General features: G+C 44.3%; 1 protein-coding gene across 4 annotated transcripts; it reads left to right on the forward strand.

Moving 5' to 3' along the window:
• The first annotated feature begins 29276 nt into the window (after positions 1-29276).
• Positions 29277-114648, forward strand: LOC147882653 (uvrB/uvrC motif-containing protein). Of its 4 annotated transcripts, none has more exons than XM_087400425.1 (10): positions 29277-29415; positions 29724-30280; positions 30471-30530; positions 30652-30749; positions 31043-31121; positions 31227-31320; positions 63280-63392; positions 85789-85862; positions 114109-114149; positions 114433-114648. In XM_087400425.1, exons 2-10 carry the CDS (start codon positions 29825-29827, stop codon positions 114441-114443), a joined length of 1026 nt encoding a protein of 341 aa, XP_087256551.1. In that variant the 5' UTR covers positions 29277-29415; positions 29724-29824; the 3' UTR covers positions 114444-114648. The 4 variants fall into 4 exon arrangements, with proteins under 4 accessions (XP_087256551.1, XP_087256550.1, XP_087256552.1 ...); XM_087400424.1 differs by having other exon boundaries at positions 85817-85862; XM_087400426.1 differs by lacking the exon at positions 114433-114648 and having other exon boundaries at positions 114034-114132.
• Positions 114649-144179: the final 29531 nt, after the last annotated feature.

Raw genomic sequence — 144179 nt, forward strand, 5'->3', positions numbered from 1 at the left:
GCAGTTTCCTTGGAGCCTGCATAAACTGACTTACCAATCCAACAGCATAGCTTAGATCTGGCCTGGTAATAGTCATATAAATCAAACTTCCTACTATGCGTCTGTACATAGTAGGGTCTTCCAAACGCTCACCTGCATCTGTGCTCAGCTTCACATTCTGCTCCAAAGGAACTGAAATAGGCTTACAGCCTGTCATCCCATATTTGGACAGCATGTCCAATCCATACTGCCTCTGCAAGAGCTGTATCCCACTTGGTGATCTAATCACTTCAATGCCCAAGAAATAACGTAGCTCTCCCAAATCCTTCATCTCAAACTTCTGCCTCAATAGCATTTTCACATGAAGGATATCTTCATCACTATCACCTGTGATGATCAAATCATCAACATAAATGACAAGCAGCATAATCCCTTTCTCTGTTTTTCTCACATAGAGTGAGAAATCTGCCTTGGAAATCTGAAAGCCAATAGTGACAAGATAATGTCCTATCTTGTCAGACCATGCTCTAGGTGCTTGCTTCAAGCCATATAAGGCTTTCTTCAACCTGCAAACAAACTCAGGATGAGTAGCATGAACATAACCTGCTGGCTGCTTCATAAAGACCTCTTCTTGCAAATCACCATGCAAGAAGGCATTCTTTACATCCATCTGATGTAAAGACCATCCCTTTGATGCAGCCATAGAAATGGTTGCTCTTATGGTTGCCATCCTTGCAACCGGGCTGAAAGTTTCTTCATAATCAATGCCATATGTCTGTGCATACCCCTTGACAACTAATCTTGCCTTGTATCTATTCACAGAACCATCTGCATTGTGCTTGATCTTATAAACCCACTTACAGCCAATTGCATTCTTGTCTTTAGGCAAAGGCACCAATTCCCATGTAGCATTTGCATCCAAGGCATCCATTTCTTGATCCATGGCTTTCTCCCATTTTTCATTTCCCATGGCTTGCTCAAAAGAAGTGGGTTCTGGTTCCTGTATCACTTTGACCATATAGGCATAGTGAATGGCTGTAAATCCATTATATTTCAGCCTATCCACAGGATACCTAACCTTGGTAGACCTGCGCAAAATAGGCTCACTTCCAGGTGCTCTCAAAACATCCCTGGTCTTCCTTACTCCAGGTGTAACAACAGAGGGAATACCCAACTCATCATCAATGCTCTGTTCTGAGCCATTGGATTCACCATCCACACAAGAGTGACCTGCATTCACATCAAACATGGGCTGATCTACCTTCTCTTTTCCTTTTCGTGATACCTGCATACCACTCTCTGCATTGCTTTGAGGAGATTCTCCTTATCTCAATCTGCCTGTCCATGGCGAAGTATGTGAACCACTGTTAGAGGACACTCCAGGTCCACTAATATTTTGTGATTGCTGCTGTGAATTCTGTGCAGCATTACCATTTTGTGCATCTACATCAATCATCACATTTACTGGTTTATACCAGCAGCTCATCTCATAAAAAACAACATCTCTGCTCACTGTGAACTTACGTGTAGAAGGGTTATAGCATCTATACCCTTTTTGCTGCAGAGAATAACCAATAAAGATGCACTTCTCAGCTTTTGGATCCAACTTGGACCTCAACTCATCTGGCACATGGACATAGGCAATGCAACCAAAAATTTTCAAATGAGAAATATCTGGTTTCCTACCAGTATACATCTCCTCTGGCGTCATGCCATGTATTGCTGTAGTGGGAGTCCTGTTCATTATATAAACTGCTGTAGCAACTGCTTCAGCCCAATAATAATCTGGTAGATTTTTTTCATTTAGCATAGCCCGAGATACCTCTCCAATATGCCTATTTTTCCTTTCTGCAATTCCATTTTGCTGTGGGGTATGACTACATGAATATTGCTGCTTTATACCATGCTCCTGCAAGAACCTTGCAAACTCATTTGAGAGGTACTCTCCCCCTCCATCTGACCTTAGGCATTTTATTTACAGGCCTGTTTCTTTTTCAACCATAGCTTTAAAAGCTTTGAAGTGCCCAAACACTTCACTTTTCTTTTTCATAAAATACACCCAAAGTTTTCTGCTGAAGTCATCAATAAATGTTACAAAATAGTGACAGCCTCCAATAGATGCAGCTTTAGTAGTCCACACATCAGAGTGGATTAATTCCAATGGCTTTTTACTCTCTTGAACATGCCTAGGAAAAGGTTTCCTTGCCTGTTTCCCAAATTGACAGGCTTCACAAACCTTGTGCATTTCTGCAACCTTGAATTTAGGCAATCCTGCAACAATATTTTGGGCCTGCATTGATTTAAGTCACTGTATATTAACATGACCAATGCGTTTGTGCCAGATATTAATATCTGCAACTACACCGGTCCCATGTGCAAACATTGCTGCACTCAATTCAGGCATGTCCGCATCCAACGTAAACATCCTGCCCTTCTTCTTTCCTTTTGCTATCAAGCGACCGTTATTTTTCATATCCTCAACAAAGCATCCATGAGGATTAAATCTAACGTGCAAGCCTTGCTCAACCATTTGACCAATAGAAACCAGGTTCTTGGTGATGTTCGGGACATGAAATACATCGGACAGGTATTTCTTTTTCCCATCCTGCATAGACAAAGGAATTTTACCAATCTGCACAATAGGATGTGCAGTATCATCACCAGTCTCCTTAAATCCTGGCTTTTCCATTTTCCTTGCATCTTGCATCCATTCTGCATGACCTGTCATGTGGTTTGACGCACCTGAGTCAATGTACCACACATCATTTTGTTCTTCTGCACTTGTCATAGAATTGGTCATATGCTGCACCATAAATAGATGCTCATTTCTGTCATCACCCTGCCTACTAGAAGATGCATAATTGCCTTGCTGCAATTTTCCATTCATAATGTCATTCTGCTTTTTATAGCAGTCCTTAGCCATATGACCCATTTTGCCAAAGTAGTAGCATTCAACATTGCTGTTTGCATTTTGGCCTCTCTGCCATCCACCATGGCCTCTTTGGCTCCCCCTGCCTCTAGAGTTACCACGTCCTCCTGCATAGGACTGGTTTTCTTGCGTTTGCTGCATATTTTGATTTCTACCATGGCCTGCAGATCGGCCTCCTCTACCTCTGCCTCTACCTCTGCCAGCATTTGAGTAGAAGACAGTTTCTTTTGAAGTTCCTCCTGAAGAAGATGCACCCCCATTTCTCTGCTCTTCAGAAATTAGAAGAGCAAACAACTCTTCAAAATCTGGAAATTTTTCACGGACAGCAATGGATGTCCGAAACTGCGCATAATCCTTTCCTAGACCATTCAAGGTCACAGAAACTAGATCATCATCTTCCACTGGCGACCCAATGGAAGCAAGTGCATCTGCAATTTTCTTCACCTTCATGTGGTAGTCGTTTATGCTCAAATTTTCTCTCTGCACATTGTGCAACTCCTTTTTGAGCTGCATTTTCCTGGCTTGCCTATTTGTGCTGTACATTTTTGCCAAAGTATCCCATACCTCCTTTGGCATACTTGCATCCTGAATATGCACAATCATGGAGTCCGAAATACTGATAGACAGCTAGTACATAACTTTCCTGGCTCTCTCATGCCATCCTTTGAATGCCTGCATTTCCTGTTGATTGGGAACATTAGGAAGAACAGGTTCTTCTTCATTTCCTGTAATGAACTCCCAATAGCCTTTTCCCATCAAGAAATTCGTCATTCTAAACTTCCATGCCTGGAATTTGTTCTTGTCAAGCTTTTCAGTGACAATATGTGAAAGAGAATCAGATGCCATTACAGAACACTGCAAAATATTTTGTCACTGCAAAAAACACAGCTTTTGCCTCACACGGGCAGATCTGCAAAACTGACGAAAGTGGTATTTCACCACACAGTCACTTCCTAGTGACGATTTTGCATCAACAGGCAACAAGCATGAATCTGCAACTCCCAATATCTCTGCACACAGGCATACGATGCAATTTCTGCGGCAACTTTTCACCGACTAGCCGCACAGTGGTCGCACAACCAAAACAGTTCCTTTTTCTGAGTGCCTACGAAGAACTTCCGCCTTCAAAACGGGCCTCGAAATGGCCTCGAATCAGAAAAATAAAGTCACTGAGGGCTTTGCCCTTTCTCCCGCAGCATATACTGCGCTCTCGCCACACCGCAGAGGGCATCTCAATCTGAGACAATGCACTCTTGCACTTCTGGCTATGCTACCTGTAGAGATTTGCTCCCAAACTCGAAATAGGAAAGCAACACTGGTCCTCTTACCAGGACACCACGAATTTGGCTTGCTTTCTTGAGCTCCTTACCACGAACAAGGCTCTGATACCATGTGAAGATAGTGGGAGAGAGGGAAGGAGTCTCACTTGCGGCTTTCTCACATGCACAATGGGGGAATACACACAAAGGTGGAGGCTGAAAACAGTTTTCCTCTTCTTAGTTGTGAAAGCCAAAAGAACTCTAGTACAAAGAAAATAGAAGAACCCTATATGTGGGTCTCAAACCAAACTCAACTAACTAAGGTGGCATACTAACTGAGCCACAAACTAGAGTAGATAAGGATAGCTGTCATCCAGCTATTATTCGTGGGCGGTGTACCAACCGCATCTCCAGCTAACAAGTCGGTGACATAAATGCACAACAGTCACCCTGGCATATCACGAGTGGAGCTCGATATCTCAACAGGGAGTTGCACAAAGGATTTGTGATGGTAAAGGATGTCAGCTAAAATGAACACAAAGTAACGGCACTTGCCCATTCTCATAGGAGGTGCGAGCCATTGTAAATGTGATGGGTAGTACCCACCATAAAATGTCAGTAGGAAGATTGTGTATATAAGGTTCTAGAGTCATAGAAGTTAGGGTCGTTCCTATTATTTTAACAACTCATACGTATGGCATGTAATTTGTATTGGGATGCCATTTGGACTATGTAATAGAGGATGCTTTATTTCCACTTATTGCTCTCTCTCTCTCTCTCTCTCTCTCTCTCTCTCTCTCTCTCTCTCTCTCTCTCTCTCTCTCTCTCTCTCTCCCCCCCCTTCTCTCTCTCTCTCTCTCTCTCTCTCTCTCTCTCTCTCTCTCTCCCTCCATCCCTTCCTCCCCCCCCCCTCTCTCTCTCTCTCTCTCTCTCTCTCTCTCTCTCTCTCCCCCCCCCTCCCCCTCCTCCCTCCCCCCCACTCTCTCTCTCTCTCTCTCTCTCTCTCTCTCTCTCTCTCTCTCTCTCTCTCTCCCCCCCTCTGCCCCCCCCCCTCTCTCTCTCTCTCTCTCTCTCTCTCTCTCTCTCTCTCTCTCTCTCTCAATTCAAAGTTTTCCTTTTTGTTTTGTGCATTTTCCTTCTCCCACAATATGCATCCTTTGGCCATCTAAAAAAGGCAATCGTTTCACACACCCAGATGAACATATAGACAAGTGATGAATCGGGAAACTAGGATGCACCCACCACCATCTGGCATTAACACTTGTCCGCCTCCTCCTTCTGCATCCTCCTCCTCCCTCCTCCTCCTCCCTCCTCCTTCTGCATCCTCCTCCTCCTCCTCCTCGGCCTCCTGTCCTCCTCCCTCCTCCTCACCCTTGTTCTTCAGCCTCAACCCTTTACCCCATGAATGCATGAAAGAGACTAGCACTCCACTCCTCAACCCAATAACCCTTTTTTAAACCATGAAATCACCCTCAACCTACAAAACTCTCTCAACCTTAAACCCCCTAATAATATTTTACAACCCTATCCTCCTTCACAACCCTATCCTCCTTCTAAACCCTACAAAGCTTTACTAAACCCTTAAATCCCTATGGAGGTGAGAACCTTCATCAGACCTTGTGATCCATGTTTCTTTTCCATATATGTTCATACAAGACTTGCTTTCCATGCTTTAATATACACCTCTCACTAGAGTATGACATGAGGACCTATGCTACAATTGTGAACACTCATGCTACAATAAGCAACACCATAACTTAATTTGACAAAAACCTCAAAATTGCAAATAAGAAAAAATGTGACAACATGCTACCTCCATTCACCCCATCCCACATCTTTCATGCCTAATCCACCCCCCCTCTACCCCACCCTCAGTTGCTTCACCACCTCTTATCTCCTCTCCTCTAACCCTCCCCCATAAGCCCTCCTCTAACCCCCCCCCAGCCTATCCCTTCGGTGGCCCCACTACCACCACATCAGAATCGATGATCACACTCATCACTCGCCCTCCTGCCATATGTTCTCCATTGCCTCACCTCCTCCACCCTCCCTCCCCTTCTACCCCAATAGCCTCATCTTCTCCTTCCTACCCAACCTCACTAGTTTCTCGATGCCCCCCCTTACCTATGCCATCTAGCCAAAACACAGCTTCATTATCACAATCCTAGCCCACCCTTTGTTGGTTCAAGATACAATTTTTATGGAGCTACCATAGGCAGCTTCTTGTTTCCATATTTTCCAGGAGCAAAGCCATGACCAAGGCATCCCCTCCTGAGGGAGTTTTGCAAGCTAGGCCTTGTAACTATCTGGGTGTTCCAGATGACTATACCCCATTGCATCGTGCATCGGCCCTGCTCCCATCTTCACTCGTAAGCATTTACCTCCTTGGAAGGAGTAGGGGTTTTGTAGTTGATTGCTTTAAGCCAAGCCAAACTTGATTTAGTGGGTCCAATTTTCCATCTCCCACATCATGGTTTCAGAATGAGGTAGCTCAGCTACTACAAGACGGCCCAGTAAGAGATGCCCTATTGCACCTAATGAAGATCTAGGTGAAGAATTCATAAAGGGAGGAATCGAGAATTTCTAGTCCCTAAGAAAGATACCTTGATTTCAGCACTTGTTCAAGGAGATGATGCCTCCCACATTCCACCTTTCCACTAGGAGGGAATTGATCGTATATCTCCCTCAGTTTCTAAAGAATCTCCTAGGTAGAATCATTCCTCAAGAAAGCTTTCTCGAAGTTCTCCTTCATTCAAAGTTATTTAGATTCAAAGAAAAGAGGAAGGATTCCAAAGCCTCATGGAAGACAAAAAGCACCAACCGAGATCTTCCTAGCCCATCTCCTTGTAGCCCTAGAAGGGGTTTCATTGTAGCAATTGGAAGAAATGTATTTTTTTGGGGAAAATTCACACATTTGGCAATATTTTGATACCTTGGGGGATTTTTAGGCAAAAATATTGCTCCAAAATAAAATATAATAAAAAAGATTTGACGAAAATGTACTTTTATAGCCATTTTTTGACAACTTGTACATAGTTATACTAGAGATAAGCAGATGGAAAATTGTGTAGGACATTATGATACTTCTTCCAAAATATTGGCCTCAACTTCGCCAGCTATAGGCAAGAAGTAGTGGACCCCCCTTCTCTTGAACCTTATGATGTGGGAATAGATGTTCCATATTATGGAGGAGTGGTTGGGAGATAGAAAACAAAAGAGTTGTGGATCACCAATGGTCACACTCCCAAGTCATAGTGTTGCCTTCTTAGGTGATAGATGAGGCTTGGGTCCTATAGTAGAAGTGATCTATTTGGGGTTAGAGGACATCTTGGGTAGGCCGTACACTTAATTAATGCATTAGCCAGCTAGGAGTGGAGACATACTTCTTAATGTAATGGGATTTGAAGGTGGGCATTAAGCTATTTATGCCTTTATCATGTAGTCGCATGGATATAGACTATTCCCTATCCAAATGAAATCCAAACCCCCATGAAATTCATAGAAATCCAAAATTGTCACATAGCCTTCCACTCATAGTAAGGCTTGTTTTCCACCCCACTCTAATGAGTTGGAACATGATGGTCCTACATGACTAGGCACATGAATAACTACAAACAGCTAATTCTTTGTCAGGAATTGTAGTAGTGGGTCAATCTATCTATGTTCTTATGTCCTTCTTGGTTAGTGGCCTTGGCTCGTGGCAAATTTTTCTAGGCTCCCAAGTAGCCTTTGTTATTCCTTTAATGAGCATCGGCATGATGACTAGCTAAAGAGACTTGATAGATCCTACCAAGAAATTGAGTGATACACAGAGGTGGAGCCACGAATGTTTTAGTGGGGATGATAATTTCAAATAATTCCTTGATCGTGCTTCATTTAGAGTGGCCATATTGTGAACTCCCTCAAAAGTGGGTGCAAACCCCTTATAGATTGTTACAGGAGGAGGGGGTGTAGGAAGCCATAGTAGTGATCTAGAAGTAGCCATAGCAGGCCATACTATTAGCTAGACTTGCCCCCATAGGATGGTTAGGCCAACTAGGTAGTAGTACTAAACTGACTCAAAGGAGTAGCACAAAGAGCTATAGTCATAGACACTTCAAAGGCAATCCCTTTAAGAGAGGGAGAGGGAACTAAGACACAAGACTCAGCTTCCATAGAGAGACTCAAGGAGCACAAGCCTCTCAGTGGCTTGCAAACAAGTATGAGAGTGTGTACCTTACCCTCCACATCACAAAGATCTACAAGGTAGAGTTTTCTTACCATTCCTCTAGGGCATGCTAGGTCTAGCGGTGGGATAGGATAACCCAAGAGTAGAGTTTTCTTACAATTCTTCTAGGGCACTCTAGGTCTAGCGGTGGGATAGGATAACCAAACAATTTTTTGATACCACTGGCCCAAGCTCTAATATTGTTCTAATAGTACTATGATAGTAGAGTGATAGTGATGTGCTAATGCCAATCCTCTAGCCACTATTTCATAGTGATAAAATAGTACTATGAAGCTCGTGAAATATTGATAGAGCCGATAAAACTCTAATAGTGTTCCAATAGTGCTATGATAGTGATGTGCTCATGCTAATGCTCTAGCCATTTTTTCATAGTGATGAGATAGAACTTTAAAATTGTTGGTGCAATTGTGAGTCAACATTCTAATAGTTTTGTGATAGTAGTGTCATAGTGGTGCCATAGTGCTAATCCTCTAGCCATTGTTTGAGATCTACATGTTTTCATTCAAGCCACTTCCATCATCAAACTTTCACAATAGCCTCCATCTTTTATAGCTTCCTACAATCTTTCTATTGCTACTTGTTCCAATTAGCGGAGGAGACCCCATAAGTTTTGGCATCTAGGCTTCGATGAGGAGATCTTGGAAGCCCTCAAGTCCCTCCCACCAAAGAATTGTCCAGGCAGCATGGATGACCTTACTCCATCATTCTTCAACAACTTGGTAGTGCATTCATGCACCTCTATAGTTGGCCTTCCAAGAGATTTTTTACTCTAGTTTGCTCTCATAGTCACTCATTCATGGTAGAATTGTTTGATCCTAAAAGGGAAGATTGGTCAAATATCTGATAGTGGTACCAATCACGCTAAGACACTCAAACAGGCCTTTTTTAGGATTGCAAAATCTTGGACATTTTCACCTTTTGAGAGGTAGTCTATTGGGCATGGGAGCTTAGCTTAGTACAATCCTTCTCTTGGATTTTGAGAAGGTCTTATGATAGGGTGGAGTCACCATTTTTTTAGGGCACCATGCAGAAGATGGGATTCTTATGAGAGTTGGATTTGGGGGGATCCTATCTTGTATTCGAGGAGTGTCAACCAAATGCTTATCGAGGGCCATATAGGGGAGTCCTTCTCCCTCTCTTCTTCTTTTTTTATGCAAAGAGAAGAACTTTCTATTAATGCTTGACAAAACCCCATACAAATAAGTTGACAAACTAGGGTTGATGATGGTAAATACAAAGAGAAGACCTAGTTGTCCAAAACTAGCCTACTCGTAATTCCAACTTACTACCTAAGGATTGTCCAAAACAGGGGCTAACAACCAGAATGGTGGCCTATACGTCCAATAGATATCTCCCACAAAGAATGTCTACAATATGCCTCCAGGCCAAGCATTACATAAATGTTCTTGCTGCTCGATAGTCCCCCATGAGCACGAAACGCTATGCCCTCGGCTAGCACATAGTGTGAAGATAATGTCTTACCATATGGCTACTAGAGTAGTCGTCGGTGGAACTTTTTGCCCTTCGATCACCTGACTACAACAGGTGACTCAGATGTTCCAAGCAGTGATATTGGACACTGTCTCGCACACACTATCATCTGGCACAAGCTACAGGCAAGTGGAGGATGGCAGTACAACATCAGGAAACTCAATCTAGAAGACTTGCTCACCATGGATCCTGTAAGCTAGTGAGATAGGATCAATAGAAAAAGCATGGCATCCCTCTATGAGCCACACCACCATACCCTAGGTGAAGTCTCTCTGCATCCTCTGCACCTTGGCCACAATTTGAAAAACCATTGTCCAAATGCTCTGTGCCATAGGACAAGTCCATAAGTAGTGTGGGATCGTCTCCAAGCATGCCCTCTATACAGAAAACATATATGTTGTCGACCCACAAATGTTCCCAACTTGGGACCAATGGGTAGGCCCCCAAGAGCCAACATCCAGGGAGATATTCCCTAGTCTCAGACTGGACCATAGCTATGGCTAGAAGCGGCTGACTAGCTCCCTGGAAACCTCCTGCTCCAGCCAGTGTTGCTCCCTCAAGGGGGTCCATGCTGCTACCTCCAATTGGATACGTCTACTAATGCATGTCGTGTAAGAAAAGAAAGACACCTCCTCTCTCCTATTTGAGTGTCCTAGCCACACTAGTCAAAAGCACTCTCTTGGGTCCCACTAGATGTCCCTAAGAGGCTTGCCCTCCCACAACTAGAGGTGCCAAACTGCTCCCTCTGGACTGGCTAAGACCATGGTCGGATTGATATGCCACACTCTACCCAAACGGCCAACCACCCTAATCCTCTACACTCTGCCCAAACGACCAACAACCCTGATCCTCTACCACTCTAAATCCTCTAAGCCTGCCAACTCCTTTGACTCCCTCTCTGACTCTCTCTATCAAAGGCTTCCTGCTCCCACCCTATAAAACTTGTATCAAATGGATCCTAGATGCTCTCTAAAGAACTAGACCTTGAGAGGCACCCCCATCCATGAGAACTGATTGTCCTAGTAGTGGGGGGTCTAGGGGCTACGTAACCCCTCCCACCATGACTCAAGGATTGTTGAATCAAGCTTGGCCAATTGTATATTTGCTCCACTCAAGTGAGAGAGTGATTGTGCCCTGGCCTTTGTATCCCTAGGGAGCTATCTCCAAGACCCAAAGGATCTTGCTAGGCCATTGCCCCACTCTGCCCATCCGACGTGCATCTTATGCCCTAACATCCTTCCATCCGCATCTCTAACGTCCAGGTGCCAAAGAATCAGTGGTTGTCTCTCAAACTCCTCCCTACAGGAAGGACTATTGGCCCAAATGAGTCCCCTTGAAACCTATGCCACACCACTCCTCATGAATGGGGATCCTCTCCCTATGAGTGGTGTCTCTGAGAATATCCACTTGTAATAGTGTTGCCACTGATTGCCTGTCCAGGGGGTGTTCTTGATAAGTCCATAAGGAGCTTCCAAGGTTCTATGTTGAGTGTGAGACCTCTAACCACCACCAGCTTGCCTAAGAGGTCCCGGCTCTACATCTTTGGGTCTATGATGCCCAACCCACCATGCAGTACGGATAATGGAAGCGGATCACTATCTGTCAGGCCACTCCAACCTTGGTGTTCTACATACCATCCGCACCTACCTAGAAAAACTTACACACTAATCTTATGAGCTATCCCATGCAATGCCTATGGAAATGCCAGTAGGATTCATATACCAAGATGTAGCGAGTAGGACCTAGTTGACCACTAGGTCTCTACCTATGAGGGAGAGTTTGGCCAAGCTCCAATATAAAATATTTTGCCAAACTCTCTCTAGAACCGAAGCAATTTGTTGCTCTACTGTAATATCCATCCCCACCTCACACACTAGGTATCTCGCTGTCTGTCCTCATGGAATCCACCTGAAGCTGAGGGTGCCCCTAGTCCTAGATCTCCTGGATCTCCTCTGTGCCTAGTGAAGAAACCTATGGATTTGGTCTAGATAATCCATGCTCCATAGGCCTCATAATAAATGTCCAAATCCCCCTGATTGTCTTGAGGATCACCCTACTGATCCCTCCACAAACAAAGCTCTGTCATCCACAAACTATGAGTCTAGCAGCTCATCCTATTATCAGATCAGGAGTCACATGCAAAAAAGGCCGATGGCCTGAGAGCGTAGAAAATATCCCATGGCCTCTACCACAAAGAGGAAAAGGAAGGGGGCAAGAGGGTAGCCCTGTCAAACTAAATGAGATAAAGGAGAGGCCTCTCCTGTGTGGCCACTGATAGTCACCTGACTGGAGCTCCCTTGATAGAGGGTTGAGATCCCTTGGATCCACCTCTCTTAAAATCCCAATCTCCACATCGTTCCCTCGAGGAAGGACCACTCCATCCTGTCATATGCCTTCTCAAAGTCCAAGGGAAGGATAGAGAGAGGCTAAGCCTCCTCTCTAGCCCAATCCACTATCTCCCAAAAGGTAAAAATGGTGTCCAAGATGTTGCATTCTTGAACAAAACCAGTTTGTGTGTAGTGAATGATATCTGGATGGTGAAGCCTCAATTTCAAATTCAAGATCTTAGCTAAGATCTTGTATGCAGTGTCCAGTAGGGTAATTGGCCTCCATTGTCGAATGTCCAACCTGTCCCCCCCTTTTGGGAGCAAGCAAGCTCAACCTCAGAACCTGTGGGAGAGAACCTATATAAAAAATACCTTGGCAAGCCCATCAGAGCAGAGTGTGGATATGCTCCCAAAATAAACAAAACAAAGCTAGAGTCGGACCATCCTCCTTGGGGCACTTCTAAGGAGGAAGGCCCTTGAGGGCCTCCTAGAGTTCCTCCTCCATGAAAGGGACCTCTAAGAATATTCCCATGCTCAAAGAGACCACCACTAGAATTTGCTCCCACATTGCCTCTCTGGCCAAAAGGGAAGTGGGGGTCTCCTCCTCTATCTAAAACAATGGCATGTAGAAGTCTATGGTCATCTCTCTAGAATCTTATAGGGGTTTGTATTCATTTGTCCTTGTGCATCTCTCAGTTGCTACAACTGTGTCCCTGCTTAGTGTGGCCCAATGACTTGGAAAAATTATCAAGTCATCATGTCCCCTTGCTACATCCATCTAGCACAAGAAGAGTGATACGAGAACTTGGCCCTCCACACCTCCATGTCCTACAAGATCAGTCTTGTGGACTTGTATTTCTCACTGAGCCACTGTGAGCCAGGATCCTACTCTCTAAGGCACTCTATGGAGGCTAGATCCCTCCTCACAACTCTTTGCCTCTCTTGCATATTCTCCTCGTGAGTGTCTGGGACTGAAGCTCTAATCTAGATTGCCTCTGCTACCCAAGCGGCCCATCCCACTAGGGGTCCTCCCTCTGGCTACTACCAGATCACTGCTATGGAGTGTTGGACCTCTTCCTCCTAAAGAAAGTTGTCTAGAATGCTGATCCCCTTCTAGGTAAGATGCGGAACTACTTGAGGTGAAGTATGACTAGAGAATGATCTGACACGTGGTACCTACTAAGATGCCAATGGTCCCCTCTCTATGTAGAGCCCAGTCCCCAACATAGAATCAGTCTAGATGCTCTAACAATTCATTGTGTCTCCTCTACTAAAAGAAGAAGTGTAGGCTTCCTAGAGTCCTCTTCCTAGAGTCCTACTAAACTCTACCTCTCACCAGTGGTCTCTGCCACCACTAATCACAAAAACAAATTGCTCCCAAGTGTTCCTCTCTACTGTTGGCATCTTCAAGAAAGAGGTCCCCCCTGCTTATCCTCCCCAAACTCTAGATTGTTGAAGTCACCTCCAGCAATCCATGAGTCAACATCTGGGAGGCACTCTATCATACGTCTCAAAAAGGTTGACAAGTGTTGTCTACATGCTAGTGCATAGACGTTCAGGATCCCTATCTTAAGGCCTTCCACATGAAGGCCCATCCACAGTGCCTTGCCTGCTATCAGCTCACCCTAATCAAAACCCTCAAAAGCCATTGCCTACGAGGCTGAGATACAAACCCCTCTGCTCCTACCAACTGGTGGAGACTAGATCTCAGGTCCCCTTCCAAGGAGGAGTTGATGGTCTGTTTTTGGATCAAGAGGAGGTCAACTAATCTTCCTACCATTGCTTTCTGCAACTCCTGGTGAAAAATTAGCTACTGACATCGACTACATGAATGATTGTGAAGTCCATGCATGTTCTAACTCACCATTGTCCAGCTCATGAGGAAGATGTCAAAGAGAACAAAGCTCGCCTATGAGTAGGATCTTGTTCTAAGAAGTTGGACTTTTGTGATTTTGATGGGGGCTTGGAGGGAGAAGTCCATGCATGTTCCAATCACCATTGTCCAGCTCATGAGGAAGATGTCAAAGAGGACAAAGCTCGACTATGAGTGGAATCTTGTTCTAAGAAGTGGGACTTCTGTGAGTTTGATGGGGGCTTGGAGGGAGAGTAGTCTGTGTTCATGTGTCTTTAAACTAGACTAGCTACCGACTTGACACCCCCTTCTGCACCCACTACATCATGAAGGAAAAGTTTGCCCCAAATGCCTATGCACACTGATGTAGCATCCAATACTACTATGTCTAATAACTCTTCACTTTCGTTGTGGTAGCCAAATGACTCCAACTACCAACCCGATCTCTCTAAAATCAAGCTAGAAGAAAGTCAACAAGCCATAGGCAAGCTGCAGTTCTAGCCCATACATCCCCTTCCACTCGTCCATCATGTGAGATAGCTACTTCTCCATCATGTCATCAAACATCTCCAGCGTCCACTTCTCTTCTCCTATGGAGGCAAACTCTATGTCCCAAAAAGGATGGGTGTGAGATCCGATCACACTAAATGATCCCCTTTTTGAGGCTACAGAACTAGAACTAACTATTGTTTGCACAAGTTTGAATACAAGCTCCCTCTTCTCTTCCAAGAGAGTGTTTTGGGTGTTCCCTTGTTTCCATTATAGTTCCCTTGTGTTTGCCACTCCATCCCCTTTCACTCTCCTCTTCCCTCCTCCTTCTCCCTCCCTTCTCCCCTATCTTCTCCCCTCCCCCCCTTCCCTCTTTCTCTCGTGAAAACACATTGCAACAATTAGGAGGCTGCTTGAGTGACACTTGTGGATGGTTCATGCCTTGCATTGCTCTCACAAGGAGTAGCTTAGAGTGGAGGATCCATCGACATCTCTTCAACATCCCCACTACATGTGAGTCACCACCGAGACCCACACATTTTTGGTGCCGCTGTCAAGGATAAAAGGTATGCTTTTGCATTGCACTTGTTGGTAGGAAGATAGTTTGTAAGATTGCTAAGGAGTGTATCGGGTCTAAATACACAAAAAACAACAAAAAATGATGATTCTTGCTGAATTTTGAATTGGTTTTGTGTGGTAAAACTCACCCCTCAAAGAAATCTCGCATTTTGGCTTTCAAAAGTTGTTTTTCTTTCAAGTTTTTTTCATTGAGTAGGTAGATCAAGTAGTTTAGCATCCCCCCATCACAAAAAAACATGAACAGAGACTTCTAAATCGTCAAGAATCATCAAAAACCAGTTGACAAAACTGTGGTTCTCTATCCCCACAAGTCGGCACAATAGTGCTATCCCACCAACTGTTGCCATAGCCGTATCCCAGTGGTCAAACTTGTGTTGACCCATCGCCATAGCTCTATCCCATCGGTCAAACTTGCATTGACCCATTGCCTTAGCGCTATCTCACTAACTTGCTATCCCACCAACCGTTGCCTTAACTCTATCCCATCGACTTGACACATGTTAGTACCTAACCCATCACCCTAATTAATTACTATCAGTTAGCTATCCTGTCGTCAAACTTGCATTGATCCGGTGCCATAAGGCTATCCCACTGATCATTGCTTTAGCCCTATCCCCATGGGTCATCACCATAGCTTTATCCCACCGACTTGCTATCCCACTGGCCGTTGCCTTAACTATATCCCGCCAACTTGCCATCCCACTGGCCGTTGCCATAGCTCTATCCCCATGGTTGTATGGATAGCTCTGGGAACCCAAAAATAAAAAAAAAGCACATGAAAAATGGGACCCCGAGAATCAAGAAATCATGAAATTTGCACCGCCCCTTGACCTCGCATCGCTCGAGGCGAACTCAACCTAGAGTTGGGGCATCAACTCCCCATTGATCTCCACTCTCCTACCCCATCTACAATAGCCAATACATTAAGGGAAACCTTTTCCAATATCATGGGAAGATTTGGATTGACAGACCCAGTAGAGTGGCTAAACCCATTTGACTAGGGCAATGTCAGAGGCACAAATGCTAGCCCAACCATCTATGTCAAAAGCAATACTCAAGGAACCAAGTCCCACAATACCTAATGGCAATCAACCCCCATCGTACCAATTCTTTGTGATGATAGACAATCCTATGGGGATGGATTTGAACCCACATTCTTGCAAGGGTCCCAAAATCTAGAGCAAAGGGGGCAGAGGAGTAACCTTGAAGGTCAACAGTTAAGACCCTCCACCTCAAAATCCCCTATGATGCCTCCTTGGCAACAAAACATGGGACATATTCCCTACCCCATAAGTATCCCTTATAAGCCTATGCCTACAGGGGACATACCACTCCCTAGAGGACCTCTAGTCCAACCTGTTAGGCCCAACCTGACCCAAGTCACAATGCCAATGCCTAGTGGGCCTGGATCCTGCCATCCTAAACTTGTGCCATCCAACCATGGAGCCCTTCATCAGGACCACCAATGTACAGGACATTGCCTACCATACCACAACCTCCTTTTTATATCGCAAATGGTCCTTACAGACAAAGCTATGAGAATCCTAGTGCAAGCACTAGGAAGGGGGACAATCACTCCACCACCAATGTTTATTGGAGGGGATAGCAACCCCTCAAGGAGCAAGCCTATCATAATCTCCAAGCTAATCACCAAGTTTGTAGGAGAAGGAGACCCATTCTCCCATGTTGAGAGGTTTGAACAAATCTATGACACCTTTGGTGATATTGGGGATCTAGACAAGGTCAATGCTTTTAGCTTGAGTCTTGATGGCAAGGCTAGAAAATGGTTTGGAGTCTTAAACCCTGAGGAGAAAATAAATTGGGACACATTGCATAAATCCTTCATTGTAGGGTTTGCCCCTAGTGGTCCCAAGTGGAGCCCACTTAACCAGCTTTATGAGGTGAAGCAGAAGGACACTGAGTCCTTAAGAGAATACATCACCAAGATTAAACGTCTAAACTCACGATGTGAACACCACAAGAGGATGAGTGATGTACAACTTGTACCATGCTTTCTCATAGGGCTACGAGATGCTAAGTTGCATGATCATCTATTTGCTATGAATCTCACATTGTTTGAGCTATGCAACAAGACGGTGATATGCTTAGGGGATAACATGAGGGAGACGCCCCAAAAGGATAAATCCTTAGCTTCCTCAGACATGTCCCAAATAGCATAGGCTTCAACCTCAAAAGCAACTAGGGATGCAAGGATTATGCCAAAGGTGCTCAACATGGAAGAGTTGGCCACACATCTATTCAACAAGTTGAGCCAACAACGGAATATAGAAGCACCAAAAGATGCTCCTAGCAACCCCCATCTATTTCCACAAAGAGATAACATATGATGTGGGGTATGCACTGGGAATCATCCCACTAAGGAATGCCCTCATCTTAGAGCCAGGCCAATACTCTATTGTGCCCATTGTGCTCATTGGGGAAATCATGACACATCCCAATGTCATTATTCTAGGGTGATTCCTCAACCCATGTATCAACAAAGGCCGCATCTACCATTGCCTGCACCACCCAATCCATCCAATCAGGCACAATTGGCAATACAAGTAGCCACATCATCCAATCAAGGGCAAGTTAGGACTCAAAATATTCCATTACCCCTGCCAGTACTAGGACCTCAACCCCCATCTCCACGAATTACTTCCCTAAATCAAGTATTGGTGGAAGAGCTACCTAGTGATTGGGAAGACCCCAGACCTACCTTCAATGGAAACAACTATCCCCAAAATGGTGACAATGCAAATCAGTCTAGCATTATAAGTCACTACATTATACGAGGTGACCAATACATTCCGGTCTATGAGACGGCACCGATTCCTCAAAAAATGGGATATATGAACCTGACCAAGACATAATCCATTCAATGCCATACGTGTCAAGGGACACACACAGCCAATGAGTGTCCATACAAGGGGCAATCTAAGTAGCCAATCGCATATGCATCAGCGTCTGGGTGTGGTATGGACCATCTTTTTAAGGATTGCTTAATGAGAAGGCCATCTAAGTCCACAAGCCTTAACTTGTTAAGGATTGAGAGAGGCCAAGTGTCATCAGTATCCTTGGATGTAGGTTGCAAGCTAAATTCCTTAGTAAGGAGCTTCGCAAACAAGCCAAAAGGGATAAAGCTAATACATCACAACCTAGAGAGGCAACTGAATCAGCAGGAGTAAGCACCAAGGGTGCAACAAAGATTGGGAAGGGAAAAAATATGGTCATCATCTAGGATGGGTCGGATAAAGATATAGCCTCCCTAGCAACATCATCTTCCTCTGATGATACTCTCTCAAATGATACCAGCAACAACCACTCACATGGGGCAAATGAGGCAACACTAACAACTTTAAACCATGGCAAAGCTACAACACCTAAGGATCACGGTGAATATCCCAACCCCTGGGTGGGGAAATAAGGTCTCCCTAAGGTGCATAAATTGGTACACAAGTGCCAAGAGGAATGTCAGTAGAGTCTCAAGGCAAGCAAGAGTACTGATACAATTCATCCTAGATATGAGATAATGCTCGAGCCTCAAAAGCCTTGCAAATACATGAAAGGGTAGGAAGAAGGTGTGTCATGCCCTTCAACAGAGGGATCCACCCTAATGCAACGGATGTTTGAAGAAGAACCTGCCACCTTGCCTTGCAACAACTAAAGGAGGATGATAACATGTCCTTATATGGCTTGGAAGAGTCTAAATCAATAGGCACATAATCTATCACTGGTCCTCGGGACATCGCAAGATTAGCCTCATTCCTGTCCACTGAGATCAAGATGCCCATCGCAACACTATTATGGGGTAATCCTACTCTATGGAGAGACCTCTCCGATTGGATGAATGGGCAAATAGTGACACCCCAACCCATAAATCCTGATAATGTTGAATCTCCCAATCATGCTCAAGACCTTCCAAGGGTGCCAGTCAACAAATTGGGCCAATATTTTGAGAGTGATGACACGAATGCAGTGATACCCATCTCCTTCCATGATAAGAAAGCTATGTCAATATTAGATGGAGGAGCAGGTGTTAGCATCATCACGAAACAATGCTGGGAAAAGTGGGGAAGCCCCAACCAAGAGAGTACTTCCTTGGTAGTTAGAGGCATGGCTCATCCCATAGGAGTACTCAAGAACATTAAAATCAAAATATGTGGCCTCACATATTGGGTGTGCCTTGTTGTAATGGATTTCCAAAACAACCCCAAGTATGAGGATATTCTAGGGAGACCTTTCTTGCGTATGGCAGGATTGATCCATGATTGGCATTCCAACAACATTTATATAAGGAAAGATCAGTAAGTTGTGAGGGTTGATCTCCGAACATGGAAGGCTCACACTATGTCCGAAAATCTCTTTACAACAGCTGAATCGGATTACCGCCGATAGGTCTGTGCTGGTGGTAAAGCTGGTTTAAAAATATAAGAAGGAGGACAGTGAGAAGAGTCTTAATGAACCTTGGTGTGCTCATTTACCAGAACTAGAAGACTCAATTGATTGGATCCATACACTGGTGGCAATAGGTCCATCAACTACTAAGGGCACTCAGATGATGTACCTTGATGATGAACAACTTTACTCTGTTACACCTGTTTACACCATAAGAGCAGTACTACCTAATGAAATTGAATTAGGAATTGGCAATTCCCTTAATCCTAATGAGATAGATATGACTCCATCTCAACTTTGGGTAGAGCTGACATCAGGAGGTGCAACATGCCGAATACAAGCCATGGTAGATGAGCGAGCAAGCCACGACCTCATCTCCTAGGAGACATTAAAGCATCTTGGCTAGGTATGCCTTCAAGTATGTGATTTTGAAATTCAATCCATAGAGGGTACCTCTATTGAGGTTAATGGTTCCTTAATGTTGAATGTTTCCTTGGAGAATTACGTAGTGCCTTGCAAGTTGTAGCTCCTGCAGGTACCTTAGTGAAAGCTGCCATTCTTGGTAAAAGCTAGATCCAAGACACTTACAAAGGATTATTTGGTGATGAGGAGTCAACCCAACAAGATGTGCTAAGCACTACCAATCGGCCCAACACTCAAGCACCAATATCAGCAACTACTTCTACCTCCCCACCTCGACAAGGACGCCACCAAGGAAGAAGACAAAGACAAAAGGCAACCAAGTGAATATGGGTTCGAAAGGATCTACTAAAGGCTCAAGGATACTTTGAGGGTGAATCAAACTTTTGGATTCCAAAGAAACCTCAACATATAAAGCCAGCCCCTCCTCTAAACATCAAGCCTCACCATCGTGAGCCACCCCATCATGTAAACAACAAACCCCAATATCAAGGAAGGAGACAATGCCATCCAACAAGGAAGGTAAATTACCAATGGATTTCCACAAGACTACTCGAGGCCCAAGGATATTACCTTGGCAACTCTTATATATGGGTACCCAAGCCTCACCAGAGCAATGAACAGCCCATCCATGCTTGCCCTATGCCTAATTGTACACCTTCTCCATCACAAAAGTAGGAGTAGAGACCCAAATCTATCAATACAAAAGCATCAACGAGTGCAAATGCACCAGTAGTAGTCACACAAGAACCTACTCTGCAAAGATGCCAAGAACAGCGACAACTTGCTTGCAAGGACAAGGGAAAAGCACCAATGCACGAGGATCATATGCAATGGAATTCATCTACCTCCTCTCGAGTAATTACACAAGAACGTGTCTCAAAAAGGGAGACGGTAACATAAGAACCTCCTCGATCACAAGTCTATCAAAAGGGATGTCAATTTATTGCATCATCTTCAAGGCAACTGGCAGTAACACAAGAACCTGTCTTGAAAAAAGAGATAGTAACACAAGAACCTACCAAGGCAAAAGCTCAATCCATGCTGGGAGCCTCACAAGAACCTTCCTTACTAAGAAATTTGGCATCTATCATCAGGGTAGCTATGCAAGAATCGGCCACACAAGTAATTCCCAACACAATGGAAGCCACACAAGAACCTTCTAATGTGAACAACGAATTTTCTTCATCCTTGACAACTTTCTCATAGCTGAAACTTGGGCTCAACAAAAGCAAAATATCTCCAAGACATTGCAATCCTACTCGCACTTGATACATAGAACATATATCACCTTATTACGATGAATATTATAGAAGTGGCACATGTGGGAGATCGTAATGTTCAATGGTGCAATAGTGACAACAAGACATGCCAATAGTAGATCCATAAAAACCTACTCCTAAAAATGGAGTAGCTCCACAAGAACCTACTGCTACAATCAAGGATCTCAAAGAACTTCAAGCAACGTTGCTGGCAATGGGATGACAACTGCTCGCCAACAAAGATCTCCAGTAATGTCTTAGAAATTCTCCTTCAAAGTGATTATCAAACTTACTCTAGTGGTCTACAAAATGATATTCTTGCTAGGTCTAGGTGTGACCATAAAGAGCAATAAAGTTATAACATGTGGAAGTCCTACCACTCTGCTCACATGTGGAAGACCTAGGTGAAAATAGGCAATCGGTCCTCTTCAGGTCCTCGGCATGGCACACTCAACAAATCACAAGTACATCAGCCCAAGGGCTCCTTAGTCAAGAAGATCAACTACAAACACTATGGAAAGTCAATACACCAAGCAACATCAACAACAAATCCCATTAGCAGAGCCAAAACAGAACAGGGCACTGACTTATGCCTAAGTCATCGTCTTGAATTTGAGTTCACACATGGAATGACAAGTGGTTCTACACAAGCAGCTCTCGAGGATGCATTCAACTCCAGGGTGAAGGTGATTACACCAATATGGGTTTGGATGAGTTTCTTGTGTGACCGCAAAGCTTTTTTCATATTCCTCTACTAGCATCACCATCAACTTCTACTCATCCTCTTTTCTTTATTTTTCTTTTCTTGCTTAAAAGCCTTTCCTAGAATCCCCCTTCTATAAACCTCTTCAGCCATATTTTTCATTTTAGGAGTTTGTATGGTGTATTCTCAAACTCCTCTTGATTTGATGACTCAGACAAATAAAGATCCAGATGGTGCCACAACCCTATTGGGCTCAAATACTTCCAAGAAAAGCCCTCAATGAAATGGATTTTAAAGAAACTTCAATATAGAGAAGCAAGACAAAATGTCATACACAACTCCAGACGTTCAAACAACGCATGACAAAGACATAATCTGATAAGAATCCATTAGAAGTCCTACTCAAATCAAATATGGGACTTAAGGGGAGTATGAGAATGCACTTTATTTACTCTGCTAACACTAATACCACTAGGATATGTACTCCCTACTAACACCTTCTTCCTAATAACTTACCCCTTAGATTTTTATTTTCCTTTTTTCTTATTCCTTCTTTGAATGGTCACAAGTACTCAACTCGACTCACTCAAACCCTGAAGTGCTATTTCAAGATGAATCACTCATCCATACTTCCAGAAAGCATTCCATAACAAGGAGCCACTACATCCCTCTGCTGCAATGGACCAAAAGAAGATTCAGCCCAGTGTACACGAAAGACTACTTTGCATTATCTTCATTGACAACACTCCAACAACCATGAACGTTGCACGATCTAGAGGATTGGATCGAGATTAGGAAGGGGGGCATGTTCCCATTTTGGTTAACAATATGCCATGGCAGGTTAAGTGCTGTGATGTGATGGACAATGGCAAGTCCATAGAGCCAGGATTGTCTTGGAGCTACATGGGCCCAAGAGGATGGTAAAAGAATGAGAAGGGAGAGTGGTATAAAGAGATTAGGGTTGGCCCTCCCTTCAAAAGGTGACATGTATAAAAGGCCAAGGCATTGACTTTGGTCTTCATTGTTGTTTGCACAAGTTTGAATACAAGCTCCCTCTTCTCTTCCAAGAGAGTGTTTTGGGTGTTCCCTTGTTTCCATTGTAGTGCCCTTGTGTTTGCCACTCCATCCCCCTTCACTCTCTACTTCCCTCCTCCTTCTCCCGCCCTTCTCCCCTCTCCCCCTTCGCTCTTTCTCTTATGGAAACACATTGCAACAATCTGGACGCTACTTGAGTGACACTTGCAAATGGCTCATGCCTTGCATTGCTCTCACAAGGAGTAGCTTGGAGTGGAGGCTCCATCGGCATCTCTTCAACATCCCCATGACACGTGAGTCACCGTCGAGACCCACATATCCGTGGACTAGTCCTCTTGAGGGGAGGAGGTTGACTCTCGCTCCAACCGCTCCCTCGCCCTGTGTCTGATCCTTTTGAGTCCATTTGCTCAACTTCTTTTTCCCCTTTATCGGGATCCACTTGCCCTTAGAGGGTGTCACCCAAGGTGTCTGTGACTCCTGCTAGTGTTTCCCAGGAGAATGTTGAGCCCTCTCCTCCTGCGTCTCTCTCTTCTGACTTTGTCAAACCTATGGGGAGGGGGAGGAGGTCTCATGTTTTCCCTCTAGGATAGACGCTAGGTGCCCCAACTATCTGCATGTAAGCACTTTCCAGGAAGTCTAGAGATCTCCAACCTCTGCCAAAGTGTTCCCCCATCCTGGATCTTGAGAAGAATCATCTCCATGAGGGACTCTTAGTTCGCCACAGCTTAGAAACCCCATCATCTGCTACTTCTCCAACACAATGTGAAAAGCCCCCCTATAGAAGGAACCTATACTCCCTCGGATAGACCCAAAGATGCAAAGGAACGACCTTTTGGGAAAGGTGGTAGTGCAAGCTCTCACCCTAGGCTTGGAGCCCTGGAAGCTCTTGCTTCAAAGAGGGCTTCAGGAACACTCCCCACATAGGAGGGCATTGGTGGTAGTCCCATCAATGGATATTCTTAGAGGTTCATCTCATAAAAAAGGGCTCACTTGTTGATGAGAAGTCTACATAGAGTTTGGCAGTGTCTATTTGGGGGACTCATCTGGGCAAGTCCTTAGTGTCATGAGGGGTATGAGCACCAGCCCCTTTTTGGGCATCTAGAGGTTCAAGATTAGGAGGGATTCATGCTGGGGCAATAGGCGCACATTGGATGGGCACAGTGGGGCATTGGCTCAGCCAGTTCTTCTTGGAGCATAGAGTTGTCTCCTCAATGAGACAAATCCCAAAGGCATGCAAGATACCTCTCTCACCTTAGGGAGTAGGCGAATGCATGCTAGGGACAAACATTGCCATTCTCGAGTCTTAGAGGCTAGTTTTCATAGAGCCTTGGCACTTAGCTCCCCACGCTGGTATGGTCAGTTTTCTAGGTGCTTTCAGATTAGGTAAAGGACATGAATCCTCCTTCTTGTCGGCATCTTGTATCTTCATCAGAGGACAATATTTGGGAGACAATGTCCAACATCACTGCTTGGAAATTTTGGGTCTCCCATTCTAGAATGGTGATGGGAGGCCATGGTCCCCCTAGGAACCACCCTTGTGGCAAGTTTTGTAAGATATTATATACACCTTGCAAGCCATATAGGAGTAAGAGTTGATGGGATCTCATATGATCACTCAGAGGTGGGTGCATTTCTACAAGGCTTGTCCTATAAATGTCTTTTTATGTATTCATAGAGTGAGGTATCTACTAGATGTATAGTCCCCCACCTTGGTGATGGCCCCTTATTTGGACTCCCTAGGCAATGACTGGGCTCTTTGAAAATAGGCTAAAGGACAACCAACATTTTTTCTTTTCTTCCATAGTCAATTATGTATAGATTGTTGATTTGTATGGTTGGTTTCTCCTCAACATTAATAGAAAATTATTTTCTTTGGGAAGGAGGGGGACTAGAGTGAATTGCAAAAAATATTTTACATTAAAAAGTGTGTGTATTCTTTAGTCCCATGTAGAAGATCATTCATTGCATTGCTTAGGAAGGTAGCCTAGCTAAGATTCTTGATAGTTGTAAAACTAATAGAGACGAGTATAACTATGCTTTGTGGAGCTAAAAGGCCATGACAACATATAGATCCTGAAGGGATATTATAATGTATCATAGATAAAAACGTGGTAAATAAATAAACACATGCATGCATGGTAAAATCCATTATTGACAAAGCATTATCCTTGTTCAATAAGAGATTTGCAAGCTTCTATTATGAAGTTTTATTTGCAGATTGTGAACATAAATGATAGCAAGTAATAGCCTTCATTCTCAACATCTTATGTGCAAGTCTTGCTTAATACATACATTACATGGTTTGTTAAATAACCTCAGGCACTATAACGATCTAGAAATGCAAATGTGTCTAGTCTTTGGTCTCAAACTCTTAAATGCAAGTCTGTTTAACAAATACATTACATACTTTGTTTGTAAGTCTATTTAACAAATACATTACATACTTTGGTCTCAACCTCTTAAATGCAAGTCTGTTTAACAAATACATTACATACTTTGCTAGCATTCAATAATCTAGAATTCTCTCATAAAAAGTATAAGGTACATCTCCATGTATATAAATAGATGTACACATCATGATTGCAAAAGTTATATCATTTGAGGATCTTGCAATCTCCTATTGTGAGAATTGTGTAATAACCAAGGGAAATCTATAGTAAGGATAACCATTTACTCAAGGATGACATAATTTCAAGAGGACTTTGCACAATCTCAAAGATTGTTTTTGAGACAAGTTTAGTATATGTCAAAACGTGTATCAATAAGACACAATATCCTCAAATGATTCATGAATGCCATGATGAAAATCATCAATTATTATTTTGCAAGCTTTCAACAAGACTAGCAACTAGATGTCTCGCATTCTTTGCAACAATGAAGTTACAACAATCCTACAACCGTCATGACATCAATGATCCACGCTATTCCAATTTGATATCCTTTGGATACTAAAAAAGAAACATCAAGCAACTGTAACGAATGATAGATCATTATTAGCATCATGAATAATCACATATTTGTATGAGGTTTGGGCACTCATGTACTTCCTTCAATGTCCCTAATCCCTTTTACTAACAATGCATAGTGGCTTCTTCAATGTACTATCATGCATCATTTAGCCTATTGTAAGTCACCCCTTGTTCATACTTTTGCTAAACTAGTAGTCTTACCATAAGGCTATATCAAACATTATGAACAATATGTACTTTAGAAGCATTATTGGAGTGAAAATAGATGTGAGGGAGGTCAAACATTGTATGCAACAAATAAGAGTAGCCTTTATACATGAAGGTACACAAAATGAGAGGATGAGGAGGGAAACTCTAGCAGATAACCCTAAAACAATCCCTTTCAACTCCCCTCACAAGGTACCCTCAATTTCTAAAGTACATTTCTTTTTTTCTCTCATCCAATTTTTCAAATACAATGTTTGGTTTGATGAGATACAAGCAAATGGTAGGCCTCATAATATGTGTACTCTCTTAAAGTATAAGGAGTGCATTTCACCCAACTTGCATTACAAGTTATAAAGTCATACAACAAAATGTGAAATCATGTGAAATGATGATGTTTGGAAAAATGTCAAGCTTTGATCGATAGTTTTTGAGATCACAATCTCTTGCACATATGTATCATTCAAAAATGTCGCTACAACCTAGCTATGAGTGATGACTCTAGCTTCTACATTTTCAAACAATTGATCAATCATTGTCTAAAGCGAATTATGGTGCAAAAGAGATTATTTAACATAGGCCTAAATTTCACAAACTATATCTACTTAGGTAACTCTTGCTAGTCTACAAAAAACAAATCATAATTTTTGTGCCTCCTTCAAAGTTCACACTTGGTCTTTTACTTCAGCATGCCTTATATATTCATGAAGAGTGAATGCCTTAGTAATACATGTATTGTAATATTATTCGAGGGGGCTATGTGGATCACATTCCCAATCGCCCCTTTGAGTGCCTCAATACTCCATTTGATTGAATTTGCATAGCATTATTGTGTGTCTAGTTCATGTAGTATGCATTGGATTTATGCATGCATACCTTTGGTTGCTATGGCCTAGAATTGAGTAACCAAGGAATAAATAATCTTTATGTCATTGAAGTATATGCATTAGTCTTTATTTGAAGTATATAGTAGCATAAACTATATAGCATTAAAGTATATGCTATATGAATTAGTATTTATTTGAAGTATATAGTAACATAAACTATATAGCATTAAAGTATATGCTATATGAATTAAATGTACTTAGGTGTTGTATTAAGCATTAAATCATTGCATAATAATCCATAACATCAAGGGCTCGAACCCTCATGCATATGGGAAAGCATAACATGCCCCACTTGAAGGACTTACCACATGGACATCATAATGAATGATGCAAATGAGACTTGGACTCTAAAGTAATGCAAGTCATGGATGATGTACATATAAGAGCTTACCTCAATTGAATGAGATTTGTCTAACCTTAAGGACTTTCCCCTTTTTCGGCCCGATTTCCAATAATAAGGAATGATAGAAAGTTCCTATAGCTTGGAGACGACCTAATTCTAAATCTAGTTATTAGATCTCTTGAGTTCTTGAAAATGAAGAAAACGTATTGAAGTACAACTTGACTAGAGAGATCCAGATTCGCAATGCACCAAACTTTGCACTAGATCTAAAATTTAGGAAGATTTTAGGACTAAGAAGTAGCCAATTATGGAAGGTGTGGACCATCCTCAGCCTGCAAAGGGTCATTTTGGCCAAGAATCCACCGGGTTCAAGGCATTGTGTTGCATCTTCTCATCCATTGGTGGTTGACATCCTACTCATTTGTGCTGGGGTTCTCCTCTTGATATAGTCCTTGGGGTGTTCTAAGGCTCTTTGCCTTGTGGTTTCTCATTCTTCAAGTAGTGAACATCTTATTCGTGTTCATTCTTGAGTATTGATTGAACTTTAACTAAATGGAGTCTAAGAGAGGTGAGGGAGAGGAGAGTCTACATCATTTGGTGTTAGATCCTAGCTAGGGAGGGAGTTTTCCCAAGTCCCCTTCTCTCATGTTGCAGAAACAATGTTTTGTTTCTCTTGAGTCTACTCTAGCGCCTTCATTCCACTCGCAAGGAGTTTTGCTACAGTAAAATGGCCCCAAAGAACTCAAAAGCCAAGAAAAACAAGGCTACTCAATAATCCATGCAAGTCCAAGTTGAGATGGACATCAAACCCTATCAATCTGATGGATCAAACATCTATAATGCCAAAGAGAATGTATACAAGTTGGTTAAGGATGGACATACCTACTTCTTGTAACCTACAACATGTCATGTCCACACTTTTCTTGTTTCAACCCACCAATGTCAGAAGCTTATGAAGAGGGTTGGTTATTTCTCCATTGTCTTTCTCACCTTTAGTCCTAGTTAAGTTTAGACACTCCTCTCCAAATATGCCCTTCTAATGCAAGCTCCTACAAGGCGCTCCCCTCATAGAGCTATTGAACATGTCATTGATCTCATCACAAGATCCTCTCTTTGCTATAGAACTCTACAAGTCCAGCCTTTGGAAAATGAAGAGATTAAAAGAAACGTGAAGAATTTATATTTTCTGGCTGTTTTTTCCCTACTAGTTTGAAGCTGTTTATAAACCGCTAGAAGCTAGCCAACAAGTGCCCATGGTTAGGGCACCTAAATAAATGGGATGATCATGGGTAGACCCTTTACACACACACATTGCCTAGGATTGCCGATTGGGCATTCGGTGTGTAATGGGCTAGCTGCCCTTTGGGAAGCTTGGCGTTGTTGGAGGGACCCTATAATAGCTTGTGATTGGCTGGTTTACCTTGTGCCCATCATTGGCAACCAAGCTTGGCTGCCCACAGAATGGCTCTCCCCAGGCATGAAGTGGCTCCATGTAGGAAGGAAGATTTGCAGCTTGGGCATTTAGTGTGTAATGGGATGGGTGCTTGCGATGGACAACTCTCTCCCATTAGTTAGAATGGTTGCCTAACGATGGGTGACTTTCGGTCTATAAGAGCGCTTCCCACGCCAACGTTGGTGTGTCGGGGAGACAGTGGGTGGCCAGACGACACTGTGGGGGAATTTCATGCCCCCATGTAGGAGATTCAGAGCTAGCATAATTCCGCTGCAAACTGGAGAAGCCAACTCTTACAATTCATAAAATAGTGCTGATACACCGGGTTAGCCAGTCTAGCGGGTGGAATGTTGGGCTGGAATTCCAAAAATCCTCAAAGAGAGGCTAGGAGTCCAATGCTAAGGAAAATGCAGAGTGCAACATTTGTGAGGGGGGAGGGGTAGAGTCCGTTCGTGCGATGGATTGGTGTCCATCCATCTCGCACGTGTGCTTGATTGTCCCCTCTTAGATAGCCACTAGTGATCGTCTTGCTTGTTTTGGAAGACTTCAGAGCTTCTTGCACATCAACTCTTCTGCACAAAAATTTCTTTGCTGCACAGAAATTTGAGGTCTCTGAATGCATCCTTTCTTCTCACCAATCGCTTGCATATCTTGTGCTTCTGTCTGCTTCATCCGATGAATTTCGTATGTTTGCGCTCGTGAAAACTCTGTCTCAGTGGCTTCATTTTAATTTGAATTGAGCAGAGTCTCTTACACGATAATGCGAAAACAATCTGTATGGCATTCTTTCAGTCCATGATTATGCTCATCGATGCGTATTTAAGGAACTCGTTCGCGTCTGATGTCTTGATTTTCCAAACCTTATGTTTTCAAAAGCCTGTTTTGGCGTTGAAATGTTGAGCTATCCATGTTACAGGTAATAATTGTATCGAATGAGCTGTGTTCCACGATCTTGTACGATCAACCATGAGCGGCGGTACCGCACTTAAACGGGGTTGATCGAAAAGCTGAACGAAAATGGATTGTACAACCTCAATTGCACGCATGGAAAAGACAAAATGTGCAACTTGTTTCTTGCAACCCTTCACATTTGGGCAGTCATTGTTGCCATCTATGGGGAGGGGAAACACCTGTCATCTGACTCAGACAAAGTATCACAATAAATTTACCGATGGAATTCAAAATAATGTTTCGGGATTTTGTTTCGGAGCCGGTAGGAAAGGTTCACTAGAAATCATGGGCTTTCATAGAAATATCTCGAATCCCAGTCCAAGGAGGTCAGCTGACGACTTTTTAACTGGTGGAAGAATTCGCCGTCTCCTTGGGCTTCGCACTTGCACGTGTACTTTTACTGCAGCAGCTTGGTTCAAGGACAAAGATGCTGAGACGGTTGCATCAGTAGAACAAAGTGAAAGCGCCAATGAGGAGCTCTTATTGTTTTTTTTCCTGTTAGATTTGACGACAAGACTTCAGGTAGTGTCACACAATGAACATTGCCAATTGGACACCCGGTGGAAAAATGTGAAAAAAAGACATTATCTCAATCCGTTTATTTCTTCTCAGCTCACCCTCCTTTTCTTTTAGAAATTACATATATTGGAACTTGATAAGAGCAAGTATTTCAACTTCCTGATTGCCTTTTTCACACGTTTTTTTGTCACAGCGTGCTTTAAATCTGGACCAGTACGAAGTGGCACAACAAATTCGAGAAAAGCTGGGGGAGGTATTCTTTTAGGCTGTATGGTTGCTTGGAAAACACGTTGCATCCGGGTGGTGTCTTTCTCAGATGCCATGTTCCCAAACTGTCATACGCATTAATGGGTGAAGCTTTCAAAACATATCAGGTGGACCAAGAGATCGCAAGACAAAACGAAGCTAAATTGGGATCTGTCTCGTCCAAAGATGAGGCTCAAGACAAAGCAATAACAATTCTGCGCCTAAGGTAGACTCATTTTACATGTGCAGATGAGCTATTTAGCAAAACAGTCCTCTTAGAGTGTTTTTGTGCATCTCCGTTGTATAACTTTTATTCACATGTGGTTGGGGTTGCTCTTCTTATCCACCCTATATATAATACGACCCTTACTCACAGCCACTAACCTATGTACGTATGAGACAAACAAACGTATTTTGGATGGAGAAACTAACTATGTTCATATTGTGGAGTTGATTGCAAAAGGCTGCTAACGATCAGTAACTTATTTTCAAAACATGTTACTGGTTTGGATCTTCTAGAAATGAATTACAAAAGGCTGTTGAGGAAGAAGACTATGCAGGAGCTGCCAAATTACGAGACCAGATTTCGAAATTAGAGGTTTGCTTTCATATTCGCACACAAAAAAGGTTTTTCCTTTGGTGGCAGTAGGAGACTCTGTAGGAAATTTTAATTCTAGATTCTGTTTTTTCATATTTATGACAGGCGGAATCGTTAGCTGCCACAGCCAAGGCCATGGCCTATCAAAATGTGCAATATGCATTCCGGCTTGGTCAAAAGGTGCGGCATACAAAGTTTGGTAAGCTTGCTAAAGCTTTCTGTTAAGTTAACCATCTATATTTTAAACGATTACAAACCAACCTCTCTCTCTCTCTCTCTCTCTCTCTCTCTCTCTCTCTCTCTCGTGCGCACTCGTGCACACACACGCACGCACGTACACATTTTTTTTGGGGTGAAAAAAGATTTTGTCATTCAAAATAATTTACATTTCTAGTTGCCCTATAGTTGAGCAACTACTACTCAAAACTAAAAGCAACAATAAAGGACTTCTAGCTGGGCCAGAGGGAGACCTCCAAGAGAGTGCACACCTTGGAGAGACTGATGCAAGGAAGAATGAAAGTAGTGATAAACATCCACCGAAGCATGCCCATAAAGTCGACTATTATGGGCATGATATAAAGATCACAAAGCCTAGAAGCGACACCAATGGAAGAACTGTTCATAGTCTAAGCCCCAAGTGCATTGTAGTCGGAAAATTAAGACAATAAGCAGCCATACATCAGTTTACGACTGAGGGTCTTTTAAACTCCTTGATGAGGTCCACGCCTTGATGATATACTACCCATTTTCCATTCCTAACAGTCTTGACCTTGGCTAATTTTGTTTAGCTGAGCTCGTGTGAGTTCCTCGGCTATGCATATCTTGGTCCCTTTCAGCTTGTAAGATTGGTGAAGAAGCGTGATTTGTATATCCCGTGTGCTAATTGTAGTTATGGCTTGCCCTCCAGAATATTAGTTGTGCAATCCGTCCCGTCTTCGTCTTCTTCCGGCCTTTCAATGGTAGGGATCGCTCTTTGATGTGTGCTAAAATCTCATTGTATGTATTCTATTTGTTAAACCAGCCTTCAAGAAGGCCTCTTATTTTGATCTTCAGTGCATTACTATGTTTGGTACTCTGTAATCTCAGCCTGAATGTCTGTTTTATTTGCCTTTATATCCACCTCTAAAATCACTTCCTTCTTGATTGTTTGCAATTCAGTGTGAACAAGATCCTTGACTATAGAAACTAATTGAGGGGTAGGACAAAAGGCCTTGTAGGTCTACATTACTTCATCGATTACTGCTTGCTTCTTGGGCCCTTCGAGGACTTAAATTCAGCCTACCAGAGTTGCCATATGCAAGCTTAGCTCTCGTATTTCTTGCTGTAGATAGAAATCTGCTCTAGGGGGGCAATGATGGGCCAGTTAAGGCTCCCTCGCTGGTATCTCCTTGCATAGGGAGAGGAGTGTCAAGGCTGCAACGCTAGAGTCCAAAATTTTACTGGCTGGAGATGAGGTTGCAAGAAAAGGGGATTTTGAGGAGCCTGTCAGCTCCATATTTTCCATATCTGAGTGCACCCCCTAGCAGAGAGAGAGAGATAGAGAGAGAGAGAGAGAGAGAGAGAGAGAGAGAGGTGATACGATATGGTTGTATAAAAGTCCTCGAGATCCTTCAAGATCTATGGGATTCGTGACCACTATCAAGAAATACTGATTCTTTACATCCGGCGAAGTAAAATACTATAGTTAAAGCTTGATGCGCTAGCTTGTGTACTAAGTATAGTAAAATACTATAGATGCGCTAGCTTGTGTGCCGGTCCAAGTTTCTTGTTGCGGTAACTTCTTTTAGATAACTCCCTAGCTTTGTAGCTGGCTGCTTAACAGAATTTTCAGGTTGCCTCTATTGTCATCCTTTCTTTGATGTGAGCATAGGCTTGGCATCTTAGCAGTAGATGCTGCTCATTTTCCACCTCCCCTGTGGGGCAGATTTTACATATATTCTTTAGTGTGCTAAACTAAAGAGCTCAAGAGATCAAACTCAAAAGTCAAGCTAAGATTGAGCTCTGAAAAACTGAGACTGAAAATCTGAAACCTATTGCTGTGGTGGCGCTGCAACTATGTCCTGGATTTGCATGTGTCGGTTGTCTCTCTGTGGCGGAGGACGTGGTGTCCTCGATCTCTTATCCGATGGGCGACGCCTCGTCTTTGGCAGTCTCCTCTGAGGAGGGCTGAGATAGACCAGGACCTTGATCGTGCATGCTTTGGTCATTCTCTATGTCACGTGTGGTCTCTGCGTCCCTAGCTTGTTAGCATCATGCCGTCTCTCCCTGCTGATCACACTGCCCTCGTGTCAGCTAGCTCCTCCTCCACTCCACTGTGCCCTGGAGCTGATTCAAAAGCTTAAAAATATGTGACGTGTCACTGTGCTGAGTCTACCTCAGCCTCCTCACCTCCTATTGTTGTGTAGTCTCTCAGTAATGTCTTAGGGGGGAGAGAGAGAGAGAGAGAGAGAGAGAGAGAGAGAGATTTTAACATCTGCAGAAAACCTTAGGGGCCTATGAGACAAAATACACATCAATAGAGAAAAAAAACATCATCTCCGAGGGAGTGCACAAGGCATCTCCTAGAGAGTGCATAAAGCAACTCGCAATTGTTATAGAGCATACCTATAGTGTGACTTTTATTCAGTTTAAGACTAACAGTCTTTGGGCTTAGATTTGAATTCTCTAATCAATGCAAAGAGAGAGAGAGAGAGAGAGAGGGAGAGAGAGAGAGAGAGAGAGAGAGATGTATTAACATTTTCGGGAGGCCTCACGGGCCTATGAGACAAAGTACAATCATAGGGTGACTCATACAAGCCGCTATGGGCTGAAGCAAGGGGTTCGCTAAGACCCTTGCAAAGCGCTAAGAAAAACTCAAAGAAAATCATTCATTAGAAACAATACTCAGATACTCAAAAAGGCATATCTTGGTGGCATGGTGGCTCTCCTGTGAGATGCGAGGATTATCTCTGAGCTGCATTGTCGTGTCATCTCGTGCAGTGGTGGCAGGGGGGGTGTGGTTTCCAAGACTTTTGTATCTGGCGAGCCATGTCAAGAGTGACCCCTCGACTCTAGTGCTCACCTCGGAGAAGACTATGATAGGATGGACCTCCGTGGTGCGTGGTGTAGCCACTCTCTGCTCTCTTGCTCCATGCTGTCTCCTCTCACTAGCCCACTTTTCCCTCATATCATCCATCTCCTCCTCCTCCACTTTGCTGTGTCCTGGGGCTGACTCAAAGGCATAGAAATCTGTGACATGTCGTTGGGCGGCATCTATCTATGGCTTGGGTAGGTCTATTGGCGCAGGCTGTTTGATCTGTCTCAGAAGAGTCTTTCTATGTGGTTGCACCATTTGATAGAGACCGACACAGACTTGGTCCTAGAAATGGATCAAGCAAGAGAGTGATCCAAAGCCGAGTCCCTCCTGGTAGAGGCAGTGGTATCGTCCTTGAATCTCATAGTATGCCAGACATATGCATAGAGAATGCTCCTCTATCTCCACCTCCCCCCAATGTGCAAAGCTTGTGTATCTGTTGCTCTCTCGATATGCCGGCAACTCTACCTACTCCTATCCCCAACTGATGCGATGAGACTCTCATCTGTCCGATGGCAATCCTCAACGAATGTGAGATGTGTCTGTCCTCAAGGTATGAGGGTCTGATGACCAATCCATCCTTTGATACCCTAAGGAAATCGTCGTGATAGACCGACCCCACTAAGTGCAAGCTGTCACGACGACTCTAGTGCCAATCTCGGCAATCTCCAGCTAGGCAGAGCCCAAACCCTATGGATATATGTCACTGGCTGAAAGATAACATCAATCTAGAGAGGTGCGACGAACTCTGCTTGTGTAATCTGATGGGGGGCCGAGGGCTTACTCCCAATCATCTGGGAGCCCATAACCACCTGCAATCTCTCAAATCTCCTCTAGTGTGCCGTCAAGAGGTCACCCCCCAAAAGGATGCTACATACATGGTTGTAGGTCTCATGAGACATCCCTTTGTATCGGGATCCTAGAAGTGTGCCTGAAAGTCGAGTTGGAGCTCCTTGGCCAATGTGTGAGTCATGCTCTGGCTGCGTGGACCATCCTGAAGATTGAGCTCGAGAAAACTGCTTCGTAGTATGTGTAGGATTGCACAATCTCTATGGGCTCGCCTTGGTAGGTGAAACTTCGAGGTATGTGTAGGATTGCACAATCTCTACGGGGTCACCTCGGTAGGTGAAACTACATTGATGAAGCACCGCCCATGAGGTGTTGAAAATCATAATCTTGCTCTTGCCAAAGTTGACTGTTAGGTCCCTCTCCTTACACAACACATCTAGGGCCTCAAGGTGCTTCTGGAGGCCTGTAGCGGAGGAGGATATGAGGACTATTGCAAGGACCGAAGCCAAGACGTCCATCCCATGTGCAAGTGCTCATTCTGTAGGCCCTCATGAACCTGTGCTCGCCGGTTGTGAAGTCAACATAGTGCCGCCCGCACATTATAGGTGGTGAACAACATATAGGTGGTGGGTCTGGGGATGGAAGACATGTCAGGTGGGATCTGAGCCGGGGCATCATACAATGCTATCACGTCTGTGTGCCATATACTTGGATCTATGATGGGAATCAGTGGCTTCCCCTCAGTCAGAAGTTCCCATGCAATGGTGGGATCTCTTGCATGAAAAGAGTGAATTGCCTCAGCCATCCTATGTGAGAGGAAAGCCTGTTTCAGACGTGACACGTCGTGTTGGACTCCTTGAGATCCGCTATGCCTCCAATCTCGCTAGGTGTTCCAAAGCCTGCTCCTACATGAGGTGGGATTTCAGCTCTTGGCACTCAACATGAAACCATGGGTTTTGCGGCATCTTCCCTATGGGGGGTAGTGCTGTAGAGCAGGTCATGGGGAATGATTTGATGGCCACATCTTGGACCAATTAAACAAGGTCTGCATCATCTCCTAAGGGAGTTGCTAGCCCCTAAGACAGGTGGCTCATGTATACCTCATTAAGAGTATGGTCAAAGTGTACTCAGACCCCGGTGGAGTAGGGAGATCATGTCCTATGTCTGGCAGTTTGGTGGAGATACCAAAGGATAAATATGAGTGCTCAGTGCCAAGTGGGAGGGGGTGAACTATGAAGTCCTATACCCGCGTCACAAAAGTTGGGGAGTCCATCAAGTAGTCCACTGTGCTATTGCCTCCTCCATGTAGGAAGCAGGTGAGCCCTATAGATGACGGCCATCTGTGGAGGCCGTTATAAATGATCAGTCGTGTATAGCTCCCATCTCGAGTGTCTCCCATACCTTGTCACTTGTGGTGCATCAGTTGAGAGTCTCGCTATCCCAAGATTTGCTGGGTCCATCTCTAGTACTCTGACAGAGTCTATCCCAAAGTCTAACAAATCCACCTGCCTATCTCTTGTGCGTGCGTTGAAATCACCGAAGAGAAGAACCCCTCCATGCTTGGAGGGAGTCGTCATAAATCGTCTCATATGGGCTGTGGCCCTCTGTAGTGACTTCACGTGCGTAAGATGATCTATCTAGGGGAAAGTAGCACACCACCATAAAAATTGGTTGTGTGTTAGGTGGTTGAATCCGAACGCACATGTGCCATGCATGCTCCTCCTTCCACATAATAGATATGAATGATCTCAAGTGTGTTTTGAGGAGGTTGGCCATTCCTCCAGAACCTCTCATCCTTGTATCTCTCTTCATCTCCTTTCTATAGGCTGACTCCCAAGTGTATCCTGTCACAGTGGGCAGCCCTCTCTCTGGACTCTCATGTGTCTCGGTATAGAGAATAATGCCTCGGACGAGAGGGTACCATTACAATTGCAGAGAGAAAGAAAGAAAGAAAGAAATTTTATTAGAGTCTTTGGAAGACCGATGGGTCCATGAGATTGAAAGAAAACCTGATACAAATCACAGTAAGAGTGGAGCTACCGAAATGAACATCATCACCCGTGCTGAGTCCTAAGTCTGATCATACATAATCAAATACATCTGGATGTAACAATGAAAAGAAAAGGACTGGAGCGGAGCGGAATCCTCCGTATGTCATGTCGCCCTGGTTGGTGCATAGCCGGTGATGGGACGCTGCCCGTCAAGGGGTGCCGTGCGTCTCCGTCTCCTAGACGAGGCTCGATGCAAGACCAGAGCCACCGTGACTCCCGTGGGGCGTATCCCGAGTCTAAACAATGACGGGAGGTCCTGCAGAGTGATCTGTGTCTCTCCTCGATGTCTCGTGTGTCGTGCTGTGATCGTCGGGTCGGGGTCTCTGTCACGTCTGCGGCTAGAGACTGGACGATCAATGTCACTCGATGGGAAGAACTCTGTGATTCTGCTCTGAGAGGTGTCTGATGACGTGGCCAAGCCCCGTCGCCTGAGTAAGTACTCTCTATGTCGGACTCCCTCGTGAATGAAGGCCGTGAGGCATCTCTGATCTGGGTAGGCGAGGAATCTGGAAAGGAGCCCAGTGTTGGAACTATCGGAGTCCTAGTGTGTGTGGTCCTAGAGTCCTAGGAGTGTCCTACAATTGTGTGTGTGAAGAAGTCTTGAGGCCACTTGTGCCACCTCATGTGGTAGGTGTGATTCCTCCCCTAGATTATAGGATCTAGATTCTCTTGTGTGTGACCTCATCTATGAGGTGTCAGTGTGGGAAGATAAGGCTTGCCCAGCCTATAAATGAGGCCATGTACTTGCTACGATTTAACCATCTATCAACATCAGTTCGTGCCTCAGCTCTTGTCTCCAATCATGTGATGAGTGTCTCTCACCCTCTTCCCATTTTCAACACCCGGAGCCGTCTCCGATGAGGCAGCGGTAGTGACCTCGGATCTTGTAGTACACTGGGCACCTGAAAATAAAATGCTCCTCCGACTCAACCTCCTGATAGTCGCACAATATGCATAAGCGATGCTCCCTAGGAATCCCCTCTGTTCTGCCGCTCTCTATGGGGAGGCCGTGTGATGATACCCGAAACTGTCCGTTGGAGATGCGTAGTGAGTGAGGCATATGAAGCTCAGTGTACCCCGGTGGTGTGATGAATCCCTCCTCCGAAATGCGAAGACAGTAATCTCTATAGAAACTCAGCTTCACTGGAAGCTCCCTCAGCTCCAACCAGATCCTAAAGGTGTGTAGCTGCAGGGGAGATCCTCTCGAATGACCTGGTTGGTATGTGGCCCAATCGGGATGGTGGGTGGGAATACTGGAGGGGCATCTAAACTGTACTGAAAAGGAGGTATCCTATCGATGTGGAACCCTAGTCTCACAAACCATCTGTGAGTCCGTGCGTACTAGCATCGCTCGTCTCCCTCTACTGCCAACCTCATGGAGGAATCGAGAGCCAACCATGGCAACCTCTGTCTCCCTGATGTGCAGTCCCCATATGATCTAACCCGGTGTAGATATGTGATGGTCTGAAAGGCTGCATCTAGTTGGAGTGGAGAAGCACCAAGCTTGGCCTGAATGATGTGATGTGGTATAGACGGTTTCCCCCGGATCATCCGTGAGAGCATGAGGATCTGCAAGTGCTCCACCCGTGTCCACTCTATCTCTGACATGTCAGGCCCCCAAGAAGGGCTGCCATACATACCAGCTGGTCGGACCAAGGAGTCAAAGAGAAGAGCCTTGGTCCGAGGGTCCTGGAAGTAGGAGTGAAAGCACTGTCTCTCTAGCCGAGCCAGTGAGGCGTATCCCCTCTCAGTCTGGCCCACATCGCTGGTCTCATCGTGAAGATCGGGCCAGGGAAGATGACCCCCAAGTAAGTGTATGAGGATACGACCTCAATTGGTGACCCACCCAAAGTAAAAGTAAACTGCTTCCGTTGCATGTTTGCTCGAGAGGTGTTAAAGATCATGACCTTGGTCTTGCCAAGGTTGACCTCCAAATCATGGGATAAACAAAAAGCCTGCAGTGCATCCAGGTGTCGCTGGAGCCCCTCGGGTGTGGACGATAAGAGTGCCACATCATCTGCATAAAGAAGAATCCTGATGATGATCCCGGCAAGTGAGCAACCGGTCCCTCCGAACATCCCCATGAAAGTCTCAAGCTCATCGATGTAGAGGCCAAACAGGGTCGGTGATAAGGGAGTCGGTGATAAGGGACAACCCTGTTTGACCCCTATGGTACTCAGGAGCTCATCTGTCTAACTTGCGCCTGTACGAACTCGGCCTCAGACTCTCTCAACAGTGCCATGACTGCCCAAATGATCTCTTGATTAGATCCTAGTGTCTGTAGGCGTGTGATAAGACGAGCTCGAGGTACTGTGTCAAAGGCTTTGCGGAAATCCACAAAGCAACAGTATACCCTCTCCTTTCGTGATCTAGCCTCCTCAATGACACTCCTGAGTGCAAGTATGTGATCCATAGTCCCATGGTCTCACCTCATACACACACCTCGTCCCAGCACTTGCACGTTGTTCATCAAAAGGGGAATCAAGGACGCGACATTGAAACTACACAATGGTCGAGCTAAGGATCACGAGGGGCTATGCACTGAGTTTATCGCATATGGGATCGACACGTTATCCCCGATCCTAGCAAAGCTATTCAAGACGTTGTTTGCCTTGGCTTCCCCCGCACTTGGACACTCAACACCATCACCCCCATCCACAAGGTAGGGGATCCCATGGACCCAAGTAACTACAGGACTATCATGATTGGACATGTGATGTCCAAGATCTATGCAGCTGTATTGGATGCATCAGTCAGCCTGTTCGCAGAGATGAGAGAGGGCTCAGAGCAGAGGCGTCGGAGTGTTGCTAGTCGAGCATGTGAATCTCTGAAGCGAATGACTAGGGGTTGCTCAGGGTTGGGATCTCTCCCAACACGCCATGCCCCCTCTATGCCATGGTCGGGGACCTCCATGGTGGTGGTCACAAAGGTGATCGCCTCCTCCATGGGCGTCGTCGTGGTGCTGGTGCTGTCTTGCGTGATCCCTCGTATCCTTATGTTGAGAGCCTTCGAAGCCCTCTGCTGTTGCTCCTGTATGGCGGCTGAAATGGTTGCCTTTGCGGGCTCCCGTTCCGCCATGTCCACTTATCTAGTCGTCTCTGCTATAGCCGACTGTATCGTGGCTATCTGTGCCTCCATCTTTGTGACTGGGGTCCCTTCAGGCGCTGCTCTGAGGGTCCCGAGCTCCTCTCGAAGCTGTGTGATGTCGTGTCTGAGTCCTTGGATAAGGGTGCCCTGCTTGTGTATAATGCGGGCCTGCTCCTGGGTGTATCGGGCTTGCTCTTGGGTGTAATGTGTCAGCTCTGCCTGACGGGCCTGGATGCTGTGTATCTCAGCCAATAGGGAGTCCCAAGCATCTGGCAGGGGCCTAAGATGTCCTGGTCCAGGTGGGAACTGGATCTCGAGAGGGGTTGGAATGAAGGTGGGTTGTTGAGGTTGTACTGAGGGTGGGGACAGCATGATCTGGGTGGGGGAGTGATATGTAGGAGTAGCGAGGCTGGACGAGGTGATGAAGGGTGGCTGACTGAGAGGTAGAGGTGATGCGAGGGGAAAGTACTGTGGAGCCGTGGCTGGTGGGGCCAGTGGTGAGGCTATTGGAGAGGAGACTTGTGATGATGATGCAGGAGGGGGGGAGGAGAGAGGTGGTGTAGATGATGAGGTGGATGATAGTGGTGAAATAGTGGTGGTAACCATAGAGGTCGAGGATGTGGTGAGCGGCATGGGCTTTGGGTGGGCCCCTTTCTTCTGGACCACAGTGCTGTCCACTATTAAAGCGCGCACCGGTTGCTGCGTTTGTTGAAGTCCTCCAGATTGAGTTGCGTTTGTGTTTTCGCCTTGTCACCGTTCCCCTTCCCCATCTCCACGCATATGCAGTTTTGGATCGAGGGGTCTCCGGCCTAGTCTCCTGTCCTCATCCCCCTGTTCCCTTCATTATGGGGGCAAAGAAGGGACTGCAAGAGGTCGAAGCTGCTGTTTTTTTTTTCTTGGGGGGAAAAAAAAACGTGGGGGGGGGGCGGGGGGGTAGCGAGGGGGTACGGAGGGGGTATCGGGGGGGTTAGCGGAGGGGGTAGCGGGGGTTAGAGAGGGGTAGCGGATGGGGTAGCAGGGGGTAGCGGGGGGGAGCGAGGTAGTGGGGGGGTTAGCGAGAGGGGTAGCAGGGGGTAGCGAGGTAGCGGGGGGGTTAGCGAGAGGGGTAGTAGGGGGTAGCGAGGTAGCGGGGGGGTTAGCGGAGGGGGTAGCGTGAGGGTAGGTAGCGGAGGGGGTAGCGGGTGGGTAGCGGAGGGGGTTAGCGAGGGGGTAGCGGGGGGGGTTAGCAGAGGTAGCGGGAGGGGGTCGCCAGGCAGCAGCAGCTCATTAGGGCAGGTGCCTCAGTCGCACAAGCTCCTAGGAGTTGAGAGAGAGAGAGAGAGAGAGAGAGAGAGAGAGAGAGAGAGAGAGAGAGAGAGAGAGATGCACACACGTGTGCACACAAGACGAGACACATGCATGCAAGTGCGCACAGCTTGGAGATGCCATTCCAATATTGTCTAAGCAACCATATCAATAAACGCCACTCTAGATAGCTTGTAGGGAGTAAACTTTGGCTAGATCCCTAAACTTGGTATGCTTCCCATTATGCTACAGATGTGTGTGCACAAGTCTAATGGCTTTTTGGTAGTGTTACACTATTCTATATGAAACTGAACTTTCTCTCTCCACGTGTTTTGATTATAAAAAATGGTTAGTGACTTTCCACTTGAGTGATCGTGGAAAAAGGTCCCAAGTTCGATTCCTCTGAATGGAATCAATCCTTGACTCCATGGCTGCCGGATGCTCGGCTGCGTCCTCAAAAGTATGAGACTTTGCATCATGTGAAACCAAAACTATGTATCCATCATGTGCCTGGGCTCAATCTTAAATGTGTTGAGAATGCCTTGTTCCTTGAATCCCGATCATGAGCAAGACATGCATCTGTCGTCTTGAATTCCTCGAGCCACAATCTCATTGCTCTAGCGATTTCTCACCACTACCTATGTGTCATCAAACTCCTCCTTACATGTTGTTTGTGGTCATGGCAAAGGCTAAAAGCTTTGCAAGAGTTGGCACATATGAAACATCAGATAAAGTTTTGCGCACACTATCATGGGTAGAAAAGGAATGAAACTTCTCCCTTGGTTAGAATATGAATGAAACTTCTCCTTTTTACCAAACACTTGAGTCACCACTGATGGTGACCACCAATTCATGAGCTACAGGTTCAAGCTGCGAGAACCTTCCTTGTGCGGGGCCTTGTGTCGAGTAGCTCCAATGTCAATGTACCATGGGTCCTCCGAAGTGGGGTGGAGTATGCGATGAAAGGGGCAAGGGGGCAGATTGGAGGAGGGGGAGATAGGAAGAGGGAGAAGGATAGAGAAGTGTGGAAAGGGGGAAGAGGGAGAGGAAGAGAGATTGGGAGAGAAAGGAGAAGGGAGGAGAGATAGATACAGAGAGATTGGGAGAGAGAGTGCAGGGAGCACGTAGGAGGAAGGAGAAGGAAGTAGATAGGAATTAGATGTCACATCAAAAAGTACATAGTAGGGGATGGATGGGACTTATATAGTCCCTCCACATTTTCCACCTAAAGGACCTCTAACTTGGCCCCTTTGTCCCCTTCATTACAGCCATCCCTTCCCATAGAATTTTGCCCTCAAAATTTCACAGCATGGCTGTTCAAAAGTGCAGCAAATAGCAACTACTAATCAATCCCATGGGGTGGTCCTGGACAATGCTTTCTGGCTGCCATGAATTTTCATCCTCAGGGAGTCCCCGCCACTTGATAAGATACTCTACGTAGGCCTTGTTTCGGAGTACATGGTTTCTGAAACCCACGATGCGCCCCAGAACATAGAGGATGTGGTCTTCTTCATCCATAGGTGGCAACTCTGGAAGAACATGGACATGCTGTCCAACATGTGGTTTCAGCAAAGACACATGGAAAACATCCTGGATCGTGGAGGTACTGGGTAGCTCCAACTAATATGCTACCTCTCCAACCTTGCGGATGATCTTGTAAGGACCGTAATACCTATGAGCAAGCTTTGTGTTGGTATTACCTTTCAGTGAGGGATAACGGTTCTTATGGAGACACAAATGCACATAATCTCCCTCTTTGAAAGACAAATATCTCATACGCTCATCCACATATTCTTCTGCTTGGCTTGGGCATCCTGCATGTTCCTTTTTGCCAACTGTAGAAGGGCATCTATCCTCTCCAAGTCATTCCGTGCTTGCTGATTTTTCACAGCCATGTCAGCAATTGAAGAAGGCATCCCGACCTTGCATCCGTACATTGCCTCAAATGGGCTCATGCCAATGGAGAGATGCTTGGTACTGTTGTAGCAAAATTCAGCAAGTGACAACCATTTATCCCAAGACTTCTGAGTATCATGACAAAAATGCCTCAAATATTCCTCCACCCATTTGTTCACCCTTTCCGACTGTCCATCAGTCTCAAGATGGTAAGCAGTGCTAGGTGTGAGTAAAGTTCCCACTACTGTAAATATCTCCGGCCAAAAGTGACCCATAAACTTTGCATCTCTGTCACTGACAATTTCTTGAGGGAAACCATGATGCTTAAAGACATGCTCAATGAATTGCCAAGCAACTTGTGATGCTGAATACCGGGTCTTAGTGGGTATGAAATGGGCCTGTTTTGTCATTCTATCCACCATAGCAAAGATGCTGTCCCATCCCCTCTCTGTAGAAGGCAATCCTGTGATGATATCCATTTGCCCTCTTGAATGGGTAATGGTTGCAAGAGACTTGCGGGTAATTTGCTGGCCACTTTATTCTGTTGGCAAAGCATTCAGCCATGTCTTTAACCACATCTCTCCACATGCCTTCCTAGGTAAAGCTTGGCTTGATTCTTTCATATGTTTTAGTGATCCCTGCAAGGTGGCATTTCTTGCAAAACCAGCTGGCGGTATTTTGAATCTGGCACTAATCAAATCCTATCTTGGCACCACAACAGGCCATTATGCAATTTGAAATCCGGATGACCCTGACTAGAAGGCTTTTTCAAATCAAAAAATATGGGAGATGCTTTAGAATTCTGCATATACTCTTCCTGAATGCCATGAATCCACTTCTGATATATGGTAGAGATAGCAGACAAATTGCAAGCCCACATCCTGGACAAGGCATCTGCAACCACATTTTCCTTCCCTTTTCTATACTCAATGTCAAAATCATAGGATTGGACTGCAGCCAACCACCTCTTCTGCTTATATGACAAATTTGTTTGGCTGAGGAAGAATCTGAGTGTCCTATGATTTGTTTTCACCTTAATTTTACTTTTGTACAGATAGTGGTGCCATTTCTTGAAAGCATGCAAGATAGCCAGCATCTCCTGATCATAAACATGGAAATTGAGTTCTTTGGCATCAAACTTCCTGCTTTCAAAGGCTATTACCCCGTGTTCGTGCCTCAGAACAGCCCCCAATCCTTTGCCACTAGCATTTGCCTCCACAATGAAAGGACACGAAAATCAGGGCATACCAAGATAGGTGCATGAGTGAGAGCAAATTTCAGGTCTTCAAAGCTGTGTTGTGCTTCCCTTGACCACCCAAAAGCATCCTTCTTCAAGAGGTCTGTAAGAGGAGCTGCCCTCTTGGCAAATTTGCGAATAAAGCGCCTGTAGAAGGAAGCAAGGCCTAAAAATCCTCTCAATTAGGTGGGATTTTGTGGCCGTGGCCAATTTTTGATGCATTTCACCTTTGTAGGATCCACCCGAATACCACGTCTACTCACAATATGCCCTAGGTACTCAACCTCCTTTGCCATAAAAGTGCATTTGCTGGCTTTTGCATAAAGCTGATGCATCATCAAAATTTCCAGCACTCGCTTCACATGCTTAATGTGCTCTTGTCTATCCTTGCTGTAAATGAGGATATCATCGAAGAAAACCAGTACACATCTGAAAAGAAGCTATTTATCAGTGCTTGGAAGGTGGCCGGTGCATTAGTCAATCCAAAAGGCATCACCTTGAATTCATACAAGACCCTTTCTGTGCGGAAGGTCGTCTTGTGCTCATCTCCTTCTTTCACTCTGATTTGATGGTAACCAGACCTCAAATCTATCTTCGTGAAAAACTGAGCACCTTTGAGCTCATCCAACAAGTCATCTATCCTGGGGATTGGAAACCTGTTCTTGATAGTGGCCTTATTTAGATCCCTGTAATCAATGCACATTCGGTATGATCCATCCTTCTTCTTCACCAGAAGCACTGGGGAGGCAAAAGGAGAAGTCTATGAGAGATGAAGTTCTTCTCAAGCAATTCCTGCACTTGTATTGCCACTTCTTCTCACTCAACCTTAGAGAGACAGTATGGTGCTTTGTTTATGGGCTTACTGCCAGCTCTAGAACAATGGCATGATCCACATTCCTCTTGGGAGGCAATTGGGATGGCATATCAGCAAATACATCAGCTAACGCCGATAGCAACTGTTGCATATCACAATCCTCAACACGGGGAATGCTACCCCCCCGAGATATCGACACATTCAATGCGTAGAGGGCATGCTCCTTCCTGAGCTCTCTGGCTAACTGCCTTGCTGAAATGATCTGCAATTTAGGAGTGGCAATGCCATGCAATGCTACAGTTCTACCGTTGCGGACAAAGCGGAGTGATAGGGCATTTAAATCCATGCTGATTTTACCCAAATATTTCAGCCAATTGCAGCCGAGGACATCATCTATTGGGCCCATATCCAGTGCCAAGAGATCCCCAGCAAATTCATAATCCTCAGAGAGCTTGATCCTTGCATCTTGGCAACAAAATTTACTGACCAAATGCTGTCCATTTGCCACCTCTACTCTCAGCCCATGATTAATCTGAGTAGCAATCAGTCCCACCTTCTGTAAGGTCTTAGAATTGATGAAACTATGAGTGCTACCGCTGTCCACAAGCATGTGAACAGTCTTGCCATTAATTTGTCCTTTCAATCTTATAGTTTCAGCACTTTTGGCACCCATCAATGCATGAGAAGAGATAACATAAATTGTTTGCTACGCATCCCAATAGATCTCCTCGTCTACAGGAGCATTTCCATTTGCATACTCTTGTGCAAGAAAAGGCATAGCAACCTGAAAGACTTTAGGACAACGGCCTCGCATGTTACATGTGGGCTGAGTGTCATCGGGTTGTATACCATGCATATTATGTTCATTAGCACCACCGGGATCAAAGGGAAAATCAGCCCCCTTTGTGGCTCCAACATTTGGAGCTTCTTCCACGATTTGTGCACCCTCTGAATCATCATGAGTGGCATCCAAAGTCTCAGAAGCATCCATTAAATCCTCATCATCCGATATCTCAATAATCATGTTGAGTTTTGCAGTACCACTGCTATGAATTTTGCAAACTTCCCGATGCTCAGGAGTCCACTTCTCACCACACTTAAAGCATAAGTTTGCCCTCTTTCTGCTGTCCATAATAGCCTTAGTGTGTTGTTTAAATTCTGATTTTTCATGTCCAACACTTGGCTTAGCTCTTGGCTTAGCATCAAATGACCTGTATGGCTTAGCATATGGCATCTTGCTGCATGTAACTGTGGGAACCCTCAGAAATGGTGCTGCTGCTGATTTTCTTTCATTCCAATCAGTCACCTTAGGCTTTTTCTCAGCCTCATTTGCATCCCCCAAAAAATGGTGCACCAAGTGGAAAGGCTAAAATGATGACATTTGGCAAGGGGAACCATCTAGGGAGATGAGGGTCTCGTGGATATGCATGAGGAAGTTAAAAAAGACGAATGAATTGAAAACCATGTGATCTACGAGAGTAGGCTGGGAGGAACGAACAGATGCCTTCACCTGTGATCTGAGTGTGTGTTAGAGAATAGAGTTTCTATCAGTTGGTATCAGAGCTGAAGGTAAGGGTAGGGGCTCGTTAGGCTGTGACGGACAGCAGGCGGAGAAAATATCAGCGGCTACTCGTCGACGGGCTCCACGAAGACCATCGAGGCCTTCAAAGACTATGCGGAAGACGATTGCAGATTGGGAGCGGAGGTAACGCGGGCTGTCCGTGACGGGGGATCTGTGGTTGTGCAAGATTTCGAGCAAGCATCAACGGGCATCTCATGTGGACATTCTGCGGCGACAGCGTGGCATAGGATTGACGCACACTGGGAGCAGAGTCCTGCCTCCATCGGAACGTGGCCGTTAACGAGTTTACGGCAACTCAGTTGGTTAGCGGATTATCTCCCTGGTGGAATATCGACGGGCGACTGCGTGGAGAAAATAGGAGGCGGAACGGGGCGAAGGCCTGGGGGGTCTTGGTTGACGTGACGAATGGGAAGGGTCAGGACGTAGACGTCGTTGCAAGCCATGTGATCTACTAGTTGACTCTGAGCGTAATTGACAGTGGACGCTGTTACGTGATAGACTTGCACACAGGGAAAGTCAGGAAGCGAAAGGCACATAAATTGTCAAGTTTTGCCTTCGAGCTTGTCTCAGAACGAAGCGCGCCTACTCAAGCTTCCAGGGAGCAATTTTTTCCCCTCTATACAAATTTTGGGCGGTTGTCGATTTGCTTTCTACCACAGAGGTTGTCGTTTAAATTTCTGCATAACAAAAGGGAGATCTGGAAAAAAAAAAAAAAAAACCTATTTTCCCTTGTGGAACTATGGAGGCAGAAGGACAGAATTCTAGGGTGAATCCTAGTGAGTCTAAAGCACGGTCTACACAACAAATGTCACATCACACAACACCTACTTTGATCAATAGGATTTCGATATTAGAAGATGCTTTACAGCAGATTATGAACCAACAGCTTCAAGTGAACGCTAATCAGAATGAGATTAGGGAGATGGTGCAAGCCTTGTCGGCTAGACCGTCTAGAATTGATAAGGGCAAAACTCCAGCAGAGCCAGAGCCCAGTATACATTCATTAGAGCGCGCAAGGGTCAAAGTGCCTCATATTGCTAATTATAGACTGGAGAAGTACGACTGGAGAAGTACGCTGGTCGGATGACCGAGCATAGTTTTGATGTGATCGAGGTCTGGTTACACAAGTGGGAAGAAGCCTTCGTCATTTGTGAAATCAGATCTGATCTAAAGAAAATCCGTGAGGCCACTCACCTGTTTATTGAGGCAGCGGATAGATGGTGGATAAAGCAAGAGAAGGATCAAGTTGCTCCTACCACCTGGGAAGGGTTTAAAGCTGAATTTAAGAAACACTTTCTCCCACCTGATGAAGAATCCCGAGCTTGGGATGCTTATAGAAATCTTCGTCAGAGGAGTCTGTCAGTGGCAGAGTACATTGACAAATTTAGGGAATGTGTCATGAAAATAACAGACCCTCTCCCTATGTCGGTTCAGTTAAAAGACTATCTATGGACTGAACGACAAGATCAAAATGGAAGTTCGGGCTAATTATGTGACTACATTAGATGAATCTATTGCAGTAGCCCTGAACTATGAGGATGCGAGAGGTAGATCTGGTGGATTTGTGCAGGCAGGGACTCAGTATGAGTACCCGAAAAAAGGGGGATTTTAGAGGAAATGGACTTCAAAGACAAGTGTCTCGCAGCCAAGTGGCCAAACCAAGCAGGTGAAGCCGGTTGAGGGACCAGCAAAAACAAGTACCACCGTTGGGGTGAAAAGAAAAATAACTCCAATGGCAGCCTGGGCTTGGTCAAAGTCCTCGTTGACCCCTGAACAAAAAGAGAAAGCTAGAAAAGAAGGATTGTGCTTCGGCTGCCTTCAACGACATCAGTGGAAGGATTGTCCACTGAATAAAGACTGTCGTACGGCTAATATGATAATATCTGAATGCGACGTGGAAATGCAGGAGAGTCCCAATGCGGAACATATGCAGATGCAATTGGCGGGACCTTCTCAGAGGTTAGTACCTGTGTTGTTAAGTGTGTCTGTTACTAAGTAAGCGGTGCATCTGATAACATCCTATCTAAGCACGCAGCAACGGAGTATACATCCTTTAATGATACGGAGTTAATTAAAATGAAAGGGCAAGTGGCCAATCATGATGTCATTGTGTTGTTTGACTCGGCATCAACTCACAATGTGATTAACTCCAAGCTCGTGAAGAGGCTGAAATTAAAGACAAGTCCATCTGACTATGCGTATACAGTCAGGATGGTAGATGGAAGTTCAACTGAAGTATGGGACCAAAGGGTTATCCAGTTGGAGCTTCGGATTCAGGACTATGCTGAGAAGCTTTATTTTGAAATGACCAAGCTTGCTCATGCAGATATAGCCCTGGGTATGGCATGGCATTCTAGGAAGAATCCAGCCATTGATTGGAAAAAGCACGTATATCAATTCAAGATGAATGATGTGCTTTATGTCTTGCGAGGTGAGAAAGATATATCTCAGAGACCGTTGGTTTCCGTAATGGAAATCCGAAAAGCTCAAGTAGAGTTTTTATTCCTTTGCACAACATTGGTAGAGCCGGTTGATGATTCTTCGGCTAGCACTGATGTTACGCAAAGTGATGAGATGGCCAAGCTGGCTAATCTTATAACAGAGGAGTTCTGTGAATGTTTTAGGGATGAACTACCTTATGGGTTACCTCCAGAGCGGAAAGTTCAACATAAGATTGAACTGATCTCGGGGGCAGAGCCTGTAAATAGACCTCCTTATAAAATGAGTTTTGTTGAAGAGACGGAGGTGCGTAGACAACTGGAAGAATACCTCAAGTTGGGGCAGATTCAACCAAGTTTCTCACCTTTTGCTTCGCCAGTGATATTAAAGAAGAAAAAGGATGATATGTTTCGCCTCTGTATAGATTACAGAGCATTGAATAATATCACTGTCAAGCATAGGTATCCGATGGCTCGGATTGATGATTTGCTGGATGCATTACATGGAGCCGTGATTTTCAGTAAGATTGATCTTAAGTGTGGCTACCATCAAATCCAGATTAGAGCCGAGGATGTGCATAAAACCGCTTTCAGAAGCAGGTTTGATCATTATGAGTTTTTGGTAATGCCTTTCGGACTACCAATGCTCCAGCGACATTCGTCATGCTTATGAACGATTTGCTACGTCCGTATATCGGAAAGTTCGTAGTACATTTTATTGACGATATCCTGATATTCAGTAAAAGTATTACTGAGCATCGTGAACACTTAAGAGTAGTGTTCAGTACTTTGAGGAAAGCCAGTCTTTATGTGAATAGAAAGAAAACTATACTGTGTATGGTTAGGCTTGAATATTTAGGGTTCATACTTACTCCACAGGGGGTAGAAATGGATCCGAAGAAAGTGGCTGCGATACTAACTTGGCCAATCCCTCAGAGTCTAACCGCGTTGCGATCATTCTTGGGATTTGTCCAGTTTTATAGAAGGCATATCAAAGGATATTCCAGAATAGTATCGCCATTGACTGATCTGACCTCAGATAAAGTACCTTTTATTTGGGGACAGAATCAACAAGAAAGTTTTAACACCATAAAACAAGCTGTGGTCACAGGACCGGTGTTAAAAATAGTTGATCCCCAGAAACCGTTGTTCCTAGAAACCGATGCAAGTGGCATTGCGGTAGGAAGAGTTCTCCTTCAAGAGGGAAGGCCAGTAGCCTTTGAAAGCAAGAAGCTTTCTCCCTCTCAAAGGAATTGGCCAACTCATGAATTGGAGTTGTATGCTGTTATCCATGCTTTGAAAACATGGAGGCATTATTTGTATGGTTCAAAGTTTTATGTGGATGTTGATCATGATACTCTGAAACATTTTTGTAAACATCCTGACTTGAGGGGCCGCCAAGCTAGGTGGGCAGAGCTCATGCAGGAGTTTAATCTAACGATTCGGTACCGAAGAGGAAAAGACAATAAGGTTGCTGATGCGTTGTCTCGCATTATGCACAACCTGAGTTTCACGGTATTAGAGAGTGCTCTAATGACCGAGATTAGAGAAACTCAAAAAGTGGACGAGTTTGTCTAGAGCTTATGGCCTAAAGCTCATGTGTTAAAACTCCGGGAAAGTGAAAAGGATGACCTGGCATCCAGAAAAGGCCAAACTTATGCAAGATATACCATAAGGGATGGTATGCTAGTTAGAAATGGCAAGGTTGTAGTACCTAGTCAGAATGATCTCAGGCAGAGAGTCATTCAACAGTGCCATGATAGCCCGTGTGCAGGACATCCAGGAGTCGAGAAGACATACGATCTCGTAAAGCGAGATTTCTTTTGGCCAAAGATGAAAAAGCATATTCATGAATATGTGACACGGTGTTTCTCGTGTCAGGTAAGCAAGGCCGATCAGGTGAAGCCACCCGGACTTTTACAGCCCTTGGAAATACCACTAAGTAAGTGGGAGAGCATTTCCATGGACTTTATTGTAGGGTTGCCTACGACACAAGGAGGGTATGATTCTATCCTTGTGGTGGTTGACCGTCTAACCAAGATGGCTCACTTCATTCCGACTAGAGAATCTGTTAGTGCCCCGCAAGTGGCGGATTTGTTTATTAAACATATATTTCGTCTGCATGGGTTGCCTAGATCCATAGTGTCAGACAGAGATGTCAGATTTACCGGTCATTTTTGGACAGCGGTATTTGAAACACTAAGGACTGAGTTGGGAATGAGTAGTGGGGATCATCCTGAGACGGATGGTCAGACGGAGAGAGTCAACCAGACTTTAGAGGATATGCCGAGGGCATATGTGTCATTGAGGCAACATACGTGGGACAAGTGGTTGCCATTGTTGGAGTTTGCCTACAATGATAGAAAACATTCATCTACCGGGTTCAGTCCGTTTGAGCTGAACTATGGTTATAGACCAGTCAATCCAACTATAGTTGGAGTACCTCAGAAAGTGCCAAGTGCCGCGAACTTTGTGGTTCAGATGCGCGAGATGCTAGCACTTGCGAGAGCTGATATCCGCCAGGATATGGATAGAGCCAAGGTGTATGCGGATGAAAACCGGTCTATAAGAGTATTTAAGGAAGGAGAAAAAGTTTTTCAGAGTTCCTTCGCACTCGAAGTCGTTGACTTCAGGAGAGTGTGTTAGGTTATCACCTCAATATTGTGGGCCGTGGTTAATTCTGAAAAGAATAGGCAAGGTAGCCTATAAATTAGAATTACCACTGGGGTGTAAGGTGCACCCAGTGTTTCATGTTTCTCGTTTAAAGAAATTTTTGCATATTGGTGACTCACTAATCGAAGGTGTGGTTTTGTTTTAGGAGATAGAGGATAATGCAAGACGCAAACCAACAAGAATCCTGGACCGAGAAACAATGCAAATACGGAATCGGAAGATACCCACGGTGTTGGTTGCATGGCATGGTCAGCCTCTATCGGAAGCTACCTGGGAATCCGTATACCAGTTACGGAGAGTGTTCCCAGATTTCATCATCGAGGACGCTGATGCTTGAAGAGGGAAGGAATGTTATGCTCTAGCCGAGATGGCATGACCTCGGAAAGATCGGTGGGCATTTTCTTTTAGATGACCACCTGTTGTAATAATTAATGTGCGTAAATGAAACGCTCAAGAGAAGTAACTGCCAAGGTCCTAGGTGAGTGTGAAATGGCATTGACTAGGTGGTTCTGAGTGCTAAGGCCTAGGTGCACCTAAATGTGCAATAATGCCAAGGGGCAAGTGGTTTTAGATGTGCCCCAAGAGAGGGGTAAATGGTGCACCAAGTGGAAAGGCTAAAATGATGACATTTGGCAAGGGGAACCATCTAGGGAGATGAGGGTCTCGTGGATATGCATGAGGAAGTAAAAAAAGACGAATGAATTGAAAACCATGTGATCTACGAGAGTAGGCTGGGAGGAACGAACAGATGCCTACACCTGTGATCTGAGTGTGTGTTAGAGAATAGAGTTTCTATCAGATCAGGACCAGCAGATGTGCGGGGCACCAGGAGCAGGTATGCGACTGCTAGGGGTGGGAAAAAGCCTGGAAACAGAATGGAACAGAGTCGGACAGGTCTGAGCTAGTGGCAGGCTGCCATGTGCCTGACTGGGCAGCAAAATCCTGCAGACCAAGTTTGTTCCCATAGACTGAAGGGTCGGCTGATCCACTTGAGTATTTTAGGGCTCCGTTGGGGACTATAAAAGGGAGCCCATTCAGGGCTCATAAAAACAAAGAGCTCAAGGGTCCTCAGCATTGGTTGCCCTCACAGCAGCAAGGAAGACGGGATCATGGAGGAGACTGGTGCCTCAGTTTGGGCTTCCTTCACAGCAGCAGTGATGCCAAGGATCCAACAGCAAGCATTGCATTACAAGAGGCTATCCAGGAGAAGGTGTGATTGCGGGTCGCACATGATGAGGCCCACACAAACTCTAGATGAGCAATACATGCCAAGTGTTTTGTAGGTGACAAGGAGGTAGGAGAACAGCCTTTTGAGTGTGCAGGGGATCCACATTTAGTCAACACTCAGCTGATAGAGTGTGGCACACTAAATATATAAATATATATGGCTGACTAGCTAGGTGTTTATGGAATCTTTATCTAGAGTCATTTTGAGGATTCTTTCATTAGAGCATTCATCTATTGTGGATTGGCATGTTGATTGATGAACTGGCCTCTTTGAGGCTGAAACTGTCAGCTGGATCTTTCATAAAGATAACGAGAAGAGCTTGGTTAAGGGTGGCTAGGATTGATGGCCTTTCAGGGTACTTTAAGTCATGATTATTTGCCTGTTATGGACTCTTTGGAAGAATTCATGCAGTGTTAGAAATAACTACAATATAGGGTATGCACAACAGAAGATAAATAGAATAGCCCAGAACTCACACAGTGGTGTCAGGGGGTGGAATCCAAAACTTCTTTACTTTGTGTGCACAGTATACATGTGCAAGCCATTAAATAGACAACGCTCCAAGAGAGATACAGTGTTAGAAACATGGTGTGAGTGAGAGAGAGAGAGGTAGGCTAGGGAGTGAAGAAGTGATACACAAATGTAGAAACCATGAAGGCTTAATGAGACAAGTGAATTACAAGCCTTATATAGGCTACACACTCACACACTTGCACTAAGTGCATATGGGATAAGTCCCATAGTGACATGTGGTACTCACACATGACTCACACATGAACTAGTACTAGATCTCCTAGTACTACACACCAATACATCACATCAACACACGCTTTGGCTATATCTCCAACAACCCCCTTCAGAGCAAAGAGTGTGAGACCCAACACACAAAGAGTAGACTGATCCCCCGCAATACTACAAAGAACAAGTCCAACTATCCAACACCTCTCGTGTGATAGTGACTTCTCAGTCAGCTTGCGATCGATAAGGGCAAACCATCACTCGTCACCCCCCCTTACTATGAACTGGGGGGTCAGTACCATCAAACTAAAGTTAAAGACAATACATTTATTTTTGGGGGACAACCCACGGCAGAGTACCTCTTATTGATTCCAAATACATTCAGTTTAGAGGGACAACTCAATGCTGAGAACCTTTATTGACTCAACACAAAAACACATAGAGCTAAGCATCATCTACCACCTCAGAGAGGGATAGATCATGCAATATAGTTGATAAAGCTTGCTCCTCAGCTCCAGTAGATGTGGCATAAATATAGTTGATAAAGCTTGCTCCTCAGATCCAGTAGATGTGTCCCAAGATCTCCTTGGCTGAAGTAGTAAGGTCAAGTTGATGAAGTAGTTTGTTATCCAACCTCACACAATAACAATTGCTTGGTCATTCTGCTCATGCCTAACTGAGAGTGGCATTGATGTGTCTTCACCACGAGGACGAGGCTTCATAGTATCAATTTGATGTAGCAAAACCAGCAAGCTGAAATGGATAGCCAGCAAATTTAGAGGCCGGTCTAGGGCTCTGAAATGGATCAGCAATTTTAGAAATGCTTGAATAAACGTGTCCAGCAGTTGGTGGAATATCTCGAAGGCTCGAAAATGCAATCCCTAATGAAAAAGCAGCAAGAATATGCCTCGAAATGCAGAACTGAATGAACCCAAATCAAAGAGCAGCAAGTAGATGCCCCAAATGCAAAAATGAGCCAAGAGGTGAGCACTCATGGATGTCAAGACTACTCCAAGTGCTGCGGCAGCTCAAAACGGCTCACCAGATCACTTTGAAGTACGAAAACAGGCTCCTTCCGTGGAAGGCGGCTCTCTAGAACAGTTCAAAATGATGTAGCAGGTTACCAGTCTGAAAATCGGGTGTTGTAGATGTGGAAGCCAAGAAACTGCACGAAAATGCCTTCAAATGACTCGAAATGCTGCAAAGAAGGCTGTCAAGTGGCCGACTACAAAGCAGCAGCAATAGAGAGCTGTTCCTGGCGTTGAAAACCTCCAAAACAGCTCTGTTGAAGGCGGCTATGCAGCAGCAGCGCAGAAGCAGATCGAAATTGCCTTCAAAGGCCTCGAAGTGCTGCCAAAAAATGCTTGCAGGTGGTCGGCTCTGTTGCAGCAGCCTAGGAACCCTAGGTGGTAATGAAGAGTTTCAAAACAGCTTCAGGGAACCACACCTGCAGGCGCTTGTAGACCAAGGTACGGACAGTAGATGATAGGCGCCCAGAGCACTCGAAATAGCCCGGGAATGACACTATTGGAGGTGGTTATGGAGGCAGCAAGCTATGGAGGAGGTGGCTGTAGCAGAAGACCTAAACGGGTAGAGGCAAGTGAAGGAAGAGGTAGAATGAGGGAGAACTGAGGCAGCTGAGAGGAGAAGATTGCATAGGAAAATTAGGGTTAGGTTAGGGCAGGGAGATGATGACGTGGCAAGGCGCCTAGGGCAAGGCTAACCTGCTCTGATACCATGTTAGAAACATGGTGTGAGTGAGAGAAAGAAAGAAGAAAGAAAGTTTATTCAAGTCTTTGGAAGACCGATGGGTCTATGAGATTGTGAAAAACCTATTACAATGAGCTGTGGTAGTGGAGCTACTAAATGAGCATCCACACCAATGCAGAATGCAAAAAAAAAGAAAAATGGCAGTACTAATTCCAAAGTACAACATAGTCATATCTCGACTATATATATCAATCTCAGCATCATCGTCGACATCATCATCATCATTATCATCAGCAAGACATCAGGATGGATGAGGTTGTGGAAGTGGATGCATGAGGTCAGCAATAGAGCGCTGTCGCCCCCCCAAGGGTGCAGTCCTGGTACGTCTCCTGGTTGTAGCTGTGCGTCTATACAGGGCCACTGTGACCCCTGTCGGTCGGGCTCCGACCCTAAACAAGGAGGGGATGTCCCCAAGTATGATTTGTGAGTCAACCCTTTGTCTGAGCTGTCGGGTCATAGGCTCCGGGTCATGGTCATGTCGAGGTCTTGCCTCGTGGGGGTCTATGTGATCTGGCTGAAAGAACTCCGTGATAGAGCTCTGAGAGGTATCAGTCGAGGAAGAAGTTTGCTCCTGTCTCCGGAGTATCCTATCGCAGTGTTTGAGCACCTCATGAATGAAAGCAGCCAAACATCGCTGGTCTGGGTAGGAGAGGAAATGGGCCAAAATCCCATAACTATCTTTGAAGAGGCAGTAGAAACGCCCTCGGATCTCATAGTAAACAGGACACATGAAGATGAAATGCTCCTCTGTCTCAACCTCCTGCATGTCACACAGTGTGCATATGTGCCTCTCCTTGGGTAACCGCTGTGCTCTGCTGCTCTCGATACGAAGTCTGTGTGAAGAGACCCGGAACTGCCCAAGAGAGATCCTCAGTGAGGGGGGTAGGTGAATCTACGTGTATCTTGGTGGATCAATGAAACCCTCCGTTGTGTGACATGCAGGAGAGAGAGAGAGAGAGAGAGAGAGAGAGAGAGAGAGAGAGAGAGAGAGAGAGAGAAGAAAGAAAGAAAGTTTATTAAAGTCTTCGGGAAACCGTGAAGGTCTATGAGACTAAAGATAACTGATACAATGAGCATAACGGTGGCGGTCTCAAAACGGGCCAGCCAACCGTTTCTACAAAAAAGAGGTTATGAAGGACGGTGTGTCTAGTCCTGATACAAAAAATATATGTCAACCTCCAGATGATACAAAAAAGAAGGGGGGGGCACCAAAAATGGGGCAGAGGGGGGAGATACAATATATATGTGCAGGTGGTTATCGTCAGAGACCAATCATAGAGGGGCCGTCAAATGGGAGGCCGGAAAAAACCCTGCGATAGATGATTGGCCTCTGACGTCACGCGGCCTAGTCAAGCTTGGTCGTCGGGGGCGGCGGGTGGCCCTGTGGATGAGGGCAACGGTAACCCTGGTGGGGCAGGCAGAGAGCAGAGACGAGATGTCATGGACCCGGATGTGTGAGTCTGTCCGTTGGCGCAGCTGTCGTGGCTCTGGCTCTCGCTCACGTCCGCGTCGTCTGCTAGACTGAGGAGAGGTATCCTGTGACTGGAAGAAATCAGTGATGGGCCGCTAGGTGTCCTCACGCTGTGTGTGCTGCGCATGTCGCCGTGCTCGGAGAGAGGTATCTCGGTGGCAAGTCATCTCATGTAAGAAAGCGGGCTAGGCATTGCTGATCCGGGAACTGGAGCATGTGTGGGAGGGGGCCGAATCCGTCACGGAAGAGGCAGTGGTACCAGCCTTGGATGGCATAATAGATAGGACATCTGAAAGCAAAGTGCTTCTCCGACTCGATCTCCTGCAAGTCGCAAAGTGGGCAAAGGCGGCCCTCTCGTGGGATACCCTCTGCGCGTCCGCTCTCGATCCGTAATCGGTGTGACGAAACCCTAAACTGACCGAGGGAGATCCGGAGCGCATGTGGTAGATGTAAGCTGTGTGTAACCCGGAGGTGTGACGAAGCCCTCCTGTGAGATCTGGAGGCAGTGTCGGCGGTAGAAGTCGAGCTTCACAGGAAGCTCGGAGTGAAGAAACCATGTCCGCCAGGTGTGGAGCTGGAGCAGATCCGCTCGAATGAGCCGGTTGATCTCTTGGTCAGTGGGGGAGAGGGGAGATGGTGGAGCGTCGAGGCTGTACTGAAAAGGAGGCAACCGGTCTAAGTCGAGGCCCAGTCGGGTGAACCGACTGGAAAGACGACTATACCAGCATCGCTGGTCCCCATCAACGGATAAGGCCATAGAGGAGGATAGGGCTAGCCAAGGTAGGTGGAGGCGACCGTCGGCGGAGGAGCTGAAATCCGTGACTCTGTGGAGATAAGTGATAGCCTGGAAAGCCGCATCAAGCTGTAGCGGTGAGGCGCCGAACTCTGCTAGAATGATTTGGTGTGGTACCGATGGTTTGCTGCGGATACACAAGATACACAAATGTAGAAACCATGAAGGCTTTCATTCATTCATCATCATCACTAAATGAGATAAATGAAGTACAAGCCATATAGGCTACACACTCGCACACTTGCACCAAGTGCATATTGGATAAGTCCCATAGTGACACGTGGCACTCACACATGACTCACGCATGAACTAGTACTAGATCTCCTAGTACTACTCACCAATACATGACATCAACACACACTTTGGCTAAATATCTCCAACATATAGAACCGACAAAAGATATATTTCTGTCCAATTGACACAATGCAAAATAAGTCCAGAATCCCACCAGAGCGTGGTCTTCTGTCCTAACCAAAATGTTGTCCTTCGACCTCTGTGGCACTTCTAGATTCAAGCCTGCGTGCTCTTGTAGGGCTTAAGTTGGCTTTGTCACTGTGCCTTGATCCCTGCACCTTGCTGCCCTGAAAGACAGCCAAGGGTGAAGTTCCTTCCTGAGCTATGCCTGCTGCACTCAGTTCTTACTGGACCCTCAGGATGATGGCCCAGATATCTGCTGCTCTTCTGCTCTGCTCCTCCAAACTGCTCCTTAAGTGCTGCTGCAGTGGTGCATGATGAGACCCCCAAAAGGCTCCTTTCATAGGGGTTGAGAGCCCCTAGATCAATCGATTGGTTGGTCCATTAGGGATGACCCAGTAAACCGACCCACCAGCCCTTTCCTTGGGTCTGTGGGGACCCGATTGGGTCTTTTGGTTGGCCAACCTGGTTGGTCAGCCAACCAGACTATTTGGGTCCTATATAGGGACCAAGGGCCTGCCCATTGCAGCCCCTTATCTGTCCCCTCTTGGCCGACCTGATCTAAGCCTTTTCCAGGGCCTGTTTCTTTCCTTCTGCTTCTTCATTTGAATCTTCATCGGAACTATCATCTTTTGAACTATCACTCTCCTCACTATCTGAGTCAAAGTCTTCCTCTTCTTCTAATTCAGAATCAGAGTCATTGTGCTTTTTCTTCTTTACCTTGTTTTCTTTGTTCTTTGATGCTCCAGATTTTCTTTTTGCCCTTTGAGAGGCTTCCACCAGATTATTGAAATTATTTGCTCTAGCAAGTTGATCACGGCCTGCTACTGTGGTCTACAACTCCCTGTTGATCCCTTTGTAGAAATAGTCTCCTTCAGAAGGCCTTTGCGCTGCTACCAGCCTTTGATATAAATTTCTAAATTTCTGTGCATAATCCTCCACTAACAAATCTTTCTACTTCATGTTGCGAAGCCTTTTATGCATTGCCTCCAGTGTTTGTCCTTACAAAATTTTCCCAAGAAAGATACCTTCATCTCCTCATATGTAGCAAAGTGTGGTAGCCCATACTGTAGGGTTCAGTACGTCTTCTCCATGATCACCTTCGAGCATCTGAGATTTGAAGCAGCACCCATACTTCCCCTTCTGCCTTATAGGAAGGCATACACCTATTTTTTGAGACACATGAAGAGTAGGTTCTTCCCACAGCATGCTATAAAGGCTTAAATCAATTAGAAAGTTACATACCAAAACGTCGTTCTGCCTATGTGCTTGCTCTAAAAGCAAACCATGCACCTCATGGAGACACATCAACTGCCCTGTGTAGTCCTATAATGCCCCCTTCGGAACCACGGCATCCATTTGACGCCAAAAACCTAGGCCATTTCATGGATTCCTGCCTTATGTCAATACTATCAGCCAAGCACACCTGGAAGAGCCCAACATATCTTACCTGAACAACACACGGAGATGTCACCAAGAATAATGGTTCATTGACTACCACATTGGCTGTGTCTGACTCCCTTGAATCTGAGCTGGATCCCTTCTTGTTCTTTTGATCTGCTTACTTCTTTCTGCAATCCTTTGCAAAATGGCTTGGCGTATCACAATAGAAGCACTTCTTATGCTTTCTCTTTTTCTTGTTTCCTGAAGTGTCCTAGTCGTTCTTCTTGGGCTTGCCACTACTAGGCTTGCCCTCCCCCTTACCGACTTTTTCCTTTTGCCAGCAACGCCTTGTCATCATCTTTGTATGGAACTTCTCCCGAGCCTCGTCCTGTAGCAATAAGGTGCCCATCTCCTCAAAAGCTAGAGGTCTGTCCTCTCTCTTGCTGTCACAGTCGTAAGGAAGCCCCTGAAACTCCGTGGTAGCATCCCAAGTACCAGCAAGGCCAACTGGCTTGAGTCCACCCTCTAACCAACTGAGGTCGGCTGATCTCTCACCACCTTCACCCTATTGAGATGGTCATGGAAATTATCTCCTTCATCCATGCTCATATTGAGCAATTGATTATTTAGAGCTAAGATTCGAGACGTGTTGTGCCCGTCTTGTATAAGTCCTTTACAGTGTCCCACACCTCACTGACATGTCTGCCATTTTGATGTGAGGAATCACTGCATCTGCCATTGTCCCTATCATTTATGCAAGGGCTAGGGCATGTTTGTCCTCCCATGCTTCCATTTTATTTGGATCTACAGCAAGGATAACATTACCCGACACATTCTTGACGTCTGCGGGCATGGGAGGGATCCACTTCTGTCGTGATCTTCCACAGCTTTCGTGCCACAAGATGACTCTGGATCTTTACCTTCTAGATAGGATAGTGCATCCCGTCTAGCTTCCCGGGCTCTCCAAAATTTAGAATTATCGAAGTGCGTTGGTTGTTGTATTAATAGTGACTGTAGGTGCCGGCAACACCTCCACCGGTCCCACAGTTTCCATTGGAATTCTTTGAACCACCTACCTCGAAACTTCCACCACCATAACCTTTTTTTGCCGATATAGCTACTGGAAATCACATGAGAGAAACCCTTCTGTAGCAATCAAATACACTCTGTACACACTTGAGTGAACCTGAGTTGCCCTCCTCTTTGCAAGGGCACAATTCTCCATTCGTAGAAGTTGATTCCCTAGAGCCTTGAACCACCTTCGTCCTTCAGCAAGGTCCTTGCCTTCAAGCTCCACCACTTGCGAGCCTCTTTCTAGGCTCTGATACCATGCTAGAAATAACCACAGGAGAGGGCACACACAGCGGAAGATAGATAGTATAGCCCAAGAACTCACGTAGTGGTGTTAGGGGTGGAATCCAAAACTTCTTTACTTTGTGTGCTCAACCTAAATTTGCAAGCTAGTAAACAGACAATGCTCCAAGAGAGATATAGAACCAACAAAAGATATATTTCCCTCCAATGGACACAATACAAAGTAAATCCAGAGTCTCACCAAAGCGTGGTCCTCTCTCCTAACCAAAATGTCATCTTATCTCCGTGGCACTTCTAGATCTCTAAGCCTTGTGCTCCTGTAGTTTGCTTTGTCACTGTGCCTTGAAATCTGCACCTTGTTTCCCTGAAAGACAAGCAAGGGTGAAGCCCACTTCCTGAGCTATGTCTTCAGCACTCAGTTCTTACTGAACCCTCTGGGGCAATGGCCATATTGACATGAATTATACAACATCCAGGATGCCATTGGACTTATATGGCATGTAGAAATGGCCCTTGCCGGACCCCTCAAGGGCCATATTATCAATTGCATTTTCCTGAGTTACACAAGGAAACATTTTCCTTGGTACACAAATATATAAGTCCAAGAACCAGCGCATTGGCTGTCATAGATCTCCTTCTGTTTAACAGTGCAGTGGTCATCATAGACCTCCTCCTGTAATACATAAAAATAGGTAATTGATGGCCCAGATATCTGCCGCTCAGTGCTCCAAACTGCTCTTCAAGTGCTGCGGCAGTGGATGCATAATGAGCCCTTGAAGGGCTCCTTTTTATAGGGGCTGAGAGGCCTTGATCAACGGACTCGTCAGCCCTTATGGGCCGACCCAGTAAACCAACCCACCAGCCCTTTCCTTGGGTCTGTGGGGACCTGACTGGTTCTGTTGGCTAGCCGACCTGGTTGGTCAGCCAATTAAACTGTTTGGGCCCTATATAAGGACCAGGGGCCTGCCCATTGCAGCCCCTTTACTGTCCTGCATCTGTCCCCTCCTGGCCAACCTGATCCAAGCCTTTTCTAGGGCCTGTGCAGAACCCTAGCCTGCCCCAAACATGCCCATCTGTCCATACATTCACGCCACCAATCCCGGGTTATCCTGCACCTGCTTTTGCCTTTTGACACCTGCCCTAGGCTCCTGTGCTTCCCATGTGGCAGCCACATCAACCCTAAGTCCACCTCACCCATGCTCTCCTCATTTGGGGGCTTACAGATGGGGAGGTAACTTTTCCAACATGGAGGTGTAAGGACGGGAGGCCTGGGGCTAGGGGAGAGCCATCCTGTTCTCCTCCGATGCTTGTGGCTGCTGATCCTATTTTATTTATTCTCTTAAGAGTCAGTGGATTGGTTGCACTATCGTCTTTGCTGCTTGCAGCTACAGGATTCAGGAAAACTACAAGCTGCCCCTTGGTTTGACATAATAGTAGGAAGGATGTCCTCGTGTATAACCATTTTGGGATGGAAGTTACTGCTGTTTTACCCTTGAAAACTAATTACCCTTGAAAACTAAGTAATTTTAGATATCATGCTCGACACCTGGGCGGCCTTTCAGGACCATGGGTTAACATCTCATGGTCATTTTAATAATGATGGTACTGGAAGCATCATGCTGCAACTGTATCTTATCCTTCTTGACCTGTCTTGTCAATCTGCTCTCTGGCCTAGGGGCTTACCTGCAGGTCTGTAAAAGGGATGGAATTGGACCTGATCATACTTCATCTGCAGCTTATGCTTCTCCTTTGTGTTAACACAACATGTTTATTCTGATGGTTTCAATCTGTTTTGTAAAACTGCTGACCTTGATTGAGAGAACTGATTTGGGAGGAGGAGAAGGGTGGGCCATGACTTTCTTTGTAAATAGCATAATTTCACATCCCAATATAAAAAGGGGTTATTGCTCACCATCCATCCACGTGTTGCTTCGTGTAAGCACTGTGTGATGGTTTGGATTTTCCATGTGGCCCACCCATCCCCTGATCCCCTTCCTTACAAGTTTAGGTGTCCAGTTCAGGTTCCCATCCCATGCCTATGTGACTAAATACCTGTAAGATACATGTCGTGGCATGAAATGCTTTGGGATATCATCTTACATCAACTGAAAATTGTCTTTCAGGCTATAGGGGAGTCATATGTGGGATGGATCCACGATGTTGCGAATCAGAGAATTGGGTTTTGGCTGCCTCAGTAAAAAGCCTTTCTCATGGGACAAACCAGCCGTTTTATCAGGTGAAATGTTAGATTTTTGTATTCTTCTGATGTTGGTTTCTTTCATGGTAAAATATTTACACCTTTTAATTCAAGGGATTTGCCGTCAACCATCATTTATTTAAACTTTCTATACTTGTTCAGTATGGTTTGAGTGGACTGAATAGCACCTCTACCCAAATGAAGAGGTTTTGAACCATTTTCGCCTTGTTTTGCCTGCATTTTCAGATGCCGGAGTCTGGTACTATAAAGGATGTTAATCCCATATTGATGAATGTGCAACAATTAATTAAATGCACCTAGCCATGGCACCCACTAATTGTTAGCGCTTTGCATGCATAAATAAACTCTAGACTAATCCTAGTCTCTGTGGGTGTCCCTACCAAGCATACATGTGCACATAAACAATTAATTCTCTAGTTGACTGAGGTCAACCCTCTTTGTTTGTAATTAAAGGGCTTTGACCGAAGTCAAGGCTACTTTAATTATAATCAAATCTCTCCAACCGGAATTGGGATGACTTGGTTGATTGAAGTCAACCCTCTTGAAAAAGACGAGCCTCGTTGTCTGAAGTCAGCACTCTCTGATCGTAGTCAGCTCTGTGGTTCTTTGGTTAACCGCAGTTAACCCTCTTGGCCTAGGCCAAGTCTCCCTAACCAATGTTAGGCTTACGTAACTAAAGTTAAGCATCTTTGACCGAAGTCAATACTTTGACCAATTAGAAAACCCCTTGACCATAATTAAATAAACAAAGGACTCTTTAATTATGATCAAATAAATGGTCAACCAGAACCTTGACATGGAGTATTTACAACTTGGTGACATTCTAGTAGCACAAGCTTAGGCCGATAATTCCTTCCCTGACTCGGTACAGATATGTAATGATCTGAAATGTAGCATCTAGCTGTAATGGGGGTGACCCAAACTTCGCCTGAATGATCTGGTGAGGGACGGATGGCTTACCACGGATCATTTGTGATAACATGAGAACTTGTGGCCGCTCCATCTGGGCCCACTCTGTATCTGACAAGTCTGGCCCCCAGCATGGACTGCCATACATCCCTGCTGGGTGGACCAATGAGTCAAAAAGCAACCCTTTGGTCCGTGGATCCTGAAAGTGAGAGCGGAAGTACTACCTCTCTAGTCTAGCCAATGAAGCATATCCTTTGCTTAGGCGTGCATGCATTGCGGGTCTCATAGTGAAGATGGGTTTGGAAAAGATGACCCCAAGATAAGTGTATGATGAAACTACCTCAATAGGGGACCCATCAAATGCAAAATGCTCATCGTGCATGACGACTTGAGATGTATTGACGATCATAACCTTGGTTTTACCCAAGTTGATCTTCAAATCACGAGACTCACAAAAGGACTGTAGTGCATCAAGGTGTCTCTGGAGCCCCTCTGCTGAGGAAGACAAGAGAGCCACGTCGTCTGCGTAAAGCAATATCTGGATCAGTGTGCCTGCGAGAGAGCAACCTACCCCACCCTGTGCCTGCATCATTGTCTCGAGCTCGTCGATGTGAAGGCCAAACAAGGTAGGTGATAATGGGCACCCTTGTTTGACCCCGATAGTGCTCATGATATCATCTGTCCATCCAGATCCTGTCCGGACTCTGCTTGAAACTTGCTCATAAAGTGCCATGACAGCCCAAATGATCTCCTGGTCATAACCCAGATCCTGTAGGCGACGTATGAGGCGGGCTCTCGGAACGGTGTCAAATGCCTGGCAGAAATCCACAAAGCAACAGTAAACCCTCTGCTTCCGTGCCCTCGCCTCCTCGATGATACATCTGAGCGCGAGAATATGGTCCATGGTCCCATGATCCCATCTGAAACGAGCCTGTCCCGTTGCTCTGAGTCCTCGACACTTCGTAAATCTGCTGACCTGAAAATCAAGTACTGATGCATAAATCTTGGACATGACATGTCCAATCATAATGGTCCTGTAGTTCTCTGGGTTCATGGGATCCCGTGCCTTGTGGATGTTCGAGATAGTGTTGATGGTCCAGGTGCGTGGAAACCCCAAGTAAACAGCTTCATGAAACAGCTTGGCTAAGATCGGGGCTAGGAGGTTAATCCCATATGCAATGAACTCAATGCATAGTCCCTCATGATCCTTTGCTCGGGCATTATGAAGTTTCATTATGGCATCCTTTACACCCCCCCCCAGTGAAGAGGGTGCAGAAAGTGGAGCGTGGCATATGTGATAGGTTAGGGGCTGGCTGATTTGGGATATCATAGAGTGTGCGTGCATAATCAGACCATACCTGAGTGGTGTCAGTGAGTGGTGGCAGGGACCGTCCCTCTAGAAATCTTTGCCAGAAGTCCTTAGAGTTGTTACTGAACAGAATGTTCAGTAGCTCTTTCTCGTTCCGATGCACGAAGTCAAGTTTCTACCTGCGTACCAGGCGATGGTACTCATGTAGCATCGCTGGTATGCTCGGAAGGTTGTTTTTTGTTTCGAATCTGAGCTGATGGCGTAAAGTCTTACACTCATCATTGTACCAGCTATCGGTCCCATGTGGTGGTGGGCGGGTGGTGTGAGGGAAGGCGTGAAGAGCAGCCTCGTGTAGTGAGCGAGTGACTAGGGCAGCACGATCCTCTTATAGGGGTATAAAGTCAATGTATGCGAGAAGTATGTACAGATGGCCAGAGTAAGTAGATGAGTGATCGTGATCAAAGCGTATATCATGGTAGGTGGAGTAAGAACTCAACGGGGTAGAAAGTGCTGTGCGATGGGGGGGTAGAAATGCTAAAGAAAAGATATGTATGATTAGCTCATGGAGGGAGAGGTGCTAAGGTAAAGTCAGTGATGCGAGATGTGAAGGCAAGGGATCCCATGATGTAGTCCACAACATTGAAGCCACCCCCCTGTGGAAAGCAAGTGAAGCCATTTGAAGCGGGCCATCTATCAAGACCATTATAGATAATGAGAAGATGTGAGCTGTCAGCTGAAACTCGTAGCATACCTGCCTCCTTAAGGTCAATGTCTGGCAATAGGGTGGAATTCGAGGAGTGGTGCCTGACGAGCGCCTGTCCTCGTGTTGAAGTCCCCAACTGGAAGGACTTCCCCGCAGCTAGAGAAGTCAACAATGGACTGATAAAGAGCAGCGAATGGTGAGTCTCATCTTCCGCTCGAATATCTTTGGCAAAGCGGAGGTCTCAAGGGGGAAGGAGCAAACTACAATAAATAGATCCCGACTATCCACGTGTCAGATCCGGATCCAAAGAAACCGAGAGTGTGGATCTCTTTGCTCCACTGAGATGGCTCCCAAAAGTGTGGATCTGTAAAGGACATGGACTCCTCATGACCCACGTAACCCTCTTGTATCCCTCCTCTCATCTCTATAGGCAGACTCCCATGCATACCCGTTGACTCTACTGGTAGTGGGCGCTCTGGACTCTGATGTGTCTCTGCGTAAAAGACTATGTCGTGACCTGTATAGGATTCCGAGAAGTTCCCTGGTTTTGACCATAAGGTACCATTACAGTTTCAGATGGTACAGGATAGGGTCTCAGATGTTTGGGTCTCATAGACCCCGCCTCCCTATGTGGGAGGAGAGGTGGGTGCCCGACGGGGGCCTATAAGGAGTCGTCCATAGGAAAGAAAGAGAGAAAGAAAGATATATTAATGTCCGTAGGAGGCCTCGTGGGCCTATGGGACAAAGTGCACCAAATAGAATGGGAACTCATACAAGCCTCAGAGGGTTGAAGGAAAGGGCGCGCCCCTTGCTATTTGATGTTCTAATCTAAGCTATAGAACTCAAAAACTCAAAAGCTCAAACAAAACTAGAGCTGAGGGGCCGGAGCTGAATAAGAAACCGAAACTCACCGATATGTCTATCTTGGCTGAAATGGTGGAGAGCAAGGAAAAAATTCCGGCTTTGCCCACCTTCCCGATCGATCGTCAATTACTTGGCCTCAATTATGGTGTTTGGTGGGTCATGATGGACTCCGTGTTGCAGTCGTATGATTTGACAGGCTTCATATTGGTGGGAGTTGACAGGCCTGATATCATAGTCTAATCTGATTTCTTCCTTCTTCACGTCGAATCACGGGCACAGGCACTTGGTTTCTCCTCCCAGCCAACCTCGCTGGTTGCAAGCTCACGGATAGTCTATTACGTAAAAGCTCTTGCTTGCTTTTTTTTCAACGAGCCCCAAAACTTTCTAGATGAATCTAGTATGCCACATGTCATAAATGTAGGGTCCTTCCTTAATGCATTATTTACCCCTCTCTTGGGATATCATTAAAACATTTTCCCCTAGGCACATTTAATGCATTAAAGTCCCTTAGCCTTAGATCCACCTAGTCTAGTGCCATGTCACCCACACCAAGGACCTTGACCTTTATTCCTTTTTCATAATTTACATGAAGCCCAAACAGATATAATACAAATATTGATCCTTTAAAGGAAAATGTCGACTGACCCTTTTGAGGTCATGTTACCTCGACTTGAGCGTAACATTCCTTCCCTCTTCAACATCAGCCTCCTCGATGATAAAGTCTTGGAACACTCTCCGTAATTGGTATACGGATTCCTAGGTAGCTTTTGATAGAGATAGACCATGCCATGCAACCAACACCGTGGGTATCTTCCGATTGCGTACTTGCATTGTTTCTCGGTCCAGGATTCCTGTTGGTTTGCGTCTTGCATTATCCTCTATCTCCTGAAACAAAACAACACCTTCGATTAGTGAGTCACCTGTATGCAAAAATTTCTTTAAATGAGAAACATGAAACACTGGGTGCACCTTACAACCCTATGGCAATTCTAATTTATAGGCTACCTTGCCTGTTCTTTTTAGAATTAACCATGGCTCACAATATCGAGGTGATAACCTAGCACACTCTCATGCAGTCAAAGACTTAGAGTACAAAGGAACTCTGAGAAAAACTTTTTCTCCTTAAATTCTCTAGCGGATTGATTTTCATCCGCATACGCCTTGGCTCTATCCATAGCTTGGCGGATGTTAGCTCTCGCAAGTGCTAGCATCTCCCGCATCTGAACCACAAAGTTCGTGGCACTAGGCACTTTCTGAGGTATTCCAACTATAGTTGGATTCGCTGGTCTATAACCATACTTCAGCTCAAACAGACTGAACCTTGTAGAGGAATGTTTTCTATCATTGTAGGCAAACTCTAACAATGGCAACCACTTGTCCCGCGTATGTTGCCTCAATGACACATATGCTCTAAGCATATCCTCTAAAATTTGGTTGATTCTTTCCGTATGACCATCCGTTTCTAGATGATCCCCACTACTCATTCCCAACTCAGTCCTTAGTGTGTCAAATACCGCAGTCCAAAAATGACCGGTAAATTTGACATCTCTGTCTGACACTATGGATTTGGGTAATCCATGCAAACGAAATATATGTCATATAAACAAATCCGGCACTTGCGGGGCACTAACAGACTCTCTAGTTGGAATGAAGTGAGCCATCTTGGTAAGACGATCAACCACCACAAGGATAGAATCATATCCACCTTGTGTCGTAGGCAGACCCACAATAAACTCCATGGAAATGCTCTCCCACTTGCTTAGTGGTATCTCCAAGGGTTGTAAAAGTCCGGGTGGCTTCACCCGCTCTGCCTTACTTACGTGACACGAAAAGCAACGTGTCATGTTATCTCGGCTAGAGCATAACATTCCTTCCCTCTTCAAGCATCAGCGTCCTCGATGATGAAATCTGGGAACACTCTCGGTAACTGGTATATGGATTCCCAGGTAGCTTCTGATAGAGGTAGACCATGCCATGCAACCGACACCGTGGGTATCTTTCGATTGTGCACTTGCATTGTTCCTCGGTCCAGGATTCTTGTTGGTTTGCGTCTTGCATTATCCTCTATCTCCTGAAACAAAACAACACCTTCGATTAGTGAGTCACATGTATGCCAAAATTTCTTTAAACGAGAAACATAAAACACTGGGTGCACCTTACAACCCTGTGGCAATTCTAATTTATAGGCTACCTTGCCTATTCTTTTTAGAATTAACCATGGCCCACAATATCGAGGTGATAACTTAGCACACTCTCCTGCAGTCAAAGACTTGGAGTGCGAAGGAACTCTGAGAAAAACTTTTTCTTCTTCCTTAAACTCTCTAGCGGATCGATTTTCATCCGCATATGCCTTAGCTCTATCCATAGCTTGGCGGATGTTAGCTCTCGCAAGTGCTAGCATCTCCCTCATCTGAACCACAAAGTTCGCGGCACTAGGCACTTTCTGAGGTATTCCAACTATAGTTGGATTCGCTGGCCTATAACCATAGTTCAGTTCAAACGGATTGAACCCTGTAGAGGAATGTTTTCTATCATTGTAGGCAAACTCTAACAATGGCAACCACTTGTCCCATGTATGTTGCCTCAATGACACATATGCTCTAAGCATATTCTCTAAAATTTGGTTGATTCTTTCCGTCTGACCATCTGTTTCTGGATGATCCCCACTACTCATTCCCAACTCAGTCCTTAGTGTGTCAAATACCGCAGTCCAAAAATGACCGGTAAATTTGACATCTCTGTCTGACACTATGGATTTGGGTAATCCATGCAGACGAAATATATGTCTCATAAACAAATCTGCCACTTGCGGGTACTAACAGACTCTCTAGTTGGAATGAAGTGAGCCATCTTGGTAAGACGATCAACCACCACAAGGATAGAATCATATCCACCTTGTGTCGTAGGCAGACCCACAATAAAGTCCATGGAAATGCTCTCCCACTTGCTTAGTGGTATCTCCAAGGGTTGTAAAAGTCCGGGTGGCTTCACCTGCTCTGCCTTACTTATGTGACACGAAAAGCAACGTGTCATGTTATCTCGGCTAGAGCATAACATTCCTTACCTCTTCAAGCATCAGCGTCCTCGATGATGAAATCTCGGAACACTCTCGGTAACTGGTATATGGATTCCCAGGTAGCTTCTGATAGAGGTAGACCATGCCATGCAACCAACACCGTGGGTATCTTTCGATTGTGCACTTGCATTGTTCCTCGGTCCAGGATTCTTGTTGGTTTGGGTCTTGCATTATCCTCTATCTCCTGAAACAAAACAACACCTTCGATTAGTGAGTCATATGTATGCAAAAATTTCTTTAAACAAGAAACATAAAACACTGGGTGCACCTTACAACCCTGTGGCAATTCTAATTTATAGGCTACCTTGCCTATTCTTTTTAGAATTAACCATGGCCCACAATATCGAGGTGATAACTTAGCACACTCTCCTGCAGTCAAAGACTTGGAGTGCGGAAGAACTCTGAGAAAAACTTTTTCTCCTTCCTTAAACTCTCTAGCGGATCGATTTTCATCCGCATACGCCTTAGCTCTATCCATAGCTTGGCGGATGTTAGCTCTCGCAAGTGCTAGCATCTCCCTCATCTGAACCACAAAGTTCGCGGCACTAGGCACTTTCTGAGGTATTCCAACTATAGTTGGATTCGCTGGCCTATAACCATAGTTCAGTTCAAACGGACTGAACCCTATAGAGGAATGTTTTCTATCATTGTAGGCAAAATCTAACAATGGCAACCACTTGTCCCATGTATGTTGCCTCAATGACACATATGCTCTAAGCATATCCTCTAAAATTTGGTTGATTCTTTTCGTCTGACCATCCGTTTCTGGGTGATCCCCACTACTCATTCCCAACTCAGTCCTTAGTGTGTCAAATACCGCAGTCCAAAAATGACCGGTAAATTTGACATCTCTGTCTGACACTATGGATTTGGGTAATCCATGCAGACGAAATATATGTCTCATAAACAAATCCGCCACTTATGGGGCACTAACAGACTCTCTAGTTGGAATGAAGTGAGCCATCTTGGTAAGACGATCAACCACCACAAGGATAGAATCATATCCACCTTGTGTCGTAGGCAGACCTACAATAAAGTCCATGGAAATGCTCTCCCACTTACCTAGTAGTATCTCCAAGGCCTGTAAAAGTCCGGGTGGCTTCACCCGCTCTGCCTTACTTACCTGACACGAAAAACAACGCGTCACATATTCATGAATATGCTTTTTCATCTTTGGCTAAAAGAAATCTCGCTTCACGAGATCATATGTTTTCTCGACTCTTGGATGTCCCGCAGATGGGCTATCATGGCATTGTTGAATGACTCTCTGCCTGAGATCTCATTCTGATTAGGTACTACTACCTTGCCATTTCTTTTCAGCATATCATCCCTTATGGCATATCTTGCATAAGTTTGGTCTTTTCTAGATGCCAGGTCATCCTTTTCCCCGGGTTTGAATACATGAGCCTTAGGCCAAAGGCTCTGGATGAACTCGTTCACCTTTTGAGTTTCTCTAATCTCGGTCATTAGAGCACTCTCTAATACCGTGAAACTCATGTTATGCATAATGCGTGACAACGCATCAGCAACTTTATTATCCTTCCCTCTTCTGTACCGGATCGTCAAATTAAACTTCTGCATGAGTTCTGCCCACCTAGCTTGGCGGCCTCTCAAGTCAGGTTGTTTACAAAAATGTTTCAGAGTATCATGATCAACAACCACATAAAACTCTGATCCATACAAATAATGTCTCCAACTTTTCAAAGCGTGGACAACAGCATACAACTCCAATTCATGAGTTGGTCAATTTCGTTGAGAGGGAGAAAGCTTCTTGCTTTCAAAGGCTACTGGCCTTCCCTCTTGGAGGAGAACTGCTCCTACCGCAATGCCACTTGCATTGGTTTCAAGGAAAAATGGTTTCTGGGGATCAACTATTTTCAACACCGGTCCTGAGACCACAGCTTGTTTTATGGTGTTAAAACTTTCCTGTTGATTCTGTCCCCATATAAAAGATACTTTGTCTGAGGTCAGATCAGTCAATGGCGATACTATTTCGGAATATCCTTTGATATGCCTTCGATAAAATTGGACAAATCCCAAGAATGATCGCAAAGCGGTCAGACCCTGAGGGATCGGCCAAGTCAGTATCGCAGCCGCTTTCTTTGGATCCATTTCTACCCCCTCAGGAGTAATTATGAATCCTAAATATTCAAGTCTTACCGTACACAGTATAGTTTTCTTTTTATTTACATAAAGACTAGCTTCTTCAAAGTACTGAACATTATTCTTAAGTGTTCATAATGCTGAGTGATACTCTTACTGAATACCAGAATATCGTCAATAAAGTGTACTACAAACTTTCCGATATACGGACGTAGTAAATCGTTCATAAACATGACGAATGTAATTGGGCCTCTCTTATATAGAGAGTGAAGAGTCACACATGAAAAGGTGTGTACTCCAAATTGTACGTGCATGAAGAGGTGTGTACCCCTTGTGAAGGAGTGACCCTTGATGAGAGGGTACATTACAATAGGAATTTCTCTTGTGAAGGGTTGTGCCTCATAGGAAGTGTCCCGTAGAAAGGGCATAGGGTTATGCCTCATAGGAAGTGTCCTGTCGAAAGGGCATACCCTTCCACAAGTGTCCATTCATCAAACCATCCATAAGTCTAGAAATAGGGAAAGGAATACGTCACAGATCGTGACATCCCCTCCCACTTAAAGTAAGACCTTGGTGGAGATAATGAACTGATGTAGAAAATATCAAGGTAAATTCTGAAAATATTGCTATAAAATGTCAGGGTACTGCTGTAAGTCTTCATTAGATTGCCAAGTAGCGTCGGAGTCGTCCAGATCTTGAGCGTTCATGACTGGCTGAGTAAAGATATACTTTAGAGAGTGATGGTCTGTCTTGACTACCGAGTCGGCTCCCATGAGATAATGTTTCTAAGAGCGATAAGCATGTACAACGGCAAGAAACTCCTTATCATAAACCGGGTATCGGGTTTGGATATCAGAATGTTTATGGCTGTCAAAAGCAATAACTCTGCCTTCTTGCATCAAGACTGCTCGTGTAGCGATGTCGGAAGCGTCGGTCATGACCTCAAATGGAAGGTTTGGGTCAGCAATAGCCATAACTGGTGTGGTAGTGAGTGCTTGCTTGAGTTGTTGGAAACTATACTCTGTTTCGGGAAGCCACCGAAAAACTGTTGTGCTTTTCAATAATTCGGACATAGGAGCTGCGATTTCGGAAAACTGATCGACCTTTGTATGGTAGAAGTTTGCCAATCCGAGAAAAGAGAGGACATCATGAACATTCTTAGGAGTAGGCCAGTTTCGGATTACCTTGACCTTCTTGGGATCCACAGAGATGCCTTGAGCGGAAATAACATGTCCCAAAAATTTGAGTTGGGTCTTGAAGAACTTACTCTTCTCAATGTTGATGTAGAGAGAATTTGCGCGGAGAACTTCAAAAACTTGGTGAAGATGTTGTTTGTGCTCAAGTAGGGATCTGCTGAAAACAAGGATGTCATCGAGGTAAACGATGGCAAACTTATCGAGGAAAGGCATGAAGATGTCGTTCATGAGTGTCATGAATGTGGCCGGGGCATTGTTTAACCAAAAAGGCATGACCAAACATTCACAGTGTCCATACTTTGTTCGAAAAGCTGTCTTGTACTCATCGCCTTCTCGTATGCGAATTTGATGATAACCTGAACGAAGATCAATCTTTGAGAATTGTGTTGCATGTAGAACTTGATGGAAGAGGTCATCGATGCGAGGCAATGGATACTTGTTTTTGATAGTGAGCTTGTTGAGGGCTTGGTAGTCGATGCAGAGGCACATTGACTTATTCTTTTTTCCCACAAGTAGTACAGGAGATCCGAAAGGGCTGCAACTGGGCCGAATGTGACCTTTGTTGAGTAGTTCGGTGACCTGTCTTTGGATTTCTTCATTTTGAGTGTAAGAAACCCGGTAAGGAGGTTTCGACGGTGGATTACTGCCGGGAATAAGTTCGATTGGGTGATCCACTGGTCGTCGAGGTGGTAACTGCTTTGGCAATTCCTGTGGAAAAATATCCAGGTAGGGCTGGAAAAAAAGTTGGTTGAGGTATTCAGGAGGATCCTTTGTTGGTGTCTCCTCTACTGCCGTATCCAACAGAAGTGAAGTCTTTACTTGGCGTTTACGAACCCACTTCTTTACTTGTAGGATAGAGGCAACTGGGGTTGAAGGAGAGTCCCTAGAACTAGTTAGCTCAATAAGTTTTCCCTGGTGGACAAACTGGATAGTATGGCTACGAAAACTGATTGATGGATCATAGTCGTTGAGCCAGTGTTGTCCAAGTATGACATCGTACCGAGAAAGAGGTATGATGTCGAAGTTCAACTTGTCCGTATAATGTTGGATGCGAAAATATAAGTTTTTGATCCTGGTGTTGCACAAGAAGGTAGTTCCATTTGCGAGTTCAATCTGATAGTCCATGAGACTAGGACTGGTGGTCAACCGAAGTTTGTTGACCATAGAACTAGCTAGGAAGTTATGAGAGTAGGCACTATCGATGAGGATAGTGACCGTTGTTCCATGAATCGATCCTTGAACACAAAGTACTTGAGTGGCTAGGGAAGGTTCGGGGTTGCCGGCAAGGCTCAGGTGGATGGTATTTGCCATTCGAACAGCTTTGCCTTTCTTGTCTTGTGCTGGGGTAGCATCTTCTGTTTGGGAAGTGCTAGGTTCCATACTCGAATTTTACTTTGGTCGCTTGGGACAATCGAACCATCTATGGTCGCCTGTGCAGATGGTACAAAGTTCTTTTGTGCTGGAGTTGTTCTTCTTGTCAGTGGCCGCACCTTTATGTTGGGGATGTCGGTAATGACTTTGTGAAGAAGAAGAGGCGCGATCCTTGGAGGAGTGCTTCTGTTGGAATCCAGCATACGATTTCTGAGACTTCTGGGGATCTTGAGACTGTCGCTGACCTTGATGACCCGAGTTTTTTCGAAACCTGAGGTTATCTTGAGGGCGAGCATCTTTGGCCATAGTAGAGTTCTGTGTGCGATTAGCACTCTGCTTCCCTGTGTTTTGGAAATCTGTAATGCGCTCTGCGTAAGCAACAGTGCCAGCTGTGGTGGTGATGTTTGCTTTAAGGACATCAATGCGTAACGAGGGATTTAGGCCTGAGATGAAAGCATGAAGGTGATCATCCTCAGTTAAACCATCAATCTCCAGCACCAATGTGGTGAACTGAGAGATGTAGGAAGACATGGAACCTGTTTGCTCCAACTGTCGGAGTTTTGATCGTGCTTGGAAGTCCGCATTGGCAGGTATGAACTGCTTACGGAGCACGTGTTCAAAACGTTCCCATGTTAACACACTTTTGCCGTCCTTTAAGCATCTTTGCCACCATAGAAAAGCTGTATCCTTGAGGAGAGAGGCTGCCAAGGCGATCTTTTTGCCTTCAGTGAGGTCAAGAGTATCAAAATACATGCGCATTTTTGCGAGCCATTGGTCAACTGTTCGGCGATTGCGTTGACCAGTGTAGGCTTCCGGAAGTTTGATGTCAAGTCTTTTAGTTTTGGAAGCTTGAAGTAAACGGTAGAGGGCACGTAGTTCAGTGTTTTCTACCTCTGGTGGGAATGAATCCGCAGTCATCTGGTTGCGTCACGTCATCCTCTGCATGTGTGGTACTGCGAGAATCTTGAAGACGGAGAGGCTGCACGCGAGCATTGCGACATATCTGAGGTCCCCATGAGAAAAGCACGAATCTGCGCTCTAGTTTGTACCATTCTTAGAAGAGGATTCGGGCTGCTCCCTGAGGTTGCTCATGTTGGAGGCGGCAGGCGAGGCAGGATGGAACCACCCATGGAAATCTGGTAAAGGAGGTCTTGTCTGAGGTAACACTGGTGATGTCGAAAGGGGTGTTATTGCTCATGAGAGTACAGGAGTAGGTTGCAGAGTCCACGGATCTGAGAAGGGATAAGGAGCTGCTTTCGGAAATGGAGGATATCCAGGAGAAGGAGTGCCTTCAGAGTGTAAATACTGTCTTGGGGAAGGTACAACCTGTATAGGAGGATATCTGGGAGTTGAAGGAGGTGGAGAGTACCCTGGAGATGCCGAAGGTGAGGGGTAAAATTCTTTCCAAAGATGGACAGCAAACTCTTGAGGAATATCGGGTTGTGGGTATCTTCGTGTCTCGTGGAACACAACCTCGACTATGCTGAGGAAGTAATGTAATTGAGGTGCCTCACGCAGACGATATAGGATGTGGTCCAAATCACTAGGAGGGCACGTGACACAGAAGACCCAAGATGCCAAAGCTCCGGAATGGGCTGGTTGTGCAATCTATTGTGTGGTAGATAATGCCCGAGGTGTCCTTGAAAGGCCGGGTGAATTACCAGGGGTTTCCATGCTTTAAGGGAGCGTCTTTCATTTGCTGTAATTTGATAATGACAAGAGAATCCTTAGAAGTAGAATGGAAAGAATCCACCTGGCAATGATTTAATCTGCCAATTTGTTGCGTAGAAAAGGCCTGCAGATTTCTGTCCGGAGGTCATGTTGCAGTGGGTTGCGAGGAGCAGATCGGGGCCTGGCTGGTCCGGATTGGAAAACAAGAACAGGACGCATTTAACAGGCTGTCTGCATCGCGATAGGAGGGCTGAACCGCTGCTGAACTGGCAGGAAAGGTGGCGAAACAAGGGGGGGGCAGGCTGTCAATGGCGAAACAGGTTGATGGCGAAACCAGGCTGCAGGCTGTCACTGGCAAAACCAGGCTGTCAATGGCGAAACCAGGCTGCAGGCTGTCACTGGCGAAACCAGGCTGCAGGTGTCCAAGGCTGATTTGCGACCGAAATGGCAGGCTGACGCTGAATCTAGTGCTGCAGGCTGGCGAGGTTATCGCTGATCTGGCGCTGCAAGCAGGGAACCAGGGCCGAAAGACTGGCGAGGCTAGGGGCTGCATATGGTGAGGGGAGCAGGGCAGCGAAATGGCTAGGGGCTGCGCAGGTAGGCTGAGCGAAATGGCGAGGCTAGGGGCTGTGCAGGTAGGCTGAGCGAAATGACGAAAATCTGCATGGGCGTTGAAAAGGTGCGCCCTTTTTTCGTTTGGGCTGCCTACGTTGGGTGGTTGCCCCAAAAATTAAAGGGTGGGTTTAGTTGACCCTTGGGTAATCTACCTTTCCTCAAAGTACTGAACACTATTCTTAAGTGTTCGTGATGCTCAGTAATACTTTAACTGAATACTAGAATATCGTCAATAAAATGTACTATAAACTTTCCGATATACGGACGTAGTAAATCGTTCATAAGCATGACGAATGTAGCTAGAGTATTGGTGAGTCCAAAGGGCATTACCAAAATCTCATAATGTCCAAACCTGCTTCTAAAAGTGGTTTTATGCACATCCTCGGCTCTAATGCACATCCTCGGCTCTAATACGGATCTGATGGTAGCCACACTTAAGATCTATCTTATTGAAAATTACGGCCCCATGTAATGCAGCTAGCAAATCATCGATCCGAGCCATTGGATACCTGTGCTTAATAGTGATATTATTCAATGCTCTATAATCTATACAGAGACGAAAAGTATCATCTTTCTTCTTTAATATCACTGGCGAAGCAAAAGGTGAAAAACTGGGTTGAATCTGCCCCAACTTGAGGTATTCTTCCAGTTGTCTTCGCACCTCAGCTTCTTCTGTAAAGCTTAATCTATAGGGAGGTCTATTTATAGGTTTTGCCCCGGGATAAGCTCAATTTTATGCTGAACATTTCGCTTTGGAGGTAACCCATAAGGTAGCTCATCCCTAAAATAATCAGAGAACTTCTCCGATATCTCTTTAGCCAACTCGGCCATTTCCCCATCTTGGGTAGCCTCAGTGCTAGTCGATGCATCATCAATCGACTCTACCGATGCTCTACACAGACACAGAAACTCTTTCGGAGTCTTCCGAATTTCCATGGCTGAAATCAATGGTGCTCGAGGTAAATGCTTTTCACCTCGCAAAACATATTCTACCCCGTTTATCTTGAACTCGTAAATATGCTTTTTCCAATCAATGGTTGGATTTTTTCAAAAATACCAAGCCATGCCTAGGGCTATATCTTCGTGAACAAGCCTGGTCAACTCAATGTCCAGCTTCTCAACATAGTCATGTATTCGAAGTTCCAACTGGGTAACCCTCTGGTCCCATACTTCAATTGAACTTCCGTCCGCCATTCTGACCGTATAAGCATAGTCAGATGGACTAGTTTTCAACTTGAGCCTCTTAATAAGCTTCGAGTTATTTACATTGTGCGTTGACGCTGAGTCAAACAATACAATCACATCATGATTGGCTACTTGCCCTTTCATTTTAATCAACTCGGGCTCATCGAAAACCGTATACCCCGTTGCTGCGGGCTTTGAAAGGATGTTATCGGGTGCACAGCTTACTAACTTAGTAACAGACACACTTAACAACACAGGTACTAACCTCTGAGAAGGTCCCGCTAATTGCATCTGCATATGTTCCGCATTGGGACTCTCCTGCATTTTCGCGTCGCATTCAGATATTATCATATTGGCCGTGCGACGGTCTTTGTTTAGTGGACAATCTTTCCATTGATGTTGCTGAAGGCAGCCGAAGCACAATCCTTCTTTTCTAGCTTTTTCTTTTTGCTCAGGGGTCAACGAGGACTTTGACCAAGCTCGGGCTGCCATTGGAGTTACTTTTCTTTTCACCCCAATGGTGGTACTTGTCTTTGCTTGTCCCTCAACCGGCTTCACCTGCTTGGTTTGGCCACTTGGCTGCGAGACACTTTTCTTTGAAGTCCATTTCCTCTGAAATCCCCCTTTTCTCGGGTACTCATGCTGAGTCCCTGCGTGCATAAACCCACTAGGTCTGCCTCTGGCATCCTCATAGTTCAGGGCTACTGCAATAGATTCATCTAATGTAGTCACATATTTAGCCCGAACTTCCATTTTAATCCTGTCGTTCAGTCCATAGATATAGTCTTTCAACTGAACCGACATAGGGAGAGGGTCTGTTATTTTCATAACACATTCCCTGAACTTGTCAGTGTACTCTGCCACCGACAAATTCCTCTGGCGAAGGCTTCTGTAAGCATCCCAAGCTCGGGACTCTTCGTTAGGTGGAAGAAAGTGTTTCTTAAATTCAGCCTTAAACCCTTCCCAGGTGGTAGGGGCAACCTGATCTTTCTGTTGTTTTATCCACCACCTATCCGCTGCCTCAATAAACAAGTGAGTGGTCTCACGGATTTTCTTTAGATCAGATCTAATTTCACAAATGGCGAAGGCTTCTTCCCACTTATGTAACCAAACCTCGATCACATCAGAACTGCGCTCGGTCATCCGACCAGCGTACTATTCCGGTCTATAATTGGCAATATTAGGTACCTTGACCTTCGCAATTTCCGACGAGTGTATACTGGGCTCTGTCTCTACTGGAGCTTTGCCCTTTTCCTACCCACCAGAGTAGGTGCTGTGTGGTGGGACACTTGTTGCATAGATCGTGCTCTAGATTCACCAGGATTTACCCTGGAATCTTGTCCCTTTGCCTCCATTCTTTCAAAAGGGAAAATAGAATTATTTTTTTCCCTTCTTTCCCCCCTCCACTTCTTTCCGTACACCAAAACTCCAAAGGTATATCACACTTCAATTTTCCCTTTGCTGTACAGAAATAAATAGACTGCAAACTGAAAACTGAAAATTTGTATAGAAGGGAAAAAAGATGCCCCCTAGAAGCTCCACGTAACGTAGATATCCCGATTTCCTTTGCATGATACCAATTTACAAGCCTGCGGCTGTACACGATCCTGCTCTCCTTCATTGGTGATGACGTTCAAGACCTCACAGCTGCGCCATCACCCGATTGCTGCGATGACGTCCGTGACCCAACGACTGCGCCATCACCTACGGTAGCTGCACTACTCCTAATACGTAACGCAATTTTGAAAGGCCAGATTTCCAACTCTTGGCAATTCCGCTCTTTCACGCTACCCAGATAACCAGCAGCTTGGCTGTATCGTCGTCCTGAAGGTAACCACCCGTAATCCTTGCCTGACGCCAACGGACGAGACAGCTAAACCCGTGACCACCTAATAGCACACCTCACTCGTGGTCACACGCCCAATACAACCTGCGCTCCCTTCATACGCAACTCGTATGAATCCCATCCATGTTGCGCTCTGATACCAAATGACACAATAAATGCTAATCTTTGCCTCTTTTCTCACATCACGGGTACAATCACAGGCGATGGCATCCAGATTATCCTCCTAGCCTATCTCATGGATTGCATGCACACAAGATGCGTAATTCATTTTCTTCATGCCTATCCACAAGCCCACAAATCCCTAGATGGTTCCCTCCTGCCACATGTCATCATTTTAGACCTTTAGCTTGGTACACCATTTACCCCTCTCTTGGGGCACAATTAAAACATTTGCCCCTTGGCATTCTTACACATTTAGGTGCACCTAGGCCTGAGCACTCAGAACCACCTAGTCGATGCCAATACACCCTCACCTAGGACCTTGGCAGTTACTTCCCTTGACCATTTAATTTACGCACATAAAATATTACAGAAGTCGGTCCTCTAAGGGAAAATGCCCACCGATCTTTCCGAGGTCATGCTATCCCGGCTAGAGCATAACAGGGAGCATTTGATGTCCTTGTACAATTGAACCTCTCCCTTGATGAGGTTCTCTTTGGAAGTCTAGATAAGGTTCTTGGATCACTCGAAGCCTTCATCGATGCGCAAGCACATCAACGAATCAACAAGTTATAGAAACTTCAGCAAGAGATTTTGGGAAAGCAGATATCATCTGAGGACATGGCCATAACATTGCTGTCCCACTTGCCTTCTCAGTAGTCTTCATTCTACTCGTCCTTGATAGCCAGTGGAAGAATCAATACGCTGACCTGGGAGGTATTGGTACCGATGGTGCTGGACCAAGAGGAGCGAATTATGAATCCTTCTTATGACATTCACTCAGAGGCACTGTCAGCTAAGCAGAAGGGAAGGAAGAAGATGACAGTTGAGGAAATAGAAGCATTAAAAGCTTCATGTATATGTAACTGTTGTAGCTAGATTGGTCAATACTGGGGGCAATGTCCTAAGAAGATTAGTGAGGTGACTAGTGAGCAGAAGGAAGGTTCCGCGACCGTCACTTAGATTGTTCTAGCCTTCTAGTAGCCTGAGGCAAGATGCCGTGCCGAGAGGCTTTCTGGTTTTAGATGGAGGATTGCTTGCTTGTGTGTGGCAGGTGGGGACCTACTAGATAGGTGCAGTGGTGAAGGAGAGGCAGGCTGTCAGATAGGACCTTGAGCCACAAGGAGTTGTTCCTGCCGTTGACTCATGTGGCAGAATGTTTACGAGTGTATTTGTTTGGACCGTATGACCTGGCAGATCTAGAGGGGGTTTCCTTGTGTTCTATTGTAGCTATTGTATGATGTGCTACGGATGGGTCAGATGATTGCTAGTGCGGGAATCCAGACACCACAGATTGATCCTTGTGAGTTGTTAGATGCCCATTGTTATCGGAAGCATAGAGGTCCATCGATCTGGAGACAATGTACTAGTTTGGACCTCAGAAGGGCCTTAGAGGGGGCTGCATAGCTTTGTGATACTAGTGCCCATGCAGGGAAGTAGACCTTGCACTGATGGCGGTATCAGTTGGATTGTTGTACCATTTGGATTATTATACTAGTGTTGGACCAAAGGAGGATGCCTAGCACCTGTGGTCTGGGATGAACAGTACGAGGTTTCCAGTGATCTTGCTAAGACGGTTCGTGCCAAGAGGGGGCTTCTTCGACAATACTTGAGGCGGTCTTCGGCGACAGAGCTTCACCCGAATGATTCCTCTAATTGTTCCAGCCGCATAGCCAGCTCCCTGAAGATTATGTTACATCCAGGAGCTGGGAGGGGGTTTGGAGGTTAGCATCTCCTGATGAGGCACATGGTGCTGGTCAGTGTGGAAGGGTCTACGTGGCCACCCTTTGGTGTTGCAGGCCCACCCCTGGTAGGCTTTGTAGAAAGGTGGGAGCAAGAAGCAAGAGTGAGCAGAGAGCAAAACGTTGAACTAGAATAGATAAGATGAATTGAGTACAAGTGAGGAGGTGGTTTTGTCCAAGTGACAAAACCACACTAACCCACTATAGGGGGAAAAACCTCTAGTGAGGGAAAAGTGCCCCTAACTCACTTATGTATTACATTGGCAACTGCCTAGAATATGCCAATAATTCTAACACCCCCTTGCAGTGCCAATGTGATGATGTACAAGGAAGTGATCAATCACGAAAAGGAGATAAGTTCAGGGCATTTCAAACTTCTCACGTGGAAGTGCTTTGGTGCATTTGCATCATACATAGTAAGCTTCAGCCTTGGCTCCATGGGAGTGGCTCTAGGCTTACAATCTTGCATGTTGAACCTACCCAAGAGCTTTTGCACATACTTGGATTGAGACATAACAATGCCACGCTTGTCTTGTATGAACTGGATCCCCAAATAGAAATTTAACATGCCCAAATCTGTCATGTCAAATTCAGCTTTCAATTCAGCCTTGAAATCTGCAATTATTTCCTCATTTGACCCTGTGAGCAGCATGTCATCTACATGAAGAATGATGACCAAAATATCCCCCCCATCCTTCTTGATGTAGAGGGTGCTTTCTGTGGGACTACTTCCACAAAGTTGGCTGTAACATCCCCTCCATGTGCATTAGGAGCTAATGCATCGTGGTAATCATCTCTGAATCATGAATGATCTCATCTATATTTAGCAAGTGTTCCCTCAAATCTTGAAGCTTGGTGAGGTGAGCATTCATGGAATCACCCTCATCCATGTGCGTATGAGATAGCTCTCTCTTTAGAAATGAGACTCGGGCATCATTTCTTGCTGCAAACATGCTCTCTAAAATATCCCAAGCGGTTTTCGAGGTCTTGCATGACCGAATGTGAGGAATGATAAACCTCGACAGAAAGGGAAATAACTGAAAGAGCTTGTGCATCACGTGAATCCCACCTTTTCTGTTCTGCTGTGGGAGCCACCAAAGAAGCAGTTGCTACTCCTACCACTTGTCCTTCACCTTGATCTCTACCCCTGCCTCCACCTGTAGGAGTGATAGGTGTAGCCACCTTTTCTGGCCTTGCCTCATCTCCATTAACATAATCCCAGAGATGTCTGCCAACTAGAATGTTGCACACCATAAAGCTTCACAAGGAGTAGTTGGTGCCATCCAACTTTGTTTTTGCAAAATACGCAACATTTGGGGAAGGACATTGGCATGTCCAGGTGTCAAATTGGTGTAAACCTTTGTGTGGGTCGGCCCACATATGGCTTGCTGGTCGGCCTGTACTGCAATGTGTTGTCAATGAAACCAAAAGCCCCAATTTCTGATTGTCCTGTGCAATCCAAAAGTCAAAGCTGTTGACAGATCTGCAAATGCAAGCTCAAAACAGCAAATGGGAGAATGTGCTATTGGAGTCAACTGAAAGTATGGGCGCAGCAAGAAATTGTACGGACAGCAAGATTTGAAGCTAGATTGCAAGGGAAAGAAAAGATGAACTGCGTTGTATGGACACACAACTGGCAATGATTCCGTATAGTTGTACAGACATCTGCACAGCTATAGGGAAACGTCGTGCAAAGCTTTTTGCAGGTTGACATTGTCGTTGGAGGTGGTTGCACCTCTTGGTAGGGTGAATGTCTGCTGTAGGTCAAAATGGAGCTCAAGATTGGTGTCGAGTGGCTTCTAGGCCTTGTATGTAGCTGCACAACACTACCAAGCAAGTAGAGTTGGTTGGGGCAGGTTGAAAGAGCTTCTTGAGCTATTGTGGCAGTAGGCGGGGCTTCCAACAGGTCAATGAAGCAACGAACAGGTCGCGGAAGCATCACGGGAGCTGCGCCTATAGAGAGCAGGTCATGGGAGCTGCGTGGATTTGTTAGCTAAGCATGCTAGGTTGTTGAGCTGGTCAAGTCGTGTTGTGAGCAAGTCTAACTGCAAGAAGTTGGTCGTCAACTGAGAGTTGAGGCTGCTGGCTAGGGAGCTGAGATGAAGGTGTGCATGGGGGAGGGCAGGCCGGAGCAAGAACCTGCTTTGATACCACTGTTGCATGGAGTGGAATGGAAGGAAACATGGAATGCAATGGAGCGTACTTGCAAATGGATAGAATGAAAGTACAAGTGAGTGGCCATATAGGCCCAAGTACACTTTAGATGTCCTAGGTGGACCAAGTGTCATCCCTAGATATCCTAGGTGTCCCAAGCGGAGCAAGTGTCCTGACTCGCCTACAGGGCCATACCAGGGCTAAAATAGCAACAATGGGGTGTATTTCTCATGATGGATTTTGGCTCATTGGTCTCATAGGCTTTTTTGGCCTTTTGTAGACATTAATAAATCTTTCTTTCTTTCTCTTTCACCCTGCAATTTCTCCTTTCTTCACATTCCACTCTTCGCCTCAGCATGCCTCAATAGTTTTCTTAGAAAAGAGTGGTGAAATGAGAAAAGCCCCTTCGAGCTGCAGGAAGCCCTCAGGTAGCCAAAGACACCTACTGGAAGAGGAAGGAACCAGGGGGAAAGATGGCCCTGAACCCACAACTCAAGGGGCTGTGGGAAGCTCCAAATGGGGCTTAGATGCCTCCAGCTGAACATCCATGAGGGGGAAGCTCCCAGCCCCTTAATAGGCTGAGAGCAGCGCAAAGTGGCAAGCAGGCCTAGCCTTTGGCTGCCGCAAAGACACCAGGGAGGGGTGTATATGAAGGAAGATATGGGAGGGAAAATTGTAAAAGTGGGTTTTGGCGGGGGGAGGGGGGGGAGGGAGCCCAGCTGCCTGCAGATGCACCCACAGGGGGCAGAGAAGCTAACAGGATGGAGACAGAGCATCAATCTTAAAAATCTACTTTCTTGTTTTATGGTTGCTATAGTATGGATCTTTCTGCAGATTACTAGATAATCTTTTATTTGGGGGTTTGGGGAAAAGGCAGTTTGGCTTTCTTCTCTTCAGTAACCTTCTGCTTTGATCTTACGGCTGTGCTTTATAGGACTATTTAATTTCTGAATTTCAGAGACTCATGTCGTCACATTGGACCTTTGAGACTTGATAAGTGCTGTGGTGTTCAGAAACACAAGCTTTACCGGGAGTCACACTTTCAATATATGGTTCATAATGGTTCTTGATGGTGCCGTATCCATTTCTTAGGCATTGACCCTACTCACATGTCCTTGGATGAGGGTGTAAGCCTTTTTTTGCAGTCCCATACAGCCTCCACAGATGTCATGATTGCATGCGTACTTGGAATCCTTCTTCAGATGAAGTTTATAGCTATTTTTTGCTATCTTCTTCTTTCATGTAGTAGGTCCACCTATGTTTTATGTCATTGTATAAGGACATTTTCTTTTATCTTCTGCCTGCTTGTAGAACAGCTCCATGCGCATCTTATTTTATTAGGCTTGGCTGTAACAAGAGTGCTAATGCTCCTTTGGTATTTTTCATTGCTGGAAGTTTGCTGTGTGGTCTCTACATTTGTAATAGCGGCAGCAAATAGTGATCCTCTTGTGGTAGTCAGTGTTAACTTACCTCTGTCTGGTATTTGAGTCATTTTTTGCTGTCCCTGACAAGCCTCCAACAACACCAATGCTTGTGCAGGTACTGGTGAACATGAAAGCAGCTCCAAATTTGTTGGTGGCTTATGGTACATACTTTCTCTTTCATTATGGTTCAATAATGTTTTGAGAGCCACACATGATATATGATTCTTGATGTCCCAGTTGTCAGATCTCAACTTTTCCCATTGTCTGGCTTTGGATTGATTCCACTTTTATATTCTATACATTTGGATCTCTTCAAATGGCTACCATTGTTATGTAGAGTTAGACACATTCAGTGATATTCTTTATAGGCTTGTCGAATTAACCACACAGGTTTTAAGGATTGTCCTACTTGTCAACTTGTAACTGGGCACTGTGGAGGAGCATCTTCATGTTTCCATCATTGCTAAACAGTGTCTTTGTTTTGATATCCAATAAGTGAATGGATGCAGGATTCTGTTATTCTAATCTTAAAAATAATATTGAGACTGTAGTTTCCTTTTCAATTGGTAGAGTTAATAAATGTTCATATAGTGAATTGTAGATAAAGAGGCTCCTGATTTCCTACTCCTGCTTGCCTTCTTTCTCAAATTCATGACCACTTCTTCACTTCCCCTTTTCCCCACTTGCAGCCTTTCCCTTCCTGTGTTTTCCATGATCCCACCCCTTCGATGTTAGTTTGTTGAAGGCATTACTTTTGGGGGTTCTTTGCTGTTTTGGTTTTTATTATTATAAAAATCCAAAGCAAAATTTCCTGTCTGCTTGGAGGATCGGAAAAGAAGACCTTTGTGCTACCAGACTTGAAAAGAAAGAGTCTCAGTCACAAAATCCGAGGGGTAGGCAAGCTCAAGTTTCCTTCAGAATAGATCTAGACCTTCGGAAAGGAGGGAAAGGGTGTCTGATGCAGAAAAGAAGGGCATATGGCTGCCCAGTGCTCCAAAAAGCGTTTGGGCTTTAGGGAGTAGAAAACCCCACCTAAAGAACCACCACATACCTTGTTTAGGAGGACTCCTTGATGTACTAGGCAGAGTAGATGATCCAGAGGCCCAAAACTTTGTCTCTCATTGGGCAAAGAGACCAAAACATGTTGATCTTGTTCGACCCCGGAGCAACAGATAACTTCATCTCACACAACCTAGCTTTGTGGCTAGTAATCAAATTTGAAGAGCTAAGGCAATCTCTTGATGCCCGATAGATATTCCAAGGATAGTCGGTCTCTCATTGGCAAGCTTAGGGTCCATATTCAGGATTGTGTGGATCACGAGGACTTTTTTGTATCACCATTGGATTACCTCGATGTAGTTTTTGGAATGCCTTGGTGCCATAGGAAAGGAGTATGTCTCATGATTCCGGGAAGGATACTTGTTTTCAGTCATAGAAATAGAGAGCATTGCATAGTTGCTAAAGGAAGAGGAGAAACTATTCCAATTGCATCTAGTGTTTCCGTTGGAAAAGTAATAAAGTCTTTTGTTTTTGCTTACATGATTTTTGTTAGGGAATCCTCAAGATATAGAAACATTTCAGTTCTTAGATGCTTTTAAAGATTGTTTTTTATAGTCACTACCAGGAGAGTTACCCCCAGAGCGGCCGGGGGATCATACCATCGAGCTCATTCCAAGGAGTGAGCCTCCGAATTGGCCACCTTATTGGGTGGGTGCAGCTGAGACTGAGGAGATCATGGGTTAGGTATAGGATTTGCTCTCCAAAGGACTTATCTTACCTTGTTCCTCTAATTTATGTTCACCCGTGTTGTTGCTTCAAAAGAAGGATGGTCTTATCGTATGTGTGTTGATTATAGAGCGCTCAACAAGATGACTGTTGAGAATAGATTTTTGATCCCACACACCGAGGATATCCACAAGACAACTTTCAAGGACAACTTTAGGCTATACGAGTTCTTGGTCATGCGTTTTGTTTTGATGAATGCTCTTGCTACCTTCAACAAGATGATGGACAAGATCTTCAGGCCTCATAGGCATTTCATAGGTACATTTTTTCGATGATATTCTTGTGTTTTCGAGAAGTGAACAATGTCAAGGTTGCCTATCACAAAGACCTTGAGGACAATGAAGGAATAGTATTTACACGACCCAGATTTCGGGGAGATCATGTAGAACATTCAGCAAGGCCAAGCATCCAACCAGTACTCCCTTCGAGAAGGGTGCTTCGTAAAAGATGATCACTTGTGTGTGACCCGAGACATGCAGATGAAAGCTATGGAGGAATCTTATGCACCTGCTGTAACATAATGCCTTGTTCGAAAGTAAAGTATGATAGACAAAAGACTCGAGACTTCTGATGCCACTTTCGCTATCCCGGGCTCCATGGGAAAGTATAACTATGGACTTTATCTTTTATCTTCATGGTCAAAGAATGGAAATGATTGGGTTTGGACCATAATTACGTGTTTAGCAAGCAAGCTCACTTCATTCTTGTTAGGAAGACCATTAAGGTGGACCACATGGCAATGTTATTTTTGGCAAGCACCATGGGATGCCAAAGTCTACTGCAACTGACCATGATCCAAGGATGACTAGTTTGTTTAGAGAGCATAATTTGATAACATGGGGACAAAATAGGATTTCTCATCTTCTTTTCAGCCCTAGTCAGGCTGTCAAAGCAAGGTTAACATTTCCACTGTGCTAGATCTTCTAAGGTTGCTATATGTGCAAACAGAAAGCTGAATAGAAAAAAGATCTTCCTCTCGTGGAACTCGCCTATAATACTAACACTCACAACTCCACAGGGGAAGCCCCATTCGAAGTGGTCTATGGAAATGTAATTTTGCAGCCTATTCTTATGACCAAGGATGAAATTTTTGTAGCTGGACAACCTAGAAAGATCCAGAGAGATACAAACGAGTTTCTAATGAGGACAGAAGAGAAATGAATCTCCAAGAATGAGATTGGTTACTTCTTAAATTTGAGAAAGCGAGGCTGAGGATGATGAAGGGCAAAGAAAAGGTGTATCCAAAGTTGTCGACCAGGTATTATGGACCTTTCTGGATCAATGAGCCAATAAACGAAGTCCATTTTGGCTAGAGTTGCCAGAGAATTGGAAGATTCAAAATGCTTTCCATGGGAGTCTTTTAAAGAAATATCAAGGATGTGAGCCCACAGAACTAGTTACATAAGAGCTACTAGAGGTGGAAGAATGGAGGAAATCTTCCAACCAGAACAGTTGTGTATCACACAGAGAAGAAAGTGCTCAGAGGCAAGGTTACATGCAAGTACTTTGTCAAGTTCGCACCAGATGCCAAGTGGGTGGATGAGGAGTTTTTATTACAATATAACACAAGTTTTGCGGTTGTACCAAGAAGCTTTTTGGTTGAGGGCAACTGATTAGAACCAGAGAGGATGTCACAAAATTGTACTTCTTCGAAGAAATAAAGAGAAATCTTTTTATTGACTCTAGTCAAAGAATTTGACTTTGGTTAACTAGAGCAAGTCCAATTTCTTTTGTTTACATCGGTTAATGAGCATTGTGGGGACGCCCACAAGGGACTAGGATTAGTCCAAGAACTAGAATGCATGCTTTAGCTAACCTCTAATGGGTTAAAAGTGTTGAATCTTGTGTATTGGTTGTTCAGGACCTTGGAGAGTGCTAAAAGGCCCACGTTTTAAGGGGAAAGTGTGCCAATGTGGACTTCCAGCCTTTAGGGGAGGGGCCCATGGAGTAAATGCGCCAACTACAGCTTTATTGGGTGCCTTTTCCTATAAAGCAGACTAGTTCCGCCTGCTCTCCCTGGCTGAAAAGATCCCAGCTTGTGGGGACAAAGCCAAATAGCATGGCTGCCCCTAGTTCTATAAACTAGATGTTGGAATGGTCACATCCCCATCTGTAAGCCCCCATATAAGGAGAGCATGGGGGAGGTAGACCTAGAGATAATGGGCCTGCCACATGGGCAGCACATGAGCTGTCATGTGGACAGCACAACAGACCTTGTGCGGGAGGGATGGCAGTGGCATGAAGCCCTGGATCTGACCTGGCAAGACGGAATTGCAGAGCAGGCGTACGGACTGCAGCAGGGCCCTATGAAGGGCACGATGACATCAGCAGGGTGTACAGAATTGTACGGCGCTGGAGAAGGGCCTGGCAGAGGCGCAACATGGCAGGGGTTACCAGCAGCCTGGTCGGCCAGGTATAGGGATGGTAGGGCTGGTTTCAGCCAGCCTACCATGCCTAGAAAATGGCAGGGCAGAAGGGGGCTGGACCCTGCATATATAAGAGGGCATCAGCCCTTGAAGTGAGGGCCAAAAGCCCTAGTTTTGTGGGCCAGGGGCCCTGGTTATGAGAGCCCTTTTAGGGTAGTTTTGCAGCAGCCTGGTCGGCCTGTTTGGGTCGGCCAGATTGAGGCTGCTGGTCGGTTTCTACAAGGGGCCCTTGAGGGCCTATAAAAGGAGAGGCCTCAGGCCTCATTCGATATCCAGCCAAGCAGCTTTGGAAGGACCAGAAAGGAGCAGCACATCCACCACTCTACACAAGAAGTGAAGGAGAGAGGTGTTGCTGCAGACTTAGCTCCAGGGAGAGGCTGAACCTAGACTGTCCTCTAGGGCAGAAGGTTGCTGAGATCATCATCTTCTGCAGCAGCCATTCACAAGTAGTTTGGAGCAGTGGAGCAGCTATCTTGGAGCCTACATTCAGGAGGACCAAGGGGACCTGTGTGCTGCAGACAAAGGTTGGTAGGGCTGCCCACCTAGGCTGATTCACAGGCAGTAAGGTGGAGAAGAACACACTAGACAGAGAGTCTACAAACGCTCAAGGTGGAGCACGCGGGCTCAGGGATCTAGAAGTGCTTCACATCTAGTAGGAGAACCTTTTGGTATTGTATCCTGTCCTACTTTGTGGACGGACGGAAATATAAAGAGTTGCTTCTATATTTGTTTATGAGCATTGTTTATTTACTGGCTTGCACACCTACGCATATAAGTTAAGAAGTTTGTGATTCCACACCCCACACCACACTGTGTGAGCTCCTGGGCATTACTATCAGTCTTCCGCTCTGCGTACCCTCTGTTGGGTAATTTCTTACACTAGAGAGCTCCTAAGCTCCTAGAACTAGACTCGAGGTGTATTAGCTTCTTGCTCCTATGTGAGCCAATTGTAAAACCATTTTCTTTTGCAATAAAGACTTACGGGGGGGGGAGGGGGGGGGAGCCCCTTATTTCTGGTCCCTAGTACTGTGCTTTTTCTTCCTCCTCCCGTCTCCCACTCCCTAATTCACGTACGATGGAGATGTTAGTTGGATTGCTGCCTCTTTTTCCTTCTTTTTCGTATTTTGCTTCACTACTTGGAGGCAATTGTGGCTGGCCTTCAATAATTTTGAGATTCCAGCCTGTTCTTGGAGTATAATTAGTGTTTAAGGTTTCACGCCCCACCGTTGGAGCTGCTCGGTTGCAAAAACTGACTGACTTATTCTTGTTTATCGTGGCTCTCTGAAGCCAAGTAGTACACGCCAAGGAGAGCTGAATCTCTCCAGACTCACAGTTGAGCCCTCTATGAACAAGGTTGTATCATCTACGAGCTTCAAGTCTAGTAGCTTCTCGTCTTACTGGATCAGCAAGCGCATATGCAATAGGCCAGCTGCCTCAGAGTAGAGGAAGTACCTTAGCACCTTTGCATGAAAAGAAACAGGAAGGGGGCTAGGAGTAGCCCTATCACACTTAGCGGGAGAATGAGAAACCGTGTGTGTCCGTCTATGAGCACCTAGCTGGAACTATCTACATAAAGGGCAGAAATCCCCTGCACCCACTAGTTCAAGAAGCCAGGCTCGGCATGGTGCCCTCCAAGATAGCCAAGTCCGCCTTGTTTTACGCCCTCTCAAAATCTAGTAGGATCATAGCGAGAGGCTAAGCCTCCTCTCATGTCCAAGATGCTTCTCTTGAACATACTTGTTAGGGTGTCATGGAGGGTGTTGTGTAGGTGTGGACAAAGCCTCAAGCTCGAGACCTTGGTGACATATTTTGTAGGTTGTGTCCAAAAGAGTGATTGGGTGCCATCGGTGGATGTCAGCTCGCCCTCCCTCTTTTGGAATCATGCATACGAGTCTTGGGCTAGCGATTGGGGTGTTGGAAAGGTCACCTCCCCATCTGTAAGCCCCCAAATGAGTAGAGTATGGGGGAGGGAGACCTAGGCCAAGGTATGCCCAGAGAAAGGGGACAGCCATTGTACGGATCAGTACGGGCTGCCGCAAGGCAGTGTATGGAAGGTGTGCAGGGTGCGCCAGGGTCCGGACAAGGGCTGAGCAGAGGCGGATCAGCAGAAGCATGGAGTCGCACTGTTGCAGCAGGTATTGGGCAGGTCTATGGCTTGCAAACAGGGATGGCAGGTGGCGGGGTAAGCAGTCCAAAGGGGTTGGGCCGTGCATGGAACAAAGGACTAGCAAAGGGCCCTAAATAGGGCTGGATAGGCAGCCAACCAGCCAACCTACTGAGAGGGAAGGAAAGAGGGAGAAGTACAACAAGGAGAGAGTGAGAGAGAGAGGTGACACAAAAGATGCGGGTGTGAAGTGATGAGCCACACCACAAACTCATAAGTTTTATTAGGATTAGGTTTTTCACCCTATGACTGTCTTAAGACAGTCATAGGTGTCATATCTTTAATAAAGGGGTGGCAATGTGCCTTTACCCCAACAACCTCCCACCTAAAGGCCAATGTGCCTAAAGGGGAGAAAAGAATAAAAATTACAGCAATATACAGTTACTGTATACAAGACCATAAAATAAGAATGGTCTCATCCTAATCCCATGATGTGGCGGCAATGTGCAAACCACTCTGTAGGCAAGCTCTTAGTGAGCAAATCTGCAGGATTATCATCAGTATGCACTTTCACAAGCTCAAGTCGCTTGTCTTCCAGTACCTCCCTGATGAAATGATATTTCACATCTATGTGCTTGGTCTTTTGATGAAAGACCGGATTCTTTGCCAACATGATAGCACTCTGACTATCACAATGCAAAACTGGCATATCTCCTGTAGTGCCCAAATCTCCCACCAGCCGAGTAAGCCATATTGCTTCCTTGCAAGCCTCAGTGGCTACAACATATTCAGCTTCAGTGGTTGACAGTGCAACGCATTTCTGCAACCGAGACACCCATGATATAGCACCTCCTGCAAATGTGAAAATATAACCTGGCAGTAGACTTCCGGTTATCTGCATTCCCTGCATAGTCTGAATCTGTAAAACCATGCACCAATGCATCTTGCCTACCATAGCATATGCACAAGTCTTTGATACCTTTGAGATACCTCAAGACACCTTTCACTGCTTCCCAGTGCCGCTTGCCTGGATTTGCCATATTCCTGCTGATGACTCCCACCGCAAAAGCAATATCTGGACGAGTGGCAACCATGGCATACATCAAAGAACCAACTGCAGATGCATACGGAACCTTGGCCATTTCAGCCTTATCATCATCTGATCTGGGGATCTGATCTGGGGCTGTCCTTACTACTGAGTTTTAAATGTGGAGGCAACGGGGTACTAATAGACTTCCCCCCCTCCATTTTAAACCTCTGCAGTACTTTGTCAATGTACTCCTTCTGTGACAGAAACAAAAGTCCCTTGGACCTGTCACGAGTAATCCGCATGCCAAGAATATGGTTTGCATCACCCAAGTCTTTCATGTCAAAAGACTTATGCAGTTGTTTCTTCAAAGCACTAATCTCATGCTGAGATTTACTGGCAATTAGCATGTCATCCACATATAGAATGAGTAGCATCAAACTGCCATCCTTTGCCCGTTTGGTGTACAAGCAATGATCGGTCTCACACCTATGATACCCTTGGGACTGCATGAAGGCATCAAACTTCTTGTACCATTCTCTTGGTGCCTGCTTGAGTCCATACAAGCTCCTCTTGAGCTTACACACAAGCTGCTCTTTCCCTTTAACAGCATATCCCTCTGGCTGACTCATATAGATCTCATCATGGAGATCTCCGTGAAGAAAAGCAGTCTTCACATCCATCTGACATAAATCCATGTCCTCATGAGCAACAAGAGCTAACACTGCTCTCAAAGTAGTCATCTTGACTACAGGGGAAAAAATCTCATCAAAATCAATGCCCTTCTCCTGCTTAAATCCCTTGGCAACCAATCTGGCCTTATACCGAGGTAAAGCATTTGAATCCACTTTGACTTTGTAAACCCACTTGCATGGCAAAACCTTTCTGCCTGCAGGTAACTGCACCAAGTCCCATGTATCATTCTGAAGTAGGGAGTCCATTTCTGACTGCATGGCTTTCTCCCACTTCTTTTTCTCTGCTCTTCCCATAGCTTCCTTGAAGCTGGAAGGCTCACCACAATCTGTCAGCATGATAAAATCAGCCACATTATTGGCTCCTGGAACAAACCTGGCAGGAGGCCGTTGTGTACGGGTGCTCCTCCTCACAAAATGTTCCGGATTAGGCTGCTGTCCAGCCTGTTCTTCATGCATGACAGGTGGCTGTACCACCATATCTGGCTGTTCTACAGCCCCATCTCTTGGCACATCCAGTGGTGCATCATTGGCAAAATTATCTGGCTGATTTTCAGCCTGTATACCCTCTTGAACAGGGTTATCTGCAGCAGCCTGCTGCTGCATATTAATGGGCATTCTTTGCTGTCCGACATCATCATAAACAACCCTCCTGTATTCCACAGGTTGCACGGGTTCTTTGTGTACACTATCCTCTTTAAAGATGACATCATTGCTGCGTATAATCTTCCGTTTAACGGGATCCCATAACCTGTACCCCATTTCACCTTCGTCACCATAACCCATAAAGATGCATCTGGAAGACTTTGGATCCAGTTTGGTGCGCAGTTCTTTGCGTATATGAGCAAAGCACTCGCAGCCAAACACACGTAAGTGCTTATATGAAGGTGGCTTGCCAGACCACACCTCCTCTGGCACTTTCAACTCCAAAGCCTTGTTCGGCGACCTGTTAATTATGTGAACTGCTGTTTGCACGGCTTCTGCCCAAAAGCCATGGGGCAATGCAGCATAAGACAACATACATCGAACCTTCTCCTGAATAGTTCGATTCATCCGCTCACTCACACCATTTTGAGATGCATTATGAGGGGCTGTGAGTTCCTGTTTAATGCCCTTAGCTTCGCAAAACTGCACAAAAGCATGTGACACATACTCACCCCCATTATCGGATCTGAGGCATTTCAGCCTGCGACCTGTTCGATTCTCAACCTGAGCGACAAACTTCTTGAAAGCATATAAGGCATCGCTCTTATGCTTCAAGAAATAGACCCACACTTTGCGTGTGGCATCATCAATAAAAGTAATGAAATACTTTGCACCCCCTAGTGATAGCTGTGGCATCTCACACAAATCAGTGTGCACTAGATCAAGCGGTGCTCTATTTTGGGGAGTTCTCCTCTTATGAGGAGTCATAGAATGCTTGCCAAATATGCAATGATCACAAGTAGGCAAATCTGAAAATGAAAGAGACGGCAGATAACCCAAACGTGATAGTTCTTGCATTCCTTTAACGGACATGTGTCCCAACCGGCTATGCCACAATGAAACCTTTGGCAGCTCGGTTATGGCAACAACATGATTACCTACACTGGAAACATAAAGAGGGTACAAGGTATCACTCTTAAAACCCTCAGCCACTACAACCTGGCCATCAGTAATCACCCATTTGGAATCCCCAAATGTGGTGTGGTAACCACTGTCATCCAACAAGCCAGTGCTAATCAGATTTTTCTTGATTTGCGGCACATGGCGAACACCATCAAGCATAAATATGCGTCCATCAGGGAATACTATCTGTATACTGCCAATCCCTGCAATCTGACATGCATAGTTGTTCCCAAGGTGAACAACTCCATGAGTACCTGTGTAGGAAGTAAACCACTCCCTATGAAGAGTAACATGAAAAGAAGCACCTGAATCCAAGAGCCAGGTGTGCATGTCATGGCCATCAATAACCAAAGTATGTGCAATTACAGCAGAAGAGCATAAAACATCATGTCTGTCACTGTCACTGTCCTCTGCTGCAACATTCACTGCATCCAAGTCATCTACCTTGGCCTTGCCTTTGCCTTTGCTTCCACTGCCTGCATCCTTTGCCTCAGCCTTCTTGGCTTTCTGATCCCGTATAAACTTGAAGCACTTAGACTTCACATGTCCCTTCTTGCCACAATAAAAGCATTCAATATCCTTTTTGCCACGGGACTGACTGCGGGATTTGGACTCACTAGCAGATCTCCCCTTCTGTTGAGTCCTGCCTCTTTCCTGTACCTGCAAAGCATTTGAAGACTTGCTGCCCGCATTATTCTTCCTGCTCATTTCCTCCATAAGGAGAGAGCTCTCTACATTAGCATATATAAGAGTGACATTTGAATTAGAGAGGGTGGTCTTGAAAGTGTCCCAACTCTCAGGGAGGGTACACAACAAGAAAGTAGCCTTGAACTCCTCATCAAGGTTCAACCCCTGTGCAATCAGCTGTGTAAAGATGGCATTGAACTCACTCAAGTGTGAGGTCATAGCTGTACCTTCCTTCATGCGAAGATCAACCAGCTTCTTCAACCAATACACCTTACTGGCTGAACTCTTTTGGGCATACAACTCTCCTAGCCTCTGCCATAAGCCATAAGAGGTCTTTTCAGCTTGAACATTGAACACAAGAGAATCACTGAGAGTAAGCATGATAGCAGCCCTCGCGGACAAATCTAGCTCCTCCCACTCATCATCTGACATCCCAGATGGCTTGACACCCTTCACCCTTATGGGCTTAGAAATCTGCTTAAGCAGAAGTACATTCAAACACTGTTCTGCCCATAATGCATAATTGTGTGCCCCTTCCAATTTCTTTATGTTCAGAATTGATGATTCACTTCCCCCTGATGCCATATCAGATAAGGAAAGTACCTGACTCCCTGTAAGTCAAAAAAGACTGAATAAAATTCTGATTTCTCAGAAAAAACCTGCTCTATCAAGAGCCAGGAGCACTCACAATAGTGCTGTTTTTACTGCAAAAAAAAATCTGCAGCAAAACAGAAAAATTTCCCTCCAGTTACTGTACCTTCTGACACATTGTACCGTGCTCAAATAGGCATAAAACAGTAATTTCAGAATGCTGCAGCTGTTCCACAAGTGCTTTAACAGTGCATCATCAGCTGACGAAGCACAAAACACTGCTGTCCTGATCACTTCTCCCACCTCAGATGAGGTATTGCACTGATTTTATATGCATAAACCACTTGTCATACACTGTTTTGTTCACTGAAAAAAAGGCTCTAGACACTTCAGCCTGTCACAAACCTGCAACAGAAAATGGGACAAATCCCAAGCAATCACCCTTCTGCCAAGGGGATAAAAGGCATCTGAAGGTCTCAAACAGTAACCCAAGTGCTCTCAAGCAAAATCTGGGCAAAAGCCCCTTGATTTGACACCTGTACCAAGTGAAAAACACCTCAACACTGAGGTAGCATACAAAACACAGCGCTCTCCTGGCACTTTCACCTGACAATGCAATGCATAAACAGCCCTGTGTACACAATAACAACACAGATCCCAACGTACAAACACTGAAGAGAAAATCTTTTGAGCACTGTCAACGATGGACAGTTAGGGACCGAGTAAACTCGATGCGCCCTGGCCAAGCGTGGCTCAACTGAGATTTTCCAAGGTGTCGTACACAAAATGTGACCTGCAGAAATGTCACTGAATACACTGCGGAAACAAGACCAATGTGGGCTCCCTGGCTCCACATTGCCTCAAGGCATACACTGCATAAGCTTCCAGGAAAAAGCCCTTTGAAAATGTCACCCAAAAGCTGAGATTTGCACTCAGCAAAAACATAAAAGCCCTCTGCAAAATCAAGGCATTACCTTCCCGAAACAAGATAACTGTGCAACCACCACACACTGTGGTACTAGTCACCTCAAGCACGAGGGACAAGAGTGTACTTGCTGTACCTCAAAAACACAGTTTTAAGAACTGAACAGTCGGGAATGCTCTCTCTTTTTCTTCTTTCCCCAAAGAAAAACTGTTGTACCTGTTGTACCTGTGTACTTGTGCAAGGTACCACTGTACCTGTACGGCTTCCGTACAGACAGTACGGATTCCGTACGTCCGGTACGGATGGTTGTACGGAACACTCCCGTACGGCTGCCCCGTGTGCTGCCTGGGTGCGCGCCGGTGCTGCGCACTGGCTGCGTCCGCTTGGTAGCGGGTAGCAGCTAAGCTAGCAGCAGCTAGCTGCTGCTATTGCAGCTGCTGGCGCTGCTCCGCGCCACCCTGCCCTGCCCGCACAGCTGCTGGTGTTGCTCCGCGCCGCCCTGCCCTGCCCGCACCCGCGCTGCTGTCCCGCGCTGCCCCGCTGCAGCCCGCGCTACTTGCGCAATGCCAAGCTCCGCCCACGCTGCCTGCACGCTGCTGAGGGCACGAGTCCCGAGGAGATAAGGTGGGGTAGAGGGAGAGGTAGGCAGGAGTGGGGAGGGAGAAATGAAGGCTCTGATACCAGTTGAGAGGGAAGGAAAGAGGGAGAAGTACAACAAGGAGAGAGTGAGAGAGAGAGGTGACACAAAAGATGCGGGTGTGAAGTGATGAGCCACACCACAAACTCATAAGTTTTATTAGGATTAGGTTTTTCACCCTATGACTGTCTTAAGACAGTCATAGGTGTCATATCTTTAATAAAGGGGTGGCAATGTGCCTTTACCCCAACACCTACTGGTCGGTTGGTTAGGGCTGCTACAGACCAGCCAGTCGGCCCAATTAGGGCTGGCTGGTCGGTTGGTTTTGGAGGGCCTTGTGCCCTATTTAAGGAGGGCCTTTGTGCCCTCATAATTCATTCTTTGGAGCAGCCAACCACCAGCAGATTGAAGCAGTAGGAGGACCTTCCTTGGGCCTACATCCAGGAGGTGAAGGAGGCACATAGAAGCTGTAGACAAAGCTGAGAAAGGGCTGCCTACCTAGGCTGATCTACAGGCAGTAAGGTAGAGAGAACCATTCTGGACGGAAAGTCTATAGACGCTCGAGGTGGAGCACGTGGGCTCGAGTCTAGAGATAACTGGCAGATAGGAGAAGGACCTTGTAGTAAGATCAGAGGACCACACCATTGGTGGGACTTTGGATCTACCTCTTTTGTATTGTGTCCATAGCTTTGGATAGAAATATATTATTTTGGTGGTTTCTCTATTTGGCTGGTTCATTGTCTATTGATGAGTCTGCACATCTATTTTATGCACATAAGTTAAGAAGTTTGTGATTCCACACCCCACACCACACTGTGTGAGCGCTTGGGCTATTCTATCAGTCTTCTGCTGTGTGTACCCTCTGTTGGGTCATTTTTAACATGGGGGAGCTCAGAGCTGAAAATCTCTTGGAAAGCTAAGCGCAAGGGAGTGCTAATGTGCTCCAAAAAATCAAAGAAACAAACCATCCTCCCTTGGGCATTTCTACATATGTAAAGCCTTAAGGGCTTGAAGGGAGCGTCTAACTGTGATCCGTGAGCTACTGCCAAGAGGCATCACTGGCTCCAAGCTTCCCTTAAGGCCTAAGACATTAAGAAGAGGTTACGAGTCCAAATTTATGTGAACATTGGTTCAAGGGCCTAGCCACAGTTCCCGACTTGTCTATCCCAGCAACTCTTGCATCATCTCCATCATGTGGACCTTCAAAATGAGGTTGAAGAGGACTGGAGTCCACTGCTTGTCTCCTGTAACTGCAAACTTGAAACCCTAGAATGGGCGGGTGGAGTTATCCACTGCTCCAATAGTGTCCCCCTTCAAGGGATGCAAGATTGTTAATGGTAAGAGGGTAATCCTTTGGTACCTTCGTGTAGTTCCAAGGCCCAAGTTTGATAACTCACATGGGAATGACTAGCTTGGGCAAGGCTTGTGACATAGCAATGTCAAGTCTGGGGAAGTCATCGAGCTAGGGCCTTGAGAGCAAGAGCTCAAAGAAGCCTTGGCAAAGCTTTGAGATGGAACGAGGAGGGAAGGGTTACGGCAAAGAATTTTGAGTCCTGTCCTGTGTGCTTTTTGCAGCCGATGGAAGGTGAGTGACAGGGAAATTCTGTGTGTGGTCCAATAGATTCTCAACAAATGTCTCAGTCAAGGACATGTTTCAAACACCTTTTTCCATTAGGATGCAAACCGAAAGAATGCCAGAGTTCTCATCCTCAGGGAGTCCCTGCCATTTGATAATCCCTGAAACCCATGATGTGCTCCGGAACATAGAGTATGTGGCCCTCCTCATCCATAGGTGGTAGCTCAGGAAGGACTTGGACATGCTGTCCGACATGTGGCTGTAGCAAGGACACATGGAAAACATTATGGATCCTGGAGGTCTTGGGTAGCTCCAACTCATACGCCACCTCGCCAACTTTGCGGATGATCGTGTAGGGACCATAATACCTGTGAGCAAGCTTCGTGTTGGTGTTACCTTTCAGCGAGGCACAATGGTTCTTATGGAGGCGTAAGTGCACATAATCCCCTACTTCAAAAGACAGATACCTCCTGTGTTCATCCGCATACTTCTTCTACTTGGCTTGGGCATCCTGCATATTCTTTTTAGCCAATTGCAGAAGGGCATCCATACTCTCCAAGTCATTTCTTGCTTGCTGATTTTGCACAGCCATGTCTGCAACTAAAGATGGCATACCCACTGTGCATCCATACATAGCCTCGAAAGGGCTCATGCCAATAGAGATGTGCTTTGTACTGTTGTAACAAAATTTAGCAAGTGCCAATCACTTATCCCAAGACTTTTGTGTGTCATGACAGAAATGCCTCAAATACTCCTCCAGCCATTTGTTCACCCTTTTTGACTGTCCATCCGTCTCAGGGTGGTAAGCAGTGCTAGGGGCAAACAGGTGGCAGCTGAGTTGAGAATGTTGGCCAGTTGGCAAATGATAGCACGCCTCGATCTGAGACCCGTCAATAAGGATTCCTCAGGTATGATGGAGCCGCATTTATTTGCACAGAGCGAATGTGGGTTTTGAATGAGGAGTGGAAAGTGGAGTGGCAAGTTAAAGAAGTTGCCACCTTGGAATGTAATCAGGGCTCTAATAGCTAAATATGGTATCCCTATTTAAAAAGAGGACGAGTTGCATGAGAGAGCCACAATTGATTGAATACTACCATGACTCTGTGTGCTTTTCTCTAGCTCTTCGCTCAAGGTTCCCCGGTTTCTCTCAGCCACCTCTCACCACTCTACTCAGCCCAAGGATGGCGAAAACCACAACAAGTTTCTGTTCAAGGAGTAACCCGTGGATTCATTCCCACAGTTTAGCATAGGTTGAGGGCTGGTTGAGTGGTTTGAACCTCAACTACCTTTTCAAGTATTACTACCCATAAAGAGGACTCAGCATGGATAGGTGGAAAGAGAAGGCAATTATTTGGAGGGCATCATAGTATCCGCTCTCTGGTGTCTTCATCGCTTGTATGTTGTGAATCGAAAGGCAAGGAGTCATTATGCATTACCTCGACAAAGCTTCAGTCAAAATGCTCGATGGTGTCCTAGTAGACTATCTGCAACTTGTGGCCGACATTGGCATATGAGAAGGGGTGCAGCAGCCACAAGGAGGATTGAAGTTGAATGAATACGTAGCGCGGGACCCTTTAGTGACTTTAGAAGCTACAAAGTGTTCAATAGGCAAAGTCTCTCATACATGAGTACCAAGCGGCCTTCATGACGAACACTAGAATCAGCCAATTGAAGGTCACACTGTGATCCTAGGCTAATGATCAAACCAATCCCATGGATCTTAGGCCAACTTGCACACCTCACATTCTTCTCTAGACTATGAAGGGGTACCTATCATTGTGGAGAGAAGTACTGACCAAAACGTGGTGAGGGATCAGCTGGCAGCAGTTGGTTAGAAGACAGACTCATGCAATTTGGCTTTGATGGTACTGAGAAGACTACCTCAGAGTTTGAAGAGCTTTGTTACGACCGTGATAGCAGGACAGAGGACCATGTGAAGAGAGTGGGAGAGAAGGAAGGAGTCTCACTTGCGGCTTTCTCACATACACAATGGGGAAATATACAGGAAGGTGTAGGCTGAAAACAGTTTTCCTCTTCTTAGTTGTGAAAGCCAAAAGAACTCTCTTAGTACAAAAGAATAGGTGAACCCTATATGTGGGTCGCAAACCAAACTCAGCTAACTAAGGTGGCATACTAACTGAGCCACTAACTAGAGCACATAAAGATAGCTGTCATCCAGCCATTATTCATGGGTGGTGTACCAACCCCATCTACAGCTAATAGATCGGTGACATAAATGCACAACGGTCACCCTGGCATATGACGAGTGGAGCTCGATATCTCAACACTCCTCCTTGAGCTCAATCCCAATTGCTGCATACCAAGTTGGTCTCTGAACTTGTGCAACTTCTCTCCGTTCAATGCCTTTGTGAATATGTCAGCTACCTGATTCTCTGTGCTGATATAAACTAGATTAATAAAACCTACGAGAATCTTCTCCGGCACATAGTTAACGCATCTCAATGTGCTTTGTTCTAGCATGATAGACTGGGTTATTTGCCAAGTATATACTGCTCATGTTGTCATAATAAATGATAACTGGTCCATCTGTAGACTGATGCATATCATAAAGTAGCTTATGCAACCAAGCTACCTCACATGCAGCCATTGCTGTATCCCTGTACTCAACCTCTGTGCTCGACAAGTCAACTGTAGGCTGTTTCTTGCTGCTCCAAGTGACTGCAACACTCCCAAAAGAGAACACATATACACTAGTAGATTGTCTATCAGAAATACTACTAGCCCAATCAGCATCAGTGTATCCATGCAACTGTATCTGAACTCCAGTCTCATAAAATAGTCCATACTGCAATGTGGACTTCACATACCTCAGTATGCGTCTAATCGCATCCTCTGACTGTGTTTTTGATCCATCTTGTCCCTACCCTTGTGGACCCATATGAGGATATCACTTGAGGAGGGGTGTCTCAGGATCTTTTGTCTGTCATGTCTTCTATCTTGTCTCTCAGTCTATCAGTCTTTATGTCTGTCTTCTAGTCTTGTCTTTCTGTCTTACTCCTAGTGTCCACTTAAGGAGGGTGTTGGAGATAAGTGCACACTAAGTGTACTATTTCCTAGTCTACAATAGTCTAAGTCTAAGTCTAAGTCTAAGTCTAAGTCTAGTCTTTATGTCTTGAGTATGTGCCATGTGGCACTTCTACAATTATCCCATAAGCACTCTTGCTTTATGTCTTGTACTTTGGCCCATATATTCAATGGGTCACATCATTGTAAACTATCAGTCTAGCTTGTGTCTTGTCTACACTCTTCTCAAGGTATTTCTTATCTTTGAGTCTTGTCATCTCATTTCTAGTTTCTAGTTCTAGTTCTTTCTTCCATATTCCAACTTGAGCTGGGCTGGTTTTCTGGCAGAAAGGTAGGGGGGAGTTGGGAAGTGGAAGTTTGGGCAGAATGGGGATTGAAGAAGGGAGTGGAGGCTGGGGCATTGGCGAGGGTGATAATTGGGAGGGAGGACGGAAGAGGGAGGAATCTCTGGCTTTGGCCCTGAAGCTGCCTCAACCTGTGTTGGTGGAACTTGCCCTATGTCTTGAGGCACCGCCTCGGGTAGACGATTGAAGAACTCCTCCCTCTCTTGGGAAACTGGTTTCCTGTGGTTAGGCACGTTCGGTTGCGCCCTTTGCAAGCGGGGAGGCCTCTGGTTGAGGTTCCATCCTCGCCTGCTGCTGCTGCTACTGCTTGTGAGGCCCCTCTCCTCTGATTCTTTGTTGTGCGGCCTCTGGTTGAGGTCCCATCCTCGCTTGCTGGTGCTGCTGCTCGTGAGGGACCTCTCCTTTGATTCTCTGTTGTGCGCTTGCTGACTTTCTTGCATACCACAAGGGTTTGCCATTGAGGAGTCTGTGCCCCTGTCGACTGGGTAGGGGACAGCTCTTGCTCCTCGGGCACTACTACTGATGGTTTGAGGGCCCAATGAGGTGCCAGGGTTAAATGGATGCTAATGACTAGTACATTTCGTGTAAACCATGAAACCGAGGGCCTGATTTTAAGAGAAGACTTTCTATAATTTTAAAAAGATGTTTTTTGCTCGTGTTTATCTCTACAAAGTATTTGATGGACAAACATGTTGAGTATATCAATGAATTCATTGCCTGCTAATTTTTGGCAAGAGCATCAGGAGAGTAGAAGGATATATATACTCGCTTTTGGCGATGGAAATTTATGTTTTAATAAAATGTTATAGGTTCTGTTACTATGAATTGCTGGGGCTTTTCTCTATATTGCGGCTTGTTATACGTGCTAAAGGTTAACTATTAACTATTAGTACATCTTTAGGTTCTATATAATAGAAGGGAGTATATTGTGGATGCTTCCATGCTTGTTTTGGGGGATAAAGACAATCTAATCGACTACTGAAACTACTCGTGAAAAGGGAATATCTGATGGTTGCTTTTGACATGGATATGATGGGTGTATCAAATGTTTGTCGTCTTGTCCTGTGTGCTTTTTGCAGCCGATGGAAGGTGAGTGACGGGGAAATTCTGTGTGTGGTCCAATATATTCTCAACAAATGTCTCAGTCAAGGACATGTTTCAAACACCTTTTTCCATTAGGATGCAAACCGAAACAATTCCATGTGTCAAAGCTCTTAAAAATGGGGCAATCAGGTGGCAGCATAGTTGAGAATGCTGGCCAGCTGGCAATTGATAGCACGCCTCGATCTGAGACCCATCAATAAGGGTTCCTCAGGTATGATGGAGCAGCATTTATTTGCACAGAGCGAATGTGGGATTTGAATGAGGAGTGGAAAGTGGAGTGGCATGTTAAAGAAGTCGCCACCTTGGAATGCAATTGGGGCTCTAATAGCTAAATATGGTATCCCTATTTAAAAAGAGGACGAGTTGCATGAGACAACCACAATTGATTGAACACTACCATGACTCTGTGTGCTTTTCTCTAGCTCTTCGCTCAAGGTTCCCCGCTTTCTCTCAGCCACCTCTCACCACTCTACTCAGCCCAAGGATGGCGAAAACCACAGCAAGTTTCTGTTCAAGGAGTAACCCTTGGATTCATTCCCACACTTTAGCATAAGTTGAGGGCTGGTTGAGTGGTTTGAACCTCAACTGCCTTTTCAAGTATTACTACCCATAAACAGGACTCAGCATGGATAGGTGGAAAGAGAAGGCAATTATTTGGAGGGCATCACAGTATCCGCTCTCTGGTGTCTTCATCGCTTGTATGTTGTGAATCGAAAGGCAAGGAGTCACTATGCATTACCTCGACAAAGATTCAGTCAAAATGCCCGATGGTTCCTCGTAGACTATCTGCAACTTGTGGCCGACATTAACATATGAGAAGGGGTGCAGCAGCCACAAGGAGGATTGAAGTTGAATGAATACGTAGCGCGGGACCCTTTAGTGACTTTAGAAGCCACAAAGTGTTCAATAGGCAAAGTCTCTCATACATGAGTACCAAGCGGCCTTCATGACGAACACTAGAATCAGCCAATTGAAGGTCACACTGTGATCCTAGGCTAATGATCAAACCAATCCCATGGATGTTAGGCCAACTTGCACACCTCACATTCTTCTCTTGACTATGAATGGGTACCTATCATTGTGGAGAAAAATACCGCCCAAAATGTGCAGTGTGTGTATGAATAAAAGTGTTGCTCTCACGGGAGGTGATGGGGGAAACAGGAAAAAAATTGGGTGTGTTGGATTAAGGGAAAATGTCTGCATCTTGCTTGCATATGATCAAATTGGCCTGGTTGCCCCTCTTGTAAGGCGATAGAAATTATATTTTCATAGCAGAGTCTGCAATTATGCAAACACGGTAGAGTCTATCATTATGAGATGATGTTTCACCATATGCTTGTTTGTCTCACTCACGAATGTCCCCTCTTAGACTTGCTATGCAGACTTCGATTCTAATGCTCCTCTGTCTTGGGTACCAAATTACCATAGTGATTCATGCAAATATGCATACTTCTTAAAGTGCGCCGAGCTCACGTAGTGATGACAAAGGAGATGAATGTCAGTTGTGTATTTGATTAAGTTGGCGATAGTTAGATTGCCGATTAAGTATAAGCAGGATCAGAGGAGGTCTCAAGAGAGAGAGTTTTCCTTTTTGTTGTAATATGCGACATTGTTTATGTGCATCTTGACTTACTATTGTATGCTGCTTGCCTAATTTCGTATGGGGTGACGGAAGGCCTTCTAAGGTGGCCATAATAATTGCTATGCTTTTCCAGTTGTCTATCGTAGTGTTGTAGACATATGGTTTTGACCTTCGAGGAAACTGAAATCTTTCAACGAGATGATAATGGATTCCAAGTCCGAAGCTTGAATTGCAAAGCCATTGTCAAGAGGCCACTAGAAGTCAAAAAAGGAAGGGAGCAATGGTGATCGATTTGAAAGGTGATGAGTTAGAGCTCCCAAAGGAGGTGGCTTTGACAACAAGAGAATTCTCAAGAGATTCCTCAGTTGGTGAAGCAGACAGAAGGGAGACACTAGTATCCCCATCACCAAAGGACCAGGAGCTATCTGGACAACCCCCCTAGCCTCCAGAGGCTCAATTCCCCTACCATTAGCACTCAGCTCATAGCTCTCCAATACAACCCTCTTGTGAGGATCCCGAGCTACGGCCTGCTCGATATTCTTTCCATTGCCCCAGCGTGAATCCCAATTGGAGCTGTAGAAGTCGCCACACGTCAAAGAGCAATTGTAGGCATGCACACAAGCAAGCTAGCTTCTCATCCACACAATCAGATAATACCCTTAGACTCAAAAAGAGACAGTAGAGGCTTATGCTTGAGAGACCCGGTTCATGGGCATCCTCAGCCCATGGCCACGTGGGCTGCCATGTGAGCATGGCATGCTGGACTGCCATGTGGACTACCACATCGGCAGGCCACACAAGCTATCACATAGTGAACCACGTCAGCATACCCTGCAACACATCCACATTAGCAGCTATAGGGCCACGCCAGCTAGGTGCAATCGCCTCCACATCATCAGCGATCAGCAAGGAGTGCCACATCAGTGGTAACAGCACTGCCACATCAGTAGCTATGTGGCAGTCTACCACGTGGTAGTTGGAGGGTTTACCAGACCCGACCCCCAGGTCGGGCCAGTCGGGACAGTGGTCGGTGAAGAACCAGCCCCTGTTCAGCCATTTCTAGGAACCAAGGGGGCCTATAAAGGCAGCCCCCTTGGCCTCACTTATCATCCTTAGGGCTTCTCCAGGGTAGTGTACCCTCAGCTAGCAGTGCAGGATCAGCAGAATACAGTAGCAGTTCAGGCCAGGTTTAGGGAGCAACAGATCTGCCCCATCCTTGGCACCTACAGGTTCATCTACAGGGTCCGGTTCAGTCCGGGTTCTAGCAGCAGCAGGGGTCTACATCAGAGAAGCCCCTTTATTCCTTCAGTTCTCAGCTCCTACAGTGAGTGTTCAGCTCCCTCTATACATTATTTTCTCTATTGTTTTCCATAGTGAGGGTTATCCTCTCCATACAATATCTATTATTTCAATTGTATTCAGCCCTATTGGCATCCATTTATTCAGTTGTTTCTTCAGAGGTCCATTATATTCCTCCCTCAGACTCTTAAATTCACTCCATAGTTCCACTTGTGTTTTGAGTGCATTATTCTCACAGTTCAGGTTGTAGGGAGCACGAGAGAGGGTGGCTCTCTTCCTGCTACATGGGTATCATAGCTTCAGATTTTCTTTCTTGAGATAGGGAGGTGCAGTTCAGGGACAGCCCACTGTGTTATGGTATAGTCAAGATCCGAAAAGGACACCATGAGTATTAGTGACACGTCCAACACCATTGGGGCGGAGGAAGGGTCCGTTCCCAAGACTTGCTACCACAGAATCACGTAGAGGCCCTGATGACAGTTTCTGCCATGATGGGCATGATGCAAACCATGATGCAGATGCAGCAACAACAGTCAGATAATTTTTTTACTTGCATGCTTCAGCTCCAGGAGATGCAGGATGATTGTGAGTAGGCTAGGGAGCTTAGAGTGCACATCGCTCGGGAGGAGAAGGCTAGGGAGATGCGGGATGATTGTGAGTAGAATAGGGAGCTTAGAGTGCACACTGCTCGGGAGGAGAAGGAAGAACACGCTAAAGCTCCAGGAGATGCGAGATGATTGTGAGTAGGCGAGGGAGCTTAGAGTGTGCATTGCTCGGGAGGAGAAGGAAGAACAAGATTGGCATCTTCTCATTTCTCTACTTCACCCACAGGGACATGAAGGAAGGAGAGAGTTCAGCAGCCCGTTAACTGCGGTTAACCAAAGAACCTCTAACTACAATCAGAAAGAGTTGACTTCGATCAACAAGATTCGGCTTCGGCCAAAGCAGGTTGACTCCGGTTGACCTAGATCATTACTGAGTCCAGTCGGAGAGTTCTAGCATTGATTAGGACGCCTTGACCCGTGGTCAAAGTCCTTAATTATGGCTAGAAGGGTTGGTTTCGGTCAACCACAGTGTTAGCTATTTATGTGCACATGTTTGCTTGGTGGGGACGCCCATAGAGACTAGGATTAGTCTAGAATTTATTTGTATGCAAAGGCGCTAATGATTAATGGGTGCCATTGCGATGTGCATTAAATTAATGGTTGCAGGTTCTAAGAGGGGTTGATTGCCCAAGCGCTATGGAGCCCAGTGGGCATCCAGGAGGTGTCCATGTGGCCGAGGGCTACGAAGACCCTAGAGTTTTGCCCTTTGTGGCATGTAACTAAACTTTAGCTAGTTGATTTGACAAGTGGCATGTTGCTAAAGAATGAGCGTGAGAGCTCTTTGTAAAAGGATTCACATATAGATTTTTAGCAGCAGCTTGCATGCTGAACTTTTGTATAGAGATTTTACTGGAACATCCAGCCGGACATGTTGTCCTGGGCTCTAGTGCAGAGAGAGAGAGAGAGAGAGAGAGAGAGAGAGAGATCTTTCAGCATAAGTTTTCTCAGCAAATTAGAGAAAGAAAATAGACAACGCTGTTTTCTCGAAGGGGTTTGTGAGCGCAGCGGAAATTCCTTCTTCGAGATCATTATGAAACTGGAAGAGAGAGTGATCTTTCAGCAAAAGTTTTCTCAGCAAATAAGAGAGAAAATAGACAACACTGTTTTCTTGAAGGGGTTTGTGAGATAAAGGATAGGCTGAGCACAGCGGAAATTTCTCTCTTCCGGTTTCAGATTTTGTGGCTCAATCAATTCGAAAGCTATTGCCTCGTAAGTTTTCCACAGTGTTTAGTTTTATGGACAGATTGGTGGTTAGAAGGTCCTCGTCCTAGCAGATTCAAAAAGCCCCGAGGATATCATTTCTACGAAAGCAGCCAAACAGCGCAGTTGACTCTTATGGCGGACGAATACCATTGCCTTGAATGGCACATTTTTGGGACAGCCGGTGGAGTGTAACATGGAAGTCAGCTCAGCCACTTTGAAGATCTCAGGGTAGATAGTAGTCGGTCACTCAGGGTCGCACCTACTCATGCAGCTTAAATCATCTTGGGGACACGATGGTGGCAGCAGTTTGAAGTTTGACTTGATTATCAGAATCAAGGCCTGGATATCAAGATCCCAGGCTATGGGTCACCTCGACCTTTGATTTTAGCAGTACGGAGGGCACGAGTCAGGACCCCCCCAGCAGGACGCAGTACTACAGTAGGACCACGATGTTTTCATCATGATGAGTCTCCCTCCATCCGTATTACCAATATGATTGGAGGAGCATCGAATTGAGCATATTCTTGGATCATTACCCCATCGCGAGTATGCTTACAAGAAGTCAGCGGAAGATCTTGGGATTCAGCTCTATCAGATCTGGATTAATGAGCCAGGTATTCAGTTCCATCATATCAGGATCCATGAGCCAGGTATACCACAGTCGGCCACCTCCTTTCAACATATTGGGAGGCTTTCTTCATACCCTAATTTGAGTTTCAGCAGAAGGGGATGTCATGGGCATCCTCAGCCCATGGCATGTGGGACTGCCACCTCAACAGGCCTATGCAATCATACCTCACAGTAAAATGGACTTGTAGAAAGAAAAAACAGACATATTGGAGAGGTATCTCGTGCCATGCTTAACGAAAAAGACCTGTCAGATTATTATTAGAGGCTGAAGCAGTCACTACAGCAGTCTACATAATGAAGAGGACTCACTGCAACAATACATGGCATGACGCCAGAGGAGAGGTATACTGGTAGGAAATCAAATATTTCTCATTTGAAAGTTTTTGGTTGCATTGCCTAAGTTCATGTGTCAGATGAGTTGAGATCCAAGTTGGATCCAAAAGCTGAGAAGTGTATCTTTATTGGTTATTCTCTGCAACAGAGAGGGTATAGATGCTATCATCTTTCTACTCATAAGTTTACAGTGAGCAGAGATGTTTTTTATGAGATGAGCAGCTGGTATAAACCAGTAAATGTGATTGATGATGTAGATGCACAAAATGGTAATGGTGCACAGAATTCACAGCAGCAATCATAAAATATTAGTGGACCTGTAGTGTCCTCTAGCAGTGGTTTACATACTTCGCCATGGACAAGCAGATTGAGATCATGAGAATCTCCTCAAAGCAATGCAAATAGTGGTATGCAAGTATCACGAAAAGGAAAAGTGAAAGTAGATCAGTCTATGGTTGATGTGAATGCAGGTTACTCTTATCTGGATGGTGAATCCAGTGGCTCAGAACAGAGCCTTGATGATGAGTTGGGTATTCTTTCTGTTGTTATACCTGGCGTAAGAAAGACGAGGGATGTTTTGAGAGCACCTGGTAGTGAGTCTATTTTACGCAAGTCTACCAGAGTTAAGTATCCTGTGGATAGGCTGAAATGTGATGGATTTACAGCCATTCACTATGCCTATATGGTCAAAGTGATACATAAACCAGAACCCATTTCTTTTAAGCAAGCCATGGGAAAAGAAAAATGGGAGAAAGCCATGGATGTAGAAATGAATGCCTTGGAAGCAAATGCTACATGGAAATTGGTGCCTTTGCCTAAAGACAAGAATGCAATTGGCTGCAAGTGGGTTTATAAGGTAAAGCACAATGCAGATGGTTCTGTGAATGGATACATGAAAATTGGTGCCTTTGCCTAAAGACAAGAATACGATTGCTTGCAAGTGGGTTTATAAGGTGAAGCACAATATAGATGGTTCTATGAACAGATACAAGGCAAGATTAGTTGTTAAGGGGTATGCACAGACATATGGCATTGATTATGAGAAATATTCAGTCCGGTTGCAAGGCTAGCAACCGTAAGAGCAGTCATTGCTATGTTTGCATTAAAGGGATGGTCTTTACATCAGATGGATGTAAAGAATGTCTTCTTGCATGGTGATTTGCAAGAAAAGGTCTATATGGAGCAGCACCATGTTATGTGCATATTGTTCATCCTGAGTTTGTTTGCAGGTTGAAGAAAGCCTTGTATGGCTTAAAGCAAGCACTCAGAGCATGGTCTGACAAGATAGGACAGTATCTTGTCACTATTGGCTTTCAAATTTTCACGGCAGATTTTTCACTTTATAAAAACAGAGAAATGTATTATGCTGCTTGTCATTTATATTGATGATTTGATCATCATAGGTGATAGTGATGAAGATATCCTTTATGTGAAAATGCTATTGAAGCAGAAGTTTGAGATGAAGGATTTGGGAGAGCTATGTTACTTTTTGGGCATTGAGGTGATTAGATCCATAAGTGGGATATGGCTCTTGCAGAGGCAGTATGGATTGGATATGCTGTCCAAATATGGGATGATAGGCTGTAAGCCTATTTCAGTTCCTTTGGAGCAGAATATGAAGCTGAGCGCAGATGCAGGCGCAGATGCAGGTGAGCTTTTGGAAGACCCTACTATGTACAGACACATAGTAGGAAGTTTGATTTAGACGACTATTATCAGGCCAGATTTGAGCTATGTTGTTGCATTGGTAAGTTAGTTTATGGAGGCTCCAAGAAAATCGCATTTGGATGCGGTTAGACGCATACTGAGGTATGTGAAGTCCACATTGCAGTATGGACTATTTTATGAGACTGGGATTCAGATACAGTTGCATGGATACACTGATGCTGATTGGGCTGGTAGTATTTTTAATAGACGATCTATCAGTGGATATGTGTTTTCTTTTGGGAGTGCTGTAATCACTTGGAGCAGCAAGAAACAGCTTATAGTTACCTTGTTGAGCACAGAGGCCGAGTACAGGGATGCAGTAATGGCTGCATGTGAGGTAGCTTAGTTGCGTAAGCTACTTTTTGATATGCATCAGTCTACAGATGGGCAAGTTGTTATTTAATGTGACAACATGAGCAGTATACACTTGGCAAATAACCCAGTCTATCATGCTAGAACAAAGCACATTGAGGTGCATTATCACTGTGTGCGAGAGAAGGTTGTAGAAGGTTTTATTGATCTGGTTTATGTCATTACAGAGGATCAGGTAGCTGACATATTCAGGAAGGCATTGGATGCAGAGAAGCTGCGTAAGGTCAGAGACCTGCTTGATGTGCAGGAATGGGGATTGAGCTCGAGGGGGAGTGTTGAGATATCGAGCTCCACTCGTGATATGTCAGGGTGACCGTTGTGCATTTATGTCACTGACTTGTTAGTTGCAAATGCGGTTGGTACACTGCCCATGAATAATAGCTGGATGACAGCTATCTTTATGTACTCTAGTTAGTGGCTCAGTTAGTATGCCATCTAGGTTAGCTGAGTTTGGTTTGAGACCGACATATAGGATTCATCTATTCCTTTTTGTACTAAGAGAGAGTTCGAGTTTGGTTTGAGACCGATATATAGGGTTCATCTATTCCTTTTTGTACTAAGAGAGAGTTGTTTTGGTTTTCAAAACTAAGAAGAGGAAAACTGTTTTCAGCCTCCAGCTTTGTGTGTATTCCCCCATTGTGTATGTAAGAAAGCTGCAAGTGAGACTCCTTACTTCTCTCCTACTCTCTTCACACTTTGTGTATGGCAATTGACTAATAATGGTCTACGTCCATCCTTATTCGTGGTAGTGCAGATGTGGGCAGGGCACTCTTTGTCTTGAGAGTATCCTTTGACCTTGTGTCACTGTTGGCTGACATATGCCAGGCACAAAAAGACCAAGGAAATGGTGATTGAGGCGATACATTCAGGATCAATTCACACATACTTACTTCCTCATCACCCCGGTATGGGGGCATTTTAAGCACTAATAGGATTTTCCTCTACCGGGAAAGATTCAATTCTGATGTACTAGTTGTGATACCTATGGCTGCCTGTAGATATGGCAGGTTTCAGGATTGACAATTTGCATGCTCTTTACACCGATTGATTCTTTTACACAGGGTTCAGACAGCAGCACAGGACCAGCCTTCTGGTTTCTGAGAAAGACCCCAACACCTTAAGATTCTTTCTCAAGGATGGTGTCCTCATGAGACCACACACATTACTCTGTATAAGCTGCAATATTTTGATAGTCGTAGCTGGTCCATCCCTTGGAAAGGCATTCCTGTGCAATTTTCCCAAAATTCATGGTTCACAGACATGTTTTGGAGGGATCTCTAGTGAAGGTGTATTTAATACCATATTGTATTTTTTATAAAAGCTGCAAATCCCCATAGTATGCCACAAGTTCGCATCTTTCATTGCAGATGTTGCTATTCACACAAGCATTTTGCATGCTGCTGTCGTATGCACCAATTGATATAAACTATGATGTAAAGTTATTGTAGTGACTATGTGGTAGTCGTTTTCTCTCTCTTAAGATGCACTGATCATCCTAAATAATGACAACATATCCTCCTCTACCAAAAGAGGAATCAGAAAACAAATTCGTACATATTCGTGGAGAATAAAGGCATTTGGAAGACACAAATTGGCTGCATCTGCACATGAAAAAATAATCTTCCAAACTCACTTCACAGGATATGAAGAATTGTTGGCACAGGATACTCTTTTGCCAAAAGGGGCAGGTTGCAAATCAACGAACAAGTGCTTCTTGGAAATAATCTGCCTAAATGCACCACTGTGAAATGCCAAACTGCATGTGAAGTATCACTCACACTGAGCGAACTGTCCTCAAGAACAGGATCATAACTGCATACCAAAAAGGACCGCTCTTCAGCCACAATTTATTGAAGCATTATCCTTGTCAACAAGTAGAGAGAATTGTGGTAACTCGAATAGAAAATGGCAATTACATAGTCTAACGTGCATAGTTATTAATCTGTCTGCAAACTTATGTCAGATCTATATTAGACTGTCATAGGGTTTCTAAGCATTTGGGTGTGGGTTCTGTTTCTGTAATCTAGTGCATGGTTCTTATTGCTTGCAGATATTGAAGCTCTGTAATTAATCTACAGCACATGAATGACTCTCATTTTTCCTTTCATGTGACATGTTCCTACAGTGGCCGAAGAAAACCTGATGGCTCCAGAAGAACCGGATATGGTAACAATCAGATTCATTTTTTGAATTTTAAACTTTCCAGAAATTTTATGATGGAAAAATGGTGTTCCCCTTCATGTGAGAACCAGATTGAGATAGCAGTTAAAAATCCCTGTAATTATCTCCTTCTGTAAATCTGTTTTGTGCACCAGTATGGACTGGAAACTTGCCTTTTGTTATTTCTGATCGTCACATTCATGTAATTTGGGATAGGATAACTACAGCTAGGTTGCTCAACCACCATTGATGTTTCTTCCATTCTCATACTGCTGTGTTCGATGTGCAGGACCGTTTTGAACATCCCTATGTTTCGTTTCTATTTTATGGAATGGATTCTGCTGGAGATTTTATTCCAATCAAGCAATTGCGGGAAAAGTACGACAAACCAAGGCATGAATTGCCATGGAATGGGGGTGAAAGTGACAACCTGGATGGTGGTGGCATTAAAGCATAATGTGGGTAACAATTTATCAGTTATGAAGCGTCACTGAAGCGCTTGCAACCTCCTTTTTGTGGCGAACCATATGTAGCCCCATTTTGTTTGCCTTTAAAAGGTTTCTGGGAAAGCAGTTGTAAAGAATGAGCTATGCCCCTTGTTATGTAAAAATGTATAGCTATTCAAGACTGCACATGAAGTCTATGTGTAACACAATGATTACTTACACCCTAGAAATTAACGTTCCTTGCCCTTTTAGAAATGGCTGTCCGGCAAGACTTCGTTGAGGATGCCTTATCCTTAAATATGATGAGTTGATTGAGTTTATGCCTTCTTTAGTGAAAAGTAGATTCATGTAAGATGGTGACTAAATCCAGAAAAAGCTTGTAAGAAACAGAGGTTCCTGAGTAAAAATCTGGAGAATAGGGAACATTAAAAGGGTATATTCAGCATTTCTTGAGAATCATGCATTATGACCCATAATGGACTTTGTACAATGCTTCAACCAACAAAAGCTTTAATAGTGTTAAGATACCGGCTAAAAAAGGGCAAGGATTAGCATCATCACAGCCAATATGAAATTCTCAAATTTAAAAATATAAGGGTTTGGAGAACTGATTCACTACATCAATATGGCATGGGGAATACAAAAACGAAATTCACCCACACCAAATAGAAAGTCCTAGTGGGTACAATGATGAGAGAGCACTAATGGTCAGTCTTCGTTCCAAGCAACATCTACAAGAAAGTAGTAAGGTGGAACCACTTCCAAATTCCCATAAGGTGTATTTTGTATCCACATTTTAAAATGGTTAGAGCTTGAATACTGTCTTAATCACTCGTATTCGATGCATGCATTTGTAAGTGCTGATTGTATTTGAAAGGCAGACAGATCACAACTCACTATCTCTGCTAGTTCTCAAAAGAATAGTTAGCTACATCATGGTTGCTAGATCAATAACATAGTGGAGTTGATATAAGAGAAAAAGAGTCACTAAAAAAAAACAGAAGAGAAGCAACATAGAGGTAAACTGATTGTATTGTAGAAGCTGCACTTTTTGTCAACTTGACCAATACATAGAGCCAAGCCCCTTGCTTTCCTGCACAACATATTTACTTGTCAGTGCACCACCAAACCATCTCTACTTTTGACTCACTAAAAGCTTGACCTTTTAAGCCTCATAAACCTCTTGTAACATTCTAAAACTTGAGTAGGAAGGTTGACTTTTGCAAGCATGTATCTTCTTTTAGCATCAACCTCATAGAAAAATTGAATCAGCTTGCACAAACTAGCATCTCTTCTAAATGCATCAAAAGGCCAAGTGATTAGAAGTGCTAAAACATTAAGGATAGGGCTGAATCACAATTTGAGACTGTAAGACCATAGGCAACACATTCAACAACCTTGTGCTTGGAAATACCCATGCCACCTTCAAAAGCATGAGCCTTTCTTGTCTTCCTTTGCTCATCTTTGGGCTAAGATAATTGTTGGGTCTTGCAACAAAATGCACAATCGCATACTTGACCGTTGTTTGCATCCTCTCTCAAATCCTTGTTTAAGCCCTTTTAGCAGTAATATTATCACTAAAAATCACAAAAAGCTCTAACCGCACGGACTCAAATCAAGAAGATCAAGAATATTGAAAGAAAAGACAAAAGAGGAGCTAGAGGAAAGCAAATCCAAGCCTTGAAGTGCTTTTTATGTTTCTCCACTATCTTTTCCTTAGGTTTGTATCGCTATAATTATTTTTCTAATATATATTATATAGTGTCATGTCTCTTTTGCAAAAATTTACTAAGGCAATTGCAAACCATGCTATAAGAGAGACAAATGCTCATCAAATGCTAAAACATGTATTGCCTTGAGATCTCTCTATAGTAGCCAAAGAGGGAATCTCTCTAAAAGTCAGAAGTGCATCCTCCTCTCCCAAACCGTGTGCGCGTGCACACACATATGATGGGTATTGATAAGAATTAGTAGATGCTCCTTAGATCACCATTTCATTAATGATCTAGTTGTCTTTTCCTGTCCCAACATAATCAAATGATAAAAGAAGTTGTAATTCACCTCATTTCCTTCCTGTAAAATATAAGGGCACCCTTTGCAAAGGGGTCGTGTGTGTGTGCGTGAGCTCTAATCTCTAGTTGGATAAACACACATTTCAAAAATTTTATACTTTTTTGGCTTTTGAATTGAGCCCATCCTTTCCAAATGAAGACTTAATTTTGTAATGATAGGGCAAAAATTAGGCTATGAAAGGAAACATATTTGTACCTAATGAAGGATTCAAGAAAACAAGCGAGTACAAGTACTCGTGAGCATTGCCTTATGTTGTGCAAAATGCAAATGATCGTGAAGATGAATGGATGATTACTTTGTAGCACTTGTGATGGAAGCCTATGTGTAGAACCATGTGCTATAATGCAACCGCTTGCAAATGCAAAGTGATGTGCAAACTCTGTGTGTGTGTGTGCATACGTGTGTGACTGTCTTCATTATTTAAAATTTTAAAGCTTTTATGGAGCATTGGAGTATATCGATAGAGGAGGATAATGTTGGTGAGTTGATTGGTGTGGGGGGAGAGAGAGAGAGAGAGAGAGAGAGAGAGAGAGAGAGAGAGAGAGAGAGAGAGAGAGAGAGAGAGAGAGTTGGGTGGGGAAAGTGGAGAGAGAGAGAGAGACTAGAACAGAAAGTAGTTAACCAAGGCATGAGGTGTCCAAAAACTATTGGGAGGACACTGTTTTGCAAAATTCTCAGTAGAGCATTGCCCTTGCAAGGAAGTGCTAAAAAAACAAAAACTGTGGTTTTATATCATTAATTATGATCACAAAAAGGACAAGTTACTGAAACTCGGATGACCATGCCCAATAACTATTATTTTATAACTTCCATATATCTTATATTGCTTCAGATCTTAAAACTTGATCAATGTTGTCATATGTTTCTTTAGCATTAAGGCATTTATCATTGACTATATGTTGGAGACACATACAAAGACATACACTTTTTTTCCTTGTGAACACACATGCACACACACACTTTTGGTGAAATCCATTTGTCATTATTTTATAAAATATAGTCCCAAAGAAACAGACAACCAGTTACACGCATAAGAAGATATCATTAAATAATAAGAAGGCATGATAATCTAAATCCCGTACATAAAAGAGATGTCCTTCTTGGTAAACATCAACAAGGGCAAATAAAACGAGATATATGAAACTAGAATGGATTGACCTATATGATAGTGGACATGCAATGGCCAGTTGGCCAACTTTTAATATTCTAGTTTTTTCTTAAGCATGTCAAGCACCCAGTCCATTTGCTGATGTCAAGTGACAAACCATCCGACAAGGTACCCAAGTTGAAATAAAAGCTATGTGGGCAAAACTATATCCCCTGGCCAAAACGCCATGAATTAGGACCTCCTCTAGGGGCATGCCAACAAGATGAATTACATTCATTTGGCCTCCCTTAGGAGAGGGTTAATGTCTCATTGATGTTTAATAGGAATTAGAATTCTATGTTTTATTACTTTGTGCTAAGTTCGTTAGGCAGGAACATCAATCCATACTAGAGACTTTGAGTTAAAATCAAACTTCATGTCCGTGAAGTCCCCATCATTTGCAAGTGAGTCATCGAGACAATCCAATAGATAAGGAACATCTTACCCCACCTTAAAACTAAAAATCTATAAATGGATCTTGTTCCTAGAACACTCAAAATTGAAAATCTGACCAAACCCCCCAAAATGAGGTGGTTCTTGAAGAAAGGAAGGAGAAGGTACAGTAGAATTGGTGACCAAATCAGGACTTGCACTATGCATCAATTGCTAGGACAACATTCACATGAGTGGTCCTCGCACAATCAACGATGACACTTTCAATAGCAGTAGTATCCAACAAGGACATCGACACCTTCATTACTAATAGCATTGGATGAAAAGGGAAAATATTGAAATATGAGAGCCAGTAAATAAGGCCATTGTACTTCCATAACACCGTGATATGTAAAGAACAATGACACTCTCAGTAACACTAGTCTCTAAATAGAAGATTGAATGAGAGGCACCTTGGTCAATGGTAGTGTCCAACAATGACACTAGTCTCCAAATAGAACACTGGATTGGAGGCACCTTGATCATTAGTTTTATTTGCAAAGGGACAATATCAGCGATGAGAGGTGACCATTGTACTCACATAATGCCATGGCATGTGAGCTTGCAAAGAAGTCAACCACAGTGGGGAGCATCGCCTGAGAGTGGTAAAGTGGAGAGTCACAATCTTCACAGATCTTATTCTCTAAAACTAAAGAAGTTGAATGGGTGCAACTTAGCTATTCTACATCAAGTGGGGAGTAGAATTGAGCTAAATGAATGATATAGGCTTTAGTATTGAGCTGGAAAGCAAATAAAAGTGGAAACAAGAGAAATCTTGCTCGACATTGCGCAATCTTTATACCCTAAAGCTAGGAATATAGACCTAATATTTCAATATCGTAGCCCAAAGATGAGACCTAAACTAAGAAGATGTGGCACGAAGGCTTGCAACACTCCATTACGATTCATGTGGCAACTGACAAAATGAAAGAACTGGTTTTGGTCTTCATGCAAAATAGCTTGTTGCCACATGTCCACCATTCAATGCAAGGTCTTCTGACTGCGATGTGTTAAACCTCTTCTGAGACTCGAGATACACTTGGCCGTCCATACCAAAAGTAGCCTTTAGCTCTCAAAACACATTGTCTCCAATTAGTCCTACCTTAGGGCAGGCCAAAAATATTTTCTCAATCATTTAAAATCTACAAAATTTAGGCAACTTAGTTATATTTGAGCTAAAAAATGTGCAAATTGTCAAGAAAACCTTCAAATTTTTTAAAACCCAAGTTTGTGATTTGCAAAATTTTAAGTAACTTAGTTATATCATAACATGTCTCCATTAACCTCTACCACATAGACCTTGATCTAAAGTATCCTTGTAACAAAGGTCATTAAGACACGATTCTTGATGTCGAATTAAGCTATTGGTGGCACGCTTCAGGGATGTTTTTATCGAAGCTATGCTTATATATTAATATAAAATCTTGGCGAAAGTTTTCAAGCTCATTTTTTTACTTTCACAATATTGGTAGAATGTATTACTTTTTTTTAAATTTTCTTTTGAATTTTGAAGGGAAATGTGTAGATATTGGCAAAACTTAAAATTTTTTTGCATAAAAGTTTCAAATCCTGGCGAATGTTTCACACTTTTATTTTTATTAGGGCATATAACTTTCGATGGCAATATAAAAGTTTAGCTTCTTAACGAAACTAACTTGAAAAAATCATCCATGGCACGCTTTCAACCTTCTCCTTAATGCATTCTCTTGTTTTGTTACCTCTCTGATGTTCATTTGTTGCATAGTCCTCCCATCTGTGTATTCATGGGTTGTTACGTCTTTCTTTGGATGGAGACATCAAGAAACATGTATTATGAAGGCTCAGAACAAACATCTCCTTTGCAACCACTAGTCACTCAAGATATACTTACTACACTCTTTTCGAAGTGGTGCAATGTAACATGCACATTGCAAATTTGATAGCTCATCTCATGTCTAGGCAAGTCTCTAGCCTTGGTCTTGATTCCCACACCAGGACCCAAGCCTTTATCTAGAGTTGCCGATGAGGATGTTTATCTGTAGCTTGATCACGTTTTCAACCTTGCAGAATATGACCATTGGTCTGATATGTACAAAGTAATTAAACCCTCATTCCAAGGGTATATCTCCAATTTGGATGAGAATTCAAAGCATTCTTGGCCACTTCTTCATATCGCTCTCATGATAGTATTGTAAACACTAACACAATCAAAGATGCATTGATGCAATTTCAAGATCCAAAGCAACTTCCAAAAAAAACAATTTCACTTCAACATCAAATCGACGGATCTACTCGTCAGAGTTGATGGAAAAATGTTAGAAGACCTCAAGCTCTTTTTTCTCTGGCTTGGATTGAATTGAGAGGTGTCTTGTCAGACATAGGATCATGGTTCCAAGACCCTCAGTGAGGCATGGTGATAACACAAAGAATTGAGTTCACTACGGGAAAACCATGTGTCTCTTCCCAACTCTCCCTCCTCTTTTACCAATTCCATCTTATAACTCTTTGTCTATGCCTATGGATATAGATCATGAGAAGAATTCACAAAATACTAATCGAAATATGTATTGTCCTAGGTTGCAGTCTCGATCGGATACAAATAAGTTCCTAGACCAAGATGCATAGGGAAGATGTCGTTGATTTCACTGTAATTGTTATGGACATGTTGAAAATGTTGTTGAATTGTTGCCCCTTATAAAAAATTCACAAAGCTAACTTTATGAAAATTTCTTGATGCTTAGAAAAGACCACCAGAATTTGTGAAGGAGGATCCATCTCTAGTCACAAATATTCCTCCTTCGGTACCTCATCCTATTGCTTTTGTTATTGAGGCATTGTATAAATGTCAGCTATTATTAGTACTTATAGATTATGTAAGTTCACTAACCTTTGTATTCTAGCCATTTTTCCATGACCCAAAAATCCCATTACACTCTCTTACAAGTAGCACTGTAACTTTTCTCAACTCTTGGTGATAGCATTATGTCAACCAAAACTTCTAGAGGTGCTGGTATAGAATATAGACATGTAATTTTCATTATGTCATTCCTACAACTGTTTTACAAAATCCAATTTTCCCTTCAACTATATGACGTGATTGGATCATAAAAAAAGAAGCATCAATTTATTTCAAACATAAGTGTTTAAGACTATCTACCTCTGATCTTATACCTTGGCTATCTTCCCAAATGACTTTGCCCAATCATCTAGATCTTTTGCTATACAAATAGATATTACACTACAAGGTATTAACACCATATTAGAGAATTTGGGGAGATCCCAATACTTTGGGACTTTTATTTTTAAAAGACTAGTTTTCATTGTATCTTGAGTATCAAAACTTCAAACTTAGCAGAGATTGTGCCTTTGGAATCTACCCTTCAAGACTATCCAATGATATGTCATATAAGGGGTCTTTAACAAAATTTTGAAAAGGTTCACCATGCCTCCATTTTAAGATCTTTGCAGAATAGGATCAAGATTTTCCCAAATTCCCTAATATCCCAAAAATTGATCCATTTTTTAGACTAATATCGATGAAAACTACACTTTTTTTTGGGCATGCAAAGCATCGAAAAATCATCAATATATGTGTCGATAAATGTGCATTGGTATTAGTGTTAGTATATATTAATAGTAGTAAGTGTCTGTCTATACCAACACTAGTAAAGAGTTGGTATATACCCACACTTTACAAAATCTAAAAAAAATATTTGTGGGGTATAATAGGGCTTGTTTCAGCCCCATTATACCCAACGATTGTATGTATTTTATCAGAGGGTAAGAGTTACAACATGCCATCCTACATAGAAACATGCAAAGCCTAAAACTCTCAAACTGTCAGGCCTTATTGAGAAATCTCCCTTTCAAAGAGGATAGTACAAACTTTGAAGATGAGATACAAAATGGCAAAATTGTTGAAGGTATGCTAAATACAAAATGGCAAAACTACTACTAATTCTCATCTGAACTACTAGTCTCATCCCCTCATTTGCCTAATCTCGTGGTCTCTCCACCTTTGCTTGATCCCTTACCCTCCTCTCTCTCCCTTGGGTCTCCACGTGCAAGCTCCTCCTCCTCTGTGTTGCCTAGGGTTGCCACATGCTCACTGTAAGAATGAAACAACTTTAAAAATGAGAGTATAGCTTAATTGTAAAATCAACGGTATGATCAAACATGCATGAGAACAATGATGATTGGACTAGAATTACATGCCAAGTAGCCACTGCCCCTCAATTTATCTCGTATCCTTGCTCCAACTCCTAGAAAAATGGTCACACCCCTACTTGCCGTGCGTACTTGTACTTTGCATTTGTAGGAGTACAACCAATCACGTATATATGTGGACCCAAATTAAGAGAGTTAGATGAAGTGCCATATATGTGTAATTATAAACATATAGAAAAATAAATAATAAGAGAAATAAACTTAGCACCCAAGCCTACCCTTGCACCAAGGTGCGAAGTACCTACGGTGTCTAACCGTCTCACTGCCACCATCATTGATTATCAAACTTCTTTAATGTGTCTCTAAACACTTTCTTGGTGAGCTTGCAATCTTTGAAGCCTACTTTGTCCCATCTTGATCCTATCTCTTATCTCCAACCTAAAATGTCAGAGTACTATGCTCATGCGATTTCATCTAATCAGAATGAAACTCATATCCCATTGGGTTTGGAGATTTTCTCTTGAGCCCCTCTATTAGAGCATCTTTCATTGCATTACTCTGATTGCGCTAATCTACGAAGATATTCTTAGGAAAATATAAGGTCATCAGGCACCTCATATGAGCGATTACCTTTTTCACCTTCTTATCCTCATGGATCTATCATCTCTCTCAATTGATTGAGAGTGTATGAGAGGTCCTCGGGGTTGATATGTTCTGATATCCATGCCCAGGGGGGCCACTATGTAAAAACCCCATATAGCATGTGCAATCAAGGGGTATTAAAAAGCCCCCCTTCCTATGGATTTTTATAACCTATATACCCCTTCTGTAAACCTAGACATGATTAAAGTATCCCTTATGTATGAACTCTTTCATTTTTTGAATTAAAAAAACCCTTATATATGTGCATTTTCTGTAACTCCCTAAACATATAAAACCCCTTCCATTGATCACACAAGCTATCTTACATATTTCTTAGTGACCCTCCCAGGTATCCATGGAATGCATGAGGTGGGAGTGGGAGTGGAAGTGGAGCCTTGGGTGCTGGATCCACTTGGAGTGGAGTGTGAGAAGGAGTGGAGGCAGGGGTGGTGGATCCGCAAAGGCATGGAGCCATAGGCGGGAATGTGTAGACTCCTCTATCTCTTCACTCTCACCACAACAAGAACCCCTCCTAGTCTTGATAGGGCGAGTGGTGTATCTAGGGGTGGTGGAGCGAGGGGGGAGGGGTGGAGAGCCAATGGCAAGGTGCTCCATCTCATCCACATCTGTAGCTGCAACTCCATCCCAACAACTACCCTTCTTAGTCTTGCTAAAGGCAGGGTGCCGGCCCCATTTGACGATGCCTAGCTTAATGTGACAGGCGATGCCTGTTGGGTAGGAAATGCTAATGATGTAGCACTGACCCAATGGTGTAGCATTGGGGAGACCTGATCCGCTTAGAGAGGGGCAAGCTGAGGACATTCGAGCCTAGATGAGATGCTGGTATCTCTCCAGGTTAGCTAGAATAATTTGTGTTATGAAGTCCTCAAGATTCATGAGGCCATGGCCTCCCCTAGAGCTCTTGGATAGCTCTGAGTTAAAAGTTGTGCACTGCCAATCCATGCTGAATAAATAAAAACAAACCCAAACAAAAAAAGAAAGCTGAATAAATAAAACTACAAAAATGTGAAAAGGCTAATTAATGCAAAAGTAAGAATAGATAAAAGGATGGGAGAAAAGAGGAGAAATGGGGGAAAGAGTGTGAAAATGTGGAAAGAATGTGGATACATGGAAAAGAATGTAGAAATACGAAAGAGAATGTGGAAATGCAAAAACATGAAAAAGAATGCAAAACTATGAATGAGTGCAAAACTAAGTTTGAAATGCAAAAATATGAAAAACAATGCGAAAATGCAAAAAGAGTGCGAAAATCCGAGAAAGAGTGCAAAAATGCGAAAAGAATGCAGAAATGCGAAAAAGAATGCGAAAATATGAAAAGAGTACGAAAATGTAGAAAGAGTGAGGAAATGTGAAAAAGAGTGCAAAAATGTGGAAAAGAATGCGAAAATGTGGAAAGAATGCAGAAACAGAGGAAGTAACACATGGCATGGCATAAAAGGGCATCAATGCTAAGATCAAAAACTTGAAGAGGGAAAGAGAGAACAAGAGGAAGAGCAAGAGAGAAAGAGAGAAGAGAGAGAGGAGAGGAAGAGCAAGAGACAAAGCAGAAGAGCAAGAAAGAAGAAATATAACTAGAAGAAAGAAGAAGAGGGCAAGTGAGGAAAAGAGAGGAAAAGAGTATTAAAAAGAGAGAAGACTTGGGAAAAGAGAGGAAGAGGAAAGAGATGAAGAGACAAAAGAGAGGAAAAGAAAGAAAGAGGAAGAGAAGAAAGAGAGGCAAAGAGAGAAGGATGAAGAGAGAAAGAGAGTAAGAGAGGAAGAGAGTAACCCTGGAACCTCCTTCTAAACCTTGGAACTCCTTCTACCCCTGGAACCTCCTTCTAAACCTTGGAACTCCTTCTAGACCCTGGAACTCCTTCTAAACCTTGGAACCTCATTCTAACCCTTAAACTCTTCCTAAACCCTGCAACCCCCAATGAATGCGATAGCCTTCATTACCTCAACCATGATGATACACATTCCTTTTACACATGCACGCACTATGTTTGCTTACCACACTTAGCCTATGTCTCTCAACAAAACATGACTCAAGGTCCTAAGCTACACATATACTACAAATGACAACCCCAATATATATGTAGGTGACAAAAAGCCTTGGAACCTTGCATACTGGGATTACCCAACTCTTCCTACAAAAGGAGTAGGAAAGAGCCAACAACTATGCCTACTTTTGCAATAAAACCACGATGTCTTTGAGACTTCTAGGATTAAAACTAAATCCAATAAGCCTATTCCAAGTATTTAGGATAAAGGAAAGGCTAAGGCTGCTCTTGCCTCCAATGGTAATTCTCAAATGACCATTGTATCTCAAGCAAAAGAAAGGGGAAAATCCTTGAATTATCCTTCTGCAGATCATGGAGGTTTAAGGGTTGAGGAACTAAGGGTTTAGGGGGAGCATAGGAGTAGGAGAGGAAGAAGATATAAGAGCACGGGGGGAAAGGAGGGAGAGAATATAGAGGAGGAGGAGGGGGAGGAGGAGGGGGGAGGAGGAGGAGAGGGAGAGGATGAGCTTGCAAGGTTAGAGGAGAGGGGAGGAGGAGTTGCAAGGTTAGGACATGCTTTTGGGCGTGGAGTGCAAGGAAGCATGGACACTTGAGACAATTGCTTGGAATACCAAAGTAGAACTCAACACAATGCCCCAAAGAGTCTGGGATTCATTCCATTATGGGGTATTTATACAAGTTTGAGAGCTTCTCTCTTTGCATGTAGGAATTGTAACACATTCTCTCTCTACATGTAGAACTTGCATACAGAAGTTGTAACATATTCTCTCTCTACATGTAGAACTTGCATATAGAAGTTGCATGTAGAACTTGCATGTAGAAGTCATATGTAGAACTTACTATAGGGGTGATGTATTGATAAATTGTATTAACCTATAGCATGGTGCAATGTAGTGAAAGTATTGTGTAGACTGCTCGCTATTCCAAAATCTATTGTAAGGTTAGAAATGCAGCCCCCATCTTTTTATGTGAGCAATTGCATTGCTAGTTTCTTTGTCACTAGATTTTTAAATTATGTCAATTGTATTGTCCATTTTGTAAGACATGATGTGCAATATGCAACCATAGCATATTGATCCAATATGAATTGTGCATTGATGTTTGCATCCCATAATGGTGTTGATGATTTAGCAAATGGATTTGTCCAAGAATCAAATGGCTTTCTTTTCAAAAACAATGTGGGCCATCTTTGATTTGCTCGCAAACATTTAATGTATTTGTCTTGCTGAGTACCGATCTTGCTAAGAAGTCTTGCGAGCTCTATGTTGCACTTGAAGTCAAATCATTTAGCTCTTTGTATACATTTATCAAGGTGGCTTTAATTTCTTTAGCCTTCACTCTAGTAGAGGTTCTAAAATAACTGTTTCATCCAATTGAGGTAAAGGGTAATGAAATAAAAATATTGCTTTTCCTATTTCTTGACATGTGTGAGTATGTTTATGGTGCTATGCTTTTTACAATGGCTCAAGAAGTAGTGTTCTACCAATGTATTCATCAACAAATTTTGCTATTACTTCATTTGTTTCCATGACAAACATAGGAGCTCCTTGAATCCATAGCAAAGCATGATCATGCTCACTCCCCCGGATTTGAAATTTAGTTGCAAGGTAGTAGTCCTTGACTTTGTCTAAAAAATATCTTATCTACCTTTAAGAGCTTCCTTAGCCCCTTTATATGTGATTGTAATCACACGCACAAGTCATAGGATGATCATAGACCAATTGATGCATTGGGATACCACCCACACTAGAAGCTTGTGAAACCTGTAAAGAATAAGGGAGAGAGATAGGAGACTCAAGTTCAGCTTTCTTCACAACACACAAAAGAGAGAGGACACAAGGTTGGAGGGTGAAGCCTTTCTTCACTTTTGCACACAACAACAATACAATAGAAGAGGGAAATACCCTATATGTTAAACCCTAGAATACGTGGTTCATATGTGAACCCAAACCAAAAACATACGTGGTAGTTTAACTACACCACGAGTACAACTAACATAGGCGGTGACATAAATGATAGTCATCCAGGAGATATATCGGGGGTAGAGCTTGATATCTCAACACTCCCCCTCAAGCTCAAATCCATCTCACGTACACCAAGCAAGCTCCTAAATCTGCGAAGCTTCTCGGTACCCAATGCCTTCGTAAAAATATCAGCCACCTGCTCCTCAGTGCTGACATAGACAAGATCAATCTCACCAGCTAGAACCTTCTCTCTCACAAAGTGATAATGCACCTCAATGTGCTTCGTTCTAGCATGATAAACTGGGTTATTAGCAAGCATGATGCTGCTAATGTTGTCACAATGAATGACAACTGCTGCATGAATTGACTGTCCCATATCTGCAAGTAGCTTCCGTAACCAAGCTACCTCACATGCAGCCATTGCTGCACCCCTGTACTCAGCCTCTGTGCTCGACAAGGCAACTGTTGGCTGCTTCTTGCTGCTCCAAATGATGGCACCACTCCCAAGGGAAAACATAAAACCACTAGTAGATCTCCTGTTTGAGACACTACCAGCCCAGTCAGCATCTGTGTATCCATGTACCTGTAATGCACACCCAGCTTCATAAAACAGTCCATAATGCAATGTGGACTTCACATACCGCAGTATGCGCCTAGCCGCATCCAAATGTGGCTTCCTCAATGCCTGCATAAACTGACTCACCAGCCCCACATCATAGCTCAAATCTGGTCTGGTTATAGTCATGTAAATCAAGCTACCTACTATGCACCTGTACATAGTAATATCTTCAAGAAGCTCACCTGTCTCTGCATTGAGCTTCACATTCTGCTCCAATGGAACAAAAATAGGCTTACAGCCTGTCATCCCATATTTGGATAGCATGTCCAAACCGTATTGCCTTTGCAACAGCCATATCCCACTCGGGGATCTAATAACCTCAATGCCCAAGAAGTAACGCAGCTCTCCCAAATCCTTCATCTCAAATTTTTGCTTCAACAGCAGCTTCACTTCATTAATGTCTGCATCACTATCACCTGTAATAATCAAGTCATCAACATAGATGACTATAAGCACAATCCCTCTGTTTGTCCTTTTCACATAAAGTGAAAAATCTGAATTGGAAATCTGAAATCCAATAGTGACAAGATATTGCCCTATCTTGTCTGACCATGCCCTCGGCGCCTGTTTTAAGCCATACAAGGCTTTGCGCAACCTGCATACAAAATCGGGGTGTGAATTATCCTCATAACCTTCTGGCTGCATCATATAAACCTCTTCCTGCAAATCACCATGCAAGAAGGCATTTTTCACATCCATCTGATGCAAAGACCATCCCTTTGCAGCAGCCATAGCAATTACTGCTCTCACGGTTGCCATCCTTGCAACTGGGCTGAAAGTTTCCTCACAGTCAATGCCATATGTCTGCGCAAAACCTTTAGCAACCAATCTTGCCTTGTACCTGCTAACAGACCCATCAGCATTGTGCTTTACTTTGTAAACCCACTTGCAGCCAATAGCCTTCTTATCATGAGGCAAAGGCATCAAATCCCAAGTGTGGTTTGCATCCAAGGCAGCCATCTCTTCATCCATAGCTGCTTCCCAATTTTTATGCCCTGCTGCATCCTCAAAACATGTGGGCTCTGGCTCCTCTAGAACCTTAACCATATAAGCATAGTGATGTGCTGTATACCCATCAACTGGATACTTAATACGAGTGGACCTCCGTACAACTGGATCAGTTGCAGGAGTCTTTAAATCATGCCTGCTTTTCCTTGCACCAGGTGTAACAACAGACGGAATCCCAAGTTCCTCATCAAGGCTCATTTCAGAGCCGCTTGACTCTCCATCAACATGAGAGCTACCAGCAGACACATCAAACACTGGAGCATGGTCTACTTTTTCTTTTCCCTTATGTGATACCTGCACAACACTATCAGGGCTGCCACGTGACGATTCACTAGATCTCAATCTCCCTGTCCATGCATTAGATCCACTAGTAGAGGACTCTCTGGGTCCACCCAAGGCTTGAGATTGCTGCTCTGCATTTATTGCAGCATTCCCATTTCCTGCATCTGCATCTCCTACCATAACAGTTGGTGCATACCAGCTGCTCATTTCATCAAAAACAACATCTCTGCTCACTTGCATTTTGCAGGTGGAAGGGTTATAACAGCGATACCCTTTCTGGTGCAGAGCATATCCAATAAAGATGCATTTTTCTGCCTTTGGATCCAGCTTTGTTCTCTTCTCATCAGGAACATGAACATAAGCTATGCAACCAAATACCTTCAAGTGAGAAATAACTGGTTTTTGGCCTGTATACATTTCTTCAGGCGTTATGCCATGGACAGCTGCAGTGGGGGTTCTGTTCATAATATAAACAGCAGTTGCTACTGCTTCAGCCCAAAAATAATCAGGCATGTTTTTCTCATTTAGGATCGCCCGTCCTACTTCTGCAATATGCCTGTTCTTCCTTTCTGCAACCCCATTCTGCTGACGGGTAGACCTGCATGAGTACTTCCTTTGAATTCCCTGTTCTTTCAGATATTCACAAAATTCTTCTGAAAAGTACTCTCCCCCTCCATCAGATCTTAGCACTTTAATATACACACCTTTCTCTTTTTCAACCATGGCCTTAAAAGCCTTGAAATGGCTGAACACTTCACTTTTGTGCTTCATAAAATAAATCCACACCTTCCTAGTGTAGTCATCAATAAACGTCACATAATAATGGCATCCACCAATAGAAGCAGCTTTGGTTGTCCAAACATCTGAATGGATCACTTCCAAAGGTCTTCTGCTCACCTTAGCATTTTTGGGAAATGCATGTCTGGCCTGCTTACCCATTTGGCATGCTTCACATACCTTTTGCATTCCCTCAACTCTGAATTTAGGCAAACCTGCAACAATGTTTTTCGTTTGCATAGATTTCAGCCTTTGTATATTCACGTGCCCAATGCGCTTGTGCCATATTTCAATATCTGCAATGACACCTCTCCCATGCGCAAACATAGTAGCTTTCACCTCAGGCATATCAACATCCAAGGTGAACATTCTGCCATTTTTGTTGCCTTTCGCAACCAAGTGGCACTTATTTTTCAAGTCTTCAACAAAGCATCCATCAGGATTAAATCTAACCTGCAGACCTTGCTCAACCATCTGGCCAAGTGAAACCAGGTTCTTAGTGATTTTTGGAACATGAAGTACATCTGCCAAGTACTTCGTTTTGCCATCCTGCATAGCCAATGGCACTTTACCAACCTGCGTAATTGGGTGCGAAGTATCATCACCTGTTTCAACATAACCTGGCTTATCCAAATTTCTAACATCATGAAACCACTCACCATGACTGGTCATGTGGTTAGAGGCACCTGAATCAACATACCAAACATCATTGCAAGCTGTAGCATCTCCTGACATGGAATTAACCATATGCTGCATCACAAAAAGGTGCTCATTTCTGTCGTCACCGTGCCCACTTGATGATGCATAGTTGCTTTGCTGCAACTTCCCACTTTTGATGTCATTCTGCTTTTTATAGCATGTATTCTCCTTGTGTCCAGGCTTTCCACAATAATAGCATTCTGTGCTGCTATTTACTTGCTGGTTCCTTTGCCATGAACCACGGCCTCTTTGGCTCCCCCTGCCTCTAGAACTACCACGTCCTCCTCCATAGGACTGGTTTTCCTGTTGTTGCTGTTGGTTCTGATTTCCTGCACGGCCACCAAAATGGCCTCTTCCTCTACCCCTGCCTCTACCTGTATTAGAGTAGAAAGTAGTCTCTTGAGAAGTTGAGGTGGCTGAACCACCATTCCTTTGCAGCAAGAGAGCAATAAGTTCCTGAAAATCAGGAAATGTTTCATGGACTCCAATGGATGTCCGAAACTGTGCATAATCTTTCCCAAGACCACCATTCAAGGTCACGGACACTAAGTCCTCATCATCAACAGGTGCTCCAATGGAGGCAAGAGAATCTGCAAGGCCTTTCACCTTCAAGGAATACTCATTTATATTCAGATTTTTCCTTTGCACATTGTGCAACTCTTGCTTTAGCTGCATCTTTCGTGCTTTGGTATTTGTGCTATACAGCTTCACCAATGTATCCCATGCCTCCTTAGGCGTCTCTACATCCTGTATATGCACAATCATAGAATCTGAAATGCTAACAGACAGCCAATACAGGCATTTTTTGGCTTTTTCATGCCATTCTTTAAAGGCCTTCAATTCAGCAGGAGTGGGAGCAGTACCCAAAACTGGTTCTGCAGTTTCACCACTGATGTAATCCCAAACTCCCTTTCCCATAAGGAAGTTTGTCATCCTGAACTTCCATGCTTGGAAGTTGTTCTTGTCAAGCTTCTCACTGACAATGGTAGACAGATTCTTAGACATTTTACAAATCACGAATTGCAACAGCAACCTGTAAACATAGCAAATGCCTCACAAGGGCAAATAGCAAAACTTCTGCAAAAAGCCTCACAGGGGCAGATCTGCAACACTGACGAAAGTGGTATTTCACCACACAGTCACTTCCTAGTGACGATTTTGCATCAACAGGCAACAGGCATGAATCTGCAACTCCCAATATCTCTGCACACAGGCATACGATGCAATTTCTGTGGCACTTTTCCACTGACTAGCCGCGCAGTGGTCGCACAGCGAAAAACAGGGCCTTTTTCTGAGTGCCTGCGAAGAACTTGCGCCTTCAAAACAGGCCCCGAAACGGCCTCAAATCAAAAAAATAAAGTCACCAAGGGCTTTGCCCTTGCCCGCAGCATATACTGCGCTCTCGCCACACCATGAAGGGCCTCTCAATCTGAAACAGTGCACTCCTGCACGTCTGGCTGTGCTACCTGCAGAGATTTGCTCCCAAACTCGAAATAGGAAAGCAACACTGGTCCTCTTACCAGGACACCACAAATTTGGCGTGCTTTCTTGAGCTCCTTACCACGAACAAGGCTCTGATACCATGTAAAGAATAAGGGAGAGAGATAGGAGACTCAAGTTCAGCTTTCTTCACAACACACAAAAGAGAGAGGACACAAGGTTGGAGGGTGAAGCCTTTCTTCACTTTTGCACACAACAACAATACAATAGAAGAGGGAAATACCCTATATGTCAAACCCTAGAATACGTGGTTCATATGTGAACCCAAACCAAAAACATATGTGGTAGTCTAACTACACCACGAGTACAACTAACATAGGCGGTGACATAAATGATAGTCATCCAGGAGATATATCGGGGGTAGAGCTTGATATCTCAACAAAACCATGTTTTTTTTTCAATGCATCTAGCAAGGCCACCCTATCACTCCCGCATGTACAACTCGCATGTACAAGTTGCATGTAGGAGTTGCATGTAGAAGTCATATGTAGAACTTGCATGTACAACTCAACAATACATGATAGGCCTCTTATATAGAGAGTGCCCTTTGAATAGTCAACCAGGTGGGATCTTCTCATCCACATCTCTCCTTGCGGATATCCTCAATTTACATCTCCACATCATGTAGCCCACATCATAGGGTAACTACTTTATTACATTCCTTATCACATACCTTTGTCCTTAAATCTATGTGCTCATGGCACCATATCTCAACACCTCCCCTTGGTGCCATGATCCATTGGCTACTACAAGGTAGTTAGATGTGAGTATTGTCACATAAAAAAGATGCTCCTGTCGTGCCTCTGCTTTCCTCTGCATTGAGAAAACCTCCAAACTTATTGTCTGTTGATGTCTTGCTATTTGAGGTGTTTTTGGTCTTAGGGCCTAAGATCGCCTGATACTCATTGTTGATAGGGATTTTGGGTCCGCGATCCTTGCTCATGAGCTCAAAATTCTGTGGGAGCTAATAAGCATTGTCATAAATCGCTGGCTTGAAGTTGCAAAAATGCCATTGGATGTCAGACCGTGCAAAAACTTATTGAGCCGGTGCTTGTCTAATACCTCTAATTGAATGGCAACTTGTGTGAAGTGATTCACATAGTGGTTGAACAACTCCATGTCCCCTTGAACTAGCTCAAAGTACTAGGCATCTAGGCGTGAAGATGGTCTCTGTACTATGGTGATGCTGATGCTGATGTTGATGTTGACTTTGATTTTGTTGCTGATGATGACCACTTTTTTTATATGATCTACCTCTACCTTTGCCTCTGCTTCTACTTCTGTCTGAAGCTGTGAATGCCTGATCATTAGAATAACCTTTATGTGCTTGAATGTCCTGAGTCTTGTGTTCTTCACCAAGTAGGACTGACTGAAGTTCTTCCAGTGTCGAAATTTGCCATTGAATGGCAATACTCTGGACTAGATTCTTGTATCCCTCTCCTAGTCCATTCATAATGATTTGAACCATTTCTGCGGGGTCCATAGTCTCTCCTACTGCTGCAAGTTGATTGTTGTAGTCTTTTATGCGGAGTACATAAGCATGACTGGTTTCACTGCTGTTGCAGAAACTCTCGTTTATTTGGTTTGTTAGGGTGAAATTCGGGATGTGTTTTTGGACTCGTAGAGAGCTGCAAACATATCCCATGCTTCTTTAGATGTCTTGATTATGTTGAGCTATCCTTACTAGTCCCATCATATGTATCAATGGCCTTCCATCAATGAACCAGGGACATGTATGTTCCATGCATGCATGTGCAATGTTGTGTGTGACCATATCTACAAGATTTTAGAGTTTTTAATCTCTCAAAAGGTGTTTATTGATACCAGGTATGATATCTTAAAGATTTTAGAGGACTCTTATGGTATATTAATGTCATACATGGGCCATACAACTGAATTTCGAGTTTCTCAGTAACAAATAATCAGATCACTATCAAACTTTATCAGCTGCATCCATGGAGCTGGGCGACCATATGCACTAAGGCTGACCCTGTGAAGATAGTGGGAGAGAGGGAAAGAGTCTCACTTGCAGCTTTCTCACATACACAATGGGGGAATACACACAAAGGTGGAGGCTGAAAACAATTTTTCTCTTCTTAGTTGTGAAAGCCAAAAGAACTCTAGTACAAAGAAATAGAAGAACCCTATATGTGGGTCTCAAACAAAACTCAAATAACTAAGGTGGCATACTAACTGAGCCACGAACTAGAGTACATAAGGATAGTTATCATCTAGCTATTATTCATGGGTGGTGTACTAACCACATTTGCAGCTAACAAGTCGGTGATATAAATGCACAATGGTCACCCTGGCATATCATGAGTGGAGCTCGATATCTCAACACTCCCCCTTGAGCTCAATCCCAATTCTTGTACACCAAGCAGGTCTTTGAACTTGCGCAGCTTCTCTACGCCCAATGCCTTCGTGAATATCTCAGCTACCTGATCCTCTGTGCTGACATAAACTAGATCAATAAGACCTAGTAAAACCTTCTCCTGCACGTAGTGATAATGCACCTCAATGTGCTTTGTTCTAGCATGATAGAGTGGGTTATTTGCCAAGTGTATACTGCTCATCTTGTCACAATAAATGACAACTGGCCCATCTGTAGACTGATGCATATCATAAAGTAGCTTATGCAACCAACCTACCTCACATGCAGCCATTGCTGCACCCTTATACTCAGCCTCTGTACTTGAGAAGGCAACTGTAGGCTGTTTCTTGCTGCTCTAAGTGACTGTAGCACTCCCAAAAGAGAACACATATCCATTGGTAGATCATCTATCAGAAATACTACCAGCCCAATCAGCATCAGTGTATCCATGCAACTGTATCTGAACCCCAGCCTCATAAAATAGTACATACTACAATGTGGACTTCACATACCTGAGTATGCATCTAGCTACATCCAAATATGGTTTCCTTGGAGCCTGCATAAACTGACTTACCAATCCAACAGCATAGCTCAAATCTAGCATGGTAATAGTCATATAAATCAAACTTCCTACTATGCGTCTGTACATAGTAGGGTCTTCTAGAAGCTCACCTGCTTCTGCGCTCAGCTTCACATTCTGCTCCAAAGGAACTGAAATAGGCTTATAGCCTATCATCCCATATTTGGACAGCATGTCCAATCCATACTACCTCTGCAAGAGCCGTATCCCACTTGGTGATCTAATCACCTCAATGCCCAATAAATAACGTAGCTCTTCCAAATCCTTCATCTCAAACTTCTGCTTCAATAGCATTTTCACATGAAGGATATCTTCATCACTATCACCTGTGATAATCAAATCATCAACATAAATGACAAGCAGCATAACACCTTTCTCTCTTTTTCTCACATAAAGTGAGAAATCTGCTTTGGAAATCTGAAAGCCAATAGTGACAAGATAGTGTCCTATCTTGTCAGACCATGCTCTAGGTGCTTGCTTCAAGCCATACAAGGCTTTCTTCAACCTGCAAACAAACTCAGGTTGAACAGCATGAACATAACTTGGTGGCTGCTCCATAAAGACCTCTTCTTGCAAATCACCATGCAAGAAGGCATTCTTTACATCCATCTGATGTAAAGACCATCCCTTTGATGCAGCCATAGCAATGACTGCTCTTACGGTTGCGATCCTTGCAACCGGACTAAATGTTTCATAGCTCTTCCAAATAGTCTCAGATCACCAATAGACTTAGGGGGCAACCTTATGAGGTTAGGGCGAATAGAACAAGCCAAGAATGACCTAATTTGCTGCAGGAAAACAACAAATTGTCGCTTTCTTTACTTTCTTGCGCCAGAGAGAAAAAAATGTCAATGTTGACTCAATCCTCCTTCCTTTTAGGAATCTCCTGCATAGAAATGATCAGGGAAGCAAGGGCTTTCCACTAATGTAAGAAGCCCCAAATTCTGAGCATTTTGAAAATCAGGGTTTCTCAGAGCCTGCCATGTGGTAGCTCACAACAAAGAGCACTTCTGGTGCTAAATTTTTGTAGAGAGGTAGGCTCTAGGCTCAAGAGTAGATGCTTCAAATTTCAAAGTGATTGGAAAAAGAATTTCCTTGGAGAATAATTTCACCAAGCGTTTCTTCCAATTTGCTGGCATCTATTGTGTTTTCCACAAATGATTTACCATATATAATAATGAAGGTGAAATAACATCCCAATGCTGTATATAAAACTCCACAGTGAGACCATTCCATCTTGGACTTTTCCATTTCCCAAATGCTCAAATGGCATCTTTCAATTATCTCTCCATGAAGGGGAATTTCAAGTTGTATAGCCTGTTGTTGAGGAGATAAATTGGATAGATACAGTGAAGGAGCTCCAAATTGGTCCAAGTACCATCCAAAGTTTCAACCCAACAAATATTAGTATATTGCCTCTTATAATGCAAGTTTTTGAAAAATTCCTTTATGGAGCCACCTTTGTCTATAAATGCCCTATGCTTGGCCTAGGTTTGCCATTTCATAACGTTCATGTGGTGATTGCATTGAAGAAAGTGTGTAGCACGACATGCAAGCAGTCTGCACTCGAGTTAATTCCTAAAGATTACTAAGTTCTAGCAATGCTTGACATGTGGTTTTAGCTTGGGTGGGCAACATCCTCTCTGAGATTGTACATAAGTTTTCTACCATAGTCATGGATAACATGCTGCATGTGGGTGACAAAAGTTATCCATGCATAATTAACATCTATGTGATAATAGATCCAAAGAGGAGCAATTGCATCTCTCACCAAATTTATATATAGCTCATGCTACAAATAACTTTGTTTACTAAAATAAATCTTTTAGCTAGCAACTTGTCCTGCTGAATTTCATAAAATGATAGTTGTAGTCATAGAGGAGCATGACCTAAATATGGGAAAGAATAATGAGCCCACATGTGACAAGTGAAGGCACCATATTTCTTTGGATATTATTTGCATGGTTGGACATGCATATTTCTTGGTTTCTTACCATGAAGCATGTGTTAAAAAATATGCATCAGTGTACCTCTAGCCTATGTAATATCTCTTATGAGCATAATCCTTTACACAACAAGTAAGATTACGGCTTGTGCAAAGCATCATACCCATCATATATCATTTTCAAGGTTGGACATGCATATTTCCTTATTTTCTTACCCAAATTTGAAACCCTAAAACCTAAAACCTAAACCCTAAATCTTAAGCCCTAAACCCCAAATTCTAGACCCTAAACCCTAAATTCTAAATATACCAGTGATCTAAACAGGCTCGATAAGTGGGTTGCGCATTATGTTGAAAAGTATAGTCAGGAAGCAAAGGTCGAGTCTCTTTCCAAAGGTCAACAAGACAAAAATGGGAGAGTAATTGAGTCCATTGCACTCTTTGAGAGACAAGTATATGTGCATACCCGAAGTGCACATTATTCAAAATGTCATCGAGAAAGGCATTTTTTTACCAAGGATAATTCAACATATCCCACCAAATCAAAGCCCTATGATGAAAAGATTATGGGGCATAGATCAAGTAAAATTCAAATATCTCTCCTTGCACAAGGCATTGCACAATAATCCAATGACCAGCCTAGTCATTAAAAGCAACAATTGGTTGAAGTGCATGTTCCACAAGAAGCACTACCCATAGAAGGAGTTTTCACCAACATAGAAAATGTCATATCTCACAATGTGCCTTGTGTAGCCTACATAATCATGATGGTTATGCTCTTGCAAGGCCACTATATGAGATTGCAATCAACTCATATGCTCATATAATCTTCCATTTGTGCAAATCACACAACCCCTATTCATTATATGTTAAAGACTATAGTTTTGGCAACATATTTACATATTTACAAGTATGCACAAACCATATCACCCCAAATAGTGATCAAGAATGCATATCTACCTCAAGATCCAAAGCATGATCCTGAGGTCCAGGCAACAAGAGGGTAGCTTCATCTTCTGGGAATAAAGTATGGCTCACAATCACTGTAGTCCAAGTAATACCTTCTTGGTAGGAGTGCAACCATTAGAAGAAGCACCTATCCATGTATGACTTGAGAGTGGCCTTTTGGATGAGACAAATTTCCATCTTCTCCCTCTCCTCCTCCCTCCTCCCTCTTCCTCCCTCCTCCTCCTCCTCCTCTCTCCTCCTCCCGTCTCCTCCTCCTCCTCTTCCCTCCTCCCTCCTCCTCCTCCTCCCTCCTCTCTCTTCTTTCCCCCATGCTCTACACCTTCTTCCTCTCCCACTTCTATGCTCCCCTTAAGCCCTTTGTTCCTCAACCCTTAAACTCCATGATCTATGAGGGAAACGAGTTCTCCACCATGTACTCTACCACAACTCGCATGTAGGAATTGCATGTAGAAGTCATATGTAGAACTGGCATGTAGAACTTGCAAGTTGGATTTCTTTGAGGGATTATTTCTAGCCTTATGCAAGTACAAGCGGAGCTTTGCTGCTACTCTACACACACATTCTGTTCTACCTAAGTCCATGTTGGCATAGAGACAACATACTCTCGAATCCATTTTATTACCCGTCCTTGGGTTATGGCTAATTGCGAGCATGTACTTGGGTTGCCATGCTGTTAGTCTAGTGGCTATGGAACTTGTGTCGTGCCAGTCGATCCTACTGTAAAGCCTTGGCACCATACAATTTTTGTGCAGTTTCGAGGTAGCCTGTATCCACCATTTGCTCAAACAGAGATATGTGGCATGCTTCTAAGAAGATCACTGTTTGATAGAGTCAGATTGTAATCTGAGCATCGATCCTTTCATTGGGATTAAAGCTGAGTGGAGGCAAATGGGAATTGAGATAATATGGGACCTCCAGAATGAATTCCAATGTTTTACAGAATATAGCACTTAGGCGAAGGAAGTGATCAATGTTGCTGCACATTACTTGCTCATGCCGTTGAAGTGCTCGAACCATAGTGCCTTGGATATTCCATTCTACACCAGAGTATGGTTCGATCATTGGCCAATTAATGGTTCGATCTTCACCCAAAGTGTGTATGTTGGCTTTCGATTTTTTACGCCATGGAACTGCATAGAACTTGGGATGGGTTATGAGATATGGAGGTGCATGCAGGTACTCCTTTAAGAAGATTACATCAAAAAGCTTGGGGCGGTGCAAATCAAGTTGTGGATCCAACTTGCTAATCCAACCTTCACTAATTTGACGCTGACGAAGGTTGGTAGGAAAGTTGTTCAGGGTCCATCCACCTCGAGTTTTCATATCAAGATATTTGCTCCAAAATTCCTTGATGGGGTTATTGGGAAGTGGTATCTCATCAAAATCATACCCATCATTGGAACTTGGCATGGGAGTATGAATTGGATTATCCAGATCCTGATATTTGAAATCAAATACTGTGTCATTTTCTGCTGATGGAAGCACAAGTAGTGTCGGAGGTGATGACGGGATAGGGAGAGAATCTGGGGACATGGGGGAGAAATATGGAAGAGTGTTAGTTGTGGAAGGGGGAGCAGAGGGGAGGGGGGGAAGAATTGGGCAAATGGTTTGAGCAGCTTGGTAATCCTCAAGAGTGGGATTAGCAAGGGAGGGGAAGAAGCTAGGTGTGAGGGGCTCGTAAGTTTGTGACTGTTGGGTTAGTTGAAAATGGTGAGAGGCATGAGCAAAGAGACGATGGAGGGAATAGATGTTAGGATGGAGCTCGGGGAAGGTTAAGAGAGTGGTAATAGCAAGAGTAAGTGAGATTATGATGTTGGTAGAAAGAGTGGTTAGATATGGGAAGTTGGATGTGAGATATAGGCCCTGTCATCTTCCGATGCTTCTTTTTGCTAGTGCGATGGGATGATCAGCTGTATGGGTGGGATGTCAGTTATGTCATGCCTTGCAAATAATAGTGATGGCCTTTGTAGCAATGGCAACAAACCTACAATAACCCTGAGGGGAGGACTACCCATGAGGCATACATATGCAATGAAAGCATCCATGCTAAGTGCTATAAACCCGACATCTGTAGACAGGCAGAAGATGTTTTTCTCATCTTCAAACAAGTCTTGGAAAATTATGCACAGGGTTTTAGTTCTGATGGAACGTTCCCATTTGACTGTTGGATGAGCAGATATGATCCTGATTTGGAGTTGCTTCCATTGGATAAGCACGCATGCATTGAGGTGGTCTTCCACTTGTAGAACAGCCACAAGCTCTTGGTACACCACTGTTGTGCATTGTAGTGGGGTGTCATTGGTATTGTCTTCCAATGCCTCATTGTTGTGCACTAGCAATTAGAGTTCAAGCTTGGAGATGATAATCTTTTGGGAGTGCATCTCATTCATTTTTTCTTTGTATTGATCGTAGATGGTTGTGTATGCCTCAAGCTTTCTCATTTGCAAGGTGACCTTTGCCTGTTGAGGGATGTCTTCAGTGGTATTGGACCATTGGTCCAAGACTTGTGCTTGTGAAGTACTGGCCTCTTGAATGGTAGAAAGTTGGTCTTTTAAGATTCTGCATTCCCTTGTAAGCTCGTCAATGCTGAAAGCATGTACTGCCAAAGATTGTTTCATGTCTTCAAGCTTGTGTTTGCAATCTTGGAGCTCTTCTTCTTTATGAATTAGAGTGAGTCAATTGCCACTACCTCCGTCTATTGCGCATGTGTGGATGTCAAGGAGTTATAGTAGGTCTGTAGGATTGCCGTTGCTTCTACTACCACAGTTAGTTGTGTTTGACTTTGGTGGAGGTTGGAGGTCACATCCCTTACTGCCTTCTCTTGAGCTTGGAGAGCTTGGTTCATGCACACTTCTTCTACCTCCTCCTCATTTATCTATGCCCAAAGTGCCTTGACCTCTATGGCAATTGCCTAGAATTGGTTTTCAATTTTTGATGCAGTCTGCCTTTCCAATTCTCTTGCATATTCTTCCTTGGCCAAGCTAGTGAATAGTTCTAACATTTGGATCATTTGGCTAGCTTGATGTTGGAGAATGATAGGCAGTGATGAGATCTAGTGATATTGCTGATATAAGTGGTGCCCATGTAGCCATCCCGATGATTCTGTAGTACTTGGGGGAGGTTGTTCCAATGGCATTTTAGTCCCTTGTGTACAATAGTCATACTGCACTTATCAATGTGATAGTAGGAGAAGTTGGTGATAGCTCCCATATTGGTGAGAAGGGTATGTCCAACTCCTCAATTGGTTTTGGTGACTGGGGCACAGTCATTTCTCTTTCTTGTAGTTCTTTTTTGATGAATATAGCCAATAAGTGTGGAATTTTACATTTTTGGCCTAAAGAACCATTGAGTTTCTTTGTAAAGAAGATGATGAAGTGTTGGACACAGTCTTGGTTTAGCTTCCTACTCAGTAAAACAAATGTGCGAAGTGGAAGGGAGCGATTTTTGCCACACTTAACCCCCAGGATTGTGGATAGGAATTGTGCTGCTTCCTTGAGGTGATGGTCAAGGATTGTGTGAAGCAATATGCCATCTCTATGGATCAGTGTGCACTTGGTGAGGAGAGACTGTACTTCGATAAACTTTGCATCAACAGGCCATTTAGGGTATTTGCCACCTTGTTTTGGTAGTGAGAAAGCCCTTTGAATGACTATACTGTTGAGGATAATGTTGAGTGGGCTTTGCTAAACAATGATTGTACCGTACTTGCCAACCTTTGCATTGCTGGAGTAGTAAGAATGGAGAAAGTCCTTGATGTATGTGGTCATGGTAGGACTGTTCCCCAAGGATTTTAGGCTCTCATGCAAACTGCCTAGACCCCGTTGCTCTAAGTAAGATGTTGCTTCCTAGGAAAGAGCATAAGTCGATGTGGGTGGCCAGACAAGTTCCAGTGACTGAGCCCCATCAATGGCTATGTAGGCCGGTGGTGACTAGGGTGGCATTTGTTCTACTTGGTCATGCATTGAATCCTCCTCGGAGTTATTGCTCTGGACCATGAATGCCTATGGTCACCATGGTTGAGAGGATGTAGATGGCTGTGAACTCTCGAGGAGGTCTCGTGGTTGAGGCGGTGGGCTCTTTCTATGCATCCTCTTTAGTGGTGGCATTTTTTCTAAACCTGTATCCATGTGCATGTAGTGTACCATTGATCATTAGATTGATTGGCATGTCGGTATGACCTTTCTCTATGTGTGTGTGAGAGAGATCTTATTTTTATACATGCTTTGAGAGTGTGGAATGAAAGTGTGTGGTACAATTATTCATGCAATCATCTATGTGTCTAAGTGAAAGTGTGTGAGTGCATGTGTCCTAGTAGCTAGGTAGGGATAGCTAGGTAGGGACTAACTATATGCTTTTTTTGTTGGGATTTTCATAGGGTAGCTAGAACTCAGTCATCAATTCTGAGCCCTAGGTAAAATAGATTGATGCTACCTATATGTGCAAAGACATACATATGCAAGTGAGTGCTCGTGATACAATCTAATGCTAACTAAGGAAGACTTGGTTTCCCAAATCTTCATTTTTGTCGGGGATGGCTTGTGTATTGATGTAGTAGTGCTTCAGTCAGAGTCAGCTCCCATTTATTGTTGTGTTGAATTGGACTCCATCCAATGTTTCTACCAGCACAGCTTATGGGATTCATCTTTCGTACTTGGTATGGTCCTTGACCTAGATACTTCAGTTTCCCCTTGTGTACTTTGGCATTGTATAACAAGACTAAGTCGCCTTCCTTGATGTCTTTAGCTTTAAGGTTTCTGTCAAACCATGCCTTTCTTCTGTGTTTTTCTATTGTCATGGCATGGTAGACAACTAGTCTTGTCTCTATATGCTTCTCCAACTGATAGAGCCTTTCTTTCAAGGATTCATGGTCTCCCATGCGTTCTTGTACTGCTATGCGTAGGCTTGGTATTACAAATTCTAGTGGGACCACAACTTCAAGGCCATACACTAATTGAAAAGGTGTGTTCCCTGTACTGACCTTGAATGTGGTTTTGTATGCCCATAAGGCAGCATTCAGTTTCTTTGCCCAATTAGAATGCTGTGGTTCTACTACCTTGGTGAGGATAATGCATATTATTTTTTTGGTGGATTCTGCCTATCCATTTCCTTGGGGGTAGTAGGGTGTGCTTTTTCTATGGATTACCATGAAGCTAGACAAGAGTTCTTGGATTACCTCATTGACAAAATGTGTGCCTCTATCCGACACAATTTCAATGTAGCATCTGAATCGGGTGATCGCATTTTCGTATGAGAATCTTGCTATGCTTTTGGCATCTGCCTTTTTGACTACTTTAGCTTTAGCCCCTTTTGTAAAGTAATCAGTGGCCACAATGATGTAGCGTGCTTGTGTTTCTTTTGCTATTGGATGTATGGGACTCACATAGTCAATCCCCCATTTTTCAAATGGCTTTTGTGCAACAATTTTTGTTAGGGGATTGAAGTCTTTGTGTTGTGGTTTAGTAGTCCATTGGAATACATCACAGCCTTTTACATATTCATAGGCATCTGTCCATAGTGTTGGCCACTAGTAGCCTATGAGGAGAACTTTTCTTGCTGTGGCTTCCCCTTGGAAGTGTCCTCTTGCAATGCCTTCATGGACTTCACTTAGGATTGGCATGATCTCATGAGGCATTACACATCTTCTTAAGATCTAGTCCTTGCCCATCTTGTACAGTTGTCCTGTAATGAGTTGATAGGGTGCAGCCTTTAGAATCAAATTTTTGGCAGGGGGCGGTCTTCCTGCCATCAAGTACCCAATGATATCTCCACACCATTCTAGAACAGCATCTATTTGAAATAGTGTGGCATTTGGTAAGTCGTCTTTGACTCTAGTGGCTTCTTCTCTCACTTGACTCGAGACATGTGATCGGCAATGTAGTATTGGGCACCTTTGCGGACCACTATTTTGAAGTTGAATTCTTGAAGCAAGAGGAGCCATTTGGTTATTCTTCCTGTTGTACACAGACGGTTCACAAGATAAAGCAATGCTTAATGGTCGGTATAGAAGACAAATTCATTTGTCAGTAGATAGTGCCGAAATTTCTTTACACTATACACCATTGCTAGGGCTTCTCTTTCGGTGGTGGTATAGTTGATCTCTGCATCATTGAGTTGTCGACTAGCAAAGTAGAATGGGTAGTCTTTCTTATGTTCACTAGGTTGACAAAGCACACTCCCAATTGCATACTTGGATCCATCAGTATGAACATGAAAATCGATATCCCAATTGGGAGATATAAGGATGGGTGCTATGATTAGGCACCACTTTAAAAGCTCAAAAGCTTGGTCACACTCTTCGGTCCATAAGAATTCCACTAATAATTTGTAAAGTGGTCTAGTTATCATGGCATACTGCAATATAAATCTTCTATAATAGCCGGCATGTCCTATAAAGACCTGTACACCTTTG

The sequence above is a fragment of the Dipteris shenzhenensis genome, chromosome 29 (assembly GCF_047967505.1).
Source record: "Dipteris shenzhenensis isolate YYH24624 ecotype China chromosome 29, Dip_SZ_1.0, whole genome shotgun sequence".
Lineage (NCBI taxonomy): Eukaryota > Viridiplantae > Streptophyta > Polypodiopsida > Gleicheniales > Dipteridaceae > Dipteris > Dipteris shenzhenensis.

What these genes read in the sequence shown, in the direction of transcription:
- LOC147882653 (XM_087400424.1), top strand. Translation starts at nt 29,825, where the DNA reads ATGGATTGTACAACCTCAATTGCACGCATGGAAAAGACAAAATGTGCA. An exon ending in TTCGAGAAAAGCTGGGGGAG is followed by an intron (nt 30,531 to 30,651) that starts GTATTCTTTTAG and finishes AAAACATATCAG; the next exon opens with GTGGACCAAGAGATCGCAAG. An exon ending in ATAACAATTCTGCGCCTAAG is followed by an intron (nt 30,750 to 31,042) that starts GTAGACTCATTT and finishes TGGATCTTCTAG; the next exon opens with AAATGAATTACAAAAGGCTG.